The sequence below is a fragment of the Phyllobates terribilis genome, unplaced genomic scaffold (genome assembly GCF_046119375.1).
Source record: "Phyllobates terribilis strain yellow unplaced genomic scaffold, ASM4611937v1 Scaffold_2__4_contigs__length_985480577, whole genome shotgun sequence".
Lineage (NCBI taxonomy): Eukaryota > Metazoa > Chordata > Amphibia > Anura > Dendrobatidae > Phyllobates > Phyllobates terribilis.
Genome location: NW_027362762.1, coordinates 410334339 through 410478517, shown reverse-complemented (window position 1 = coordinate 410478517; position 144179 = coordinate 410334339).

Sequence of the window (144179 nt, the reverse complement as noted above, 5' to 3'; positions counted from 1 at the left end):
ATCCTGACCGTGTGGCATCAGCTGAGACTGAGTTGAGACGTTTAAAACAAGGATCAGGTAATATGGAAAAATATTGTACACATTTTCGTCGTTGGTCCACTCAAACAGGGTGGAACGATTCTGCTCTGAAAAGTCTATTTCTTGCTGGGCTCAGTGAAAAGGTTAAAGACCTGCTAATTGCTTATCCTACACCTGAGGATTTGCAACAGGCTATGCAATTAGCTATACGGGTGGATAGAAGACTGCGTGCTAGGGTTAATGAGAGCAAATCCTCTGCTATGTCAGTTTCTGGTTATGATAATGTGTGTACTAACAGTGGTGAACCGATGGAGATTGGATCGGTGGCACCTCGCTCTCAAGAAAAACACCGTCGTTTTTCAGAAGGCTTGTGTTTCTATTGCGGGAAATCTGGTCATTTGATTAAAGGCTGTGAGCTTCGTATGAAGAAAGAAAAAAAAATGGTCAGTCACGCCCGTATTGCCTGTTTAAATTCCAAGGGTATATTTTTAGCTGCTTCCACGATTGCTCAGGAAAAATTAATGGAATTTCGGGTGTTTGTTGATTGCGGGTCTACACTGAATGTTATTGATGGGGGATTCGTGGAAAAACTCAATTTAAAACCTGAACCTTTATCATCCCCCATTGCTGTGGTTTCTGTGGATGGCTCCCCTTTGAAGAATATTACTCTCAAGGTCAGTGAATTTCCTCTCACTATTAATGGTGTTCACCATGAGAAATTGGATTTGGTAGTGTTGAATAACTTGCCTTCTCCAGTAATATTGGGTTTGCCCTGGTTAAAATGTCACAATCCTGTACTGGATTGGTCTACCAGTGAAATTAAATCCTGGAGCCATAAATGTTATGACAAGTGTTGTAACGGGCGTATTGCAGCTTTGGATAGGGGAGAATTGCCTGTTCCTATTCAGGATTTTTGGAGAGTTTTTTCTGAGAAAGAATCGCAGGTTTTGCCTCCCCATAGAGACTATGATTGTTCTATTGAATTTGTCCCTGGAGCGACTCTTCCTAAAAGTCGTTTATTTAACCTTACTATTCCTGAGAGGAAGGCTTTGGAGGAATACATACAGACAAGTTTGGCCGCCGGTCACATTAGGCCCTCTAAGTCTCCTGTGGCGGTTGGATTTTTTTTTGTAAAAAAAAAGGACGGCGGTTTACGTCCTTGTCTAGATTTTCGTGAGATTAACAAAATTACGGTACGCAATCCTTACCCACTGCCATTGATTCCTGATCTGTTTAACCAGTTATTGGGGGCCAAGTGGTTCTCTAAAATTGACCTTAAGGGGGCATACAATCTGTTGCGCATGAAGGAGGGTGATGAATGGAAGACTGCTTTTAACACTCCTGTGGGTCATTTTGAGAATCTGGTTATGCCTTTTGGTCTTACTAATGCTCCTGCATTTTTTCAGAATCTGATTAATGACATCCTTAGACCTTTGATCGGTAAAAATGTGGTTGTGTATTTGGATGACATTTTGATTTATTCGCCAGATCTGGAGTCTCATTGGCGGAGCGTGCGTGAGGTATTACAGTTATTAATGGACAATTCGCTTTTTGCTAAGCTGGAGAAATGTGAGTTCGCTGTACAGAGAATTAGTTTTTTGGGCTACATTATCTCCAGCAAAGGTTTTGAGATGGATCCGGTTAAGGTTCAGGCTGTGCAGGAATGGCCTAGGCCTATTGGTTTGAAATCGATACAGAGGTTTTTGGGTTTCGCCAATTACTATAGAAAATTCATAAAAAATTTTTCTAGTATTGTCAAACCTCTGACTGATCTCACCAGGAAAGGTGCTGATGCGGTTCAGTGGTCTTCTGAGGCCATTGAAGCTTTTGTGTATCTCAAGGAGAGGTTCACCTCTGCTCCCATCCTTATGCAGCCTGATGTTACTAGGCCGTTTTTGGTTGAGGTTGATGCTTCCTCTGTGGGGGTTGGCGCAGTATTGTCTCAGGATAACGGGGATGGATTACATCCCTGTGCATTTTTTTCAAAAAAATTTTCGGAGACTGAATTGAATTACGATATTGGTAATCGGGAATTATTGGCTATTAAACTCGCATTTGAACACTGGCGCCACTTCTTGGAAGGTGCGGAATTTCCCGTTCAGGTTCTTACGGATCATAAAAATCTGATATATCTTGACGCTGCCAAGCGCCTGAATGCCCGTCAGGCTAGGTGGGCACTGTTTTTCTCGCGGTTTAATTTCTCCGTTACTTACATCCCTGGTACTAAGAATGTTAAGGCGGATGCCTTGTCTCGCAGTTTTTCTCCCATAGTCGGTGCTGAGAAAGAGGAAAACATTTTACAAGAAGGTGTTGTGATAGCTGCTTTAGACTCCGTTTTGGAAGATGAGATTCTTAAAGCTCAGGAGAATGCCCCATCTAACACTCCTCATGGGAGGTTGTTTGTGCCTGGGACCTTTAGGAGAGATTTGTTTGTTGAGTGTCACGAATCTCGGTTGGCAGGTCATCCCGGAATCTCTGAGACCAAGAGACTGGTGGGTCGCAGTTTTTGGTGGCCTGGATGGCAGAAGGAAGTCATTAAGTGGGTGCGCCAATGTACTATATGTGCTAGATCTAAGTCCTCACATACTCCTGCTGCGGGGTTGCTTTGTCCTTTGGAGGTCCCCAGTGCTCCTTGGACACATTTGGCTATGGACTTTATAACTGACCTTCCCCCCTCTGAGGGTTTTACTGTCATCTGGGTGGTCGTGGACCGTTTTAGCAAGATGTGTCACTTGGTTCCCTTCGTCAAACTGCCCTGCGCTAAAACTCTCGCTAAGGCCTTTGTCAAGGAAATTGTCAGACTTCATGGCGTTCCTACTGACATTGTTTCTGATAGGGGTCCTCAGTTCGTGGCTCGTTTTTGGCGTGCCTTTTGTGACAGGTTGGGAATTCATTTGTCGTTTTCGTCCGGATATCATCCTGAATCTAATGGCCAGACAGAAAGGAAAAACCAGGATGTTGAGCAGTTCTTGCGTTGTTTTGTGGCAGACAATCAAGAGGGGTGGTCTGAGTTTCTGCCACTTGCCGAATTTGCTCTGAACAATCATACATCTTCTTCTGCTGGTTGTTCGCCTTTTTTTTGTTGTTCTGGGAGACATCCGTCGTTTGGGTCGTTCTCCAAGTTGGGATCTGCCGTGCCTGAGGAGGAGAATTTTTCCGGTGATTTGGAAAGAGTTTGGACGGATGTGCGTGGTAATCTTCAGGAGGCCAACAGAAAATCTAAAGACTACTTTGATAGGAAACGACAGGAGGTTTTGTTCGCTGTTGGTGACATGGTTTGGTTGTCCTCTAGGAATCTGCGGTTGAGGATTCCTTCTAAGAAATTGGGTCCCAAGTTTGTAGGGCCCTTTAAGGTGCTTCAGGTTGTCAACCAATCTGCTGTTAGGTTGGAGGTTCCTACCTCCTGGAGAATTAATCCGGTCTTTCATGTCTCCCTGTTAAAAAAAGCTGTTGTGTCGGATGGTGACGCCTCTGCCTCTGTTCCTCCGGTGGTGGAGGACGGGGAATATGAAATTTCTCGCATCCTTGACTCTAGACGGTATAGAGGTAGTTTGCAGTATCTTGTGGCCTGGAAAGGTTTCGGACCCGAGGATAACTCTTGGGTGAGGTCAGATGATGTTTCCGCGTCCAGACTTATCAGAGCGTTTCACAGGAGATTTCCTGATAAGCCTGGTCCTAGGGGATCCGGAGGATCCTCTTAGAAGGGGGGGTACTGTTAGAACCTTGCTGTTAGGTTTTTTTTCCTTTGCTGGTCACATGACCTTGTTGGCCTATTTAATCCTGCTCCGCCCTTCTGGCTTTGCTGGACTTCATTGTATATCTACTTTCTAGCTAGCCTGTGCTCTGTATCTAACTCTGTTAGTTTGCTTGGTCTACGGACCTCTATGTTCTATCTATTTTGTTTGTTCGTCTTTCTGCTACTATTTCTGTTAGGAGGTGTCCCATATTCCTCCCAGTCCTTAGTACTTGTAGGGATTCCCTCCCCAAATCTATAGGTCTCCGTACAGACTAGATTAGGACTTTAGCAGGTCTGATCGCAGGATCAGGTTCCCTGTTACATCGTAGGGATTCAGCTGAGTCTTATAGTAGGGACAGATCTCCTCTCTTTCCTTAGCTTTGGTAGCAGAACATAACAGTTCTTTTCTTTGCAGGTCTCATTCTATTTTTAGCAAACAGTAGAATGATGTGCTTTACCTTAAAGCTCTATCTTGGTCTTATCTGTCCAAAAGACACTTTCCCTGAAGGATTTTGGCTTACTCATGTACATTTTGGCAAACAGCAGTCTAACTTTTTCATGCCTCTTTGTCCGCAGTGGGGTCCTCCTGGGTCTCCTGCCATAGCATTTCATTTCATTTCATTCAAATATCGACAGATAGTTTGCATTGACACTGATACACCTAAACCTGCAGGACAGCTTGAATTTCTTTGGAACAACTTGATTGGGGCTGCTTATCTACCACCTGGACTATCCTGGTTTGCAACCGTTCATTATCTTTTCTCTGCCGTCCACATCCAGGGAGATTAGCCACAGTGCCATGGGTTGTAAACTTCTTGATTGTGTTGCGCACCATGCAGGAGTCTAGGAGATGTGGTCAGACACTGACTGCAGCCTTTCCAATGTCCAGGGGCTGCTGTGTTTGCGGTGTGTAAATGTCGTGCTCAGACACTTACATAATTGCAAATAAATGGCAGCCCTCAGCAACTGGAGAAAAAGTGAATAAGAAAAAAATGTTACAACGCAACGTTTCATTTTGTATTAAAAATAATTAATTGTATAATCACTAATTATTACTATAAAAATAAAAATCAGGACATGTTCCCTTTAAGTACTGTATACCTACCACCGAAGTCAAAAACAAACATCAGTGTCATAATAGTTGTACTGTGCATGGCCAGAGATAAAGCAATCATGTGTTCTGATTGTTATATAACAATCATAAGATGACCGCTGTCACTCATTGCAGAATATATTCAAAACTTATGAACGGGGAAGCACCTAGTAAGAATTACAAACATTATGGTGGAGACAGGTCTCCTACAGAAATATACGGAAAAAGATGAGTATAAATATAATATTAATTAAACATTCCATACAAAAACACACTGTCTCTTATTTACATGTATATTTAGCATTAGAGTTCAATCAAAAGATTTGCAGGACGATGGCTTAGTGGTCAAATCAGTAGTCCATGGCGGCTGCATCAGAGGACTGTAAAGCTCCTTCTACTTACAGCCTCCTTGGCCCCTCTTCTGCTTAGTAGGCCTCCTCGATGTCATGCATGTCACATAGTGATGTCCTGGGGTCTACTAATCAGAAGAGGTGCCAGAGATGCTGTAAGAAGTAGGAGATTCACAGTATTCTGGTTCGGCTGCCATGGAGTAATGACACAGCCGCTGAACCAGGATCCTGCTAATCTTTTTCCGCAACTTTAAATTCCATTCTTACTTCATTCTCTTCTACCAATACAGATGTCTCGCACTTGCGCAGTGGGATCACTGGCTGTTCAACAGGGTACAATGAGGCGCGCCTGCTCAGCTTTCCGATTCCACTGCACAGCCGCAAGACTACGGGAACTACTCGATGACAGAGAGACGTCATCTACGTACATGCACTTATAAGAGGCGGCGTTTGAAGAGACGGGGGGTGGCATTTGAAGGGACCAGAGCGACATTGATCACAATGTAGAGACACCCATCGGACCGGACCAGACCGTGAAATTTACATACAGCGCGGGGCAAGTATAAAACACATTTTCTGAGGTATAAAGGGGCACATCTGAGGATATTAAGGGGTTGCAGGAACCTCATTCTTATGATCTTAAAGGTGATGGGCAGGGTTTATAAGGCAAAAAACTTTTGACAGGTTCCCTTTAATAGTCACTCATAGAAAAACACACACATTCCCACATGTACCACTGTATGTAGACACTACACTCATACATACAATAACAACAAATATAGAAACACATACACACACTATATCCTATACACACAATTGTTATTTTGTCACTCTTGTCATATTTTATAGTGGTAACCTCCCTTAGCATGCCTGGAGGAAGGGCAGTACAGCAGCCATGGATTTCTTGCCGGTTTCCTCCACTGTGTTTTTCCTGTCCTGAGTGTTGCTGCACGCACTTCATGAGTGATAGGAGGTAACCAGCACATATAAAATATATAACAAACTTCACATTTTTTTAAATCTCTGTGAAGTGTCTGAGTATTTCATACCTTTATGTATGGAAGCAAAGTTAAGTCTTAGATGTGAGACTTGATTAAAATGGTGCATCTACTTTTTTCCCTGAATAATAATCCAGAGAAGTTTGGTACTTAAATCGAGCAGGTCAGATCCACATATGGGATCGACTTGAGTACCGAGTATAATGGAAGTCAATGGGAAACTCGAGCATTTCCCTGAAAGACCCTTACAGGAGGGCTGGGGTAGCAGGAAAATCTCTGAAATGGATGGAAACAGCGCTCAAATGGAATGAGAACAGCATAGGGAAGACACCTGGGCAATTCCCTGACTCCCAGGTCGCTGTTGGGAACAATGTTGTCTGAGTATTACTCCACTTTTATGGACTGACAATAAAACATATAAAACCAAAGCTAAAGTGTATTTTACAGGAAAAAATGATAGGAAACATTCTTTCCTGTATAATTGTATATGAGGCAAAATTAAAAAGAGAAAGAAAATGTATTTTCCATCCCTTAATAGCCGGGCCATCTCTCACTATATTTCCCTGTCACTTATGACTACAGTAGATGACATAGTAGAGAGGTTGTTCCTCTGGTTGTTGCTTAATAATTAGGACCTTTTTCATATTTTTTGTCTGGGTGTTTTACACCCATCGGTAGTCACTGGTAAATGTAATTTTACTACCTTATCTGGGCATGTGCTGTGTGTGACATGGTCAGACACATCTTGTTTAATTTATGAAGGAGGGACTCTGAAACTCACAAAGCCAATGTGGACAATGCAAGAACTGCCAAAAATTAGAAGGAAGAGAGATTCCGATACACTCTGCATTAGACATAAAGGAGGGCCTCGTACACATTCTGTTAAAATTGTTAGGTAGTGGGACTCCTAGACTCATAAAGCCTATGCGCTAAGTGGAAGACCTCTAGAAGACAGATAGAGGAGAGCATCAGAAAAGATTTTTTTCCCATTTTTGAGGAGTGGGACTCCTAGATTAGTAAAGCCTACGCATTATGTGCAAGGGCTGAAAAGCATTTACCCCTGGTGGGTATACATATATATATGTAAGAGAATTGCACAGGTAGGGCTTATACACATCCTGTAAAAATTATGAAGGAGGGCATCATGCACACCCGGGAGAAATTAAGAGCGAGGGTTGCATGATGACCATCTAAAAATTATGAGTGAGGGCCGCCTGATGATCCTTTAAAAATTTTGAGTGAGTGCCACCTGATGACCCTCTAAAAATTTTGAATGAGCAACACCTGATGACCCTCTAAAAATATTGAGTGAGGGCCGCATGATGACCCTCTAAAAATTTGGAGCGAGGGCTGCAGGATGAGCCTCTAAAAATTTGGAGCGAGAGATGCATGATCACCCTCTAAAAATTATGAACGAGGTCCACATGATGACCCTCTAAAAATTTGGAGAGAGGGTCTCATGCCTTGCGCATTTTAAATTAGGTATATAATATACACTACCGTTCAAAAGTTTGGGGTCACCCAGACAATTTTTTTTTCCATGAAAACTCATACTTTTATTTATCAAATGAGTTGCAAAATGATTAGAAAATATAGTCCAGAGATTGACAAGGTTAGAAATAATGATTTTTATTAGAAAGAATTATTTTCTCCTTCAAACTTTGCTTTCGTCAAAGAATGCTCCCTTTGCAGCAATTACAGCATTGCAGACCTTTGGCATTCTAGCTGTTAATTTGCTGAGGTAATCTTGAGAAATTTCATCCCATGCTTCCTGAAGCCCCTCCCACAAGTTGGATTGACTTGATGGGCACTTTTTGCGTACCGTACGGTCAAGCTGCTCTCACAACAGCTCAATGGGGTTGAGATCTGGTGATTGCGCTGGCCGGAGTGGATAGATAGAATACCAGATGCCTGCTTCTTCCCTAAATAGTTGTGTGCTTTGGGTCATTGTCGTGTTATAGGATGAAATTGGTTCCAATCAAGCGCTGTCCACAGGGTAGCTAACCACTGCGCCACTGTGCCGCCCTATATGGCATGGCGTTGCAAAAGGGAGTGATAGCCTACCTTATTCAAAATCCCATTTACCTTGTACAAATCTCCCACTTTACCAGCACCAAAGCAACCCCAGACCATCACATTACCTCCACCATGCTTGACAGATGGTGTCAGGCACTCTTCCAGCATCTTTTCAGTTCTGCGTCTCACAAATGTTCTTCTGTGTGATCCAAACACCTCAAACTTTGATTCCTCTGTCCATAAAACTTTTTCCAAACTTCCTCTGTCCAATGTCTGTGTTCTTTTTCCCATATTAATCCTTTCCTTTTATTAGCCAGTCTCAGATATGGCTTTTTCTTTGCCACTTTGCCCTGAAGGCCAGCATCCCGGAGTCGCCTCTTCACTGTAGACGTTGACACTGGCGTTTTGCATGTACTATTTAATGAAGCTGTCAGTTGAGGAGCTGTGAGGCAATGATTTCTCAAACTAGAGACTCTAATGTACTTGTGTTGTTGCTCAATTGTGCAGTGGGGCCTCCCACTTCTCTTTCTACTCTGGTTAGAGCCTTTTTGTGCTCTCCTCTGATGGGAGTAGTACACACCGTTGTAGGAAATCTTCAGTTTCTTGGCAACTTCTCAAATGGAATAGCCTTCATTTCTAAGAACAAGAATAGACTGTCGAATTTCACATGAAAGTTGTCTTTTTCTAGCCATTTTGAGAGTTTCATAGAACAAACAAATGTAATGCTCCAGATTCTCAAATAGATCAAAGGAAGGTCAATTTTATAGCTTCTCAAATCAGCCAAACTGTTTTCAGCTGGGCTAAGATACTTGTGCAAGGGTTTTCTAGGGTTTTCTAAACATCCATTAGCCTTCTTACACAGTTAGCAAACACAATGTACCATTAAAACACTGGAGTGGTGGTTGTTGGAAATGGGCCTTTATACACCTATGTAGATATTGCAATAAAAACAAGACATTCGCAGCTAGAATAGTCATTTACCACATTAACAATGTATAGAGGGTCTTTCTGATTCATTTAATGTTAGCTTCATTGAAAAAAAATGTGCTTTTCTTTCAAAAATAATGAAATTTCTAAATGACCCCAAACTTTTGAATGGTAATGTATTATTATTATTTATTGTTATAGCACCATTTATTCCATGGCGCTTTACATGTGAAAAAGGGGTATACATACAAAAACAATTACAATAATCTTGAACAAAGCATGACGGTGACTGGTACAGGAGGAGCAAGGGCCCTGCCCGCGAGGGCTCACAGTCTACAAGGGATGGGTGAGGATACAGTAGGTGAAGGTAGAGCTGGTCATGCAGCGGTATGGTGGGGCGAGGGTTACTGCAGGTTGTAGTCTTGTCGGAAGAGGTGGGTCTTCAGGTTCCTTTTGAAGGTTTTCACGGTAGGCGAGAGTCTGATATGTTGGGGTAGAGAGTTCCAGAGTAGGTGGGATGCATGGGGAAAATCTTGTATGCGATTGTGGGAAGAGGAGATAAGAGGGGAGTAGAGAAGGAGATCTTGTGAGGATCAGAGGTTGCGTGAAGGTATGTATCGGGAGACTAGGTCACAGATGTATGGAGTTGACAGGTTGTGGATGGCTTTGTATGCCATGGCTAGGGTTTTGAACTGGAGTCTCTAGACAATGGGGAGCCAGTGAAGAGATTGACAGAGAGGAGAGGCGGGGGAATAGCGGGGGGACAGGTGTATTAGTCGGGCAGCAGAGTTTAGGATAGATTGGAGGGGTGCGAGAGTGTTGGAAGGGAGGCCACAGAGGAGGAGGTTGCAGGAATCGAGGCGAGAGATGATGAGGGCATGCACTAGTTTTTTGCAGATTCGTGGTTGAGGAATGTGCGGATCTGGGAGATATTTTTGAGTTGGTGTCGGCAGGAAGTGGAAAGTGCTTGGATATGTGGTTTGAAGGAGAGATCAGAGTCCTGGGTTACCCCAAGGCAGCGAGCTTGCGGGACTGGACTGGCGAGAGTGAACAGCCATTGACATTTATAGATAGGTCAGGTGGGGGGGGGATGAATGAGATGGTAGAAAGATGATGAATTCATTTTTATCCATGTTAAGTTTTAAAAATCTAGCAGAGAAGAAGGATGAAATAGCGGATAGACATTGTGGGATTTTGGTTAGTAGGGGAGAGATATCGGGTCCGGAAAGGTAGATTTGTGTGTCATCAGGATAGAGGTGATACTGAAAGCGGTGAGACTCTATGAGCTGTCCCAGGCCAAAGGTGTAGATGGAGAAGAGTAGGGGTCCTAGAACTGAACCTTGGGAGACACCAACAGATAGGGGGCGAGATGATGTTGATGTTGATGTTGTTGCATGGCACAAGATCGCCCTCCATGAAGAAGTATTGGACAAGATCTTTTCTTTATCATGGTTGTGGAACAAAGAAATACGAACATCGGCCTCTAGGAGATTCCACTGCTGTAGCCTGGAGCAGAGCAGATCTTAGCAGGGATCGTTGCTGCATCGCTGTGTGGTCGCTGGTGAGATGTCAAACAGTCAGATCTTCCCAATGATGCAGCAACGATACGGCGATACGTAGCGACCTATATAACGATGCAACGATGCAACGCAAATGCACACCTATGTGTCTCAGTTCTGAGTCCCCAACGAGGTCGTTGGTAAGGTGTCAAACACACCGATGCATGCTACCCAGCGGGACCTCAACGATCAGAAAATGGTCCAGGCCATTTCGACACGACCAGCGATTTCACAGCAGGGGCCTGGTCGCTGCTACGTGTCAAACGTAGCGAGATCGCTGCTGAGGTCGCTGTTGCGTCACAAAACTTGTGACTCAGCAGCGATCTCGCTAGCGATCTCGCTTAGTGTGACAGGGGCTTTAGGCAGATTCAAATCTCTGACAATATTGTTCAGTTCACCTTGTGTTATGAGGTGTGGTGCAGTTGAGGTTGCTGACAGATAGTCTGGGTCATGAGAGGAAGATGCTTCATGACACAAGCACCCTCTTCTTCCTCACTTGACTGGACAGAAAATGTTTCTGGTGCTTTTGGAACCAGCAGTTCTTCTGTATGTGGTGCTGGGTGTATTGCAGATGGAATGTTTGGATACTGTAAAGTCCACTTCTTCTTTGAAACTTATTTCCTAATGGGGGGCACCATGCAGAAATAACAATCGATAGTGTAATCGGTTGACTCTCTCCAGAGCATTGGGACTGCAATAGGCAAGATTTCCTCTTCTCAAGCAACCACTGGGTAAGATGTGATGCACATGTATTGCAGCATATGTGTGGAGCCCAACTCTTGTCCTGATTTCCTATTCTGCAGCCAAAATGCAGGTTGTAGGCTTCACTTATCACGGTAGTCAAGTTTTGCCTTTGTGGCGCAAAAGTGACTTTTCCGCATATGTAGCAAAAACTATCCACTTTGTTAATGTAAGAAGGAGGCATATCGGAGAAAACATATAGAAACATGTCAGTATGCTAAGAAAGTAAGCTAAGAAATCCTAAAAGTAGGTGATGCCACTGTAATTAGGATTACAACATCAGAGATGAGTTGGCATTTTTTGATTGGTCACCCTAAGATGATAGAATTCTGAAGGCTCAATAGACTAAATACATGATGAAATAGACTAGCTACTAACAATGCTATAATGATGATGAAATAATAAAGACACAATTTTTCTATAAGCCTGCATGAAAGGTGTCATAAGTAATTACAATTTCCTCTGGATCTTGAAAATTATATCCAATCAGCAAATTTTATTAGTTTTCAGCACCACAAAAATAGTTGAGTTCAACTGTTTTTGTCTGTGAACCAATTTGGCTGTAGAGAAGTGCAATAATAAAAAAATACACATATTTGGTATCTCTGCTTTCGTAAAAGTCAAATCTATAAAAATATAAAGTAACTTAACCCGATTGGTAAACTGTGTAATGCTAAAAAAATCGAAACGCCAGGATTACATTTTTTTTGGCTGCTGCAAGACTGCAATAAAATGCAATAAGAGGGGATCAAAACACTGTAGCTACTTCAAAATAATATCACTAAAAACATCAGCTCAGATCACAAAAAATAAGCCGTCATATAGCTCCACCGCCCGAAAATTGAAAACGTTACTGACAACACAAGTGAATTTTTTTTCAATTTGCGTTTTTTTTTTTACTACTTAAATAAAAATGAAAACAATACATGTTTGGTATCTGCATAATCGTAGTGACCTGGACAATCATATTGCCAGGTCACTTTTATAGTATAGTGAACATGGTAAATAAAAAACTTGAAAAACAATTGCAGAATTGCGCTTTTTTGCTATTTTGCCACACTTGGAATTAGTTTTTCTCTTTCCAGTACATCACATGATAATATGAATGGTGTCATTCAAAATTACAATTTGTCCCCCAAAAACAAGCCCTTATATTGCAATGTGGACAGAACAATAAAAAACTTATAGCTCTTGGAAGAAGAGGAGGAAAAAACAAAAGTGCAAAAATGGAAAAATCGCCTTTCAGGAAGGGGTTAACACAAACACAGTCGTAGTCATTTCAAAGTGACCTCCACCTACAGTATATAGCTATGAGTAAACATATGGCATCCATTCTTCACGGCTGTTGTTCTCATACAAACACCCACACTACTTATTCATTAAGACTGACGCTTCGTTCAATTGTCTTCATGAGGGGTGTCCGAGAATAAGATGTGCTAAAATTCTGTAAGAGGCGCATCTTATCAGTGGCCTGTACCTCTGTACGCCTCGCCAGAAATATTACACCAGTCAAAGACTAGAGAAACATTTCTGGCATAAAAAGCACAGACAATTTTCATGAATTTGATGGACTGGCGTAGCCTCAACTCTTCCCATCTCGACTCTACAGTTACTTGCTGGCTGAAATTGGCGTGGAAGCACCCAAAGTAAAAAAAAATTGCACATTTCAGGTTGTCTTACCACAGTTTTGAATCAGAGCCTATCTTTTCATTTCAGTTGGAGTGTTTCTTTACTTTTTCTCCCTATTTCTATTGCTAAGCTGTGAGGTGTGACATACTTTGACAATACAGATGTTGTGCTGCATTCCCTGCTTTGGCTTTTATATAGGCTATCGTAGGCTGTACTCTAGTACGTGATAATAGCAGGTAGAGATCGCTTCGTTTAACCCCAGTCCATGGTCTATGACAGTGCTCTCTGGCTGTGGACAGGAGCTATGCGAATTTCCTAAGCTTCCAGGTTCCCTGGTGTGGTGTTTAATTGGGCAGCCTAGTGTAGCATCATGAGAGCTGTGAAAATCATAAGGTAAGCTTGAGATCCTAGAGGATAAGGAATACTAGAGATTAGCAAAATGACTCTCAGGGCCCTGGTCTAAAGGCCATGCTGGTAGTTTGTGACAGCTCAACCAGAGCACTGCATATTTCCTACTACCTTCTAGTATCCTAGACACTTCTTATGATTAGTAAGTCAGTGACGTAATAACGTAATCATGGCGTTGCAAGAACCAGCTAATTAGAAGAGGTGTCCAGGATACTGGCAGGTAGTAGGAAGTTCACAGAGTCACGGACTACTAATGTGGGTACTAGACTAAGGTTCTGCAAATCATTTTGCTCATTTTGCTCAACTCTGGAAAATATCTTAACTTGTCCATAAATTTTATCAGTAATTCTGCTACACTTATTCTAGTTTTTGGGCAGCAGCCTCCCTTTGTGCTATATGAAATATAGTCCTTGAGTTGTCCTGTTCAATCAGTTTGGTGTAATATTCTTCTTTCTAGTTGTATCTGTATCTAGAAGAGCTAGCTGACAATCAATATGACTGCCATCATTGTCGACTCAAGAGACGATACTCTACTTTTTGAAACTCCTGAATAACACATTTGCTTACTAGCGCAGTATTAGATGACTTTTGGCAAATAACTGCATAATAAGACAGATCTGTCATTGTGGAGTTTGGGAGAACTTGTTGACAGCACTTGAAACAGATATCACTGCAGCAGCGCTTGGCTGTCGATCAGCTAATTTTTAAACATACCTGTCACCAGGACTGGCCCCTCTACATTACTGTGTCTTACCGATGTCCTAATAATGCTTAAGTAATGTGTACAATTTTCACCACTAAACAGAGTGCGAAGCTGTCAATTATTGGTGTGGAAGGTATTTTACACCTTGCAGTTATGGACCTGTTTTATATTTATTATTTGCCAAAGGCAATAAAATCCCTATGCATAATGACTGTGATTTAAAAATTACCTTTTATTCTATATAAAGTACTTAAGGAAATTTCTAAACTCTATATTAAAAACACAGATAGCGATTTTTGGCTTGCTGAGGGTATGTACTCTCTCTCTCTGTTAGCAGTTAGCAAACTTCTGAATGCTTCCCAGCAAAGTTATTAGAGTCACATATCTAATTGCTACACACATTACGTCTGCAGTCCATCATCATAATAGATAGCATCATAACTCTGACCCACAATCACATTTGCTGATTAAAAAGTGAATAAGCTCATAGCCTCCGAGTCCCCAACATGTTTCACCAATCTGGCATCATCAGGGGAATGAGGCTATTATGTCATATACACTGCTCAAAAAAATAAAGGGAACACTCAAATGACACATCCTAGATCTGAATGAATGAAATATTCTCATTGAATACTTTGTTCTGTACAAAGTTGAATGTGCTGACAACAAAATCACACAAAAATCATCAATGGAAATCAAATTTATTAACCAATGGAGGTCTGGATTTGGAGTCACCCCCAAAATTAAAGTGGAAAAACACACTACAGGCTGATCCAACTTTGATGTAATGTCCTTAAAACAAGTCAAATTGAGGCTCAGTATTATGTGTGGCCTCCACGTGCCTGTATGACCTCCCTACAACGCCTGTTCATGCTCCTGATGAGGTTGCGGATGGTCTCCTGTGGGATCTCCTCGCAGACCTGGACTAAAGCATCCGCCAACTCCTGGACAGTCTGTGGTGCAACGTCATGTTGGTGGATGGAGTAAGACATGATGTCCCAGATGTGCTCAATCAGATTCAGGTCTGCAGCACAGGCGGGCCAGTCCATAGCTTCAATGCCTTCATCTTGCAGGAACTGCTGACACACTCCAGCCACATGAGGTCTGGCATTGTCCTGCATTAGGAAGAACCCAGGGCCAACCGCACCAGCATATGGTCTCACAAGGGGTCTGAGGATCTCATCTCGGTACCTAATGGCAGTCAGGCTACCTCTGGCGAGCACATGGAGGGCTGTGCAGCCCTCCAAAGATATGCCACCCCACACCATTACTGACCCACTGCCCAACCGGTCATGCTGAAGGATGTTTCAGGCAGCAGATCGCTCTCCACGGCGTCTCCAGACTCTGTATCATGTGCTCAGTGTGAATCTGCTATCATCTGTGAAGAGCACAGGGCGCCAGTGGCAACTTTGCCAATCCTGGTGTTCTGTGGCAAATGTTAAGCGTCCTGCACGGTGTTGGGCTGTGAGCACAACCCCCATCTGTGGACGTCGGGCCCTCATACCACCCTCATGGAGTCGGTTTCTAACCATTTGTGCAGACACATGCGCATTTGTTGCCTGCTGGAGGTCATTTTGCAGGGCTCTGGCAGAGCTCCTCCTGTTCCTCCTTGCACAAAGGCGGAGGTAGCGGTCCTGCTGTTGGGTTGTTGCCCTCTTACGACCCTCTCCACGTCTCCTGGTGTACTGACCTGTCTCCTGGTAGCGCCTCCAGCCTCTGGACACTACACTGACAGACACAGCAAACCTTCTTGCCACAGCTCGCATTGATGTGCCATCCTGGATGAGCTGCACTACCTGAGCAACTTCTGTGGGTTGTAGAGTCCATCTCATGCTACCATGAGTGTGAAAGCACAACCAACATTCAAAAGTGACCAAAACATCAGTCAGAAAGCATTGGTACTGAGATGTGGTCTGAGGTCCCCACCTGCAGAACCACTCCTTTATTTAGGGTGTCTTGATAATTGCCAATAATTTCCATCTATTGTCTATTCCATTTGCACAACAGCATGTGAAATTGATTGTCAATCAGTGTTGCTTCCTAAGTGGACAGTTTGATTTCACAGAAGTTTGATTTACTTGGAGTTATATTCTGTTGTTCAAGTGTTCCCTTTATTTTTTTGAGCAGTGTATATCCAGGCCATCAATAGAAAATGTTAGAAAGTTTAAGATTGTGTTCGCACTCCTGTTAAACCCTTCCATTGTCCTGTCTCATTACAGGAAAGGAACAATGGAAATCAGCTGAGGACGGGTTCATCGTAAAACACACCCGAGCAAAGCCCGACTGACTATAATAAGCTCCATCAACTTTCTGTCAAGATTGCTATCATATTTCAAATCTAAGTTATGTTTCTTATAAATTCCCGATCAGACCAGTTTATCTCTGTTCCTCTCTACCCTCGGGCCAAGGCATGTCACATCTTTGAACTTCACAATGTGCCGTTGACCGAGGGCACAGAGGAACATCTTAAAATGGGCTTCCTTCATAGTTCACTCTGTAAAGGACTTTCCCGTTCAATCTCCTATATATCATTTTATTAATATAATCTCAGTTGCTGCTCTGGTCTGTGTTTACCGGCTGCAGCGGTTACTTCATTTTTGTAGCTCATGTGACTGCGACAACCAATTAGTTCAACGGCTCATGCTGACATAACCGGAATCAGTGCTCAATAAATCCGTCAGCTCACCATGCAGAATAAAAAGCACTTACATTGCTCTATTGGGGGAAAAATAAAAACGTAACGGTCTTGAAAAATGGCAACACAAATCAAAAATATTTTCTTTTACAAAATTCAGGTTTTTTTAAGCTCTTAAATAAAAATAAATCTATGCAACTTTAGTATCAACATAGTTGTACTGATCTGTAGAATTATGTTTCCAGGTCATTTTTACCATACAGAGAATACTGTCAAAACACCTCCAACCTCAAAAATAATAGCAGAATTGTGTTACCAAGCATGCAAGAAGGTGTTTTTGAATTATTGGCCCCGCAATGAAATACGGAGCACCTGTATTTGGTTTGAACAGTCAGTCATTCTGTGCTAACTTACAAATAAAGCTGCACTTTGTAGTGCTATAGCACGTCCTGGACCCTGTGTTGTTCAACATCTTTATCAATAATTTAGATGAAGGATTTGAGGGTAAACTGGTTAAATTTGCTGATGACACAAAGCTTGGAGGGATAGCTAATACTAGAGAAGAGAGAGAGAGAGGATTCAAAAAGATCTAAACAATCTGAGCAGCAACTAACAGAATGGTTTTTAACAAGGGGAAATACATAGACCTACATCTGGGCAAGAAAAATTAAAAAAGCATATACAGAATGGGAGGAATAGGGCTAAGCAACAGCACATGTGAAAAAGACTTGGGTATACTAATAGATCACAGACTGAACATGAGTCAACAGTGTGATGCAGCAGCAAAAAAGGCAAACACAATTCTAGGTTGCATTAACAGAAGCATACAGTCTAGATCATGTGGAATAATTGTCCCCCTCTACTTCTCTTTGTTCAGACGTCATCTAGAATACTGTGTCCAGTTCTGGGCACCACATCTTAAAAAAGACATGAAGAAACTGAAGCAAGTTCAGAGATTAACGACCAAAATGGTGAGCGGTCTGCAAACAATGTCCTATGAGCAATGGTTAGAGGATTTGGGAATGCTTAGCTTGCAAAAGAGAAGAGTGAGAGGAGACTTAAAAGCTGTCTACAAATATCTCAAGGGCTGTCACATTGTAGAGGGGTCAGCTTTATTCTCATTTGCACAAAGACAGACTAGAAGCAATGGGATGAAACTGAATGGGAGAAGATACAGATTAGATATTAGAAAAAACTTTTTGACAGTGAGGGTGATTAATGAGTGGAACAGGCTGCAACGAGAGATGGTGAGTTCTCCTTCAATGGAAGTCTTCAAACAGAGGCTGGACAGGCATCTGTCCGAGATGGTTTAGTGAATCTTGCATTGAGCAGGGGGTTGGACTAGATGACCCTGGAGGTCCCCTCCAACTCTAACATTCTATGATTCTATGTCATTCTGTGATGACAGAGTCATTTTAAGAAAAACGTAATTTCTTCTAGGTACAGTACAGACCAAAAGTTTGGACACACCTTCTCATTTAAAGATTTTTCTGTATTTTCATGACTATGAAAATTGTACATTCACACTGAAGGCATCAAAACTATGAATTAACACGTGGAATTATATACTTAACAAAAAAGTGTGAAACAACTGAAAATATGTCTTATATTCTAGGTTCTTCAAAGTAGCCACCTTTTGCTTTGATGACTGCTTTGCACATTCTTGACATTCTCTTGATGAGCTTCAAGAGGTAGTCACCAGAAATGGTCTTCCAACAATCTTGAAGGAGTTCCCAGAGATGCTTAGCACTTGTTGGCCCTTTTGCCTTCACTCTGCGTTCCAGCTCACCCCAAACCATCTCGATTGGGTTCAGGTCTGGTGACTGTGGAGGCCAGGTCATCTGGCGTAGCACCCCATCACTCTCCTGCTTGGTCAAATAGCCCTTACACAGCCTGGAGGTGTGTTTGGGGTCATTGTCCTGTTGAAAAATAAATGATGGTCCAACTAAACGCAAACCGGATGGAATAGCATGCCGCTGCAAGATGCTGTGGTAGCCATGCTGGTTCAGTATGCCTTCAATTTTGAATAAATCCCTAACAGTGTCACCAACAAAGCACCCCCACACCATCACACCTCCTCCTCCATGCTTCACGGTGGGAACCAGGCATGTAGAGTCCATCCGTTCACCTTTTCTGCGTCGCACAAAGACACGGTGGTTGGAACCAAAGATCTCAAATTTGGACTCATCAGACCAAAGCTCAGATTTCCACTGGTCTAATGTCCATTCCTTGTGTTCTTTAGCCCAAACAAGTCTCTTCTGCTTGTTGCCTGTCCTTAGCAGTGGTTTCCTAGCAGCTATTTTACCATGAAGGCCTGTTGCACAAAGTCTCCTCTTAACAGTTGTTGAAGAGATGTGTCTGCTGCTAGATCTCTGTGTGGCATTGACCTGGTCTCTAATCTGAGCTGCTGTTAACCTGCGATTTCTGAGGCTGGTGACTCGGATAAACTTATCCTCAGAAGCAGAGGTGACTCTTGGTCTTCCTTTCCTGGGGCGGTCCTCATGTGAGCCAGTTTCTTTGTAGCGCTTGATGGTTTTTGCAACTGCACTTGGGGACACTTTCAAAGTTTTCCCAATTTTTCGCACTGACTGACCTTCATTTCTTAAAGTAATGATAGCCACTCGTTTTTCTTTACTTAGCTGCTTTTTTCTTGCCATAATACAAATTCTAACAGTCTATTCAGTAGGACTATCATCTGTGTTTCCACCTGACTTCTGCACAACACAACTGATGGTCCCAACTAGAGATGAGCGGTGTTCGACTCGAACTGTTCACCAATCTCAAATTCGAGCTGTTTTGGGCGGTGTTCGAGCCGTTCGGCGAACACGAACGATTTGAAAAAAATTCGGCTGTTCGAGGTTATGTTCGATAACAGTTCATGCACCAAAATCATAACTGGATTTTTTCTCAGTAATGCTGAAAATTAATGTTAATACACAGTTTGAGTGTACCGCGGGGCGGGGGTAGGGGCAGGGGATGGATCTCTGCAGAAATAATGAAGATCTCCATTTTTTTTTCTCTTTCTCGCATTTACAGTGGGGAGGTGCAATCTGTCAGCCTATCAGCAGCGCACACACGGAGCGAACTGCTTTTTTTCACACAAGCAAGGGCATGTGTCATTATCAGTGTATGTCACATGTCCTTGCCCTATAAGACCCAGCCATTTTCCCCGTCGCCACCATTTTTTCACTGCTGCAGCTGCGTGTTAAACGGCACCGCTGTTGCTGTGTGCGCTATACTTTGTTAATTTCAAGCCAATTTTCGCACAAATCTACAGAGAGCTTGGGAGTAGGGAATAGTTGTGATTGCAGTCCTTTTAAGGACTAGGCTACATCATTTCCTACGACTTTTATCAGGCAAGTCTGTGCTCTTAAATAGATAGGTTGGGAGTAAAGACTAATTGTAATTGCAGTCCTTTTCAGGGCTAGGTTACATCAGTTCCTATCACTTTTATCAGGCAGGTCTGTGCTCTTAAATAGATAGGTTGGGAGTAAAGACTAATTGTAATTGCAGTCCTTTAGAGGGCTAGGTTACATCAGTTCCTATCACTTTTTGCAAGGCAGGTCTGTGCCAGTGCTGTGCAAGTTTTTTTCACAGCATTTGGATAAATCTAGCAAAGCTAATCCTTTTTGTCCTCTTGCAGTGTGTGTTAGTCAGTGGAGAAGCCTATCTGTGTTGCAAGCTACACCACCTGTGTATAGAATACAAATTTTTTTACTGCACTTAGTGAAGTAAAACCTTTTGGGCATAGCATCATTCTATTAGTCCATCTATACTAACCTCCATTAGGTTGCAAATTCAATATAATTTTTTTCTGCATCTAGCTCTGAAAAACTATTTTGGCTTCTAGCAGTGTGTGGGACTTGTTCTATTAGTCCATCTATACTAACCTCCATCAGGTTGCAAATTCAATATAATTTTTTCTGCATCTAGCTCTGAAAAAATATTTCGGCTTCTAGCAGTGTGTGGGACTTGTTCTATTATTCCATCTATATTAACCTCCATCAGGTTGCAAATTCAATATAATTTTTTTCTGCATCTAGCTCTGAAAAAATATTTCGGCTTCTAGCAGTGTGTGGGACTTGTTCTATTAGTCCATCTATACTAACCTCCAGCAGGTTGCAAATTCAAAATAATTTTTATCTGCATCTAGCTCTGAAAAAATATTTGGGCTTTGGCTTGTAGCAGTGTGTGGGACTTGTTCTATTAGTCCATCTATACTAACCTCCACCAGGATGCAAATTCAATCTAATTTTTTTCTGCATCTAGGTCTGAAAAAATATTTTGGCTTGTAGCAGTGTGTGGGACTTGTTCTATTAGTCCATCTATACTAACCTCCATCAGGTTGCAAATTCAATATAATTTTTTTCTGCATCTAGCTCTGAAATAATATTTCGTCTTCTAGCAGTGTGTGGGACTAGTTCTATTAGTCCATCTATACTAACCTGCAGCAGGTTGCAAATTCAATATAATTTTTTTCTGCCTCTAGCTCTGAAAAAATATTTCGGCTTCTAGCAGTGTGTGGGACTTGTTCTATTAGTCCATCTATACTAACCTCCATCAGGTTGCAAATTCAATATAATTTTTTTCTGCATCTAGCTCTGAAAAAATATTTCGGCTTCTAGCAGTGTGTGGGACTTGTTCTATTAGTTCATCTATACTAACCTCCATCAGGTTGCAAATTCAATATAATTTTTTTCTGCATCTAGCTCTGAAAAAATATTTCGGCATCTAGCAGTGTGTGGGACTTGTTCTATTAGTCCATCTATACTAACCTCCAGCAGGTTGCAAATTCAATATAATTTTTTTCTGCATCTAGGTCTGAAAAAGTATTTCGGCTTGTAGCAGTGTGTGAGACTTGTTCTATTAGTCCATCTATACTAACCTCCAGCAGGTTGCAAATTCAATATAATTGTTTTCTGCATCTAGCTCTGAAAAAATATTTTGGCTTCTAGCAGTGTGTGGGACTTGTTCTATTAGTCCATCTATGCTAACCTCCAGCAGATTGCAAATTCAATATAATTTTTTTCTGCATCTGGCTCTGAAAAAATATTTCGGCTTGGGCTTGTAGCAGTGTGTGGGACTTGTTCTATTAGTCCATCTATACTAACCTCCACCAGGTTGCAAATTCAAAATATTTTTTATCTGCATCTAGCTCTGAAAAAATATTTGGGCTTCGGCTTGTAGCAGTGTGTGGGACTTGTGCTATTAGTCAATCTATACTAACCTCCACCAGGTTGCAAATTCAAAATAATTTTTATCAGCATCTAGCTCTGAAAAAATATTTGGGCTTCGGCTTGTAGCAGTGTGTGGGACCTGTTCTATTAGTCCATCTATACTAATCTCCACCAGGTTGCAAATTCAAAATAATTTTTAGCTGCATCTTGCCTGTAAACTAATTTTGGGCATATTAGCTGTGTGTGGTACTCATTCTATTAGGCCATCTATACTAAGCTCCACCAGCTTTCAAATTACTAATAATTTTTAGCTGCATCTTGCCTGGAAAATAATTTTGGGCATAGTAGCAGTGTGTGGAACTCATTGTATTAGGCCATCTATACCAAGCTCCACCAGCTTTGAAATTAATAATAATTTTTAGCTGCATCTAGCCCGGAAAATTTTTTTTCTTCCCAATAGTGGTAGCAATAGAAATATGGGGCGCTCTCCTGGCTAACAAAAATATACGCTTCCTAACAAAAAACACCAGCCTAGCGCACTGCATTAATAAGATGGCATCATCGTCTCTCCCGTCTACGCCGGCTAGCATTCCTGTGCCTAAAACACAATGCATGGGTCCGCGCTAGCCACGATGCTGAGGGGTCTAAAGCTGCTGCTAACGCTTTATCACAATTCAATTGGCAGATTTTCACAGAGCTCCTGCCCAACGCCCACCCATCGGGCAACAGTTGCCCACCCTCCCTATGGGATCTAGTGGCGCATAGTTGATGCCATTAATCAGAGCGTCAGTTGCCCCGTTGACGTGGCAAGCATACGGTAAGGCATGGGAAGAGTGGACACGACTAGTAGCAGGCAGACGGGTTGACCAATGTGAACAAGCCAGATTACAAGTCACCATAGAATTTCTCCACCAGCTAATGATGAGGGGTATATCAGGGGCGTCAGCGCAGCGGTGTCTGACCGGAGTAGCATTTCACTTCCAACTACTGAATTGGGGACATGTGACAAAGAGTTTCATCATCAGACAATCCATAAAAGGGTGGAAAAGGGGTCAGCCAAGTCAGGAGTGTAGACGTCCCGTCCCGTGTCACTAAAACTGATTTCTCACATCATATCCCTAACACCATTAACATGACACTCACAATTTGAAGCAACACTACTGTCTACTGCATTTGCGATCGCCTTCTTCGGGGCGCTATGCATAAGCGAATTAGTCCCTCAATCCAAAATTACCACCAGTGGAGGCTTATTACACCAGGACGTAGTCATAGCCAATAATGCAATACGTCTACGCATACGCCTATCGAAAACGGTTCCAGCGGGCAGGGGCACTTGGGTACTTCTACAATCCACAAACGGTACACTGAGTCGGGTAACAATAGTAAAAACATATATAACCATCAGATCACAAAGTAATTTCTTCCTATCACACATTGATGGAACACCATTATCAAGATACCAGTTCCTAGCTATATTTAATAAATGCATAACATCGGCAGGGAACCACCCCAAAGATTATGGGACACACTCATTCCACATAGACGAGGCCACGGAAGCAGCAAGAGCAGGTCTGTCAGAAACGGAAGTTCAGAGGATAGGGAGATGGCGATCCACATGTTTGGTGAGATACATAAGACCGGACTTGTTATCCTAACGTGGTTTGTTTCTTTTACAGGTGACGCTAAGCCAACAGTGTGGGTATAGGCCACTCGCATATATATTGGGCAGAAAAAAGGGCGAATGTCCGCCCAGGCGGGAGGAAATTAGAGTTTCATAACACATATTTCAACTGGAGAGGTATTAGAGGCCTGCTATGGCCACAGGTACTAATGGAGGTAATCAAGGTAGGGAGAGAGGCAAGAGGTCCGGTCATCTTAGTTATACAGGCCCAGGGAAATTACCAAGGTCATCACAAGAGTGCATAGCTAATGGCAATAATGAAACTAGACACTGAGCGCTTCAGAGAATTTTTCACAAAGCTAACTATAGTACGGTCAGAGATTGTGCCGATAGCGGTATGGCAAGGTGCGCGAGACATCACAGCCATCGAACGGACAAGGCGGGTAATAAATATTCAGATGACAAAATTTAGAAGAGACAGAGGCGGTGTAGTGATACAACACCGACAACTGGAGGGAGATAACTCAGGCCTCATACGGCCCGACGGTGTTCACTTAATGGATATTGGACTGGACATATTCCTGTCAGGACTGCAGGACGGAGTGGAACAAGCGTTAAGAGTGATTGATGGGGGTCAGAGTCCTGCATACGAGTACGCAGGATCCTCCGTGGCCTGGAAATAGAAAGGACATGTTGGAGAGTTACACTTGTTGGCCAACTTGCCGGTGTGGAGACCCAGGGCATGCTGCAACAAGCTGAATTATTTTAGAAATAAAATGCCTTTCTAATGGAATGAGTATAAAGAGTTAATAAAGCTGTGACCGATCCTCACCCATCCAGTTGTAAGAGTTACATTATTGTATTGTCAAGGAAAGGGGGGCGGTAGGGGGGCTGAGCGTCTGGGTTTGGTTGGGGGTCCCCACAGTCTGCCTAGGCTAGATGCATTTAAAAATTCTTATTAGATACACAGGCGGTGCAGCTTGCTACGCAGCTGGGCTACTACGCCCAAAGTATTGCCTAGGCTAGATGCAGTTAAAAATTCTACGCTGACTAGCAGACACTGAAGCTTTGGAGCAGACCACTGAGTAAACAGCTCTTCAGACTCAACCATCTGTGTTACCCCAAGCCATAGTGTATGTAGTTTCTTACAGTTAAAAGGGGGGGGAGCGACCCAACCCAGCTGGAATTGACGATGCCAACGTCACGTAAAACACAGCAAGGGGACTCCAAAAAGAGTCTCCAGTTTTTCCAAAAATTGTGGCACAGACACCACTTAAGTGGCATCAATTGCCCAAGAGTTGCTTAAAACGGTTGGTGAGGTGATTTTACCAAATCCTCAAGCTTTTAGTCTCCCCAGGATGACACAGGGGTAGAAAAGTCCTTGCGGATCCATGATTTGTTCATGTTTATGAACGTGAGTCTGTCTACATTCTCAGTGGAAAGCCGCGTGCGCTTATCTGTCAGCACACCACCAGCAGCGCTGAACACACATTCAGAGAGAACGCTGGCTGCAGGGCATGACAAGATCTCCAAGGCGTGAGTGGCGAGCTCCGGCCATTTTTCCTGATTGGAAGCCCAAAATGAGCAAGGGTCCAGTGACACAGTCATAGCTTCGATGTTCACTTGGAGATACTCCTGTACCATCCTCTCTAGGCGTTGACTATGTGTCAGATTTCTTGTCTCCTGTGGCCTTCAAAGGATGGTCTAAAAAAAGTGGTGAAACGATTCCACAAAATTGCTGTTACCAGCAGATACTGTGTTACTGTTACGGTTTGAGTGATGAAGACTCGACAGTCCCACGGTTTGCAAGTTAGAACTGTGAGATTCACTACGTGCACCACTGGTGTTTTGTGGAAAAGCACATGTAAGATTCTGCAACAGCCTCTGCAGATACTCCTGCATGCGTGAATCCCTTTCTATGGCAGGAATTATTTCGGCAAATTTACTTTTGTACTGGGGATCTAAGAGTGTGGCAACCCAGTAGTCGGGATTACTTCGAATTCTGACAATCCGAGGGTCATGTTGCAGGTAGTGCAGCAAGAAGGCACTCATGTGTCTTGCGCATCTAGGAGGATGTTGTGTGCATCAAGTCCTTGTTGTGTTGGTAGTGAGGTAAGAATCATGCTTCCTTCCTCTGCCCTCTCCCCCCAACCTCGCACAACAGAAATGTGATCAAGGTCTCCCTCATCTGATGAGTCTTACATGCCCATCGCCAGTTCGTCCTCCACTTCTTCCTCGGCTCCTGCACCTTCCTCAACAGTTTAGCTGCTACCATGCGCCCTGGGTAATCCCTCTCCCCCACCCTCCCATGCCTGCCGCCTTGGTGCTGCCGACCGTCTGGACTTTGGAGATGTTATCCCTTCCGCATATGACTCCTCCTCTACTTCCTCCACCTCCTCTTGTCCCACCACCTGACTCTGAATTCTGTTTAACGTGTGCTCCAGCATGTACATCACAAAAATAGTCATGCTGATAATGGCATAGTCGTCAGCACTAAACATCTTCGTCGCCATTTCAAAACTGTGCAGAAGGGTGTGTGGTGCCCCTGAGGGTTCAGTCGCCACAGAGGTACTGCATCTCACTCTCAGGTAAGGAAGGAGTATGTCTCGGGACCCTAACACCTGCATCCAACACATACCCGCAGTGGGGGTAGGGCGAGATTGCTCCTAAGGGAGAGCACAGTCCCAGGTCCCTAGCTGGTGGGAGGGTCCTATGTAGTGGGTGTGGGTGGAGAAAGCAGTTAGGGGAGCACATGACAGGGAGAGTATAAATAGGAAGCCATCTTAGAAAGAGCAAGCCAGTCAGAGGAGGAGAAGTGACAGGAGCAGAGGCTCTGCATGAGCTCTGCTCCAGAGGCGGGCCTAGCCTGGGAGGCCCCGTACTGAATGAGAGAAGAGAGGAGTGGGAACAGGAAGGCTCCAGGAACCGAAGGGACCCTAGGGGTACGGGCCGTGCAGAAGGCCACCCGTATGCCCGCTGCTACCAGGAGGTAGAGGGGTCAGGCCAGATAAGGGGAACCGGTACCTCAACTAGCGGAGAAACAGCAAGGCTCAACTAGAAACCGGAGGCTGCAGCATTTCATGTACTGCAGGCCAAAGTCCACACCAGTCTCACTAAGAAGGTAGCCACATAGGACCCAGGAGATGGAACACACGTCGCCCGCCAAGGCCCGAGGGTACCGGTTAGAAGTGTCACTGGGTGTGAGGTGCAGGGAGAAGGCCAGAGAAAGGACACACAGAAGGGGGTCCTGCTAAGTACTCTGGAGCTATCTGGGGGTGGACTGAGCCCCTCACTGAGTACACACAGCACGACGGGGAGATTGCTCTGGTACCTGTAATCTGGACTGCAACAACTGTGAGTAAAGATCTTGGGACTGCATCACACGGACTCTGTGTTCATTACTGACTCCCTACACTACAACCACCATCATCCACCCAGACTGCCCTGAAGCTACACTTTTCCTGTGGGGAGTAATAATACCATTGCTGAAAAACCACCAACTTCAGAGGACTGTTCCGCAGCGGCGGGCCCCTTTGGCCGCACTCCACAGGTGGCGTAGTCGGACATTATAAAACCCATATATACAAATTACCCTTGGATTGACCGCCCTGGGTCACGGACCGGGTCACCGCCACAGTGACTACAACCCCCAGCGTCTACCGGCCCGGCTCCGGGGCCCCACGGCCCAGGGGGCACGTCAACTTTATAGGTCCCTGATCTGAGACCACTCCTGCAGCGTGATTTGCCCCACCTCTGGATCTCGTTGGCCCAGGCTATACGCCAGAACATATTGCACCAGGGCTTATTGGTGCTGCCACAGTCGCTGCAACATGTGCAGAGTTGAATTCCACCGTGTCGGCACATCGCATTTCAGCCGGTGAACTGGCAGGCCCAACGACTTCTGTAGAGATGTAAGTCATTGAGTTGCGGGATGCGAACGGCGGAAGTGAGCACACAGCGACCGTGCCCTCTGCAGAAGGCCATCTATTCCGGGATAGTGGGCTTAAAATTGCTGGACAACCAGGTTCAACACGTGAGCCATACAAGGCACGTGTGTGACATTGCCCCGGCGAAGGGCCGCACCCAGGTTTGCAGCATTGTCGCACACGGCCTTCCCTGGTTGCAGGTCCAGTGGAGACAACCATTCATGAAACTGGGTCTCCAGAGCTGACCACAACTCCTCAGCTGTGTGACTCACATTTCCCAGACATTTCAAAGTAAACACCGCCTGATGCCGTTGAGCCCTGCTGCCAGCATAGTAAGGAGGTGTGCAGGATTCCTTCTGCACAGTTAGAAAGCGGGTGGCATTACCAGACAGGCTTTGGGTGCAGGTGGAGGACCGAGAGGAGGTTGAGGAGGTAGAAGCAGTGGAGGAACTTCGAGATAAAGAGGATTGACGGACAACTCGTGTGGACAGCAAGACTTGGACAGCAGCCCCTTGTCCTGCTGTCACCATAGTTACCCAGTGCCCAGTCAGTGACATGTAACGCCCCTGTCCATGCCTACTCGTCCAAGTGTCTGTGGTGAAATGCACCCTGTCACACACAGAATTTCTCAAAGAAGCGGTGATGTTGTGTGCGACATGCTGGTGTAGCGCAGGCACAGCTTTCTTTGAGAAGTAGTGCCGACTGGGCATCTGGTACTGGGGCACTGCGACGGACATAAGGTCTCGAAAATCCTCTGTGTCCACCAGGCGGAAAGGCAGCATTTCTGTAGCCAAGAGCTTGCAGATGGTGAAATTCAACCTCTTAGCTTTCTCATGGCTAGGAGGAAATGGTCTTTTACTTGTCCACATCTGAGGGACCGAGGGCTGGCTGTTGTGTTTAGACGGGGTTGAGTAGGGTGTCCCCGGCAAACTGCGGGTCTGTGAGGAAGATGCAAAGGTGGTGCTCTCGATGTCGGAGAGCGCTCAACAACAGCAGATGTTTCCACTTCCAAATGAACTGACGACCTGCCAATCACACTGGCTGTTGTGGGTAAAGAGGTGGCAGGTCTGCATCCAAAAACATGTGTGACTGCTGTCCCCCCAGTCACAGAGGATGAAGAAGCTGCGGATGCACAAGATGGGGCAGACGGTGGTTGGCCCGGCCCGCTAGGCCTCATTGTAGCACAGTGAGCTTCCCACTGTAACTTATGCTTCATATCCATGTGACGGTTCATGCATGAAGTACTCAAACTATGGATTTTTTGGCCTCTACTTAGCTTTTGGTGACAAATGTTACAGATAACATGAGTTGGGTCATCCTTATTGACCTCAAAAAATGCCCAGGCTATGCAAGGCTTAGAGCCCATGCGACCCAAAGAGCCACCACGACTTGTGGTCAGAGGCAGAGTTGTGGTTGAGGATGCAGTTGTTGACGTGCTTCCAGTACTCCGTCTCTGTCCAGGAAGGCGCAACCAAACCTCGTCGTCAATAGCATCCTCCTCCACCTCCTCTGCTGACCTCATCGACTGGCTGACTGTGGGTTCACAGTAAGTGGAATCTCCAACCTCGTCATCATCACCCTGTGTGTTCTCACACCCGTTGTCCTCAGAGCCAACCTCTTCCTGCCCTGACCGAAAAGTCAAGTTGTTGCTCCAATCAGGTATGTGAGTCTCATCATCGTCTTCCTGATTGTCTCCACCAACAGGAGTTACAGTTTGGGAACGAGGGTCTACATTATGCTCAGAACCTTTTTCATCTGGGCCTGGATCCGACTCATAAACATTCTGGGCATCAGTGCAGATCATTTCCTCGTCTGGATTCACAGAAGCTCTGGAGAAGACCTCTGGTTCCCAGGCTATAGTATGAGTAAACAGCTCTGCAGATTCAACCATCTGTGTTACCCCATACTCAGACGGGCAGCTGGAGACTTGGGAGCTGTGAGGAAGCAAGTGCGATTGGGGCAACGCCTCTGAGGACTGGAGTATTTGTGATGTTGAAGTTGAGGTGGAGGAGAGCCAACTTGAAGGAGCACTTGATATCCATTGAAGCACCTGCTGTTTTTGTGCCTCATCTGGAATTTGTAGCGATGGGCGTCTCCGTAAGAAAGGGATCGTATAACATTGTCCACGAAAAGAAGTAGACATCTTAGTTTGGCTGGAAGATGATCTTTCTTCTGCAGATGTTACTCCCCCCCACCGCGGGGGGGGCACGACCTACCAGCGGACAGGCACCAGTATTGGGAGAGGGGGCTCGCCGTCAGGGTCCACCGCGGCTCTGGCACAAACCCGGCGACACGGAGGTCGCATGGGCAGGAACGGACTGGCCGTGTCGGCTTCGCACTCCAGCGTAGTCCCTCTGCCCGCTCGCGCCCGTAACCTCAAAGGCATGCGCAAGCGGCTTTTCTTCCCAGGGCTGTTCCCCGCCCAGCAGGAACGTGGGCGAGCTCAGGTCGGCCATCCACTGTACTCCCTTACCTCCCTCGCCCTCTTTCCTTCTTCCGTTCTCCATCTAACCACTCGGCTCTGTGGTGTCCGCTCTCCCTCCAGCTCTCTCCTTCTCACAGGTGGACTACCGCGTGTATTCACACTGTGGCAAATCTTTTGGGCCCAGGAATAAGAAGTTGTCGAGGTAATGGATAATATGTGCCCCCTTAGAAACGTCCATTACAACCCATTTGAGGAAGCAACTAAACGCCTCAAATAGTGAACAGGATCTGGAGCACCCCATGGGCAAACAGCGATCTATATAGTATGCTCCTTCCCAGAAGCAGCCCAATAGGTGAACACTATTCGGAAACACAGGTAGTAAGTAACCGGAACGCCGCATCAATGTCTGTTTTGGCCATTAGGGTGACCCTTCCCAACTTCTTGATCCGCCTGATTGCCTTGCCAAAGGATGTACAGTATATACTACTGTACTTGGTTCCGCGTCGATGTTGTCGTTTACTGACCTGCCCCTTGGATATGACAAATGGTGGATTAGTCCGAATGTATTGGGTTCCGTTTCTGGCACACCTCACAACGGGGATACCACTACGTCTTGTAAGGAAAGTGTTCTGAATGGAACCGCCATTCTACCTAAAGATATTTCTTTTTTTAATTTTCTTGTCACGACGTCTGGGTTTTGGTAGGCTGATTTTAGATTTTTACTCCAGCCTTTCTTGATTTTAGAAGGGCATGACATGCCTATATCTGTGTCTCCCCCTCCTTTTACTCCTCCACCTCTTTTCTTTTCGCATGACTATATGTACTTGTCACTTTTCCATGTGTTAGTTGTGTCTTCTGAGCAGTTTGTCAGCTTTTGGACACCTTTGAAGGTGTTTTCTATGTGTTTCTATGTGTTTTTGTTTGCCTGCCATTGGTTTTAACGGTGTTCGAAGGTGTTCGACGAACAGTTCGACGAACAGTTCGGCGAACATACGGGTGTTCGACGAACCGAACCGAACTCGAACACTACGGGGGTGGCTCAACACTAGTCCCAACCCCATTTATAAGGCAAGAAATCCCACTTATTAAACCTGACAGGGCACACCTGTGAAGTGAAAACCATTTCCGGTGACTACCTCTTGAAGCTCATCAAGAGAATGCCAAGAGTGTGCAAAGTAGTCATCAAAGCCAAAGGTGGCTACTTTGAAGAACCTAGAATATAAGACATATTTTCAGTTGTTTCACACTTTTTTGTTAAGTATATAATTCCACATGTGTTAATTCCTAGTTTTGATACCTTCAGTGTGAATGTACAATTTTCATATTCATGAAAATACAGAAAAATCTTTAAATGAGAAGGTGTGTCCAAAGTTTTGGTCTGTACTGTATATTTGTACACCGTTTTTGAAGGAACTCAGCAGGTAGATTGTTCCAAACATCTTGGAGAACTAACCACAGATCTGTGGAAGTAAGTTTGTACAAATTCTTCTGTCTTGTCATGTAATCCCAGACAGACTTGATGATGAGATCAGGGTTTTGTAAAGTACATATCACATGCCCACTAAGCTTCTTTTTTACTCAGCACAAACTGCCCTGTGGTGCATGTTTTAAATTCGCCACATGTCAATTTCTCTTGCGAGTTCACTGATTTTTTTGTGCAGATTTTACCCATAGACTTGAACTAGATGAGAAAAATCAGCAGGTAAAAAATGCACATGCATTTTTAGTGCGCTTCCCGCAGTGAAAATGCATCAAAGGCTCATTTAATCCGCACATAGGATCATAGAATCATAGAATGTTAGAGTTGGAAGGGACCTCCAGGGTCATCGTGTCCAACCTCCTGCTCAAAGCAGGATTCGCTAAATCATCTCAGAAAGATGTTGGTCCAGCCTCTGTTTGAACACTTCCATTGAAGGAGAACTCACCACCTCTCATGGCATCCTGTTCCACTCACTTATCACTCTTACTGTCATAAAGTTTTTTCTAATATCTAAACTGTATGTTCTCCCTTTCAGTTTCTTCCATTGCTTCTCTTGTTTCCATGTGCAAATGAGAATAAGGATGATCACTCTATACTGTGACATCCCTTCAGATATTTGTAGACAGCTATTAAGTCTCCTCTTAGGTTTTTTTTTTGTAAGCTAAACATTCCAAGATCCTTTAACTGTTCCTCGTGGCACACAGTTTGCAGTTTGCTCACCATCCTGGTAGCTCTTCTGTGAACTTGCTCAAATTTTTTTATGTCTTTTTTAAAATGTGTTGCTCAGAACTGGACACAGTATTCCAGATGAGGTCTGACCCAAAGAGGAGTAGAGGTGGATAATTACTTTATGTGATCTAGACTATTTGCTTCTCTTAATACAACCCAGATCTGTGTTTGCCTTTTTTTGCTGCTGCATCACACTGCTGACTCATGTGCAATCTGTGATCTATTAGTATACCCAAGTCTTTTTCACATGTGCTGTTGCTTATTTCTATTCCTCCTATTCTATTTTTCTTGCCCAGATGTAGAATCTTGCATTTCTCCTTGTTAAATACCATTCTATTAGCTGCCCATTGTTCAAGCTTATGTGGATCCTTCTGAATTCTTTTCTGTCTTCTCTAGTGTTAGCTATCCCTCCTAGCTTTGCGTCATCTGCAAATTGGATTAGTTTACCTTCAGTTCCCTTATCTAGATCATTTATAATAATGTTGAACAAGACTGGGGCCAGGACACAGCCTTGTGGTACCCCACTTGAAACACTCTTCCAATTGGATGTGCAATCATTTATTACCACTCTTTCAGTACAATCACTGAGACAGATATGAATCCACCTAACAGTAGCCTTTTCAATCCCATACTTGGTAATTTTTTCAATAAGGATAGTATGAGATTCTTTATCAAATGCTTGGCTGAAGTTGAGATATACTATATCTACCACATTTCCCTGATCCACCCAGTCAGTGATTCCATCATAGAAGGAAATTAGCTTAGTCTGGCATGACTTGTTTGCTACAATCTCATGCTGGCTCTGGTTAATTACTATATTCTTATCCAAATACTTACATACATGTTGTTTAATAATTTGTTCAAAGATCTTTCCTGGTACTGAAGTAAGACTCACTGGCCTGTAATTTCCTGGCTCCATCTTCTTTCTTTTTTGAAAATAGGGACAACATTTGTCCTTCTCCAATCTTCTGGGACTTCTTCTGTTCTCCAGGAATTTTCAAAGATTCTGGCTAGTGGTTCTGCAATTTCCTTTGCTATCTCTTTCAGTACCCTAGGATGTAATTCATCTGGACCAGGAGATTTAAATTCATTTAAATTAGCAAAGTGTTCCCTCACCATCTCTCTGTTTATAGATAGTGTGGATTATTTTATTCCTTCTATAGTACAGTGAAGATCAGTTGATGTTACATTTGCTTTCTTAGAGAACACAGATGTAAAATAGTAATTTAAAAGTTTTGACCACGTCATCCTTTTCATCCTGTAAAAATCCTATGACATCTTTGACTTATCTTTTTCTTTTGACATTCCCCCAAAATACTTTTTTATTGCTTTTGGTCTCCCTTGCAAGCCTTACTTCATTACGGGCTTTAGCTCTTCTAATGCTTGCCCTGCATTTCCTGCAGACAGCATTATATTCTTCTTTATCTTTGCTCCCCTTTCCATTTGTTATATATATTTTTTCCTTTTTAGAAAGTGTATAAGTTGTGTGTTCATCCATCCTATTCTCTTTAAATTCTTCCAATTCTTCCTTCTTCTTGGGATTGTTACTGATTGTGCACTGAGAATTCCATTTAGCAAAATCTCCCATCCTTCTTGGACATTTTTGGCCTTTAGACCATCAAGCCATTGGACCTTCCCTGCCCTTTTTCTGAGTTCATTAAAATCTGCGTTTCTGAAGTCCAACCTTAAAGTCTGAGTCCTCACAGGTCTTCCTGCTCTTGTAATCCAAAAAATTTGAGGATAGCATGATCGCTGCCTCCTAAATTCCTAGCCATCTTTACTTCTTCAACCATTTCCTCCCTGTTGATAAGAATTAGGTCCAAGATGGCAGATCCTCTTTTTCTCTATTCTCCCTTTTGAAAGATAAAGTTGTCAGTGAGAGAAGATAAGAATTTTCTGGACCCATTACTGTTGCCTGAGAGATTCCCAATAAATATCTGGATAGTTAAATTCTCCCATGATCACTATGTCGTACTTTTTTGAGAACAAAGACATGTGATGTAAAAGGAGTTCATCCATATCTTCAGTCTGTTCATGTGGTCTATAGTAAACACCTACAATAGTGTCCTTTATGTTCTTCTCTCCTCATATTCTTACCCAAACAGTTTCTACAGAGCTACCATTCTCTGAAACTTGGATCTCTGTGAAGATATACGCTTTTTTAACATACAATGCAACACTTCCTCCCCTCTTCTTAAGCCTGTTTATTATAAATAAGTTGCAGCCTTCAAGGTTTGTATTCCAATCAGATCTCTCTTCCTGTGTTAGCAGCTCCAATTCTCCTTGTTTGTTTTCCATGTTCTGTTCATTTGTATAGACACATTTCAGTTTGTAGTCGGTTTCTCTTGCTCCTCTATTTTCATTCAGAATGTGTTGTCTTTGTTTCTTATTTCCACTTCTAATATCAAATACCTTTTCCTGGCCGTATATTTCTCATCCTGCATTGAATAAGTTTAAAACTCTCCGGATGAGTGTAGCAAAGCGTCTATTAAATATGCATTTCCTTTTTTTCGTAAGATGCAACACATCTCTAGCAAAGAGTCCATCATACAGGTCATTCACTCCATGGACAAAAACCCCAAAATATTGCTGATGACACCAACAATGTAGCCAATGTTTCACCTGTACAATCCTGTTCAATCTCCTTGTTCCATGTCCATTCACTGTGAGGATGGATGAGAAGACGAACTGGGCTCCAAATTCCTTCACTTTCCTGCCTAGGATTTCAAAGTCTCTGCATATAGTTTCCAGGTAATTTTTGCTGTGTCATTTGTTCTTATGTGTATTAGCAGGCATGGGTAGTCGTCTGTAGCACTGAAGAGTCTTCATACCCTATCAGACTCATCTTTGATTAGGGCACCTGGAAGACAGCACACTTCTCGTGATATGATGTCCGGTTGGCAGATAGCGAATTTTGTTCCTCTCAGAAAGGAATCCTCCAAGACCACCACTCTCCTTTTCTTCTTCACCACAGCGTTACTTTTTCTCTCTTCAAGAGGCTTCTGATTGCTTACTGGAATGTTCTTTGTAGGTAAAGCACTTTTTTGATGTACATCTTCGTAGTTGTCCTGCGTGAGAGCCTGGTAGCGGTTCTTCAGCGATATGGGTGCTTACTGCCTCCTCATCATTCTGCTTCTTTGTGTCACATGCTTCTGCAGGTACATTGAAAGGTGCTTCTGACGCACCCCCTGGGCCGTGTGGGCACGTGTGTGGGATACCCGGAGCCGGGTCTCTGGGGGTTGTAGTCTCCGTGGTGGTGACCCGGTCCCGTGGCTCAGGGTGGTCAAACCAGTGGCAGTCTATTTGTAAGGTTTTAAGTTAATTGTCCGACTACGCCACCCGTGGATTGCGGTCAGGGTGTACCGCCGCTGCGAGGCAGACCGCTGAGGCTGGTGTTGTATGCGCAGCAGAGAATGGGATGACTCCCCACGGGAGGAGTATAGCCTCAGGGCAATGAGTGTGGATGATGGGAGTGATGGTGCATGAGCGCAACAGGAACGACTCAGAGTCTTTGCAGTGCAGTTCACTGATGATAATAAGTGAACTGATGATAATAAGGCAGACCCTCCCGGGAGTATTGGCTAGAATAAGAGGCCTGGTCAGTCTGTGAGCAAACAGGAGTTCCCCTGACCAGGTGGAGTTGTAGGCCTCCCCGTCTGTCTGCACTCTTCCTGGCTACCTTGCTATAAGCGGGTGATAGTAGCCCACATCCCTGAGTGTACCGTGTAGTGCTCACCCATATGGCTGGTGACTTGGGGCCTTCTGTTAGCCTCTGCTCCTTGATGGCGGTGCTGGTCCCTTGCTTGTGACTGAGCCTCCAGGCTTCTATGGCCAGAGGACCTGGAATCCCCTGCCGGCTGGGTTCTGCTGTTGTACTTAGAGATCCTTACAGCCTCGGACTCCGGTGTCTGGTACTTAGATTCTTCTGCCAGGGCGAGCTCTGCTTAGCTCCAGCCCCTGGCACTCAGCTCCTGCTCCTACAGAGCTCCTGCTGTTTCTTTCCCTGTGTCTGTTTGTTCTCCCCTAACCCCGCCCCAGACCCAGTTTATAAATGCAGATTCCTCCCCTCCCAGGACTGGGCAGCAGGTGTTGCATGCTTAAGGGCTCCTGACCAGGAAACCTACCACTTGCTCTCAGACGTAATATTTCTATTACTGTGGTAACCAGACCCCTGGGGTGCCACATTCCCCCCTAGTAAATTTTAGTACTCCGTGACTAAACACATTTTTAAAACATAATATAACAGGGTATAAACAACAACAGGAAAAAGTACATTTTGTCTTTAAGGTCACGGCATTTCCGTAACCATGTGTCCATATCACCCAAGGTGAAGTTTTTAGAACAGAGTAGGGGACCTGTCCAAAGCAAACCCTAAACGTTGGCCCTGGGCGTGGCTGCAAGGCTGAGGCTAGCTACTTTGGGCCACAAGGAGGCCACGCCAGACAGGTTTTTCTTCCGTGGCCGTTTTCGCAAGAAGCACCAAGTGTAACTATCTATAATGTAGTTCCGGTTACTCAGCGTCCATAACCTGTCAGTCCAAATAAACCTGAAGGGTAACTAGAGAAACATAATTAATAAACAGGCAACAAACATAAACCATTTTCAACATTTGCAGTTTACAGGTAAATTCACATTACAGTTTAGATTCTCCAGCGAGCGGGCATCTGTCCTCTAGTGCTCCTGGTGGATCTAGGTAACCCACTATCTGGTTCTGCACTACAGGGTGTAGGAGGTGTTGTTGGTAGGCCTGGTAGCTTTCTGCGTACTCTTTGGCTTACTAGGGGCACAGCAGGCTCACTACTAGCAGAGGGTTGATTCTCCTGGGCTGCTGGTATGGATTCTTCTGCCTCTTGGGCCGACAATGGCTGTGATTTCTCCTCCATCCTTACTGATTATGCAGACTTTTGGATTATCATTAGTGTTGAGCGATACCTTCCGATATCAGGAAATATCGTATCGGATTGGATCGGGCCGATACCCAAAACGTATCGGATATCGCCGATTCCGATACCGGAAACCAATGCAAGTCAATGGGACACAAATATCGGAATGAAAATAAACCCTTTCTTTCCTTGTAGGTTAATTCTACATGAAGTAAAACAACTAAGAATAATGTAGAATGTATTACGCGAAAAGCCAGCAATTCATCAGCGGCATACACCGGTACCCGACAATTTACAAAAGAAAGAATAGAGCTTCACACATAGATTAGATAGATAGAAACATGTCAGTCACATATATATGAAGTACAGTGACAGTGTTGCTTACTGTACTTGTCATTTAGTGTAAAGGATTTATTAAAAAAAATAATAGTGTTTTCATGCACCGTCTCTTTAAAAAAGCCGGCCGGCAATTCAGCAGCGGTACCCGACAATTTACAACAGAAAGAATAGAGTATCACACATAGATTAGATAGATAGAAACATGTCAGTCACATATATATGAAGTACAGTGACAGTGTTGATTACGGTACTTGTCATTTAGTGTAAAGGATTTATTAAAAAAAATAATAGTGTTTTCATGCACCGTCTCTTTAAAAAAGCCGGCTGGCAATTCAGCAGCGGTACCCGACAATTTAGAATAGAAGAAATAGAGAATCACACATAGATTAGATAGATAGAAACATGTCAGTCACATATATATGAAGTACAGTGATAGTGTTGATTACTGTACTTGTCATTTAGTGTTAAAATAAAGAATTTATTTAAAAAAAAATTGGCGTGGGGTTCCCCGTAATTTTAGGCTCTAGCAGAGGTTAAGCAGACGGCTGGGGCAGATGTTTGAAGCCTGGGAAGGGGGTAATACCCACGGAGCTTCCCAGGCTACTAATATCAGCCCCCAGCTGAATACCTAGCCTTTACTAGCTATTAAAATGGGGGACCCCCCCAAAAAAATGGCGTGGGGTCCCCCCTAATTTAATAGCTAGCAAAGGCTAGGCAGACAGCTGGGGGCTGATTTTAATAGCACAGGAAGGGTTCCATGAATATTGGCCCCCTCCCAGGCTAGAAACACCAGCCGTCAGCCACCCCAGAAATGGCGCATCCATAGGATGCCCCAATTCTGGCACTTAGCCTCGCTCTTCCCACTGCCCTGTACCGGTGGCAGTGGGGTAATAGGGTTGGGGTTGATGTCAGCTTATAATGCCAGCTGACATCAAGCCCAGGTTAGTAATGGATAGGCGTCTATAAGACACCCCCATTACTAACCCCATAGTCAAAGTTAAAAAAAACCACAAACACTGTCAGTGACGTGCATGAGGTTAGCTGAGTTCATTGGACATGAGTTCACCTCATGCACGTCACTGACAGCGTGGGAGAATTCTCACGCTGAAGCGCTGAGTGCAGGAGAATTTTCCCACGCTGTCAGTGACGTGCATGAGGTGAGCCGAGTTCATTGGACATGACCTCGGCTCATCTTTATGCCGTCACAGCGAGACACTGAGGAGCGCAAGCATGCCTGCGCTTCTCAGTGTCTGTGGGATGACAGGCTGGATGGCAGCGTTCTGCTGCGGTAAAGCCTGTCATCTCGATGTAGCAGAGCTGAAGCTGTCGTGGGAACCATGGAAAGGTAAGGATGAGGTTGCTTTATTATTTTTATTTTATGGCAGGAGATCGTTGGCTTCAGCTGGAATGGGCGTGATGGTAAGTATGGTTTAATTTAGAACAATAAAGAATTGTGTGTTTATTTCAATTAAGGGACTTTTTTCTGGGTGTTGTGTTTTTTTTAAATACTTTACTAGAAATTCATGGTGGTCATGTCTAATATTGGCGTGACCCCATGAATTTCGGGCTTAGGGCCAGCTGATAATGCCAAGCTGGCCCTAACTCCTTTATTACCCAGTGAGCCACCGCACCAGGGCCCTGGATGAGTTGGGTACAGCGCCAGAAGATGGCGCTTCTATGAACGCGCCATTTTCCGGGGTGGCTGCGGACTGCAATTTGCGGCGGGGGTGGCCCAGAAAGCTTGGGCCTCCCAGCACTGCGGATTCCAGCCCCCAGCTGCCTAGTTGTACCTGGCTGGACACAAAAACAGGGCGAAGCCCCACGTCAATTTTTTTTTAATTATTTCATTACATAATTAAAAAAAAGGGCTTCCCTATATTGTTGTGTCCAGCCAGGTACAAATAGGCAGCTGGTGGTTGGGGGCAGCCCGTTCCTGCCTGCTGTACCTGGCTGGACACAAATATAGTGCGAAGCCCCACGTCAATTTTTTTAAATTATTTCATGAAATAATTAAAAAAAAAGGGCTTCCCTATATTGTTGTGTCTGGCCAGGTACAAATAGGCAGCTGGGAGTTGGGGGCAGCCCGTTCCTGGATGCTGTACCTGGCTGGCATACAAAAATATGGCAAAGCCCACGACAAAATTTTTGGGAAAAATTAATTAAAAAATAAATAATAATTTAGGGACTGCATCTTTATTAACCCCTCAAGTGTCATTTAGTGTTAAAATAAAGGATTTATTAAAAATAAAATTGGCGTGGGATCCCCCATAATTTTAGTCTCTAGCGGAGGTTAAGCAGACGGCTGGGGCAGATGTTTGAAGCCTGGGAAGGGGGTAATACCCACGGAGCTTCCCAGGCTACTAATATCAGCCCCCAGCTGAATACCTAGCCTTTACTAGCTATTAAAATGGGAGACCCCCCCAAAAAAATGACGTGGGGTCCCCCCTATTTTAATAGCTAGCAAAGGCTAGGCAGACAGCTAGGGGCTGATATTAATAACCCAGGAAGGGTGCCATGAATATTGGCCCCCTCCCAGGCTAGAAACACCAGCCGTCAGCCGCCCCAGAAATGGCGCATCCATAGGATGCGCCAATTCTGGCACTTAGCCTCGCTCTTCCACGCTGCCCTGGTGCAGTGGCAGGGGGTAATAGGGTTGGGGTTCATGTCAGTGCCAGCTGCCATGAAGCCCAGGTTAGTAATGAGGGGCGTCTATAAGACACCCCCATTACTAACCTACAAAGAGTTAAAAATAAAAAACACACACTACACCCAGAAAGAAAAAAATTATTTGAAATAAAACACAACATTTTATTTAATTCTTAGTTTACTAAAAAAAAAAAAAGTTACCTGTCCACGTTCCTGCGCTGATCTCCCATGCACAGCTGTCACATCTGGAGATGGTGACAGCTGTGCATGGCTGCTGTAAGTTCACACTGCCGGGAACACGTCCGCTCCCGGCAGCGGGAGCCACTGACTGAGGTCACCGGAGTGCATTCAGTCAGCCCAGCTCCGGAGACCTCCTTTACGGCACTGCTGTACCGTGGGAATTTCTCAAGGTACAGCGGGGCCGTAAAGCAGCTAACCGGAGCAGCGCTGCCAGAACTCCGGCGAACCCGCTTATGCAATGACGGGGCTGCTTTACGGCCCCGTCATTCTAGCGGCGGCGGCGGTTCAGAGCGGTCACATTCTATGTGGCTGCTCTAAACTGGAGATCTTCGTGGGAGACTCGTGGACTACTATGGAGGGGTAAGGATAAGGTTGTGGTTTATTATTTTACATTTTATTACAGGAGATCGATGGCTTCGGGGAATTAGGTGTCTAGGTGAGTATAGGTGTAGTTTTTTATTTTTTACTTTATTTTAGGTGGCGATCGGCGGGGACAGGTAATGTATAAACTAATTTATTTTTGGTAACCACTGGCCACCAATGACATGTATTTAAAATTTATTGGGGACCAACAACAAAAAAAAAATATGGGGGCCTAAATAAAACATGTATAGGGGCAAAAATATAAACCTATGGGGGCCAAAATAACATATGGGGCAGTTTAAATAGTAGGATCAGGCTGATGGGAACTACTGCTCCCATCAAGCTGATCCTGCTGGCACGAGTGGACGGGGGACAGACATAGGCCGATGGGAGTAGTAGTGTCACATCGGCCTATGTCTGCCTGCACGCACACACCCGCAGACATCGCACACACACCGCACACACACCGCACACACCCGCACACATCGCACACACCCGCAGACACCGCACACACACCGCTCACACCCGCACAGACACCCACACACACCAATCATGACCGGTCTGGTAGGTGAGGCTGACCTGTGCGGCTGTGGGAAAGTTCATGTGAGTTCATGCAATGCAGTCAAGCATGAACTCACATGAACCCTCTGAGGGCACCACGGCTACTTCAAATGAACAGCTGATCAGCATCACCTGATACCTCAGCTGTTCATTTGAAATAACCGGCGGGAAAGCGCAGCACAGAACGGGAAATCCGGCGGTGAAGTCTTTTCACTGCCGGCTTCCCCGCCCGGGTCCTTCGCTCCCCGCTCCTTGGTGCTGCGCTCCCTGCCCGGTCCTAATTTCCGATCGGGATGGGAGGTGACGGGGGGAGCGGAGGATCGGGGTGGGAGGCTGCGGGGAAGCAGTATGGGGCAGTGTGATTGTTTAAAAGCCGGCAGCTTTTTACCGCCCGCCGGCTTTTAAATAATCAGGAGAATTCTCCCACGCTGGGATGGCATTCTGATGACAGGCTGGATCGCAGCTGAGCGCTGCCATCCAGCTTGCCATCCAGCAGGCATTATGAGAACTTCCGATTCCGGTATTCGATATTCTAAAAGTATCGGAATTAAGTATCGGAATTCCGATACCGCGAATATCGGCCGATACCCGATATTTCAGTATCGGAATGCTCAACACTAATTATCATGGCTTGAGGGCAGTACTGTGTACGGGTCCTTCGCCCACTGGTCGTCCAACTTGTGGAGCCGCCTCTTTCTCTTCAAGACCTGCTCTCCAGGTACTAGGGGAACAGCGGGAGCATGCTGGTTATAAGTCTTCTCTTGCCTTTCTCTTGCTTGAGACAGACTCCGCTCGACGCTCTCCTGTACTTTCCGATACTGCTGCTGCCATTCTGTATCCCAGTCTGCCTCTGGCGAGGTGTCCTCAGGTGTCAGGACTCCCATATCCAGGTCAATAGGCAGCTTACCAGGTCTTGCTCTCATTAGGTAAGCCGGGGTACAGTTGGTGGAACCTACAGGGATGTGATTATATAAGTCCACCAGATCAGGCAGTTTTTCAGGCCAGAGACTGCGTTCTTCCAGGGGCAACGTTTTTAGCAAGTCTATCACCACCTGGTTCATTTTCTCACATAGTCCGTTGGTCTGAGGGTGATAGGGCGTTGTTCTTATCTTCCTGCAGCCATACAGATTGCAGAACTCTTGGAAGACCTCCGCTTCGAAGGCTGGTCCTTGGTCCGTCAGCACTTGCTCCGGATACCCGTGTGGACGGCAGCAGTGCTGCTGGAATGCTCTAGCTGCTGTTTGACAGGGACCACCACCAGGAACCGGCAGTAGTGATCTACGATTGTGAGGGCGTAGACGTACCCAGATTTGCTTGGAGCCAGTTTCACATGGTCCAGAGCTACCAGCTCCAGTGGCTGCCTGGTGATGATGGGCTGCAGAGGAGTCTTCTGGCTGGCAAGGTCCTTCCTTCTTAGGTTGCACGGGCCACAGTCCCTGCACCACCTCTCGATAGCTCCTCTCATGCCTACCCAGTAGAACCGTCCACGCAACAGGAACTCCAGCTTCTTCCATCCGAAGTGTCCTGCTCCGTCGTGGTATACCTCCAGAACCATAGCCGCATCTCGTCTTGGGACCACTACCTGCCAGGTCAGCTCATGTGTTCGAGAGTTGACCATTCTCCGGCACAGCTTCTCCTTGTAAAGAAACAGCTTACTTTTCTCTTTCCACGGTTGCTTGGTCTCCTCCGGAGTGTCTGGGTCAAGACGGGCATCAGCCTGTGTCAGCATTTCCTTCACCAGACGGACTGCGGGATCACTGTCTTGTGTCTCCGCCCAGCTGTAGTGGGGTAAGGGATTGAACGTAGCAGAGCGCCTGTCCCTTACACGGTGGGAATACAGGGTAATCCCATGAGGGTGGAACACAGGGAGTTCGACTTCTTCCAGTTCTTCTGGATCTTCCCCTACGTCCGGTAAGTTTGGCATTCTGGACAGGGCATCCGCGTTGGCATTTGACCGTCCCGCCCGGTATTTGATGGTGAATTCATAGTTGAACAGGCAGGCCATCCATCTCTGCTCCAGGGCACCAAGTCTTGCAGTGTCCAGGTGTGTCAACGGGTTGTTATCCGTGTACACGGTGAACTTGGAAGAGGCAAGGTAATACTTGAAACGTTCGGTCACTGCCCACACCACTGCCAGGAACTCTAGCTTGAATGAGCTATAATTCTCAGGGTTTCTCTCCATGGGCCGTAGTTTTCGGCTGGCGTAAGCGATTACCCATTCTTTCCCCTGCTGGATCTGGGACAGTACGGCTCCTAGCCCGATGTTGCTCGCGTCCGTGTGGAGGATAAAGGGCTGGCCGTAGTCCGGGTACGCCAGGATTTCATCCCCCGTGAGGGCCATCTTCAGCTGGCGGAAGGACTCCTCTTCCAGCTTTTCCCACCTGAAGGGCGGCTTCTAGTTTTTGGCCTTCCTGGATTGACCTATCAGGAGGTCCTGCATAGGAGCTGCCATTTTGGTGAAACCGGGAATGAATCTTCGGTAGTAGCCTACCAACCCGAGGAACTGCCGCACTTCCTTTATGCTGGAGGGTCTTGGCCAGTCTTTAATCACGGTGATCTTATCGGGGTCGGGAGCCACTCCGTCAGCACTCACCACGTGTCCCAGGTACTGTACCTTTGGTTTCAGCAGGTGACACTTGGAGGGTTTCACCTTTAGGCCGTAGCTTGCCAGGGCGTCAAACACTTCTGATAGGTGTTTCAGATGGTCCTCGTAGGTTTTGGAATAAACGATGAGATCGTCCAGGTATAACAGGACCGTCTCGAAATTCCGGTGTCCCAGACAGCATTACATCAACCGCTGGAAGGTTCCTGGTGCGTTGCAGAGCCCGAACGGCATACAGTTGAATTCGCTGACACCCATCGGGGTGGTGAATGCAGTCTTCTCCTTGTCCGCCTCTGCTACCGGAACCTGCCAGTACCCGCTAGTAAGATCCAAAGTGGAGAAGAAGTTAGCAGATTTTAATGCAGCTAAAGATTCTTCTATTCTAGGTAACGGGTACGCATCTTTGTGTGTGATACGGTTGACCTTTCTGTAGTCTACACACATTCTCATTGTGTTGTCCTTCTTTTTCACTAGAACTAGTGGAGCTGCCCAGGGGCTACAGCTGTCCCTGATTACCCCAGCCTCCTTCATGTCCCACAACATCCCCTTTGCATGCTGATAGTGGGCAGGGGGTACAGGTCGGTATCTTTCCTTTATGGGTGGATGGTCTCATGTGGGGATGTGATGTTCTACCCCCTTTACTCGCCCGAAGTCTAGCGGGTGTTTACTAAAGACTCTTTCGTACTCCTGAACCACCCGGTAGACTCCCTGTTTTTGGTGTGAGGGAGTGGAGTCAGTACCCAAATGCAGTTGCTGACACCAGTCCTCCATTTGTTTCTTAGAGCCGTTACCTTCCTCTGGTTGAGATGGAGGCAAGGGTTCTACGGCCTTCACAGAATTTTGGTTTATGGTGAACAATATGGCAAGCGTGGCATACCGGGGCAGGTGTACTTCTCTCTCCCCGATATTTACGATGCGGACAGGTACCCTCCCATGGTGTACATCGACCACTCCCCGTGCTGTCAAAATGGTGGGCCTACTGTCTGAGTAGACGGGCTCTACCATTGCTTGGTAGTCTCTACCTCTTAGACCAATAGCTGCCCGGCACCATATCATCATCTCACTTTTCGGGGGCATGGCAATAGGGAACGGGTCACTCACACATTCTCACGCTACCAATCTCACCAACAGATAATTCCACCTGTTGCCGTTTCATCAGTGCCCGGATCTCTTTTTGGAGGACACGCTGCTGGCTGGAACTGGCGTTCATGGCAACCTGCTGTAAAATGAGAATTATCTCTGCAAGACAATTTTCAATCACGTTAGTACCCAAGGTTATTTTAGGGTGACTCTCACGACGGTCAATGTCCACAATGATCAGTCCTTGTGCCGCTAGTTCGACTTTACCGATCTTAATGGTCACCTCTTTGAATCCCACCTGCGGCACGGGCTGACCATTGCTGGCGATGATACTCAGGTCGTCATCTGGGTAGCGGGTTATGTCCGAGTCATTCCAGTACCGCTTAAAGAGCACGTACGGGATGGTAGTCATCTGTGACCCAGTGTCTAGTAGGGCACTCATAGGAATGCCATCCAGTACCACAGGCAAGACTGGACGTCCCCCTATATATTTATCACGCAACTTTGAAGGGCCTGATGATCTTATGCCTGGGGGTTGGCCCTCTGCCCCAGGTCGTGCCCGTTTAAATGACAGTACCTTGCCATATGTCCGGGTTGATTGCAGCAGCGGCAGATGGGTTGTCCGTCCTCGTTGGATCTGTCGCTGGGTCTTCTTCTGGACGATGGGATCCTGCTCTGTTGGTACCACGGGACGTCCTCCGGACTGGTGGCCAGCTTGATCCTACCTGGAGGAGAGACCTGTAAAGACTGCACAGTTCGGGTTAGCGCGGCCACGCTTTTAGTTAGCTCTTGGACCTGATGGTGCAGGTCTGTGGCCGGGTTGTTGTCCAAAGCCTGCGCACCAGCTCCTATAGGCTCTGCAGACAAGGGCGCCGCCTCCTGGTGATAGGTAATAGCAGGGCGCCGGTGGGTTACAGCACTACCCGTTGCCGGTCCTCTGAGCACCCGGATGGCCCTGTCTTTTAACTTTGCAAAGTCTAAACCAGGGTTCTGCAAGGCCATTGCACGTAACTGGGTTCGGTGGGCGTTGGACAGCAGACCCTCAATGAATTGCTCAGTTAATACTTCATCTGCATTCCGCACACTGTCAGGGTCTGCCTGTTTAATGGCTCCCAGGGCCTCTTGCAAACTCAAAGCATAGTCTCTTATACTGTCTTGGGCCCGCTGCTTGCACCCATAAAATCTAATTTTGATCTCGGCTGAGGTGCGGGTATCAAAAGTGTCCTTCAGCCGGGCTAAGCTCTCCTTTACGGTCTCCTTGTCCCGGACTGACCAGGACTTTACTTCGCGTTGGGCTGCGCCGGTTAGCTGGCCTATTAATATGCTCACTTTCTGGCCCTCCGTCAGGGGGTATACCTTAAATAGGCTGTGTACAGTCTCTCTTTAAAGTCGCTTAGGGTATGCGACTCCCCTGAGTATTGGGGCAGCCAGGCCGCTCCGGGGATGTAAGGCATTGTAAATGGCATTACTGCGGCGGTGGCCGCGCTGGTGGTAGAGGGTCCCTCCGTGTCCGTCATCTTCCTCCCCCCTAGTTAAGTGTGGCCTACCTTCCGACAATCCTCTTCTGTAGGCCGCGGCTCCGCTGGTGCGGCTCCGGACGAGGACCTTGCGTTGCGTCCTGGTGACGTCAGCGTCGCTCTCTCTCCCTTCCAGGACCTTGCGCAGCGTCGGTGCGTAGGGCGGAGCTTCAGGTCTCGCGCGCTTTCGGCGTCCACGCCCCTCTTCTTCCCGCGTGGCGTCCCCAAGATGGCACCCGATGGTGGGAAAACGACTGCGGATGGCGGGAAAACAAACTGTTTTTTTTTTTAGATACAAATGGCCCAAAATGGATAATACAGAGGTTTGAACCGTGGAAGTGCAAAACAACACTTCTGTTTCTCTAGCCTACACCAGACTATTTTCAACAGTTATATTTGTGTCTGAAAAATCAGAGACACGCTTTTTTTGGGGGGGGGGGGGGACACACCAAAAGGTTAATAAGACGGGTATTTGTACAGTTTGAAGGAGGAAAAAAAAAGGAGGATTTAGATGAAAAAAAAAAGATTTTTCCTGGCCCCCGACACCTGGTGCTAAGTCCAGCAATTTGAGCAACAGGAGCACACAGGACTGTAATGCAGCGTTTGCTGGTATAACCACTGTGTCTCCTATACAGCCTGCCTGCCTGGTATCTGGGATGGATATTAGTCCTGAAAAGGACTGTTTGTTTGTTCTGGCAGCCTTTACAGACCCTACACTAACTATTTCGCAGTTTATATCTCTCCCTAAATCAGCAGCGCTGTCCCTACACTGTCTAATCCGGAGCGACTGTGTCCAAGATGGCGGCGCCCGGTTTTAAATACTCGAGGTGACGCTGTGCGGCCAGCCAATCACTGTAATGCCCACAACCAACATGGCTGCAGCATTACAGTGACTGGCTGGCAATCCCTGCATGTTCATTTTTTCTCTGTAAAGAGCGCCAAACATGCAGGTCGGAGACCCGAGCTCCCGCCCGAGTAACCCGGAAATGCTCGGTGCTCGCCGAACATCCCGAGTAGCGTGATGCTCGGGCGAGTACCGAGCAGTGTTGAGCATGCTCGCTCAACACTATTAAATAACAATCATAAGATGACCGCTGTCACTCAATGCAAAATATATTCAAAACTTATGAACGGGGAAGCACCTAGTAAGAATTACAAACATTATGATGGAGACATGTCTCCTACAAAAATATCTGGAAAAAGATGAGTATAAATATAATATTAATTAAACATTCCATACAAAAACACACTGTCTCTTATTTACATGTATATTTAGCATTAGAGTTCAATCAAAAGATTTGCAGGACGATGGCTTAGTGGTCAAATCAGTAGTCCATGGCGGCTGCATCAGAGGACTGTAAAGCTCCTTCTACTGACAGCCTCCTTGGCCCCTCTTCTGCTTAGTAGGCCTCCTCGATGTCATGCATGTCACATAGTAATGTCCTGGGGTCTACTAATCAGAAGAGGTGCCAGAGATGCTGTAAGAAGTAGGAGATTCACAGTATTCTGGTTCGGCTGCCATGGAGTAATGACTCAGCCGCTGAACCAGGATCCTGCTAATCTTTTTCCGCAACTTTAAATTCCATTCTTACTTCATTCTCTTCTACCAATAAAGATGTCTCGCACTTGCGCAGTGGGATCACTGGCTGTTCAACACGGTACAATGAGGCGCGCCTGCTCAGCTTTCCGATTCCACTGCACAGCCGCAAGACTACGGGAACTACGTGATGACAGAGAGATGTCATCTACGTACATGCACTTATAAGAGGCGGCGTTTGAAGAGACGGGGGGTGGCATTTGAAGGGACCAGAGCGACATTGATCACAATGTAGAGACACCCATCGGACCGGACCAGACCGTGAAATTTACATACAGCGCGGGGCAAGTATAAAACACTTTTTCTGAGGTATAAAGGGACACATCTGAGGATATTAAGGGGTTGCAGGAACCTCATTCTTATGATCTTAAAGGTGATGGGCAGGGTTTATAAGGCAAAAAACTTTTGACAGGTTCCCTTTAATAGTCACTCATAGAAAAACACACACATTCCCACATGTACCACTGTATGTAGACACTACACTCATACATACAATAACAACAAATATAGAAACACATACACACACTATATACTATAAACACAATTGTTATTTTGTCACTCGTCATATTTTATAGTGGTAACCTCCCTTAGCATGCCTGGAGGAAGGGCAGTACAGCAGCCATGGATTTCTTGCTGGTTTCCTCCACTGTGTTTTTCCTGTCCTGGGTGTTGCTGCACGCACTTCATGAATGATAGGAGGTAACCAGCACATATAAAATATATAACAAACTTCACATTTTTTTAAATCTCTGTGAAGTGTCTGAGTATTTCATACCTTTATGTATGGAAGCAGAGTTAAGTCTTAGATGTGAGACTTGATTAAAATGGTGCATCTACTTTTTTTCCCTGAATAATAATCCAGAGAAGTTTGGTACTTAAATCGAGCAGGTCAGACCCACAGATGGGATCGACTTGAGTACCGAGTATAATGGAAGTCAATGGGAAACTCGAGCATTTCCCTGAAAGATCCTACAGGACGGCTGGGGTAGCAGGAAAATCTCTGAAATGGATGGAAACAGCGCTCAAATGGAATGGGAACAGCATAGGGAAGACACCTGGGCACATCCCTGACTCCCAGGTCGCTGTTGGGAACAATGTTGTCTGAGTATTACTCCACTTTTATGGACTGACAATAAAACATATAAAACCAAAGCTAAAGTGTATTTTACAGGAAAAAATGATAGGAAACATTCTTTCCTGTATAATTGTGTGACACCCCAGGGGTCTGGTTGCCACAGTAATAGAGATATTATGTCTGAGAGCAAGTGGGAGGTTTCTCTGGTCAGGATCCCTATGCATGCTACACGGTCCGCCCAGACCTGGGAGGGGAGGAATCTGCCCTTATAAACTGGGTCTGGGGCGGGATTAGACAGAGTTAGAGCCTGGAGTTCAGTTCCAGACACAGGGAAAGTGAGAACAGGAGCTCTGTAGGAGCAGTAGCTGAAGTCCAGGGGCTGGAGCTGAGCAGAGCTCGCCCTGGACGAAGACACTAAAACCGGACACAGGAGTCCGAGGCTGTGGGGACTGATATACACCCAGCAGCAGAAACCAGCCGGCAGGGGATTCCAGGTCCTCTGGCCATAGAAGCCCGGAGGCTCAGTCACAAAGAAGGGACCAGCGCCGCCATCCAGGAGCGGAGGCTAACAGAAGGCCCCAAGTCACCAGCCATACGGGTGAGCACCACACGGTATACTCAGGGACGTGGGCTACTTGTAACCGCTGACAGCAAGGTAGCCAGGAAGAGTGCAGATAAACGGGGAGGCCTACAACTCCACCTGGCCAGGGGAACTCCTGCTTGCTCGCAGACTGACCAGGCCCCTTATACTAGCCTGTACTCCCGGGAGGGTCTGCCTTGTACCATCAGTAAAGACCCTAAACTGCACCTCCCGTCTCTGTGATTCCTTGCCGCTCCTGCACCATTAGCACTGGGACCCTCAGACCATCACTCCCATCATCTTCCACATTAGCTGCCCTGAGGCAATACTTCTCCCATGGGGAGTCATCCCATACTCGGCTGCGCAAACAACATCAGCCTCAGCGGTCTGCAGCGCAGCGGCGGTCCCCACTGACCGCAATCCACGGGTGGCGTAGTCGGACACTTATTACAATACAAATAGACTGCTACTGGTTTGATCACCCTGGGCACGGACCGGGTCACCGCCACGGAGAACTACAACCCCCAGCGATCCGGCTCCGGGTATTCCCCCTGCACAGCAGCACAGCATAGGCCCAGGGGGCGAGTCAACTTTGGCGTAGTCGGCAGGATTTCGTGCCCGCAACCACCGGGTACTGCGTGCCTGAAAAAGAGACTTTTATACTTACCTGTGGTGAAGTTTCCCGCCGTCCGGAGTCGTTTCCCGCCATCCGGAGCCGATTCCCGCCATTAGACGCCATCTTGGTCCGTTTCCCGCCGTCTTCTGCCTTCTTCCCGCCATCCGCAGCAGCTTCCCGCCTTCGGACGCCATCTTCGGAACGCCGAGCAGGAAGAAGAGGGGCGTGGATGTTGAAAGCGCGCGAGACCCGAAGCTCCGCCCCACGCTCCGCCCCACACAGTGACGCTGCGCAAGGTCCTGGAAGGGAGGAAGAGCGACGCTGACGTCATCGGAGCGCGACGCCAGGTCCTCAACCCCGACGATCGACTGCGGAGCCGCGGCCTACGGAAAAAGAGCATCGCAAGGTAGGCCACGGTCCACTAGGGGGGAGGAGGATGCAGGATACCGAGGGGAGCTCCACTGCCACAGTCACCGCCAGCGCAACCGCTGCAGCAGTTATGCCATTCACCATGCCCTATATCCCGGGGGCAACCTGGCTACCCTAGTACTCAGGGGAGTCACATACTCTAAATGACTTTAGAGAATGACTGGATAGCCTCTTCCAGGTGTACCCCCTCCCAGAAGAGCAAAAAGTGAGCATCCTGGTGGCCCAATTAATCGGGGCAGCCCAAAGGGAGGTAAAGTCCTGGCCACCTGGGAGGAAGAGGACTGTCAGAGACATACTAACCCGGCTGAAAGACACATTTGACACCCGCACCTCAGCCGAAATAAAACTAAGATTTTATGGGTGCAAACAACGGGCACATGAGAGTATAAGAGACTATGCTCTAAACCTACAAGAGGCCCTGAGAGCCATTAAGCAGGCAGACCCTGACAGCGTGGGAAATGAAGATAAGCTGTTGACTGAACAATTTATTGAGGGTCTACTGTGCAATGCCCACCGAACCCAGTTGCGGGCAATGGCCTTACAGGACCCTGACCTGGACTTTGCACAGTTCAAGGACAGAGCCATCCGGGTGCTCTGAGAACCGGCACCAGGTGGCGCTGTGACCCACAGGCGCCCTGCTATCACTTACCACCAGGAGACGGCGCCCTCGTCTGCAGGGCCTGTGGGAGCTGATGCGCAGGCTTTAAACAGTGACCCGGCTACAGACCTGCAACATCAGGTCCAAGAGCTGACTAAGAGCGTTGCCGCGCTAACCCTAACTGTGCAGTCTTTACAGGTCTCTTCTCCAGGAAAGATCCAGCTGGCATCCGGACCGGAGGACGTCCCGTGGCGCCGACTGAGGAGGACCCCACCGGCCAGAGGAAGACCCAGCGACAGATACAACGAGGACGGACGACCCATCCGCCCCGCTGCAATCAACCCGGACATGTGGCAAGGTACTGTCATTTAAACGGGCACAACCTGGGGTATAGGGCCAACCCCCAGGCATAAGACCATCAGGCCCATCAAACTGGCGTGATAAATACGTAGGGGGACGTCCAATCTTGCCTGTGGTACTTAATGGCATTCCTATGAGTGCCCTACTAGACACTGGGTCACAGGTGACCACCATCCCGTACGTGCTCTTTAAGCAGTACTGGAATGACTCGGACATAACCCGCTACCCAGATGACGACCTGAGTATCATCGCCAGCAATGGTCAGCCCGTGCCGCAGGTGGGATTCAAAGAGGTGACCATTAAGATCGGTAAAGTCGAACTGGCGGCACAAGGACTGATTATAGTGGACATAGACCGTCATGAGAGTCACCCTAGAATAACCTTGGGAACTAATGTGATTGAAAATTTTCTTGCAGAGGTGATTCTCATTTTACAGCAGGTTGCCAAGAACGCCAGTTCCGGCCAGCAGCGTGTGCTCCAAAAAGAGATCCGGGCACTGATGAAGCGGCAACAGGTGGAACTATCTGGTGGTGAGATAGGTAGCGTGAGAATGTGTGACCCGTTCCCTATTGCCAATCCCCCAAAAAGTGAGATGATAATTTGGTGCCGGGCAGCTATTGGTCTAAGAGGTAGAGACTACCAAGCAATGGTAGAACCCGTCTACTCAGACAGTAGGCCCACCATTTTGACAGCACGGGGGGTGGTCGATGTACGCCATGGGAGGGTGCCCGTTCGCATCATAAATATTGGGGAGAGAGAAGTACACCTGCCCCGGTATGCCACGCTTGCCAAATTGTTCACCATAAACCAGAATTCTGTACAGGCCGTGGAACCCTTGCCTCCATCTCAACCAGAGGAAGGTAACGGCTCTAAGAAACCAATGGAGGACTGGTGTCAGCAACTGCATTTGGGTACTGACTCCACTCCCTCACACCAGAAACAGGGAGTCTATCGGGTGGTTCGAGAGTACGAGAGAGTGTTTAGTATACACTCGCTAGACTTCGGGCGAGTAAAGGGGGTAGAACACCACATCCCCACGGGAGACCATCCTCCCATAAAGGAGAGATACCGACCCGTACCCCCGGCACACTACCAGCACGCCAAAGGGATGCTTAGAGACATGAAGGAGGCTGGGGTAATCAGGGACAGCTGTAGCCCCTGGGCAGCTCCACTAGTCTTAGTGAAAAAGAAAGACAACACCATGAGAATGTGTGTAGACTACAGGAAGGTCAAGCGTATCACACACAAAGATGCGTACCCGTTACCAAGGATAGAAGAGTCCTTAGCTGCATTAAAATCTGCTAACTTCTTCTCTACTTTGGATCTCACTAGCGGGTACTGGCAGGTTCCTGTAGCAGAGGCAGACCGGGAGAAGACCGCATTCACCACCCCGATGGGTCTCAGCGAATTTAACTGTATGCCGTTCGGGCTCTGCAACGCACCAGGAACCTTCCAACGGTTGATGGAATGCTGTCTGGGACACCAGAACTTCGAGACGGTCCTGTTATACCTGGACGATGTCATCGTCTATTCCAAGACCTACGAGGACCACCTGAAACACCTGGCAGAAGTGTTTGAAGCTCTGGCAAACTACGGCCTAAAGGTGAAATCCTCCAAGTGTCACCTCCTGAAACCAAAGGTGCAGTACCTGGGACACGTGGTGAGTGCTGACGGAGTGGCTCCCGACCCTGATAAGATCACCGTGATTAAGGACTGGCCAAGACCCTCCAGCATAAAGGAAGTGCGGCAGTTCCTCGGGTTGGTAGGCTATTACCGAAGATTCATTCCCGGTTTCACCAAAATGGCAGCCCCTATGCAGGACCTCCTGATAGGTCAATCTCGGAAAGCCAAAAACCAGAAGCCGCCCTTTAGGTGGGAAAAGCTGGAAGAGGAGTCCTTCTGCCAGCTGAAGATGGCCCTCACGGGGGATGAAATCCTGGCATATCCAGACTACAGCCAGCCCTTTATCCTCCACACGGACGCAAGCAACATCGGGCTAGGAGCCGTACTGTCCCAGATCCAGCAAGGGAAAGAACGGGTAATCACTTACGCCAGCCGAAAGCTACGGCCCACGGAGAGGAACCCTGAGAATTATAGCTCATTCAAGCTGGAGTTCCTGGCAGTAGTGTGGGCAGTGACCGAACGCCTCAAGCATTACCTTGCCTCCTCCAAATTCACCATGTACACGGATAACAACCCGTTGACACACCTGGACACTGCAAGGCTCGGTGCCCTGGAACAGAGATGGATGGCCCGCCTGTCCAACTTTGAATTCACCATCAAATACCGGGCAGGACGCTCAAATGCCAACGCGGATGCCCTGTCTAGAATGCCGAACTTACCGGACGTAGGGGAAGATCCAGAAGATCTGGAAGAAGTTGAGCTCCCTGCGTTCCACCGTCATGGGATTACCCTGTATTTCCACCGTGTGAAGGACAGGCGCTCCGTGACGTTCAATCCCTTGCCCCACTACAACTGGGCGGAGTCGCAAGACAGTGATCCCGCAGTCCGTTCGGTGAAGGAAATGCTGACCCAGGCCGATGCCCGTCTTGACCCAGACGCTCCGGAGGAGACCAAGCAACTGTGGAAGGAGAAAAGTAAGCTGTTCCTCTACAGGGAGAAGCTGTGCCGGAGAATGGTTAACTCTCGAACACATGAGTTGACCTGGCAGGTAGTGGTCCCAAGACGAGACGCGGCTATGGTTCTGGAGGCATACCACAACGGAACAGGGCATTTCGGATGGAAGAAGCTGGAGTTCTTGTTGCGTGAACGGTTCTACTGGGTAGGCATGAGAGGAGCCATCGAGAGGTGGTGCAGAGACTGAAGCCCGTGCCACCTGAGAAGAAAAGACCGAGCCAGCCAGAAGACTCCCCTGCAGCCCAACATCACTAGACAGCCACTGGAACTGGTAGCCCTGGACCATGTGAAACTGGGTATGTCTACGCCCTCACAATCGTAGATCATTACTCCCGGTTCCTGGTGGTGGTCCCGGTCAAGGACTTAACGGCTCAAACCGCAGCTAGAGCCTTCCAGCAGCACTTCTGCCGTCCACACCGGTACCCGGACCAAGTGTTGACAGACCAAGGACCAGCCTTCGAAGCGGAGGTCTTCCAGGAGTTTTGCAACCTGTATGGCTGCAAGAAGATAAGAACAACGCCCTATCACCCTCAAACCAATGGACTCTGCGAGAAGATGAACCAGGTGGTGATAGATCTGCTAAAAACATTGCCCCTGGAAGAACGCAGTCTGTGGCCTGAGAAACTGCCCGATCTGGTGGACCTGTATAACCACATCCCTGTAGGTTCCACCAACTGTACCCCGGCTTACCTAATGAGAGCAAGACCTGGTAAGCTGCCTATTGACCTGGATATGGGAGTCCTGACGCCTGAGGACACCTCGCCAGAGGCAGACTGGGATACAGAACGGCAGCAGCAGTATCGGAAAGTACAGGAGAGCGTCGAGCGAAGTCTGTCTCAAGCTAGAGAAAGGCAAGAGAAGGCTTATAACCAGTATGCTCCCGCTGTTCCCCTGGTACCTGGAGAGCAGGTCTTGAAGAGGAAGAGGCGGCTCCACAAGTTGGACGACCAGTGGGAGAAGGACCCGTACACTGTACTGCCATCAAGCCATGAGAACCCAAAAATCTGCGTAATTAGTAAGGATGGAGGAAAAACCATAGCCATTGTCTCCAGAGACCACCTGAAGAAGTGTCCCGAGCAGCTGCAAAGCCCTGAAGAAGATCAAGAAAACCCTCAACCCGCAGAGGAAAGGGAAGAAATGATCAGTACCGTACTCGGAGACTTTCCCCGGTCTTGGACACAAGTAAACGGCGCTGTCGTGGTACCCGTCCTCACCTTTCTCCAGCCAGCCCCGCAAGTGCCTACAGAGGAACCTGTAGAACTGGAAGAGCAGCCGGCCCAAGAGGCAGAAGAGTCCACACCAGCAGTACAGGAGGATCAACCCTCTGCTAGTAGTGAGCCTGCCGTGCCCCTAGTGAGCCAAAGAGTGCGCAGACAGCTGCCCAGCTTACCCATAACACCTCCTACACCCTGTAGTGCAGGACCAGTTAGTGAGCTCCTTAGGTCCACTAGAGTCACTAGAGGTCAGATGCCCACTCGCTGGAGAATCTAAACCAATGCACTGTAAAGTTGACTGTTTATTGAAAAATGTTTATGGTATATGTTTGTTGCCTGTTACTAATTATGTTTCTCAGTTACCCTGCAGATTTATTTGGACTAACAGGTTATGGACACTGGATAACCGGAACAGTTTTGTAGATAGTTGCACCTTGGTGCCTCTTGCGAAGACGGTCGCAGAAGAGAAAACCTGTCTGGCGTGGCCTACTTGCGGTCCAAAGTAGTTAGCTCTACCCTTGCAGCCACGCCCAAGGGCAACGCAAGGGGTTTGCTTTGGACAGGTCCCCTATTCTGTGCCAAGACTTCGCCTTGTTGGGTGACATGGACACCCCCTTTGTTTCATAAACTTCACCTTGGGTGATATGGACACCCGGTCACGGAAACGCCATGACCTCTACAGACTAAAGCTTCTTGTAAATATGTTGTCTTATTATTGTTACACCCTGTATTTATGTTTCTTTAAAAATGTGTTTAGTCCCGGAGTACTAAAATTTACTAGGGGGGAATGTGACACCCCAGGGGTCTGGTTGCCACAGTAATAGAGATATTATGTCTGAGAGCAAGTGGGAGGTTTCTCTGGTCAGGATCCCTAAGCATGCAACACGGTCCTCCCAGACCTGGGAGGGGAGGAATCTGCCCTTATAAACTGGGTCTGGGGCGGGATTAGACAGAGTCAGAGCCTGGAGTTCAGTTCCAGACACAGGGAAAGTGAGAACAAGAGCTCTGTAGGAGCAGTAGCTGAAGTCCAGGGGCTGGAGCTGAGCAGAGCTCGCCCTGGACGAAGACACTAAAACCGGACACAGGAGTCCGAGGCTGTGGGGACTGATATACACCCAGCAGCAGAAACCAGCCGGCAGGGGATTCCAGGTCCTCTGGCCATAGAAGCCCGGAGGCTCAGTCACAAAGAAGGGACCAGCGCCGCCATCCAGGAGCGGAGGCTAACAGAAGGCCCCAAGTCACCAGCCATACGGGTGAGCACCACACGGTATACTCAGGGACGTGGGCTACTTGTAACCGCTGACAGCAAGGTAGCCAGGAAGAGTGCAGATAAACGGGGAGGCCTACAACTCCACCTGGCCAGGGGAACTCCTGCTTGCTCGCAGACTGACCAGGCCCCTTATACTAGCCAGTACTCCCGGGAGGGTCTGCCTTGTACCATCAGTAAAGACCCTAAACTGCACCTCCCGTCTCTGTGATTCCTTGCCGCTCCTGCACCATTAGCACTGGGACCCTCAGACCATCACTCCCATCATCTTCCACATTAGCTGCCCTGAGGCAATACTTCTCCCGTGGGGAGTCATCCCATACTCGGCTGCGCAAACAACATCAGCCTCAGCGGTCTGCAGCGCAGCGGCGGTCCCCACTGACCGCAATCCACGGGTGGCGTAGTCGGACACTTATTACAATACAAATAGACTGCCACTGGTTTGACCACCCTGGGCACGGACCGGGTCACCGCCACGGAGAACTACAACCCCTAGCGATCCGGCTCCGGGTATTCCCCCTGCACAGCAGCACAGCATAGGCCCAGGGGGCGAGTCAACTTTATATCAGGCAAAATTAAAAAGAGAAAGAAAATGTATTTTCCATCCCTTAATAGCCGGGCCATCTCTCACTATATTTCCCTGTCACTTATGACTACAGTAGATGACATAGTAGAGAGGTTGTTCCTCTGGTTGTTGCTTAATAATTAGGACCTTTTTCATATTTTTTGTCTGGGTGTTTTACACCCATCGGTAGTCACTGGTAAATGTAATTTTAAAATTTTACTACCTTATCTGGGCATGTGCTGTGTGTGACATGGTCAGACACATCTTGTTTAATTTATGAAGGAGGGACTCTGAAACTCACAAAGCCAATGTGGACAATGCAAGAACTGCCAAAAATTATAAGGAAGAGGGATTCCGATACACTCTGCATTAGACATAAAGGAGGGCCTCGTACACATTCTGTTAAAATTGTTAGGTAGTGGGACTCCTAGACTCATAAAGCCTATGCACTAAGTAGAAGACCCCTAGAAGACACTTAGAGGAGAGCATCAGAAAAGATTTTATTCCCATTTTTGAGGAGTGGGACTCCTAGATTAGCAAAGCCTGCGCATTATGTGCAAGGGCTGAAAAGCATTTACCCCTGGTGGGTATACATGTATATATGTAAGAGAATTGTATAGGTAGGGCTTATACACATCCTGTAAAAATTATGAAGGAGGGCATCATGCACACCCAGGAGAAATTAAGAGCGAGGGTTGCATGATGACCATCTAAAAATTATGAGTGAGGGCCACCTGATGATCCTTTAAAAATTTTGAGTGAGTGCCACCTGATGACCCTCTAAAAATTTTGAATGAGGAACACCTGATGACCCTCTAAAAATATTGAGTGAGGGCCGCATGATGACCCTCTAAAAATTTGGAGCGAGGGCTGCAGGATGAGCCTCTAAAAATTTGGAGCGAGAGCTGCCTGATCACCCTCTAAAAATTATGAACGAGGTCCACATGATGACCCTCTAAAAATTTGGAGAGAGGGTCTCATGCCTTGCGCATTTTAAATTAGTTATGTAATATACACTACCGTTCAAAAGTTTGGGGTCACCCAGACAATTTTTTTTTTCCATGAAAACTCATACTTTTATTTATCAAATGAGTTGCAAAATGATTAGAAAATATAGTCCAGAGATTGACAAGGTTAGAAATAATGATTTTTATTAGAAAGAATTATTTTCTCCTTCAAACTTTGCTTTCGTCAAAGAATGCTCCCTTTGCAGCAATTACAGCATTGCAGACCTTTGGCATTCTAGCTGTTAATTTGCTGAGGTAATCTTGAGAAATTTCATCCCATGCTTCCTGAAGCCCCTCCCACAAGTTGGATTGGCTTGATGGGCACTTTTTGCAAACCGTACGGTTAAGCTGCTCTCACAACAGCTCAATGGGGTTGAGATGTGGTGACTGCGCTGGCCACTCCATTACAGATAGAATACCAGCCGCCTGCTTCTTCCCTAAATAGTTCATACATAATTTGGAGGTGTGCTTTGGGTCATTGTCCTGTTATAGGAGGAAATTGATTCCAATCAAGCGCTGTCCACAGGGTATGTCATGGCGTTGCAAAATGGAGTGATAGCCTCCCTTATTTAAAATCCCATTTACCTTGTACAAATCTCCCACTTTACCAGCACCAAAGCAACCCCAGACCATCACATTACCTCCACCATGCTTGACAGATGGTGTCAGGCACTCTTCCAGCATCTTTTCAGTTGTTCTGCGTCTCACAAATGTTCTTCTGTGTGATCCAAACACCTCAAACTTTGATTCCTCTGTCCATAAAACTTTTTCCAATCTTCCTCTGTCCAATATCTGTGTTCTTTTTCCCATATTAATCCTTTCCTTTTATTAGCCAGTCTCAGATATGGCTTTTTCTTTGCCACTTTGCCCTGAAGGCCAGCATCCCGGAGTCGCCTCTTCTCTGTAGACGTTGACACTGGCGTTTTGCGTGTACTATTTAATGAAGCTGTCAGTTGAGGAGCTGTGAGGCAACGATTTCTCAAACTACAGACTCTAATGTACTTGTGTTGTTGCTCAATTGTGCAGTGGGGCCTCCCACTTCTCTTTCTATTCTGGTTAGAGCCTTTTTGTGCTCTCCTCTGAAGGGAGTAGTACACACCGTTGTAGGAAATCTTCAATTTCTTGGCAATTTCTCACATGGAATATCCTCCATTTCTAAGAACAAGAAGAGACTGTCGAATTTCACATGAAAGTTCTCTTTTTCTGGCCATTTTGAGAGTTTCATAGAACAAGCAAATGTAATGCTCCAGATTCTCAACTAGCTCAAAGGAAGGTCAATTTTATAGCTTCTCAAATCAGCCAAACTGTTTTCAGCTGGGCTAAGATACTTGTGCAAGGGTTTTCTAGGGTTTTCTAAACTTCCATTACCCTTCTTACACAGTTAGCAAACACAATGTACCATTAAAACTCTGGAGTGGTGGTTGTTGGAAATGGGCCTTTATACACCTATGTAGATATTGCAATAAAAACAAGACATTTGCAGCTAGAATAGTCACTTACCACACTAACAATGTATAGAGTGTATTTCTGATTCCTTTAATGTTAGCTTCATTGAAAAAAAATTTGCTTTTCTTTCAAAAATAATGAAATTTCTAAATGACCCCAAACTTTTGAATGGTAATGTATTATTATTATTTATTGTTATAGCGCCATTTATTCCATGGCGCTTTACATGCGAAAAAGGGGTATACATACAAAAACAATTACAATAATCTTGAACAAAGCATGATGGCGACTGGAAGAGGAGGAGCAAGGACCCTGCCCGCGAGTGCTCACAGTCTACAAGGGATGGGTGAGGTTAGAGCTGGTCGTGCAGTGGTATGGTTGGGCTAGGGTTACTGTAGGTTGCAGTCTTGTCGGAAGAGGTGGGTCTTCAGGTTCCTTTTGAATGTTTTCACGGTAGGCGAGAGTCTGATATGTTGGGGTAGAGAGTTCCAGAGTAGGTGGGATGCATGGGGAAAATCTTGTATGCGATTGTGGGAAGAGGAGATAAGAGGCGAGTAGAGAAGGAGATCTTGTGAGGATCAGAGGTTGCATGCAGGTATGTATCGGGAGACTAGGTCACAGATGTATGGAGTTGACAGGTTGTGGATGGCTTTGTATGCCATGGTTAGAGTTTTGAACTGGAGTCTCTAGACAATGGGGAGCCAGTGAAGAGATTGACAGAGAGGAGAGGCGGGGTAATAGCAGGGGGACAGGTGTATTAGTCGGGCAGCAGAGTTTAGGATAGATTGGAGGGGTGCGAGAGTGTTGGAAGGGAGGCCACAGAGCAGGAGGTTGCAGTAGTCGAGGCGGGAGATGATGAGGGCATGCACTAGTATTTTTGCAGATTCGTGGTTGAGGAATGTGCGGATCTGGGAGATATTTTTGAGTTGGAGTCGGCAGGAAGTGGAAAGGGCTTGGATATGTGGTTTGAAGGAGAGATCAGAGTCCAGGGTTACCCCAAGGCAGCGAGCTTGCGGGACTGGCGAGAGTGAACAGCCATTGACATTTATAGATAGGTCAGGTGGGGGGGGGGGGGTGAATGAGATGGTAGAAAGATGATGAATTCATTTTTATCCATGTTAAGTTTTAAAAATCTAGCAGAGAAGAAGGATGAAATAGCAGATAGACATTGTGGGATTTTGGTTAGTAGGGGAGAGATATCGGGTCCGGAGAGGTAGATTTGTGTGTCATCAGGATAGAGGTGATAATGAAAGCCGTGAGACTCTATGAGCTGTCCCAGGCCAAAGGTGTAGATGGAGAAGAGTAGGGGTCCTAGAACGGAACCTTGGGAGACACCAACAGATAGGGGGCGAGATGATGGTGATGTTGTTGCATTGCACAAGATCGCCCTTCATGAAGAAGTATTGGACAAGATTTTTTCTTTATCATGGTTGTGGAACAAAGAAATACGAACATCGGCCTCTAGGAGATTCCACTGCTGTAGCCTGAAGCAGAGCAGATCCTAGCAGGGATCGTTGCTGCATCGCTGTGTGGTCGCTGGTGAGATGTCAAACAGTCAGATTTTCCCAATGACGCAGCAACAATACGGCGATCCGTAGCGACCTATATAACGATGCAACGATGCAACGCAAATGCACACCTATGTGTCTCAGTTCTGAGTCCCCAACGAGGTCGTTGGTAAGGTGTCAAACACATCGATGCATGCTACCCAGCGGGACCTCAACGATCAGAAAATGGTCCAGGCCATTTCCACAAGACCAGCCATCTCACAGCAGGGGCCTGGTCGCTGCTACGTGTCAAACGTAGCGAGATCGCTGCTGACGTCGCTGTTGCATCACAAAACTTGTGACTCAGCAGCGATCTCGCTTAGTGTGACAGGGGCTTTAGGCAGATCCAAATCTCTGACAATATTGTTCAGTTCACCTTGTGTTATGAGGTGTGGTTCAGTTGAGGTTGCTGACAGATAGTCTGGGTCATGAGAGGAAGATGCTTCATGACACAAGCACCCTCTTCTTCCTCACTTGACTGGACAGAAAATGTTTCTGGTGCTTTTGGAACCAGCAGTTCTTCTGTATGTGGTACTAGGTGTATTGCAGATGGAATGTTTGAATACTGTAAAGTCCACTTCTTCTTTGAAACTTATTTCCTAATGGGGGTCACCATGCAGAAATAACAATTGATAGTGTAATCGGTTGACTTTCTCCAGAGCATTGGGACTGCAATAGGCAAGATTGCCTCTTCTCACGCAACCACTGGGTAAGATGTGATGCACATATATTGCAGCATATGTGTGGAGCCCAACTCTTGTCCTGATTTCCTATTCTGCAGCCAAAATACAGGTTGTAGGCTTCACTTATCACGGTAGTCAAGTTTTGCCTTTGTAGCGCAAAAGTGACTTTTCCGCATATGTAGCAAAAACTATCCACTTTGTTAATGCAAGAAGGAGGCATATTGGGGAAAACATATAGAAACATATCAGTATGCTAAGAAAGTAAGCTAAGAAATCCTAAAAGTAGGTGATGCCACTGTAATTAGGATTACAACATCAGAGATGAGTTGGCATTTTTTGATTGGTCACCCTAAGATGATAGAATTCTGAAGGCTCAATAGACTAAATACATGATGAAATAGACTAGCTACTAACAATGCTATAAGGATGATGAAATAATAAAGACACAATTTTTCTATAAGCCTGCATGAAAGGTATCATAAGTAATTACAATTTCCTCTGGATCTTGAAAATTATATCCAATCAGCAAATTTTATTAGTTTTCAGCACCACAAAAATAGTTGAGTTCAACTGTTTTTGTCTGTGAACCAATTTGGCTGTAGAAAAGTGCAATAATAAAAAAATACACATATTTGGTATCGCTGCTTTCGTAAAAGTCAAATCTACAAAAATATAAAGTAACTTAACCCGATTGGTAAACTGTGCATTGATAAAAAAAATCGAAACGCCAGGATTAAATTTTTTTTGGCTGCTGCAACACTGCAATAAAATACAATAAGAGGGGATCAAAACACTGTAGCTACTTCAAAATAATATCACTAAAAGCATCAGCTCAGATCACAAAAAATAAGCCGTCATATAGCTCCACCGCCCGAAAATTGAAAACGTTACTGGTCTTGGAAAATGACAACAGAAGTGATTTTTTTTTTAATTTCCGTTTTTTTTTTCACCACTTAAATAAAAATGAAAACAATACATGTTTGGTATCTGCATAATCGTAGTGACCTGGACAATCATATTGCCAGGTCACTTTTATCGTATAGTGAACATGGTAAATAAAAAACTTGAAAAACAATTGCAGAATTGTGCTTTTTTGCTATTTTGCCACACTTGGAATTAGTTTTTCTCTTTCCAGTACATCACATGATAAAATGAATGGTGTCATTCAAAATTACAATTTTTCCCCCAAAAACAAGCCCTTATATTGCCATGTGGACAGAACAATAAAAAACTTATAGCTCTTGGAAGAAGAGGAGGAAAAAACAAAAGTGCAAAAATGGAAAATCGCCTTTCAGGAAGGGGTTAACACAAACACAGTCATAGTCATTTCAAAGTGACCTCCACATACAGTATATAGCTATGAGTAAACATATGGCATCCATTCTTCACGGCTGTTGTTCACTTACAAACACCCACACTACTTATTCATTAAGACTGACGCTTCGTTCAATTGTCTTCATGAGGGGTGTCCGAGAATAAGATGTGCTAAAATTCTGTAAGAGGCGCATCTTATCAGTGGCCTGCACCTCTGTACGCCTCGCCAGAAATATTACGCCAGTCAAAGACTAGAGAAACATTTCTGGCATAAGAAGCACAGACAATTTTCATGAATTTGATGGACTGGCGTAGCCTCAACTCTTCCCATCTCGACTCCACAGTTACTTGCTGGCTGAAATTGGCGTGGAAGCACCCAAAGTAAAAAAAAAATTGCACATTTCAGGTTGTCTTACCACAGTTTTGAATCAGAGCCTATCTTTTCATTTCAGTTGAAGTGTTTCTTTAATTTTTCTCTCTATTTCTATTGCTAAGCTGTGAGGTGTGACATACTTTGACAATACAGATGTTGTGCTGCATTCCCTGCTTTGGCTTTTATATAGGCTATCGTAGGCTGTACTCTAGTACGTGATAATAGCAGGTAGAGATTGCTTCGTGCAACCCCAGTCCATGGTCTATGACAGTGCTCTCTGGCTAGGGACAGGAGCTATGCAAATTTCCTAAGCTTCCAGGTTCCCTGGTGTGGTGTTTAATTGGGCCGCCTAGTGTAGCATCATGAGAGCTGTGAAAATCATAAGGTGAGCATGAGATCCTAGAGGATAAGGAATACTAGAGATTAGCAAAATGACTCTCAGGGCCCTGGTCTAAAGGCCATGCTGGTAGTTTGTGACAGCTCAACCAGAGCACTGCATATTTCCTACTACCTGCTAGTATCCTAGACACTTCTTATGATTAGTAAGTCAGTGACGTAATAACGTAATCATGGCGTTGCAAGAACCAGCTAATTAGAAGAGGTGTCCAGGATACTGGCAGGTAGTAGGAAGTTCACAGAGTCACGGACTACTAATGTGGGTACTAGACTAAGGTTCTGCAAATCATTTTGCTCATTTTGCTCAACTCTGGAAAATATCTTAACTGGTCCATAAATTTTATCAGCAATTCTGCTACACTTATTCTAGTTTTTGGGCAGCAGCCTCCCTTTGTGCTATATGAAATATAGTCCTTGAGTTGTCCTGTTCAATCAGTTTGGTGTAATATTCTTCTTTCTAGTTGTATCTGTATCTAGAAGAGCTAGTTGACAATCAATATGACTGCCATCATTGTCGACTCAAGAGACGATACTCTACTTTTTGAAACTCCTGAATAACACATTTGCTTACTAGCACAGTATTACATGACTTTTGGCAGATAACTGCATAATAAGACAGATCTGTCATTGTGGAGTTTGGGAGAACTTGTTGACAGCACTTGAAACAGATATCACTGCAGCAGCGCTTGGCTGTCGATCAGCTAATTTTTAAACATACCTGTCACCAGGACTGGCCCCTCTACATTACTGTGTCTTACCGATGTCCTAATAATGCTTAAGTAATGTGTACAATTTTCACCACTAAACAGAGTGCGAAGCTGTCAATTATTGGTGTGGAAGGTATTTTACACCTTGCAGTTATGGACCTGTTTTATATTTATTATTTGCCAAAGGCAATAAAATCCCTATGCTAATGACTGTGATTTAAAAATTAGCTTTTATTCTATATAAAGTACTTAAGGAAATTTCTAAACTCTATATTAAAAACACAGATATCGATTTTTGGCTTGCTGAGGGTATGTACTCTCTCTCTCTGTTAGCAGTTAGCAAACTTCTGAATGCTTCCCAGCAAAGTTATTAGAGTCACATGTCTAATTGCTACACACATTACGTCTGCAGTCCATCATCATAATAGATAGCATCATAACTCTGACCCACAATCACATTTGCTGATTAAAAAGTGAATAAGCTCATAGCCTCCGAGACCCCAACTTGTTTCACCAATCTGGCATCATCAGGGGAATGAGGCTATAATGTCATATACACTGCTCAAAAAAATAAAGGGAACACTCAAATGACACATCCTAGATCTGAAGGAATGAAATATTCTCATTGAATACTTTGTTCTGTACAAAGTTGAATGTGCTGACAACAAAATCACACAAAAATCATCAATGGAAATCAAATTTATTAACCAATGGAGGTCTGGATTTGGAGTCACCCCCAAAATTAAAGTGGAAAAACACACTACAGGCTGATCCAACTTTGATGTAATGTCCTTAAAACAAGTCAAAATGAGGCTCAGTATTGTGTGTGGCCTCCACGTGCCTGTATGACCTCCCTACAATGCCTGGGCATGCTCCTGATGAGGTTGCGGATGGTCTCCTGTGGGATCTCCTCGCAGACCTGGACTAAAGCATCCGCCAACTCCTGGACAGTCTGTGGTGCAACGTCACGTTGGTGGATGGAGCGAGACATGATGTCCCAGATGTGCTCAATCAGATTCAGGTCTGCAGCACAGGCGGGCCAGTCCACAGCTTCAATGCCTTCATCTTTCAGGAACTGCTGACACACTCCAGCCACATGAGGTCTGGCATTGTCCTGCATTAGGAAGAAACCAGGGCCAACCGCACCAGCATATGGTCTCACAAGGGGTCTGAGGTTCTCATCTCGGTGCCTAATGGCAGTCAGGCTACCTCTGGCGAGCACATGGAGGGCTGTGCGGCCCTCCAAAGAAATGCCACCCCACACCATTACTAACCCACTGCCAAATCGGTCATGCTGAAGGATGTTGAAGGCAGCAGATCGCTCTCCACGGCATCTCCAGACTCTTGTCATGTCTGTCACATGTGCTCAGTGTAAACTTGCTTTCATCTGTGAAGAGCACAGGGCACCAGTGGCGACTTTGCCAATTCTGGTGTTCTATGGCAAATGCCAAGCGTCCTGCACGGTGTTGGGCTGTGAGCACAACCCCCATCTGTGGACGTCGGGCCCTCATACCACCCTCACGGAGTCGGTTTCTAACCGTTTGTGCAGACACATGCGCATTTGTGGCCTGTTGGAGGTCATTTTGCAGGGCTCTGGCAGAGCTCCTCCTGTTCCTCCTTGCACAAAGGCGGAGGTAGTGGTGCTGCTGTTGGGTTGTTGCCCTCCTACGACCCCCTCCACGTCTCCTGGTGTACTGACCTGTCTCCTGGTAGCGCCTCCAGCCTCTGGACACTACGCTGACAGACCCTGTAAACCTTCTTGCCACAGCTCGCATTGATGTGCCATCCTGGATGAGCTGCACTACCTGAGCAACTTCTGTGGGTTGTAGAGTCCATCTCATGCTACCATGAGTGTGAAAGCACAACCAACATTCAAAAGTGACCAAAACATCAGTCAGAAAGCATTGGTACTGAAATGTGGTCTGTGGTCCCCACCTGCAGAACCACTCCTTTATTTAGGGTGTCTTGATAATTGCCAATAATTTCCATCTATTTTCTATTCCATTTGCACAACAGCATGTGAAATTGATTGTCAATCAGTGTTGCTTCCTAAGTGGACAGTTTGATTTCACAGACGTTTGATTCACATGGAGTTATATTCTGTTGTTCAAGTGTTCCCTTTATTTTTTTGAGCAGTGTATATCCAGGCCATCAATAGAAAATGTTAGAAAGTTTAAGTTTGTGTTCGCACTCTTGTTAAACCCTTCCATTGTCCTGTCTCATTACAGGAAAGGAACAATGGAAATCAGCTGAGGACGGGTTCATCATAAAACACACCCGAGCAAAGCCCAACTGACTATAATAAGCTCCATCAACTTTCTGTCAAGATTGCTATCATATTTCAAATCTAAGTTATGTTTCTTATAAATTCCCGATCAGACCAGTTTATCACCGTTCCTCTCTACCCTCGGGCCAAGGCATGTCACATCTTTGAACTTCACAATGTGCCGTGGACCGAGGGCACAGAGGAACATCTTAAAATGGGCTTCCTTCATAGTTCACTCTGTAAAGGACTTTCCCGTTCAATCTCCTATATATCATTTTATTAATATAATCTCAGTTGCTGCTCTGGTCTGTGTTTACCGGCTGCAGCGGTTACTTCATTTTTGTAGCTCATGTGACTGCGACAACCAATTAGTTCAACGGCTCATGCTGACATAACCGCAATCAGTGCTCAATAAATCCGTCAGCTCACCATGCAGAATAAAAAGCACTTACATTGCTCTATTGGGGGAAAAATAAAAACGTAACGGTCTTGAAAAATGGCGACACAAATCAAAAATATTTTCTTTTACAAAATTCAGGGTTTTTTAAGCTCTTAAATAAAAAATAATCTATGCAACTTTAGTATCAACATAGTTGTACTGATCTGTAGAATTATGTTTCCAGGTAATTTTTACCATACAGAGAATACCGTCAAAACACCCCCAACCCCAAAAATAATAGCAGAATTGTGTTACCAAGCACGCAAGAAGGTGTGTTTGAATTATTGGCCCCGCAATGAAATACGGAGCACCCGTATTTGGTTTGAACAGTCAGTCATTCTGTGCTAACTTACAAATAAAGCTGCACTTTGTAGTGCTATAGCACGTCCTGGACCCTGTGTTGTTCAACATCTTTATCAATAATTTAGATGAAGGATTTGTGGGTAAACTGGTTAAATTTGCTGATGACACAAACTTGGAGGGATAGCTAATACTAGAGAAGAGAGAGAGAGGATTCAAAAAGATCTAAACAATCTGGGCAGCAACTAACTGAATAGTTTTTAACAAGGGGAAATACAAAGTCCTACATCTGGGCAAGAAAAATTAAAAAAGCATATACAGAATGGGAGGAATAGGGCTAAGCAACAGCACATGTGAAAAAGACTTGGGTATACTAATAGATCACAGACTGAACATGAGTCAACAGTGTGATGCTGCAGTAAAAAGGCAAACACAATTCTAGGTTGCATTAACAGAAGCATACAGTCTAGATCATGTGGAATAATTGTCCCCCTCTACTTCTCTTTGTTCAGACGTCATCTAGAATACTGTGTCCAGTACTGGGCACCACATCTTAAAAAAGACATGAAGAAACTGAAGCAAGTTCAGAGATTAACGACCAAAATGGTGACTGGTCTGCAAACAATGTCCTATGAGCAATGGTTAGAGGATTTGGGAATGCTTAGCTTGCAAAAGAGAATAGTGAGATGAGACTTAATAGCTGTCTACAAATATCTCAAGGGCTGTCACATTGTAGAGGGGTCAGCTTTATTCTCATTTGCACAAAGACAGACTAGAAGCAATGGGATGAAACTGAATGGGAGAAGATACAGATTAGATATTAGAAAAAACTTTTTGACAGTGAGGGTGATTAATGAGTGGAACCGGCTGCCACGAGAGATGGTGAGTTTTCCTTCAATGGAAGTCTTCAAACAGAGGCTGGAAAACATCTGTCTGAGATGGTTTAGTTTAGTGAATCTTGCATTGAGCAGGGGGTTGGACTAGATGACCCTGGAGGTCCCCTCCAACTTTAACATTCTATGATTCTATGTCATTCTGTGATGACAGAGTCCCTTTAAGAAAAACATAATTTCTTCTAGGTACAGTAAAGACCAAAAGTTTGGACACACCTTCTCATTTAAAGATTTTTCTGTATTTTCATGACTATGAAAATTGTACATTCACACTGAAGGCATCAAAACTATGAATTAACACATGGAATTATATACTTAACAAAAAAGTGTGAAACAACTGAAAATATGTCTTATATTATAGGTTCTTCAAAGTAGCCACCTTTTGCTTTGATGACTGCTTTGCACATTCTTGGCATTCTCTTGATGAGCTTCAAGAGGTAGTCACCAGAAATGGTCTTCCAACAATCTTGAAGAAGTTCCCAGAGATGCTTAGCACTTGTTGGCCCTTTTGCCTTCACTCTGCGGTCCAGCTCAGCCCAAACCATCTCGATTGGGTTCAGGTCTGGTGACTGTGGAGGCCAGGTCATCTGGCGTAGCACCCCATCACTCTCCTGCTTGGTCAAATAGCCCTTACACAGCCTGGAGGTGTGTTTGGGGTCATTGTCCTGTTGAAAAATAAATGATGGTCCAACTAAACGCAAACCGGATGGAATAGCATGCCGCTGCAAGATGCTGTGGTAGCCATGCTGGTTCAGTATGCCTTCAATTTTGAATAAATCCCTAACAGTGTCACCAACAAAGCACCCCACACCATCACACCTCCTCCTCCATGCTTCACGGTGGGAACAAGGCATGTAGAGTCCATCCGTTCACCTTTTCTGCGTCGCACAAAGACACGGTGGTTGGAACCAAAGAGCTCAAATTTGGACTCATCAGACCAAAGCTCAGATTTCCACTGGTCTAATGTCCATTCCTTGTTTTTCTTTAGCCCAAACAAGTCTCTTCTGCTTGTTGCCTGTCCTTAGCAGTGGTTTCCTAGCAGATATTTTACCATGAAGGCCTGCTGCACAAAGTCTCCTCTTAACAGTTGTTGAAGAGATGTGTCTGCTGCTAGAACTCTGTGTGGCATTGACCTGGTCTCTAATCTGAGCTGCTGTTAACCTGCGATTTCTGAGGCTGGTGACTCGGATAAACTTATCCTCAGAAGCAGAGATGACTCTTGGTCTTCCTTTCCTGGGGCGGTCCTCATGTGAGCCAGTTTCTTTGTAGCGCTTGATGGTTTTTGCAACTGCACTTGGGGACACTTTCAAAGTTTTCCCAATTTTTCGCACTGACTGACCTTCATTTCTTAAAGTAATGATAGCCACTCGTTTTTCTTTACTTAGCTGCTTTTTTCTTGCCATAATACAAATTCTAACAGTCTATTCAGTAGGACTATCATCTGTGTATCCACCTGACTTCTGCACAACACAACTGATGGTCCCAACTAGAGATGAGCGGTGTTCGACTCGAACTGTTCGCCAATCTCAAATTCGAGCTGTTTTGGGCGGTGTTCGAGCCGTTCGGCGAACACGAACGATTTGAAAAAAATTCGGCTGTTCGAGGTTATGTTCGATAACTGTTCGTGCACCAAAATCATAACTGGATTTTTTCTCAGTAATGCTGAAAATGAATGTTAATACGCAGTTTGAGTGTACAGCGGGGCGGTGGTAGGGTCAGGGGATGGATCTCTGCAGAAATAATGAAGATCTCCATTTTTTTTTCTTTCTCGCATTTACAGTGGGGAGGTGCAATCTGTCAGCCTATCAGCAGCGCACACACAGAGCGAACTGCTTTTTTTCACACAAGCAAGGGCATGTGTCATTGACAGTGTATGTCACATGTCCTTGCCCTATAAGACCCAGCCATTTTCCCCGTCAGCACCATTTTCTCACTGCTGCAGCTGCGTGTTAGATGGCACGGCTGTTGCTGTGTGCGCTATACTTTGTTAATTTCAAGCCAATTTTTGCAGAAATCTACAGATAGCTTGGGAGTAGGGAATAGTTGTGATTGCAGTCCTTTTAAGGACTAGGTTACATCATTTCCTACGACTTTTATCAGGCAGGTCTGTGCTCTTAAATAGATAGGTTGGGAGTAAAGACTAATTGTAATTGCAGTCCTTTTCAGGGCTAGGTTACATCAGTTCCTATCACTTTTATCAGGCAGGTCTGTGCTCTTAAATAGATAGGTTGGGAGTAAAGACTAATTTTAATTGCAATCCTTTTCAGGGCTAGGTTACATCAGTTCCTATCACTTTTTGCAAGGCAGGTCTGTGCCAGTGCTGTGCAAGTTTTTTTCACAGCATTTGGCTAAATCTAGCAAAGCTAATCCTTTTTGTCCTCTTGCAGTGTGTGTTAGTCAGTGGAGAAGCCTATCTGTGTTGCAAGCTACACCACCTGTGTATAGAATACAAATTTTTTTTACTGCACCTAGTGAAGTAAAACCTTTTGGGCATAGCATCATTCTATTAGTCCATCTATACTAACCTCCACCAGGTTGCAAATTCAATATAATTTTTTTCTGCATCTAGCTCTGAAAAACTATTTCGGCTTCTAGCAGTGTGTGGGACTTGTTCTATTAGTCCATCTATACTAACCTCCACCAGGTTGCAAATTCAAAATAATTTTTATCTGCATCTAGCTCTGAAAAAATATTTGGGCTTGGGCTTGTAGCAGTGTGTGGAACTTGTTCTATTAGTCCATCTATACTAACCTCCACCAGGTTGCAAATTCAATCTAATTTTTTTCTGCATCTAGCTCTGAAAAAATATTTCGGCTTCTAGCAGTGTGTGGGACTTGTTCTATTAGTCCATCTATACTAACATCCACCAGGTTGCAAATTCAAAATAATTTTTATCTGCATCTAGCTCTGAAAAAATATTTGGGCTTGGGCTTGTAGTAGTGTGTGGGACTTGTTCTATTAGTCCATCTATACTAACCTCCACCAGGTTGCAAATTCAAAATAATTTTTATCTGCATCTAGCTCTGAAAAAATATTTGGGCTTGGGCTTGTAGCAGTGTGTGGGACTAGTTCTATTAGTCCATCTATGCTAACCTCCACCAGGTTGCAAATTCAAAATAATTATTATCTGCATCTAGCTCTGAAAAAATATTTGGGCTTGGGCTTGTAGCAGTGTGTGGGACTTGTTCTATTAGTCCATCTATACTAACCTCCACCAGGTTGCAAATTCAAAATAATTTTTATCTGCATCTAGCTCTGAAAAAATATTTGGGCTTGGGCTTGTAGCAGTGTGTGGGACTTGTTCTATTAGTCCATCTATACTAACCTCCACCAGGTTGCAAATTCAAAATAATTTTTATCTGCATCTAGCTCTGAAAAAATATTTGGGCTTGGGCTTGTAGCAGTGTGTGGAACTTGTTCTATTAGTCCATCTATACTAACCTTCACCAGGTTGCAAATTCAATCTAATTTTTTTCTGCATCTAGCTCTGAAAAAATATTTCGGCTTCTAGCAGTGTGTGGGACTTGTTCTATTAGTCCATCTATACTAACCTCCACCAGGTTGCAAATTCAAAATAATTTTTATCTGCATCTAGCTCTGAAAAAATATTTGGGCTTCGGCTTGTAGCAGTGTGTGGGACTTGTTCTATTAGTCCATCTATACTAACCTCCACCAGGTTGCAAATTCAAAATAATTTTTATCTGCATCTAGCTCTGAAAAAATATTTGGGCTTCGGCTTGTAGCAGTGTGTGGGACTTGTTCTATTAGTCCATCTATACTAACCTCCACCAGGTTGCAAATTCAAAATAATTTTTATCTGCATCTAGCTCTGAAAAAATATTTGGGCTTGGGCTTGAAGCAGTGTGTGGGACTTGTTCTATTAGTCCATCTATACTAACCTCCACCAGGTTTCAAATTCAAAATAATTTTTTATCTGCATCTAGCTCTGAAAAAATATTTGGGCTTGTGCTTGTAGCAGTGTGTGGAACTTGTTCTATTAGTCCATCTATACTAACCTCCACCAGGTTGCAAATTCAATCTAATTTTTTTCTGCATCTAGCTCTGAAAAAATATTTCGGCTTCTAGCAGTGTGTGGGACTTGTTCTATTAGTCCATCTATACTAACCTCCACCAGGTTGCAAATTCAAAATAATTTTTATCTGCATCTAGCTCTGAAAAAATATTTGGGCTTCGGCTTGTAGCAGTGTGTGGGACTTGTTCTATTAGTCCATCTATACTAACCTCCACCAGGTTGCAAATTCAAAATAATTTTTATCTGCATCTAGCTCTGAAAAAATATTTGGGCTTCGGCTTGTAGCAGTGTGTGGGACTTGTTCTATTAGTCCATCTATACTAACCTCCACCAGGTTGCAAATTCAAAATAATTTTTATCTGCATCTAGCTCTGAAAAAATATTTTTGCTTGGGCTTGTAGCAGTGTGTGGGACTAGTTCTATTAGTCCATCTATACTAACCTCCACCAGGTTGCAAATTCAAAATAATTTTTATCTGCATCTAGCTCTGAAAAAATATTTGGGCTTGGGCTTGTAGCAGTGTGTGGGACTTGTTCTATTAGTCCATCTATACTAACCTCCACCAGGTTGCAAATTCAAAATAATTTTTATCTGCATCTAGCTCTGAAAAAATATTTGGGCTTGGGCTTGTAGCAGTGTGTGGGACTTGTTCTATTAGTCCATCTATACTAACCTCCACCAGGTTGCAAATTCAAAATAATTTTTATCTGCATCTAGCTCTGAAAAAATATTTGGGCTTGGGCTTGTAGCAGTGTGTGGGACTTGTTCTATTAGTCCATCTATACTAACCTCCACCAGGTTGCAAATTCAAAATTATTTTTATCTGCATCTAGCTCTGAAAAAATATTTGGGCTTGGGCTTGTAGCAGTGTGTGGGACTTGTTCTATTAGTCCATCTATACTAACCTCCACCAGGTTGCACATTCAAAATAATTTTTAGCTGCATCTTGCCTGTAAACTAATTTTGGGCATATTAGCTGTGTGTGGTACTCATTCTATTAGGCCATCTATACTAAGCTCCACCAGCTTTCAAATTACTAATAATTTTTAGCTGCATCTTGCCTTGAAAATAATTTTGGGCATGGTAGCAGTGTGTGGTACTCATTGTATTAAGTCATCTATACCAAGCTCCACCAGCTTTGAAATTAATAATAATTTTTAGCTGCATCTAGCCCGGAAATTTTTTTTTCTTCCCAATAGTGGTAGCAATAGAAATATGGGGCGCGCTCCTGGCTAACAAAAATATACGCTTAATAACAAAAAACACCAGCCTAGCGCAATGCATTAATAAGATGGCATCATTGTGTCTCCCGTCTACGCCGTCTAGCATTCCTGTGCCTAAAACACAAAGCATGGATCCGCGCTAGCCACGATGCTGAGGGGTCTAAAGCTGCTGCTAACGCTTTATCACAATTCAATTGGCAGATTTTCACAGAGCTCCTCCCCAACGCCCACCCATCGGGCAACAGTTGCCCACCCTCCCTATGGGATCTAGTGGCGAATAGTTGATGCCAGTAATTAGAGCGTCAGTTGCCCCGTCGACTATGCAGCACTGACTGAGCGTCTGGAGAGAAGGATTGATTGCCTCTCCAGTTCCCCTGATGAACCCTGGAGAGTACCAGGGAGAAACGCGTTGGGACGAGATATGAGGAATCATCAATGATAAGTGTTGCTCCCTGTCTATTTATATGATATCAGACTGTCTTTGCATTTGTGACATGATATAAGGGACTATCTATGACAAGTGCTAAATCCCTGTATTTTCTGACATAGGATATTAGGAATCACTAATGATTTGTGTTATTTCTTTGATATCTATGAGATGTGACATAATGCATTACCAATGATAAATGCTATTCCTTACTAAATGATATTGAGATTGTTATAATGCATTTAGATTTGGTCATTTGTTTTGTATGTGTTACAGTCTCTATCACATTCTGGCTCTGACAATTTAGAACGACATAGAGCAGGATGCACATGTGATACCGGTCTGTGGGCATTACTTCTGGGGATTAGTCTCATATATAACAGAATCTGCTTTATTAGCTTTGGTTATTTAGTATATGCTGGCTTGTGTATGAATGTAATAAACCAGCTATCTTGAGACAAATTTTACCTTCTAAAAAATTCCCAGGACTATTATTATTGTCGCAATATATAGACTTGGGTCTCCTTAAATGCATATCTATGATGAATTGTCGGCTTCTTAATCTGTACGTTCACTTTTCTCTATCTTTTTCTCACGATTGTGGTTTTTTAAATATAAAGATAGAGATTTACCAGGGATATTAGGGACACCGACTTTGAGCGGGGGCGCCACGGAGCAAAAATTAGGGTGCCAACCTCCGCTGTCAGGAAGGGAGAGAATTTAGGGACAAAATAGGGACAGATAGAGCCCGTAATCCTTCCTGACTGATGTGTGACTTATCCCTGTTCCCTGGCATTTTGTCTTGTTTTTGTGTTTGTTGTTATGGTGACTACTGAGTCCTTTTTAGCATATTCGAATAAAAGTTATATTTTAGGGGTCTAATCTTCTGTTGGTTGTCTAGTGGCAAGCATACGGTAAGGTATGGGAAGAGTGGACACGACTAGTAGCAGGCAGACGGGTTGACCAATGTGAACAAGCCAGATTACAAGTCACCATAGAATTTCTCCACCAGCTAATGATGAGGGGCATATCAGGGGCGTCAGCGCAGCGGTGTGTGACCGGAGTAGCATTTCACTTCCAACTACTGAATTGGGGAGATGTGACAAAGAGATTCATCATCAGACAATCCATAAAAGGGTGGAAAAGGGGTCAGCCAAGTCAGGAGTGTAGACGTCCCGTCCCGTGTCACTAAAACTGATTTCTCACATCATATCCCTAACACCATTAACATGACACTCACAATTTGAAGCAACACTACTGTCTACTGCATTTGCGATCGCCTTCTTCGTGGCGCTATGCATAAGCAAATTAGTCCCTCAATCCAAAATTACCACCAGTGGAGGCTTATTACACCAGGATGTAGTCATAGCCAATAATGCAATACGTCTACGCATACGCCAATCGAAAACGGTTCCAGCGGGCAGGGGCACTTGGGTACTTCTACAACCCACAAACGGTACACTGAGTCGGGTAACAATAGTAAAAACATATATAACCATCAGATCACAAAGTAATTTCTTCCTTTCACACATTGATGGAACGCCATTATCAAGATACCAGTTCCAAGCTATATTTAATAAATGCTTAACATCGGCAGGGAACCACTCCAAAGATTACGGGACACACTCATTCCGCATAGGCGAGATGGCGATCCACGTGTTTGGCGAGATACATAAGACCGGACTTGTTATCCTAACGTGGTTTGTTTCTTTTACAGGTGACGCTAAGCCAACAGTGTGGGTGATAGGCCACTCGCATATATATTGGGCAGAAAAAAGGGCGAAAGTGCGCCCAGGCGGGAGGAAATTAGAGTTTCATAACACATATTTCAACTGGAGAGGTATTAGAGGCCTGCTATGGCCACAGGTACTAATGGAGGTAATCAAGGTAGGGAGAGAGGCAAGAGGTCCGGTTATCTTAGTTATACAGGCCCGAGGAAACGATCTAGGTCATCACAAGAGCGCATAACTAATGGCAATAATGAAACTAGACACTGAGCGCTTCAGAGAATTTTTCACAAAACTAACTATAGTATGGTCAGAGATTGTGCCGATAGCGGTATGGCAAGGTGCGCGAGACATCACGGCCATCGAACGGACAAGGCGGGTAATAAATATTCGGATGGCAAAATTTAGAAGAGACAGAGGCGGTGTAGTGATACAACACCGACAACTGGAGGGAGATAAAGCAGGCCTCATACGGCCCGACGGTGTTCACTTAATGGATATTGGACTGGACATATTCCTGTCAGGACTCCAGGACGGAGTGGAACAAGCGTTAAGAGTGATGGATGGGGGTCAGAGTCCTGCATACGAGTACGCAGGATCCTCCGTGGCCTGGAAATAGAAAGGACATGTTGGAGAGTTACACTTGTTGGCCAACTTGCCGGTGTGGAGACCCAGGGCATGCTGCAACAAGCTGAATTATTTTAGAAATAAAATGCCTTTCTAATGGAATGAGTATAAAGAGTTAATAAAGCTGTGACTGATCCTCACCCATTCAGTTGTAAGAGTTACATTATTGTATTGTCAAGGAAAGGGGGGCGGTAGGGGGGCTGAGCGTCTGGGTTTGGTTGGGGGTCCCCACAGTCTGCCTAGGCTAGATGCATTTAAAAATTCTTATTAGATACACAGGCGGTGCAGCTTGCTTCGCAGCTGGGCTACTACGCCCAAAGTATTGACTAGGCGAGATGCAGTTAAAAATTCTACGCTGACTAGCAGACACTGAAGCTTTGGAGCAGACCTCTGAGTAAACAGCTCTTCAGACTCAACCATCTGTGTTACCCCAAGCCATAGTGTATGTAGTTTCTTACAGTTAAAAGGGGGGGGAGCGACCCAACCCACCTGGAATTGACGATGCCAACGTCATGCAAAACAGAGCAAGGGGACTCCAAAAAGAGTCTCCAGTTTTTCCAAAAATTGTGGCACAGACACCACTTAAGTGGCATCAATTGCCCCAGAGTTGCTTAAAACGGTTGGTGAGGTGATTTTACCAAATCCTCAAGCTTTTAGTCTCCCCAGGATGACACAGGGGTAGAAAAGTCCTTGCGAATCCATGATTTGTTCATCTTTATGAACGTGAGTCTGTCTACATTCTCAGTGGACAGCCGCGTGCGCTTATCTGTCAGCACACCACCAGCAGCGCTGAACACGCTGGCTGCAGGACATGACAAGATCTCCAAGGCGTGAGTGGCGAGCTCCGGCCATTTTTCCAGATTGGAAGCCCAAAATGAGCAAGGGTCCAGTGACACAGTCATAGCTTCGATGTTCACTTGTAGATACTCCTGTACCATCCTCTCTAGGTGTTGACTATGTGTCAGACTTCTTGTCTCCTGTGGCCTTGCAAAGGATGGTCTAAAAAGTGGTGAAACGATTCCATAAAATTGCTGTTACCAGCAGATACTGTGTTACTGTTACGGTTTGAGTGATGAAGACTCGACAGTCCCACGGTTTGCAAGTTAGAACTGTGAGATTCACTACGTGTACCACTGGTGTTTTGTGGAAAAGCGCATGTAAGATTCTGCAACAGCCTCTGCAGATACTCCTGCATGCGTGAATCCCTTTCTATGGCAGAAATTACTTCGGCAAATTTACTTTTGTACCGGGGATCTAAGAGTGTGGCAACCCAGTAGTCGGGATTACTTCGAATTCTGACAATCCGAGGGTCATGTTGCAGGTAGTGCAGCAAGAAGGCACTCATGTGTCTTGCGCATCCAGGAGGATGTTGTGTGCATCAAGTCCTTGTTGTGTTGGTAGCGAGGTAAGAATCATGCTTCCTTCCTCTGCCCTCTCCCCCCAACCTCGCACAACAGAAATGTGATCAAGGTCTCCCTCATCTGATGAGTCTTACATGCCCATCGCCAGTTCGTCCTCCACTTCTTCCTCGGCTCCTGCACCTTCCTCAACAGTTTAGCTGCTACCATGCGCCCTGGGTAATCCCTCTCCCCCACCCTCCCATGCCTGCCGCCTTGGTGCTGCCGACCGTCTGGACCTTGGAGATGTTATCCCTTCCGCATACGACTCCTCCTGTACTTCCTCCACCTCCTCTTGTCCCACCACCTGACTCTGAATTCTGTTTAACTTGTGCTCCAGCATGTCAATCACAAGAATAGTCATGCTGATAATTGGATCGTCGTCAGCACTAAACATCTTCGTCGCCATTTCAAAACTGTGCAGAAGGGTGTGTGGTGCCCCTGAGGGTTCAGTCGCCACAGAGGTACTGCATCTCACCCAGAGGTGTGGTATCTCACCCTCAGGTAAGGAAGGAGTATGGCTCAGGACCCTAACACCTGCATCCAACACATACCCGCAGTGGGGGTAGGGCGAGATTGCTACTAAGGGAGAGCACAGTCCCAGGTCCCTAGCTGGTGGGAGGGTCCTATGTAGTGGGTGTGGGTGGAGAAAGCAGCTTAGGGGAGCACATGACAGGGAGAGTATAAATAGGAAGCCATGTTAGAAAGAGCAAGCCAGTCAGAGGAGGAGAAGTGACAGGAGCAGAGGCTCTGCATGAGCTCTGCTCCGGAGGCGGGCCTAGCCTTGGAGGCCCAGGACTGAAGGAGAGAAGAGAGGAGTGGGAGCAGGAAGGCTCCAGGAACCGAAGGGACCCTCGGCGTACGGGCCGTGCAGAAGGCCACCCGTACACCCGCTGCTACCAGGAGGTAGAGGGGTCAGGCCAGATAAGGGGAACCAGTCCCTCAACTAGCGAAGAAACAGCAAGGCTCAACTAGAAACCGGAGGCTGCAGCATTTCATGTACTGCAGGCCAAAGTCCACACCAGTCTCACTAAGAAGGTAGCCACATAGGACCCAGGGGACGAAACACACGTCGCCTGCCAAGGTCCGAGGGTACCGGATAGAAGTGTCACTGGGTGTGAGGTGCAGGGAGAAGGCCAGAGAAAGGACACACAGAAGGGGGTCCTGCTAAGTACTCCGGAGCTTTCTGGGGGTGGACTGAGCCCCTCACTGAGTACGCACAGCACGACGGGGAGATTGCTCTGGTACCTGTAATCTGGACTGCAACAACTGTGAGTAAAGATCTTGGAACTGCATCACACGGACTCTGTGTTCAATACTGACTCCCTGCACTACAACCACCATCATCCATCCACACTGCCCTGAAGCTACACTCTTCCTGTGGGGAGTAATAATACCATTGCTGAAAAACCACCAGCTTCAGAGGACTGTTCCGCAGTGGCGGGCCCCTTTGGCCGCACTCCACAGGTGGCGTAGTCGGACATTATAAAACCCATATATACAAATTACCCTTGGATTGACCGCCCTGGGTCACGGACCGAGTCACCGCCACAGTGACTACAACCCCCAGCGTCTACCGGCCCGGCTCCGGGTACCCCACGGTCCAGGGGGCGTGTCAACTTCATAGGTCCCTGATCTGAGACCACTCCTGCAGCGTGATTTGCCCCACCTCTGGATCTCGTTGGCCCAGGCTATACGTCAGAACGTATTGCACCAGGGCTTGTCGGTGCTGGCACAGTCGCTGCAACATGTGCAGAGTTGAATTCCACTGTGTCGGCTCATCGCATTTCAGCTGGTGAACTGGCAGGCCCAACGACTTCTGTAGAGATGTAAGTCATTGAGCTGCGGGATGCGAACGGCGGAAGTGAGCACACAGCGACCGTGCCCTCTGCAGAAGGCCATCTATTCCGGGATAGTGGGCTTAAAATTGCTGGACAACCAGGTTCAACACGTGAGCCATACAAGGCACGTGTGTGACATTGCCCCGGTGAAGGCCCGCACCCAGGTTTGCAGCATTGTCGCACACGGCCTTCCCTGGTTGCAGGTCCAGTGTAGACAACCATTCATGAAACTGGGTCTCCAGAGCTGACCACAACTCCTCAGCTGTGTGACTCACATTTCCCAGACATTACAAAGTAAACACCGCCTGATGCCGTTGAGCCCTGCTGCCAGCATAGTAAGGAGGTGTGCAGGATTCCTTCTGCACAGTTAGAAAGCGGGTGGCATTACCAGACAGGCTTTGGGTGCAGGTGGAGGACCGAGAGGAGGTTGAGGAGGTAGAAGCAGTGGAGGAACTTCGAGATAAAGAGGATTGACGCACAACTCGTGGGGACGGCAAGACTTGGACAGCAGCCCCTTGTCCTGCTGTCACCATAGTTACCCAGTGCCCAGTCAGCGACATGTAACGCCCCTGTCCATGCCTACTCGTCCAAGTGTCTGTGGTGAAATGCACCCTGTCACACACAGAATTTCTCAAAGAAGCGGTGATGTTGTGTGCGACATGCTGGTGTAGCGCAGGCACAGCTTTCTTTGAGAATTAGTGCCGACTGGGCATCTGGCACTGGGGCAATGCGATGGACATAAGGTCTCGAAAATCCTCTGTGTCCACCAGGCGGAAAGGCAGTATTTCTGTAGCCAACAGCTTGCAGATGGCGAAATTCAACCTCTTAGCTTTGTCATGGCTGGGATCTGAATTACAGACAAAGGGAGGACAACAACAGGTTACCTCTTGTGGTCACATACAACCCCCTATTGAACATCCTAAGGAAAATTGGTGCTGATCTACAACCCATATTCCACAGAGACCACAAACTGAAAGAAATATTCCCAGAACTACCACTTCTCTTCTACAAATTGCCCCCTAACTTAAGGAATCTCCTTGTCACAAGTGTCCTCTCATCACCATCAGTGAATGGCACATTCCCATGTAAAAACAAAAAATGCAAAACTTGTACCCACATATTACCATCAAATACAGTCTGCATACCTAACACAAATCAGGACTACAAATTCATGGATGTCTTTTCATGTTCATCTTCCAATGTGGTGTACATGATGCAATGTACAAAGTGCCCAGAAGGAGTTTATATTGGAGAAACTATGCAAAGGCTGCAAACCAGAATGAATTTACACAGACACACAATCAAGAATGAACTGGATACACCTGTGGGAAAACATTTCACTGGCCAGGGACACTGTATGAAAGATCTAAAAGTTTTAATACTAAAAGGTCACTTCAAGGGCAACAGAGAAAGAAAAAATTGGGAATTCAAATTTATAAGGATGTTCAATTCACTGACAACAGGACTAAATATAACACCTGGCTTTATGAGTCACTACATGGACACAATTCACACCTCCAGAAAATTAAACATTACCAAGGCCTCTCATTTTGCAACAAAAAAACCTAATTAGCTCTCCCTAACTTATCAGTAGGAGGCATCACAACTTACACCTCATGAACAAATGTCTTATAACATCTTTCAAATGCTGTGCCTTTTGTCTTATGAATTCATTTGTAATCTTGCCTGAAGAAGGAGCCTCTGTGCGCTGAAAGCTTGTCTATATATATATATTTTTTTTCTGGTTAGCCAATAAAGGTATCACCACAAGAATACTTCTGTCATTTTTGGCATAAAAGTATTTACATCGATTTTTCTGGCTAACACGGTACCACAATTTAACTTTGTATTGTACATCATCATGGCTAGGAGGAAATGGTCTTTTACTTGTCCACATCTGAGGGACCGAGTGCTGGCTGTTGAGTTTAGACGGGGTTGAGTAGGGTGTCCCCGGCAAACTGCGGGTCTGTGAGGAAGATGCAAAGGTGGTGCTCTCGATGTCGGAGAGCACTCAACACCAGCAGGTGTTTCCACTTCCAAATGAACTGACAACCTGCCAATCACTCTGGCTGTTGCGGGTAAAGAGGTGGCAGGTCTGCATCCAAAAACATGTGTGACTGCTGTCCCCCCAGTCACAGAGGATGAAGAGGCTGCGAATGCACAAGATGGGGCAGACGGTGGTTGGCCCGGCCCGCTAGGCCGCATTATAGCACAGTGAGCTTCCCACTGTAACTTATGCTTCATATCCATGTGATGGTTCATGCATGAAGTACTCAAACTATGGATTTTTTGGCCTCTACTTAGCTTTTGGTGACAAATGTTACAGATAACATGAGTTGGGTCATCCTTATCGATCTCAAAAAATGCCCAGGCTATGCAAGGCTTAGAGCCCATGCGACCCGAAGAGCCACCACGACTTGTGGTCAGAGGCAGAGTTGTGGTTGAGGATGCAGTTGTTGACTTGCTTCCAGTACTCCGTCTCTGTCCAGGAAGGCGCAACCAAATCTCGTCTTCAATAGCATCCTCCTCCACCTCCTCTGCTGACCTCATCGACTGGCTGACTGTGGGTTCACAGTAAGTGGAATCTCCAACCTCGTCATCATCACCCTGTGTGTTCTCACACCCGTTGTCCTCAGAGCCAACCTCTTCCTGCCCTGACTGAAAAGTCAAGTTGTCGCTCCAATCAGGTATCTGAGTCTCATCATCGTCTTCCTGATTGTCTCCACCAACACTAGTTACAGTTTGGGAACGAGGGTCTACATTATGCTCAGAATCTTTTTCATCTGGGCCTGGATCCGACTCATAAACATTCTGGGCATCAGTGCAGATCATTTCCTCGTCTGGATTCACAGAAGCTCTGGAGCAGACCTCTGATTCCCAGGCTATAGTATGAGTAAACAGCTCTGCAGACTCAACCATCTGTGTTACCCCATACTCAGACGGGCAGCTGGAGACTTGGGAGCTGTGAGGAAGCAAGTGCGATTGGGGTGACACCTCTGAGGACTGGAGTATTTGTGATGTTGAAGTTGAGGTGGAGGAGAGCCAACTTGAAGGAGCACTTGATATCCATTGAAGCACCTGCTGTTTTTGTGCCTCATCTGGAATTTGTAGCGATGAGCGTGTCCGTAAGAAAGGGATGGTATAAGATTGTCCACGAAAAGAAGTAGACATCTTAGTTTGGCTGGAAGATGATCTTTCTTCTGCAGATGTTACTCCCCCCCACCGCGGGGGGGGGGCTCGACCTACCAGCGGACAGGCACCAGTATTGGGATAGGGGGCTGGCCATCAGGGTCCACCGCGGCTCTGGCACAAACCCGGCGACACGGAGGTCGCATGGGCAGGAACGGACTGGCCGTGTCGGCTTCGCACTCCAGCGCAGTCCCTCTGCCCGCTCGCGCCCGTAACCTCAAAGGGATGCGCAAGCAGCTTTTCTTCCCAGGGCTGTTCCCCACCCAACAGGAACGTGGGGGAGCTCAGGTCGGCCTTCCACTGTACTCCCTTACCTCCCTCGCCCTCTTTCCTTCTTCCGTTCTCCATCTAACCACTCGGCTCTGTGGTGTCCGCTCTCCCTCCAGCTCTCTCCTTCTCACAGGTGGACTACCGCGTGTATTCAAACTGTGGCAAATCTTTTGGGCCCAGGCATAAGAAGTTGTCGAGGTAATGGATAATATGTGCCCCCTTAGAAACGTCCATTACAACCCATTCGAGGAAGCAACCAAACGCCTCAAATAGTGAGCAGGATCTGGAGCACCCCATGGGCAAACACCGATCTATATAGTATGCTCCTTCCCAGATGCAGCCCAATAGGTGGACACTATTCGGAGGCACAGGTAGTAAGTAACCGGAACGCCGCATCAATGTCTGTTTTGGCCATTAGGGTGACCCTTCCCAACTTCTTGATCCGCCTGATTGCCTTGTCAAAGGATGTACAGTATATACTACTGTACTTGGTTCCGCGTCGATGTTGTCGTTTACTGACCTGCCCCTTGGATATGACAAATGGTGGATTAGTCCGAATGTATTGGGTTCCGTTTTTGGCACAACTCACAACGGGGATACCACTACGTCTTGTAAGGAAAGTGTTCTGAATGGAACCGCCATTCTACCTAAAGATATTTCTTTTTTTAATTTTCTTGTCACGACGTCTGGGTGTTGGTAGGCTGATTTTAGATTTTTACTCCAGCCTTTCTTGATATTAGAAGGGCATGACATGCCTATATCTGTGTCTCCCCCTCCATTTACTCCTCCACTTCTTTTCTTTTCGCATGACTATATGTACTTGTCACTTTTCCATGTGTTAGTTGTGTATTCTGAGCAGTTTGTCAGCTTTTGGACACCTTTGAAGGTGTTTTATATGTGTTTATATGTGTTTTTGTTTGCCTGTCATTGGTTTTAACGGTGTTCGAAGGTGTTCAACGAACAGTTCGACGAACAGTTCGGTGAACATACGGGTGTTCGACGAACCGAACCAAACTCGAACACTACGGGGGTGGCTCAACACTAGTCCCAACCCCATTTATAAGGCAAGAAATCCCACTTATTAAACCTGACAGGGCACACCTGTGAAATGAAAACCATTTCCGGTGACTACCTCTTGAAGCTCATCAAGAGAATGCCAAGAGTGTGCAAAGCAGTCATCAAAGCCAAAGGTGGCTACTTTGAAGAACCTAGAATATAAGACATATTTTCAGTTGTTTCACACTTTTTTGTTAAGTATATAATTCCACATGTGTTAGTTCCTAGTTTTGATGCCTTCAGTGTGAATGTACAATTTTCATAGTCATGAAAATACAGAAAAATCTTTAAATGAGAAGGTGTGTCCAAACTTTTGGTCTGTACTGTATATTTGTACACCGTTTTTGAAGGAACTCAGCAGGTAGATTGTTCCAAACATCTTGGAGAACTAACCACAGATCTGTGGAAGTAAGTTTGTACAAATTCTTCTGTCTTGTCATGTAATCCCAGACAGACTTGATGATGAGATCAGGGTTTTGTGAGTACATATCACATGCCCACTAAGCTTCTTTTTTACTCAGCATAAACTGCCCTGTGGTGCATGTTTTAAATTCGCCACATGTCAATTTCTCTTGCGAGTTCACTGATTTTTTTGTGCAGATTTTACCCATAGACTTGCACTAGATGAGAAAAATCAGCAGGTAAAAAATGCACATGCATTTTTAGTGCGCTTCCCGCAGTGGAAGTGCATCAAAGGCTCATTTAATCCGCACATAGGATCATAGAATCATAGAATGTTAGAGTTGGAAGGGACCTCCAGGGTCATCGAGTCCAACCTCCTGCTCAAAGCAGGATTCGCTAAATCATCTCAGAAAGATATTGGTCCAGCCTCTGCTTGAACACTTCCATTGAAGGAGAACTCACCACCTCTCATGGCATCCTGTTCCACTCACTTATCACCCTTACTGTCAAAAAGTTTTTTCTAATATCTAAACTGTATGTTCTCCCTTTCAGTTTCTTCTATTCCTTCTCTTGTTTCCATGTGCAAATGAGAATAAGGATGATCACTCTATACTGTGACATCCCTTCAGATATTTGTAGACAGCTATTAAGTCTCCTCTTAGGTTTTTTTTTTGTAAGCTAAACATTCCCAGATCCTTTAACTGTTCCTCGTGGCACATAGTTTGCAGTTTGCTCACCATCCTGGTAGCTCTTTTGTGAACTTGCTCAAAATTTTTTATGTCTTTTTTAAAATGTGTTGCTCAGAACTGGACACAGTATTCCAGATGAGGTCTGACCCAAAGAGGAGTAGAGGTGGATAATTACTTTATGTGATCTAGACTCTTTGCTTCTCTTAATACATCCCAGATCTGTGTTTGCCTTTTTTGCTGCTGCATCACACTGCTGACTCATGTGCAATCTGTGATCTATTAGTATACCCAAGTCTTTTTCACATGTGCTGTTGCTTATTTCTATTCCTCCCATTCTATTTTTCTTGCCCAGATGTAGAATCTTGCATTTCTCCTTGATAAATACCATTCTATTAGCTGCCCATTGTTCAAGCTTATGTGGATCCTTCTGAATTCTTTTCTGTCTTCTCTAGTGTTAGCTATCCCTCCTAGCTTTGCGTCATCTGCAAATTGGATTAGTTTACCTTCAGTTCCCTTATCTAGATCATTTATAAAAATGTTGAACAAGACTGGGGCCAGGACACAGCCTTGTGGTACCCCACTTGAAACACTCTTCCAATTGGATGTGCAATCATTTATTACCACTCTTTGAGTACAATCACTAAGACAGAGATGAATCCACCTAACAGTAGCCTTTTCAATCCCATACTTGGTAATTTTTTCAATAAGGATAGTATGAGATTCTTTATCAAATGCTTGGCTGAAGTCGAGATATACTATATCTACCACATTTCCCTGATCCACCCAGTCAGTGATTCCATCATAGAAGGAAATTAGCTTAGTCTGGCATGACTTGTTTGCTACAATCTCATGCTGGCTCTGGTTAATTACTATATTCTTATCCAAATGCTTACATACATATTGTTTAATAATTTGTTCAAAGATCTTTCCTGGTACTGAAGTAAGACTCACTGGCCTGTAATTTCCTGGCTCCATCTTCTTTCTTTTTTGAAAATAGGGACAACATTTGTCCTTCTCCAATCTTCTGGGACTTCTTCTGTTCTCCAGGAATTTTCAAAGATTCTGGCTAGTGGTTCTGCAATTTCCTCTGCTATCTCTTTCAGTACCCTAGGATGTAATTCATCTGGACCAGGAGATTTAAATTCATTTAAATTAGCAAAGTGTTCCCTCACCATCTCTCTGTTTATAGATAGTGTGGCTTATTTTATTCTTTCTATAGTACAGTGAAGATCAGTTGATGTTACATTTGCTTTCTTAGAGAACACAGATGTAAAATAGTAATTTAAAAGTTTTGACCACGTCACCCTTTTCATCCTGTAAAAATCCTATGACATCTTTGACTTATCTTTTTCTTTTGACATTCTCCCAAAAAACTTTTTTTATTGCTTGCAAGCCTTACTTCATTACGGGCTTTAGCTCTTCTAATGCTTGCTCTGCATTTCCTGCAGACAGCATTATATTCTTCTTTATCTATGCTCCCCTTTCCATTTGTTATATATTTTTTTACCTTTTTAGCAAGTGTATAAGTTCTGTGTTCATCCATACTGTTCTCTTTAAATGCTTCCAATTCTTCCTTCTTCTTGGGATTGTTACTGATTGTGCACTGAGAATTCCATTTAGCAAAATCTCCCATCCTTCTTGGACATTTTTGTCCTTTAGACCATCAAGCCATTGGACCTTCCCTGCCCTTTTTCTGAGTTCATGAAAATCTGCGTTTCTGAAGTCCAACCTTAAAGTCTGAGTCCTCACAGGTCTTCCTCCTCTTGTAATCCAAAAAATTTGAGGATAGCATGATCGCTGCCTCCTAAATTCCTAGCCATCTTTACTTCTTCAACCATTTCCTCCCTGTTGATAAGAATTAGGTCCAAGATGGCAGATCCTCTTTTTCTCTACTCTCCCTTTTGAAAGATAAAGTTGTCAGTGAGAGAAGATAAGAATTTTCTGGACCCATTACTGTTGCCTGAGAGATTTACAATAAATATCTGGATAGTTAAATTCTCCCATGATCACTATGTTGTACTTTTTTGAGAACAAAGACATGTGATGTAAAAGGAGTTCATCCATATCTTCATCTGTTCATGTGGTCTATAGTAAACACCTACAATAGTGTCCTTTATGTTCTTCTCTCCTCATATTCTTACCCAAACAGTTTCTACAGAGCTACCATTCTCTGAAGCTTGGATCTCTGTGAAGATATACGCTTTCTTAACATACAAAGCAACACCTCCTCCCCTCTTGCTAAGCCTGTTTATTATAAATAAGTTGCAGCCTTCAAGGTTTGTATTCCAATCAGATCTCTGTTCCTGTGTTAGCAGCTCCAATTTTCCTTGTTTGTTTCCCATGTTCTGTGCATTTGTATAGACACATTTCAGTTTGTAGTCGGTTTCTCTTGCTCCTCTATTTTCATTCAGAATGTGTTGTCTTTGTTTCTTATTTCCACTTCTAATATCAAATACCTTTTCCTGGCCGTATATTTCTCATCCTGCATTGAATTAGTTTAAAACTCTCCTGATGAGTGCAGCAAAGCGTCTATTAAATATGCATTTTCCTTTTTTTCGTAAGATGCAACACATCTCTAGCAATGAGTGCATCATATAGGTCATTCACTCCATGGACAAAAACCCCAAAATGTTGCTGATGACACCATCAATGTAGCCAATGTTTCACCTGTAGAATCCTGTTCAATCTCCTTGTTCCATGTCCATTCACTGTGAGGATGGATGAGAAGACAAACTGGGCTCCAAATTCCTTCACTTTCCTGCCTAGGTTTTCAAAGTCTCTGCATATAGTTTCCAGGTCATTTTTGCTGTGTCATTTGTTCTTATGTGTATTAGCAGGCATGGGTAGTCGTCTGTAGCACTGAAGAGTCTTCATACCCTATCAGACTCATCTTTGATTAGGGCACCTGGAAGACAGCACACTTCTCGTGATGTGATATCCGGTTGGCAGATAGCAACTTTTGTTCCTCTCAGGAAGGAATACTCCAAGACCACCACTCTCCTTTTCTTCTTCACCACAACGCTACTTTTTCTCTCTTCAAGAGGCTTCTGATTGCTTACTGGAATGTTCTTTGTAGGTAAAGCACTTTTTTGATGTACATCTTCGTAGTTGTCCTGCGTGAGAGCCTGGTAGCGGTTCTTCATCGATATGGGTGCTGACTGCCTCCTCATCCTTCTGCTTCTTTGTGTCACATGCTTCTGCAGGTACATTGAAAGGTGCTTCTCTACGAACATTCTGAATAGTTATTTCTACTCTGTCATTAGCTTCTGCAGGAACGCTGAAAAGTTCTTCTCTTGCAACATTCGGAAGAGATTCTTCTGCTATGTCAAGGAAATCCTCATCTTCTTTAATGAGCTTCCGTGTAGCTATTCTCTCTTGAAGACTTTGCACCTTTTGCTCTGACAGAGTCACAAGCTTGCATTTCTGGCACGTAAAGTTTGTTTTCACCTCTGGCAAGTCTGTAAACATATAGCACACATTGCAGCACACCACGTGGGTAATCTTCTTCTCCTTGTTGAACAAAATAAATTGTTGTTAAATTGTTGTAAAGACTCACAGCGACTCTTCACTCTTCCAAGAATGCACCGGAAATATGCAAATTACCTTCCTCGAGCTTCAATTCCTGGTTTGTCGATTTCCTTCAAGCAGCTCGATTCAGCTACACCCAAAGATCTTCAGACGCACAGCGACTCTTCATTCTTCCCAGAATGCATCAGAAATATGCAAATTACCTTCCTCGAGCTTCAATTCCTGACTGTATCAAAGTCAAAGCCAAATTCCACAACATATTAAAAACAAAGCAGCTTTGTTTAAAACATGACACATCAATCAAAGACAAACAATGCAGCTTCAAGAACGCTATAAAAAAGGAAGCAACCTAATTTACTTAATAGGTAAAGAAATGCTGCCAAACATCTGCAACATCAAAAACTCACCAAAATCTCATTTTGGGAACATAGCCTTAGCCTTCATTCACACTTCTGTGAAGTTTCTTTTAGTGTTTTTGGTCAGTGTGTCAGTTTTTACCATCAGAGTGTGGTCTGAGTTACATCAGTTTTCCACAGATGGAAATAGAAAAAAAAAGAAATAAAAATCCTTATTGTAAGGCTACGGCCCCACTATCAGTATTTGGTCAGTATTCGGTCTGTATTTTCCACTCTTGAGAAAAAATAGCACTAGCATCATGCTGCAATTGTTCTCCGAATCGGCATGAGAAACTAATGGCAGATCTGAGCTGCCCCATAGAATATCACTGGTCCGAGTGCTATACTATGTTTTATCGCACAACACTCGGCAGTGTTATGCGCTTGTGTGAGTGAGCGCTTAGATGGAGAAATTGTGCAGCTGACTCAGGACTCAGGCAATAAGAGCGATTCCTCGCCCTGTCCTAGTGATCGTGTGATCGCCGGGTGTCAGGATGGAGCAGGGGCTGCCGGGTCTGATCCACATCAGCTATGGAGGTGCCAACAGGAGGCGGAATTTGCCCTATGTGGCTTATATGGCTGCTCCAGTTACTGAGCAAATCAGCAAGAACAAGATGTGTTAATGTTTCCTGACTTATTCTACCACCTTATGGGGGCACAATGTGTGAAATAGGTAAAACGTAAAGAAAAGGCAATAAATAAAACAATATTCAAAAAGAGGCAAGACACTACTAGTGCAAACCATTGTTTTAACCCCCCATATGTCCGATATATACAATTATTTGTAATGTATTGGGGGTAACACAATATAAAATGTTGTTTTTTCAGTCTTTGTGGTCATAAAAAAAATAGAAAAAAATATCTAAAACAAACATGTATTTCCTTTTTCAATTAATATTTTCACTTATATTTTAAAAAATAAAAAAACATAAATATAAAAATGCCATAAATGATAGGCCTAAAGAATTAAGAATTGAAGAGGAAGCAAATATGTTGTTAATAACCGAACAAGAAAATCATTTTGAGAAAGCTCAAATTGAAAAAAGAAATGTGCCTGGTCATGATTGGGGTTTAATTGGTTAAATAATGAGTCTCTTCACATATTGACTTTACAGGAAGCAAGAAAGCAAATGACAATTATTCTTACTCCATATACACTGAAGGCTCCATCATATGTATACAGTCATGGCCAAAAGTTTTGAGAATGACACCAAAATTATATTTTCACATGATCTGCTGGCCTCTGGTTTTTATTAGTGTTTGTCTGATGTTTATATCACATACAGAAATATAATTGCAATCATATTATGAGTACCAATAGGTTATATTGACAGTTAGAATGAGTTAATGCAGCAAGTCAATATTTGCAGTGTTGCCCCTTCTTCTTCAAGACCTCTGTAATTCTCCCTGGCATGCTCTCAATCAACTTTTGGAACAAAATCCTGACTGATAGCAGTCCATTCTTGAATAATCAATGCTTGCATTTTGCCAGAATTTGTTGGTTTTTATTTGTCCACCCGTCTCTTGATGATTGACCACAAGTTCTCAATGGGATTAAGATCTGGGGAGTTTACAGGCCATGGACCCAAAATCTCTATGTTTTGTTCCATGAGCCATTTAGTTATCACCTTTGCTTTATGGCAAGGTGCTCCATCATGCTGGAAAAGGCATTGTTGGGCGCCAAACTGCTCTTGGACGGTTGGGAGAAGTTGCTCTTGGAGGACATTCTGGTACCATTCTTTATTCATGGCTGTGTTTTTAGGCAAGACTGTGAGTGAGCCGATTCCCTTGGCTGAGAAGCAACCCCACACATGAATGGTTTCAGGATGCTTTACAGTTGGCATGAGACAAGACTGGTGTTAGCGCTCACCTCTTCTTCTCCGAATAAGCTGTTTTCCAGATGTCCCAAACAATCGAAAAGGGGATTCATCAGAGAAAATGACTTTGCCCCAGTCCTCAGCAGTCCACTCCCTGTACCTTTTGCAGAATATCAGTCGGTCCCTGATGTTTTTTCTGGAGAGAAGTGGCTTCTTTGCTGCCCTCCTTGAAACCAGCCCTTGCTCAAAGAGTCTCCGCCTCACAGTGTGTGCAGAAGCACTCACACCAGCCTGCTGCCATTCCTGAGCAAGCTCGGCACTGCTGGTAGTCCGATCCCGCAGCTGAAACAGTTTTAAGATACGGTCCTGGCGCTTGCTGGTCTTTCTTGTTCGCCCTGGAGCCTTTTTGACAACAATGGAAGCTCTCTCCTTGAAGTTCTTAATGATGCGATAGATTGTTGACTGAGGTGCAATCTTTGTAGCTGCGATACTCTTCCCTGTTAGGCCATTTTTGTGCAGTGCAATGATGGCTGCACGTGTTTCTTTAGAGATAACCATGGTTAACTGAAGAGAAACAATGATACCAAGAACCAGCCTCCTTTTAAAGTGTCCAGTGATGTCATTCTTACTTAATCATGACTGATTGATCGCCAGCCCTGTCCTCATCAACACCCACACCTGTGTTAATGGATCAATCACTAAAACGATGTTAGCTGCTCCTTTTAAGGCAGGACTGCAATGATGTTGAAATGTGTTTTGGGGGTTAAAGTTCATTTTCTGGGCAAATATTGACTTTGCAAGTACAGTAATTGCTGTTAAGCTGATCACTCTGACATTCAGGAGTATATACAAATTGCCATTACAAAAAATGAAGCAGTAAACTTTGGAAAAATTACTATTTGTCTCATTCTCAATACTTTTGGCCATGACTGTACATCACACATCTCACATCACATGACTTTAGTGTCACCATTATTCACTGCTGCCGTTTTCCAAACATCAAATAATTTGGGAGGACGTCAGAAAAGAGCAAGCTGAGGTTTTATTACAAGTGTAAAATCCCATTCACTGATAAAACCTAAAGCAAAAAGTCTATAAATGTATGACATATTGTATTACAATCATGGAAACAACATGGCTGCTTTTCCAAATAACACTAACAAGACTAAGGATGAAAACTATAAAGATGGATAATAAAGTAATACACTGTATCTCCTTATAATATTATTAGATTGCGCTTTCCCTTTAAATCTATCACCGCATCATCATGGCATGTGCCGCAACCAACAACCAATCGCATCGCAGGATTTGAACTTAAAGCAAGAAAAAACCTGTCAGTTGGTGCCAGTCTGCGATAGCTCTATTAGAGATAGGACCGGCTCCTTATTGATCGATAGAAGCGACTCTTTTTTGGATTTATACCCGGATTATTACCTGCGGATTGATTTACACCCGGATTGTTACCTGCGGATTGATTTACACCCGGATTGTTACCTGCGGATTGATTTACACCCGGATTGTTACCTGCGGATTGATTGACAGCCGCTGCCTGCCGCTCTACAGAGGTGAGTATCACTGTGTGATGAAGAAGCTGCAGATTTATGTCATCCCGGATTCTGACAGTTGGGATCTATATTATCAGAAAACTGAAATTAATTGGATATAAGAAAGCAAATGATTTCCCCATAAAAACCCAAATATAGATAACGGGGTGATTATGGATAAATAGGGTAAGAATTGGTGACTTTAAATAAATATAAAATTGTGGATAATGATGTGTAAATATTAATCTGTAAACCACTGGGCCACATATTTCTCCAAGATATCGCCAGATCTAATATATAGAAGTGCATGGTCATTATTAGCCTGTATATCATAGTTATATCACACTATAGTGGAGATATGAAGAATATTGCACTGGATCATCAGTTACTATACAGGGAGGTACCGGATATATACAGAGGTTTATATGGCGGATCACACTACAGTCAGTACAATGTAGATGATTTTTTCTTATCATAAGACATAAAATCAATCTGTGTAGACATATACAAGCGGTGAAAAGTTTTTTCCTTTATAAGTAGAAAATAGGGTTTGCTTTGTTTTCTAGATACAGCGCCACTTCTGTCATTGGGTCATGTTGGGTATTACAACTAAGCACTAATTGAGTCAGTGAAGCTGCAATAGTGCAGCACATGTAATGGAGTTAATCTATGGGTTACACATTAGGTTGTCAGTAGAACTCTATGGGTATGTAGATATGTTGAATATGACATGTTCAGTCTGCATCAAAAACCTGTCTGTTGGCAAGAAAAATCCTACATAAAAAGCTTGTATTTTTGCATGTTTTTGTGAGCTATCTTGATGCATTTTTTATGTGTTTTTTTCCCCATTCATCAAAGTGGGTGATAACCTCTGAAAGAACTGACATGCTGCAGATCTGAAACTGCTTCAAGTCTGCAAGGAAAAAAATAAGCAGCGTGTGCACGAGATTTCAGACATCTCATAGACTTTACCAGAACAGCAAAATGCTGCGTTTTTCTTAGGAAAAATGTGCCAAAAATTTCACATGTGAACATACCCTAATAGGGGGTCTTTAAAAAAAGTTATGCCTCACATATTCATGTTTTAACCTTTTCTGTATGTTTCCAGGAAGAAGAGGAAGGATGGCCATGAGGAAGCGGAAGAGAGAACTGATCGCCCAGTATGAAGAGGAGTGGTAAGTAGATGAGGTTACATCACTGCAGCCATCACCCTCCATACACCAGCAGATCCATAGTGACCATTACATCTCACCGCTACACAGATTTACACCATTTACAGCACAGAACTAATATCAGATCCTCCATGAGGAGATCACCCATCAGGATGTAAGTGCTGGACTGCTGGTACGGAAACGCTCACACTCGCTTTTCTGATGGATATTTTGGATACAACAGATCACTATGGAATTAGAGAAGTAGTCGCCACTATTTGTGAATCACGGGTTCCCATACAATTTTACATTTGTTGCATTGCACAAATCGCACAGCAGGGGGCGTATATTTGCAGCTGCTACATTTTTGTAAAGACTTGATCCTGACTGATCAGTCAACACAAACTGCTATCAATGTGCATCAGGAATTAAAGACCCCCTGTAATGAAGCACAAGTGTGAATGAGCCCAAAATACATAGAAATCAATGAGAAATTCCCACTAAAATATCTATTTCTTCTATCACAGTTCACAGTCTGCCGCCCAGGAAGCGGCCAAGAGGAAGAAGACAGAAGATGACATCCCGCAGCCAGAAGAGCGGGCAGCTTTCTTCACACTCCTTGGTAAGACTCATTGCACCTTCCACGGATTCCAGATGCAAAGTATTAGATTATATTACATGAATTTTAATATTAATCTAAATGTTACAGAAACATGTAGGGCAGATTGTTCTCCATCAGCCTCTTATAATTACACCTAGTATAAGACAGACATACAGCAGACAGGACCGGACACTATGTTGGGTCATATTAGATCAGATTAGATTACTCCACATCCTACCGATCTACAATACAATCATTTGGCTTTTATTGGGTATGTGCTTTTCTAGAGAATTCTAGCTCAGTAGACTGATATTCTGCTGCCAGCGGAGACATCTGATACCAAAGAAATAAATGACTTTAATGTCATAGCCCCAATAATGAGGTCAATGAGTCCAATACATCATTGCATGTTTACGTTTATGTGGCTTTTTCAGGTGTTTTAGACAGATTCATGAAATGTGACTTTCTGATACAACTCTACTCTACTTGTTTTCTGGAGGGATTTTATGTACGCTAGTTATTTTGATGCATTTTATTTTACTTTTTGCAAAGCATGCAACTTTTCTTGCTAAAAAATTGCAAAACCAGTTAAAGACAAAAAAAGACAAGTTTGGATTTTATGCAAAATTCATGAATAAAATGTGCTATTTTGCTGAAAACCGCGAATAAAAAACATAAAGTAACCTTAAAAAACCCACAAATGATGAATCAGGCTTAGTGTTCTTCAGGAGAGACTCTTCACTCTTCTGAACCGCTCACTTTCCTCCTCTGGGACTTAGTATAATGATATCTCATAGAGGTTTGATAGCATGTCCACTTATTGTATTTTAAAAGGGTTAATCATTACTTAAATATTGATGGCAAATCATTCATCACTATCTGATCAGTGGGTGTCGGGTGTTGAATCTCCACCAATCTGATATTGATGATGAGCTATCCTGAGCATAAGCCATCATTAATTAAATGCTCTATAACCCCTTTTATTTAGGATCGGTGGCATTACAAAGGTTTTGATTAAAGAGTTAATGGTGAAATAATCTTGTTTTTCTTATATTTGTAGAAGAAGAGTACATCAGGTGTTTTCTAGCCAGAGACAGCTGTCTTAAGATTTCGGACAAGGTATTATTAGTATTGAGGGATAGAAAATCATCCAAATTTGAGAAGATTCATCATAAAGAAATAAAGGGCTTATTCTTATGTAATAGTGGACAGATACTAACAAACCTAGGAATACACTGATATATGTTCTGTATTATATAGACCCTCTAACTCTGCTTCTCATCCCTCTAGTATCTCCTCGCCATGGTCATCGCTTACTTTAGGAGAGCAGGACTGCGAACTTCAGAATACAGAACCTTCTTCTTTCCAGCTCTGTGAGTCTCTTTTATTATTACACATTTATGTATATAAATAACTTTTTTTTATGTTATTGTAAAAACAAAATATCTCTTCTACCACTCAGCTAAATACATGATAATTGCACTTGTTGCTTTTTATTTTTCTGCATTTTCTTCTGAAGAGTACTATCATTTATTTGGTCTCATTCCTCTTCCCTCCAGGTTTTTAGCCATCCAGTTTGAAGAGGACGTGCCATATCAACGGGAGATCTACCGCTGGGCCCTCGGATGGACGTGGAGTATGAAGAAGGACCGTCTACTACACTCACGCGACGTGCTGCTCTCCAGGATGGGATTTCGGGCCTGGGTGGATCGGACCACCTGTGATCTGGTTAGCAATATGCAGAAAGAGTAATTTAAAGCTGATATGTAACCAGATATCACAATAAAAACAGTATACTGTATACAAATAAATCACTTACATCTGATGGGGCTGTTGTACTTACTTTTAAACATCACATAAAAATGGTGGTTTAATCCTGATATTTGATTGAGCATTTTATGAGTACAGTAATAGCCTGACTAATGAAATGCTTGTTTAAATATTAAGCAGGAAAACTTTAATAAGTTAAAAAGTCATTCTGATGGATTTTTAAAGTCATAACACCAGCATCATCCGGTCTAAAATATAAGCAAATTGGATTATGATTAATGGTGACATACTGCCTTTACGCTTTGATTATAATCATTTATTTCATTCTAGATCATGGCGCAAGACCCTGACCATTGGGTATGGAAGAGAGAAAGAAACGTCCATCACAGCTGGGCAGTGCGCTGGTTCAGGAGGAATAATGCCCCATCCTGCTCTCTCTGTAACATCATTCCATGCAAGGAGGATGAGAACATCTAATGCCGGACAGACACAAGGGAGGAAACCGAAACAGCAGATCCATGCTCATCTCTGGTAAGAGTAATGTTGGTCTGGCAAAAGGGTTTAAGGATATAAATGTATAGTTCAAATCTAAAAGAAATTTCTCCCAAGTGATAATTTATTCTGGATGAATATTGGTAAGAAGAATATTCCTCTTACAATGTGGAAAATGAACTATCAGTACGTTTTGTAAAATAAAACCCACTGTCTTATTCTTAGTAATGAGAAATTCATAAAGTAGGACTTGAATGATAACATCAATATGCTTATAATGTTTTCCTCTATTAATTTTTTATAACAATTAGATGTACTGCTGCCAGGATGGGGAACATAACTGCCGGACGGGGAACATAGCTTCTGGACCTACAAGGAGAAGAATATTGCCGGACTGGGAACAAAGCTGCTGGATCTCCAAGGAGAACATTGCTGGACGAGGAACATAGCTGCTGGATCTGCAAGGAGAACATTGCCGGACTGGGAACAAAGCTGCTGGATCTCCAAGGAGAACATTGCTGGACGAGGAACATAGCTGCTGGTCTCCAAGGAGAACATTGCCGGATGGGGAACATAGCTGCTGGATCTGCAAGGAGAACATTGCCGGACGGGGAATATAGCTGCTGGATCTACAAGAAGAACACTGCAAAATGGGGAAATAGCTGCTGGACCTCCAAGGAGAAGAACATTGCCAGATGCGGAACATAGCTGCTGGACCTACAAGGAGAAGAACATCTAGATGACGTGATGGATGAAGAACTGGAGAAAGAAGAGAAGTATTCTTAAAGGGAACCTGACACCACTTTTGTCATGTGTCAGCTAAAACTTATCTTAATCAGTGCCTGTGCTCCTTCCATAAATGGTTTTATAACCCCCTGACTCCCCCTGTATAACCCGCAAAAACATTTTGAAGTTCTCCCACACTGTATGTTAATCCTGTTGGCCCAGTCCGATAGGTGTCCTTTTTGGGCTCTTTATTCCTCCTCCGAGCTTCTGCTCACCGTCCTCCTGCTTTGATCACCGTAGATGGCGAGCAGCAGCCTGGAGGAGGAATATAGAACACAAATATGACACCAATCGGACTGGGCCGACAGGATTAACATACAGTGTGAGAGAACTTCAAAAGGTTTTTGCGGGTTATACATGGGGAGTCAGGGGGTTATAAAACCATTTATGGAAGGAGCACAGGCACTGATTAACATAATAGTTTTAGCTGACACATGACAAAACTGGTGACAGGTTCCCTTTAATAATCACATACAGAAAATGCACACCCCACTGTACACAGACAACACGCACACAGACATACAATATTCTGAACACACACTATATATTGTACTCACAATTGTTATTTTGTCACACTTGTTATATTTTATAGTGGTAACCTCTCTTAGTATGCCCGGAGGAAGGGCAGTACAGCAGCCATGGATTCCCTACAGGTTTCCTCCACTGGGGGTTTTTCCTGTCCTGAGTGTTGCGTACACTCTCCGTGAGTGATGGGAGGTAACCAGCACATATAAAATATATAATAAACTTCTCATGATTTTAACTCTCCATGATGTGTCTGAGTCTTTATTTTATACTTTTGTGTGTAGAGTCAAAAGATTTATACACCTAAAAATATAGTTGAGCTGAGAAGTGAGACTTGATTCCAGTTGTTTTGGCACCCTTGAAATTGTCCCAGAAAAGAAAGTATTTCTCCCAGAAAAATATTGCAATTACACATGTTTTGTTATACACATGTTTATTTCATATGTGTGTATTGGAACAACACAAAAAACAGAGAAAAAGGGAAAATTGGACATAATTTCACAGAAAACACCAAAAATGGGTCGGACAAAATTGTTGGCACCCTCAACTTAATATTTGGTTGCACACCCTTTGAAATAAATAACTTCAATCAATCACTTCCTATAAACATCAGCAAGCTTCTTACACCTCTCAACTGGAATATTGGACCACTTTTCTTTTGAAAACTGCTCCAGATGTGTATTTGAAGGGTGCAATATTAAGATCTCTCCACAGGTGTTCAATGGGATTTAGATATATATTCATTGGTGGCCACTTGAGAGCTCTCCAGGGCTTTGTTTCCATCCATTTCTGGGTGTTTCTTGAAGTATGGAGTCATTGTCCTGCTGGAGGACCCATGACCTGGGATGCGAACACAGCTTTGTGACACTGGGCACTACATTGCGACCCAAAATCCTTTGGTAATCTTCAGATTTCATGATGCCTTGCACACAGTCAAGGCAGTCAGTGTCAGAGGCAGGAAAACAACCCTAAAACATCTTTGAACCTCCACTATATTTGACTGTAGGTACTGTGTTCTTTTCTTTGCAGGTCTCATTCTATTTTTAGCAAACAGTAGAATGATGTGCTTTACCTTAAAGCTCTATCTTGGTCTTATCTGTCCAAAAGACACTTTCCCTGAAGGATTTTGGCTTACTCATGTACATTTTGGCAAACAGCAGTCTAACTTTTTCATGCCTCTTTGTCCGCAGTGGGGTCCTCCTGGGTCTCCTGCCATAGCATTTCATTTCATTGCATTCAAATATCGACAGATAGTTTGCATTGACACTGATACACCTAAACCTGCAGGACAGCTTGAATTTCTTTGGAACAACTTGATTGGGGCTGCTTATCTACCACCTGGACTATCCTGGTTTGCAACCCTTCATTATCTTTTCTCTGCTATCCACATCCAGGGAGATTAGCCACAGTGCCATGGGTTGTAAACTTCTTGATTGTATTGCGCACCATGCAGGAGTCTAAGAGATGTGGTCAGACACTGACTGCAGCCTTTCCAATGTCCAGGGGCTGCTGTGTTTGCGGTGTGTAAATGTCGTGCTCAGACACTTACATAATTGCAAATAAATGGCAGCCCTCAGCAACTGGAGAAAAAGTGAATAAGAAAAAAATGTTAAAACTCAACGTTTCATTTTGTATTAAAAATAATTAATTGTATAATCACTAATTATTACTATAAAAATAAAAATCAGGACATGTTCCCTTTAAGTACTGTATACCTACCACTGAAGTCAAAAACATACATCAGTGTCATAATAGTTGTACTGTGCATGGCCAGAGATAAAGCAATCATGTGTTCTGATTGTTATATAACAATCATAAGATGACCGCTGTCACTCAATGCAGAATGTATTCAAAACTTATGAACGGGGAAGCACCTAGTAAGAATTACAAACATTATGGTGGAGACAGGTCTCCTACAGAAATATACGGAAAAAGATGAGTATAAATATAATATTAATTAAACATTCCATACAAAAACACTGTCTCCCATTTACATGTATATTTAGCATTAGAGTTCAATCAAAAGATTTGCAGGACGATGGCTTAGTGGTCAAGTCAGTAGTCCATGGCGGCTGCATCAGAGGACTGTAAAGCTCCTTCTACTGACAGCCTCCTTGGCCCCTCTTCTGCTTAGTAGGCCTCCTTGATGTCATGCATGTCACATAGTGATGTCCTGGGGTCTACTAATCAGAAGAGGTGCCAGAGATGCTGTAAGAAGTAGGAGATTCACAGTATTCTGGTTCGGCTGCCATGGAGTAATGACTCAGCCGCTGAACCAGGATCCTGCTAATCTTTTTCCGCAACTTTAAATTCCATTCTTACTTCATTCTCTTCTACCAATAAAGATGTCTCGCACTTGCGCAGTGGGATCACTGACTGTTCAACAGGGTACAATGAGGCGCGCCTGCTCAGCTTTCCGATTCCACTGCACAGCCACAAGACTACGGGAACTACGCGATGACAGAGAGACGTCATCTACGTACATGCACTTATAAGAGGCGGCGTTTGAAGAGACGGGGGGTGGCATTTGAAGGGACCAGAGCGACATTGATCACAATGTAGAGACACCCATCGGACCGGACTAGACCGTGAAATTTACATACAGCGCGGGGCAAGTATAAAACACTTTTTCTGAGGTATAAAGGGGCACATCTGAGGATATTAAGGGGTTGCAGGAACCTCATTCTTATGATCTTAAAGGTGATGGGCAGGGTTTATAAGGCAAAAAACTTTTGACAGGTTCCCTTTAATAGTCACTCATAGAAAAACACACACATTCCCACATGTACCACTGTATGTAGACACTACACTCATACATACAATAACAACAAATATAGAAACACATACACACACTATATCCTATACACACAATTGTTATTTTGTCACTCTTTTCATATTTTATAGTGGTAACCTCCCTTAGTATGCCTGGAGGAAGGGCAGTACAGCAGCCATGGATTTCTTGCCGGTTTCCTCCACTGTGTTTTTCCTGTCCTGAGTGTTGCTGCACGCACTTCATGAGTGATAGGAGGTAACCAGCACATATAAAATATATAACAAACTTCACATTTTTTTAAATCTCTGTGAAGTGTCTGAGTATTTCATACCTTTATGTATGGAAGCAAAGTTAAGTCTTAGATGTGAGACTTGATTAAAATGGTGCATCTACTTTTTTCCCTGAATAATAATCCAGAGAAGTTTGGTACTTAAATCGAGCAGGTCAGATCCACATATGGGATCGACTTGAGTACCGAGTATAATGGAAGTCAATGGGAAACTCGAGCATTTCCCTGAAAGACCCTAACAGGAGGGCTGGGGTAGCAGGAAAATCTCTGAAATGGATGGAAACAGCGCTCAAATGGAATGAGAACAGCATAGGGAAGACACCTGGGCACATCCCTGACTCCCAGGTCGCTGTTGGGAACAATGTTGTCTGAGTATTCCTCCACTTTTATGGACTGACAATAAAACATATAAAACCAAAGCTAAAGTGTATTTTACAGGAAAAAATGATAGGAAACATTCTTTCCTGTATAACTGTATATCAGGCAAAATTAAAAAGAGAAAGAAAATGTATTTTCCATCCCTTAATAGCCGGGCCATCTCTCACTATATTTCCCTGTCACCTATGACTACAGTAGATGACATAGTAGAGAGGTTGTTCCTCTGGTTGTTGCTTAATAATTAGGACCTTTTTCATATTTTTTGTCTGGGTGTTTTACACCCATCGGTAGTCACTGGTAAATGTAATTTTAAAATTTTACTACCTTATCTGGGCATGTGCTGTGTGTGACATGGTCAGACACATCTTGTTTAATTTATGAAGGAGGGACTCTGAAACTCACAAAGCCAATGTGGACAATGCAAGAACTGCCAAAAATTAGAAGGAAGAGGGATTCCGATACACTCTGCATTAGACATAAAGGAGGGCCTCGTACACATTCTGTTAAAATTGTTAGGTAGTGGGACTCCTAGACTCATAAAGCCTATGCACTAAGTGGAAGACCTCTAGAAGACACTTAGAGGAGAGCATCAGAAAAGATTTTTTTCCCATTTTTGAGGAGTGGGACTCCTAGATTAGTAAAGCCTACGCATTATGTGTAAGGGCTGAAAAGCATTTACCTCTGGTGGGTATACATATATATATGTAAGAGAATTGCATAGGTAGGGCTTATACACATCCTGTAAAAATTATGATGGAGGGCATCATGCACACCCGGGAGAAATTAAGAGCGAGGGTTGCATGATGACCATCTAAAAATTATGAGTGAGGGCCGCCTGATGATCGTTTAAAAATTTTGAGTGAGTGCCACCTGATGACCCTCTAAAAATTTTGAATGAGCAACACCTGATGACCCTCTAAAAATATTGAGTGAGGGCCGCATGATGACCCTCTGAAAATTTGGAGCGAGGGCTGCAGGATGAGCCTCTAAAAATTTGGAGCGAGAGATGCATGATCACCCTCTAAAAATTCTGAACGAGGTCCACATGATGACCCTCTAAAAATCTGGAGAGAGGGTCTCATGCCTTGCGCATTTTAAATTAGGTATATAATATACACTACCGTTCAAAAGTTTGGGGTCACCCAGACAATTTTTTTTTTCCATGAAAACTCATACTTTTATTTATCAAATGAGTTGCAAAATGAATAGAAAATATAGTCCAGAGATTGACAAGGTTAGAAATAAAGATTTTTATTAGAAAGAATTATTTTCTCCTTCAAACTTTGCTTTCGTCAAAGAATGCTCCCTTTGCAGCAATTACAGCATTGCAGACCTTTGGCATTCTAGCTGTTAATTTGCTCAGGTAATCTTGAGAAATTTCATCCCATGCTTCCTGAAGCCCCTCCCACAAGTTGGATTGACTTGATGGGCACTTTTTGCGTACCGTACGGTCAAGCTGCTCTCACAACAGCTCAATGGGGTTGAGATCTGGTGATTGCGCTGGCCGGAGTGGATGGATAGAATACCAGATGCCTGCTTCTTCCCTAAATAGTTGTGTGCTTTGGGTCATTGTCGTGTTATAGGATGAAATTGGTTCCAATCAAGCGCTGTCCACAGGGTAGTAATAATAATCTTTATTTTTATATAGCGCTAACATATTCCGCATCGCTTAACATACATTATCATCGCTGTCCCCATCAGGGCTCACCATCTAGATTCCCTATCAGTATGTCTTTGGAGTGTGGGAGGAAACCCACGCAAACACGGGGAGAACATACAAACTCCTTGCAGATGTTGTCCTTGGTGGGATTTGAACCCAGGAACCCAGCGCTGCAAGGCTGCAGTGCTAACCACTGCGCCACTGTGCCGCCCTATATGGCATGGTGTTGCAAAAGGGAGTGATAGCCTACCTTATTCAAAATCCCATTTACCTTGTACAAATCTCCCACTTTACCAGCACCAAAGCAACCCCAGACCATCACATTACCTCCACCATGCTTGACAGATGGTGTCAGGCACTCTTCCAGCATCTTTTCAGTTCTGCGTCTCACAAATGTTCTTCTATGTGATCCAAACACCTCAAACTTTGATTCCTCTGTCCATAAAACTTTTTCCAATCTTCCTCTGTCCAATGTCTGTGTTCTTTTTCCCATATTAATCCTTTCCTTTTATTAGCCAGTCTCAGATATGGCTTTTTTTTTGCCACTTTGCCCTGAAGGCCAGCATCCCGGAGTCGCCTCTTCACTGTAGACGTTGACACTGGCGTTTTGCGTGTACTATTTAATGAAGCTGTCACTTGAGGAGCTGTGAGGCAACGATTTCTCAAACTAGAGACTCTAATGTACTTGTGTTGTTGCTCAATTGTGCAGTGGGGCCTCCCACTTCTCTTTCTACTCTGGTTAGAGCCTTTTTGTGCTCTCCTCTGAAGGGAGTAGTACACACCGCTGTAGGAAATCTTCAGTTTCTTGGCAACTTCTCACATGGAATAGTCTTCATTTCTAAGAACAAGAATAGACTGTCGAATTTCACATGAAAGTTGTCTTTTTCTAGCCATTTTGAGAGTTTCATAGAACAAACAAATGTAATGCTCCAGATTCTCAACTAGCTCAAAGGAAGGTCAATTTTATAGCTTCTCAAATCAGCCAAACTGTTTTCAGCTGGGCTAAGATACTTGTGCAAGGGTTTTCTAGGGTTTTCTAAACATCCATTAGCCTTCTTACACAGTTAGCAAACACAATGTACCATTAAAACACTGGAGTGGTGGTTGTTGGAAATGGGCCTTTATACACCTATGTAGATATTGCAATAAAAACAAGACATTAGCAGCTAGAATAGTCATTTACCACATTAACAATGTATAGAGGGTCTTTCTGATTCATTTAATGTTAGCTTCATTGAAAAAAAATGTGCTTTTCTTTCAAAAATAATGAAATTTCTAAATGACCCCAAACTTTTGAATGGTAATGTATTATTATTATTTATTGTTATAGCGCCATTTATTCCATGGCGCTTTACATGTGAAAAAGGGGTATACATACAAAAACAATTACAATAATCTTGAACAAAGCATGACGGCGACTGGTACAGAAGGAGCAAGGGCCCTGCCCGCGAGGGCTCACAGTCTACAAGGGATGGGTGAGGATACAGTAGGTGAGGGTAGAGCTGGTCATGCAGCGGTATGGTGGGGCGAGGGTTACTGCAGGTTGTAGTCTTGTCGGAAGAGGTGGGTCTTCAGGTTCCTTTTGAAGGTTTTCACGGTAGGCGAGAGTCTGATATGTTGGGGTATAGAGTTCCAGAGTAGGTGGGATGCATGGGGAAAATCTTGTATGCAATTGTGGGAAGAGGAGATAAGAGGGGAGTAGAGAAGGAGATCTTGTGAGGATCAGAGGTTGCGTGCAGGTATGTATCGGGAGACTAGGTCACAGATGTATGGAGTTGACAGGTTGTGGATGGCTTTGTATGCCATGGCTAGGGTTTTGAACTGGAGTCTCTAGACAATGGGGAGCCAGTGAAGAGATTGACAGAGAGGAGAGGTGGGGGAATAGCGGGGGGACAGGTGTATTAGTCGGGCAGCAGAGTTTAGGATAGATTGGAGGGGTGCGAGAGTGTTGGAAGGGAGGCCACAGAGGAGGAGGTTGCAGTAGTCGAGGCGGGAGATGATGAGGGCATGCACTAGTTTTTTGCAGATTCGTGGTTGAGGAATGTGCGAATCTGGGAGATATTTTTGAGTTGGAGTCGGCAGGAAGTGGAAAGGGCTTGGATATGTGGTTTGAAGGAGAGATCAGAGTCCTGGGTTACCCCAAGGCAGCGAGCTTGTGGGACTGGACTGGCGAGAGTGAACAGCCATTGACATTTATAAATAGGTCAGGTGGGGGGGATGAATGAGATGGTAGAAAGATGATGAATTCATTTTTATCCATGTTAAGTTTTAAAAATCTAGCAGAGAAGAAGGATGAAATAGCAGATAGACATTGTGGGATTTTGGTTAGTAGGGGAGAGATATCGGGTCCAGAAAGGTAGATTTGTGTGTCATCAGGATAGAGGTGATACTGAAAGCCGTGAGACTCAATGAGCTGTCCCAGGCCAAAGGTGTAGATGGAGAAGAGTAGGGGTCTTAGAACTGAAACTTGGGAGACACCAACAGATAGGGGGCGAGATGATGTTGATGTTGATGTTGTTGCATGGCACAAGATCGCCCTCCATGAAGAAGTATTGGACAAGATCTTTTCTTTATCTTGGTTGTGGAACAAAGAAATACGAACATCGGCCTCTAGGAGATTCCACAGCTGTTGCCTGGAGCAGAGCAGATCCTAGCAGGGATCGTTGCTGCATCGCTGTGTGGTCGCTGGTGAGATGTCAAACAGTCAGATCTTCCCAACGATGCAGCAACGATACGGCGATACGTAGCGACCTATATATCGATGCAACGATGCAACGCAAATGCACACCTATGTGTCTCAGTTCTGAGTCCCCAACGAGGTCGTTGGTAAGGTGTCAAACACACCGATGCATGCTACCCAGCGGGACCTCAACGATCAGAAAATGGTCCAGGCCATTTCGACACGACCAGCGATCTCACAGCAGGGGCCTGGTCGCTGCTACGTGTCAAACGTAGCGAGATCGCTGCTGAGGTCGCTGTTGCGTCACAAAACTTGTGACTCAGCAGCGATCTCGCTAGCGATCTCGCTTAGTGTGACAGGGGCTTTAGGCAGATCCAAATCTCTGACAATATTGTTCAGTTCACCTTGTGTTATGAGGTGTGGTTCAGTTGAGGTTGCTGACAGATAGTCTGGGTCATGAGAGGAAGATGCTTCATGACACAAGCACCCTCTTCTTCCTCACTTGACTGGACAGAAAATGTTTCTGGTGCTTTTGGAACCAGCAGTTCTTCTGTACGTGGTGCTGGGTGTATTGCAGATGGAATGTTTGGATACTGTAAAGTCCACTTCTTCTTTGAAACTTATTTCCTAATGGGGGGCACCATGCAGAAATAACAATTGATAGTGTAATCGGTTGACTCTCTCCAGTGCATTGGGACTGCAATAGGCAAGATTGCCTCTTCTCACGCAACCACTGGGTAAGATCTGAAGCACATATATTGCAGCATATGTGTGGAGCCCAACTGTTGTCCTGATTTCCTATTCTGCAGCCAAAATACAGGTTGTAGGCTTCACTTATCATGGTAGTAAAGTTTTGCCTTTGTGGCGCAAAAGTGACTTTTCCGCATATGTAGCAAAAACTATCCACTTTGTTAATGCAAGAAGGAGACATATTGGAGAAAACATATAGAAACATGTCAGTATGCTAAGAAAGTAAGCTAAGAAATCCTAAAAGTAGGTGATGCCACTGTAATTAGGATTACAGCATCAGAGATGAGTTGGCATTTTTTGATTGGTCACCCTAAGATGATAGAATTCTGAAGGCTCAATAGACTAAATACATGATGAAATAGACTAGCTACTAACAATGCTATAATGATGATGAAATAATAAAGACCCAATTTTTCTATAAGCCTGCATGAAAGGTGTCATAACTAGTGTTGAGCATTCCGATACTGAAATATCGGGTATCGGCCGATATTCGCGGTATCGGAATTCCGATACTTAATTCCGATACTTTTACAATATCGGATACCGGAATCGGAAGTTCCCATAATGCCTGCACTCTGCAGTGTCTCTGAAGGATGACAAGCTGGATGGCAGCGCTCAGCTGAGATCCAGCCTGTCATCAGAATGCCATCCCAGCGTGGGAGAATTCTCCTGATTGTTTAAAAGCCGGCGGGCGGTAAAAAGCCGCCGGCTTTTAAACAATCACACAGCCCCATACTGATTCCCCGCAGCCTCCCACCACGACCCTCCGCTCCCCTCGCCACCTCCCATCCTGATCGTAAGTTAGAACCGGGCGGGGAGCGCAGCACCAAGGAGCGGGGAGCGAAGGACCCGGGCGGGGAAGCCGGCAGTGAAAAGACTTCACCGCCGGCTTTCCCGTTCTATGCTGCGCTTTCCCGCCGGTTATTTCAAATGAACAGCTGAGGTATCAGGTGATGCCGATCAGCTGTTCATTTGAAGTCGCCGCGGTGCCCTCAGAGGGTTCATGTGAGTTCATGCTTGACTGCATTGCATGAACTCACATGAACTTTCCCACGGTCGCACAGGTCAGCCTCACCTCCCAGACCCGTCATGATTGGTGTGTGCGGGTGTCTGTGCGATGTCTGCGGGTGTGTGCGCGGTGTCTGTGCGATGTCTGCGGGTGTGTGCGCGGTGTCTGTGCGATGTGTGCGGGTGTGTGCGCGGTGTCTGTGCGATGTCTGCGGGTGTGTGCGGGGTGTCTGTGCGATGTCTGGGGGTGTGTGCGTGCAGGCAGACATAGGCCGATGTGACACTACTACTCCCATCGGCCTATGTCTGTCCCCCGTCCACTCCTGCCAGCAGGATCAGCTCGATGGGAGCAGTAGTTCCCATCAGCCTGATCCTGCTATATAAATTGCCCTACTGTGTCCCCAATAAATGTTAAATACATGTCATTGGTGGCCAGTGGTTGCCTACAATAAATTAGTTCATACATTACCTGTCCCCGCCGATCGCCACCTAAAATAAAGTAAAAAATAAAAAACTACACCTATACTCACCTAGACAACTAATTCCCCGAAGCCATCGATCTCCTGTAATAAAATATAAAATAATAAACCACAACCTTATCCTTACCCCTCTGTAGTAGTCCACGAGTGTCCAACGATGATCTCCAGTTTAGAGCAGCCACATAGAATGTGACCGCTCTGAACCGCTGCCGCCGCTAGAATGACGGAGCCGTAAAGCAGCCCTGTCATTGCATAAGCGGGTTCGCCGGAGTTCAGGCAGCGCTGCTCCAGTCAGCTCCTTTACGGCCCTGCTGTATCGTGAGAAATTCCCACGGTACAGCAGTGCCGTGAAGGAGGTCTCCGGAGCTGCACTGACTGAATGCACTCCGGTGACCTCAGTCAGTGGCTCCCGCTGCCGGGAGCGGACGTGTTCCCGGCAGCGTGAGCTTACAGCAGCCATGCACAGCTGTCACCATCTCCAGATGTGACAGCTGTGCATGGGAGATCAGCGCAGGAACGTGGACAGGTAACTATTTTTTTTTAGTAAACTAAGAATTAAATAAAATGGTGTGTTTTATTTCAAATAAATTATTTTTTTCTGGGTGTAGTGTGTTTTTTCTTTTTAACACTTTGTAGGTTAGTAATGGGGGTGTCTTATAGACGCCTATCATTACTAACCTGGGTTTCATGGCAGCTGGCGCTGACATGAACCCCAGCCCTATTACCCCCTGCCACCACACCAGGGCAGCGTGGAAGAGCGAGGCTAAGTGCCAGAATTGGCGCATCCTATGGATGCGCCATTTCTGGGGCGGCTGACGGCTGGTGTTTCTAGCCTGAGAGGGGGCCAATATTCATGGCACCCTTCCTGGGCTATTAATATCAGCCCCCAGCTGTCTGCCTAGCCTTTGCAAGCTATTAAAATAGGGGGTACCCCACGTCATTTTTTTGGGGGGTCCCCCATTTTAATAGCTAGTAAAGGCTAGGTATTCAGCTGGGGGCTGATATTAGTAGTCTGGGAAGCTCCGTGGGTATTACCCACTTCCCAGGCTTCAAACATCTGCCCCAGCAGTCTGCTTAACCTCCGCTAGAGACTAAAATTATGGGGGATCCCACGCCAATATTTTTTTAAATAAATCCTTTATTTTAACACTAAATGACATTTGAGGAGTTAATAAAGATGCAGTCCCTAAATTATTATTTATTTTTTAATTAATTTTTCCCAAAAATTTTGACGTGGGCTTTGCCATATTTTTGTATGCCAGCCAGGTACAGCATCCAGCTTCTATGAACGCGTCATTTTCCGGGGTGGCTGGGCCTGCCTGCGCTGCAGATTCCATCCCCCAGCTGCCTAGTTGTACCTGGCTGGACACACAAATATAGTGCAAAGCCCCACGTCAATTTTTTTTAAATTATTTCAGGAAATTCATGAAATAATTTAAAAAAAATTGACGTGGGGCTTCGCACTATATTTGGGTCCAGCCAGGTACAGCAGGCAGGAACGGGCTGCCCCCAACAACCAGCTGCCTATTTGTACCTGGCCGGACACAACAATATAGGGAAGCCCTTTTTTTCTTAATTATTTCATGAATTTCATGAAATAATTTAAAAAAAAAATACGTGGAGCTTCGCCCTATTTTTGTGTCCAGCCAGGTACAACTAGGCAGCTGGGGGCTGGAATCCGCAGCGCAGGGAGGCCCAAGCTTTCTGGGCCCCACCCGCTGCAAATTGCAGTCCGCAGCCGCCCCGGAAAATGGCGCGTTCATAGAAGTGCCATCTTCTGGCGCTGTACCCAACTCATCCAGGGCCCTGGTGCGGTGGCTCACTGGGTAATAAAGGGGTTAAGGCCAGCTTGGCATTATCAGCTGGCCCTAAGCCCGAAATTCATGGGGTCACGCCAATATTAGACATGACCACCATGAATTTCTAGTAAAGTATTTAAAAAAACACAACACCCAGAATAAAGTCCTTTAATTAAAATAAAGACACAATTCTTTATTGTTCTAAATTAAACTATACTTACCATCACGCCCATTCCAGCTGAAGCCAACGATCTCCTGCAATAAAAGAAAAATAATAAACCAACCTCATCCTTACCTTTCCATGGTTCCCACGACAGCTTCAGCTCTGCTACATCGAGATGACAGGCTGGACCTGCAGAACGCTGCCATCCAGCCTGTCATCCCGCAGACACTGAGAAGCGCAGGCATGCTTGCGCTCCTCAGTGTCTCTCTGTGACGGCATCTAGATGAGCCGAGTTCATGTCCAATGAACTCAGCTCACCTCATGCACGTCACTGACAGCGTGGGAAAATTCTCCTGCACTCAGCGCTTCAGCGTGAGAATTCTCCCACGCTGTCAGTGACGTGCATGAGGTGAGCTGAGTTCATTGGACATGACCTCACCTCATGCACGTCACTGACAGCGTGGGAAAATTCTCACGCTGAAGCGCTGAGTGCAGGAGAATTCTCCCACGCTGTCAGTGACGTGCATGAGGTGAGCTGAGTTCATTGTCGGCTCATCTGGATGCCGTCACAGAGAGACACTGAGGAGTGCAAGCATGCCTGCGCTTCTCAGTGTCTGCGGGATGACAGGCTGGATGGCAGCGTTCTGCTTTGGTCCAGCCTGTCATCTCGATGTAGCGGAGCTGGAGCTGTCCTGGGAACCATGGAAAGGTAAGGATGAGGTTGCTTTATTATTTTTCTTTTATTGCAGGAGATCGTTGGCTTCAGCTGGAATGGGCGTGATGGTAAGTATGGTTTAATTTAGAACAATAAAGAATTGTGTGTTTATTTCAATTAAAGGACTTTATTCTGGGTGTTTGTGTTTTTTTTTTTAACTTTGACTATGGGGTTAGTAATGGGGGTGTCTTATAGACGCCTCTCCATTACTAACCTGGGCTTGATGTCAGCTGGCATTATAAGCTGACATCAACCCCAGCCCTATTACCCCACTGCCACCGCTACAGGGCAGTGGGAAGAGCGAGGCTAAGTGCCAGAATTGGCGCATCCTATGGATGCGCCATTTCTGGGGCGGCTGACGGCTGGTGTTTCTAGCCTGGGAGGGGGCCAATATTCATCGCTCCCTTCCTGGGCTATTAATATCAGCCCCCAGCTGTCTGCCTAGCCTTTGCTAGCTATTAAATTAGGGGGGACCCCACGTCATTTTTTTGGGGGGGTTCCCCATTTTAATAGCTAGTAAAGGCTAAGTATTCAGCTGGGGGCTGATATTAGCAGCCTGGGAAGCTCTGTGGGTATTACCCCCTTCCCAGGCTTCAAACATCTGCCCCAGCCATCTGCTTAACCTCCGCTAGAGACTAAAATTAAGGGGAACCCCACGCCAATTTTTTTTTAAATAAATCCTTTATTTTAACACTAAATGACAAGTACAGTAATCAACACTGTCACTGTACTTCATATATATGAGACTGACATGTTTCTATCTATCTAATCTATGTGTGAAGCTCTATTCTGTCTATTATAAATTGTCGGGTACCGCTGCTGAATTGCCGGCCGGCTTTTTTAAAGAGACGGTGCATGAAAACACTATTATTTTTTTAAATAAATCCTTTAAACTAAATGACAAGTACAGTAAGCAACACTGTCACTGTACTTCATATATATATGTGACTGACATGTTTCTATCTATCTAATCTATGTGTGAAGCTCTATTCTGTCTATTATAAATTGTCGGGTACCGCTGCTGAATTGCCGGCCGGCTTTTTTAAAGAGACGGTGCATGAAAACACTAATATTTTTTTTAATAAATCCTTTGCACTAAATGACAAGTACATTAAGCAACACTGTCACTGTACTTCATATATATGTGACTGACATGTTTCTATCTATCTAATCTATATGTGAAGCTCTATTCTTTCTGTTGTAAATTGGCGGGTACCGGTGTATGCGCTGATGAATTGCCAGCTTTTCGCGTAATACATTCTACATTATTCTTAGTTGTTTTACTTCATGTAGAATTAACCTACAAGGAAAGAAAGGGTTTATTTTCATTCCGATATTTCTGTCCCATTGACTTGCATTGGTTTCCTTTATCGGAATCGGCGATATCCGATACTTTTTGAGTATCGGTCCGATCCAATCCGATACGATATTTCCTGATATCGGAAGGTATCGCTCAACACTAGTCATAAGTAATTACAATTTCCTCTGGATCTTGAAAATTATATCCAATCAGCAAATTTTATTAGTTTTCAGCACCACAAAAATAGTTGAGTTCAACTGTTTTTGTCTGTGAACCAATTTGGCTGTAGAGAAGTGCAATAATAAAAAAATACACATATTTGGTATCGCTGCTTTCGTAAAAGTCAAATCTATAAAAATATAAAGTAACTTAACCCGATTGGTAAACTGTGTAATGATAAAAAAATCGAAACGCCAGGATTACATTTTTTTTGGCTGCTGCAAGACTGCAATAAAATGCAATAAGAGGGGATCAAAACACTGTAGCTACTTCAAAATAATATCACTAAAAACATCAGCTCAGATCACAAAAAATAAGCCGTCATATAGCTCCACCGCCCGAAAATTGAAAACGTTACTGGTCTTGGAAAATGACAACACAAGTGAATTTTTTTTCAATTTCCGTTTTTTTTTTTCACCACTTAAATAAAAATGAAAACAATACATGTTTGGTATCTGCATAATCGTAGTGACCTGGACAATCATATTGCCAGGTCACTTTTATCGTATAGTGAACATGGTAAATAAAAAACTTGAAAAACAATTGCAGAATTGCGCTTTTTTGCTATTTTGCCACACTTGGAATTAGTTTTTCTCTTTCCAGTACATCACATGATAATATGAATGGTGTCATTCAAAATTACAATTTGTCCCCCAAAAACAAGCCCTTATATTGCAATGTGGACAGAACAATAAAAAACTTATAGCTCTTGGAAGAAGAGGAGGAAAAAACAAAAGTGCAAAAATGGAAAAATCGCCTTTCAGGAAGGGGTTAACACAAACACAGTCGTAGTCATTTCAAAGTGACCTCCACATACAGTATATAGCTATGAGTAAACATATGGCATCCATTCTTCACGGCTGTTGTTCACATACAAACACCCACACTACTTATTCATTAAGACTGACGCTTCGTTCAATTGTCTTCATGAGGGGTGTTCGAGAATAAGATGTGCTAAAATTCTGTAAGAGGCGCATCTTATCAGTGGCCTGTACCTCTGTACGCCTCGCCAGAAATATTATGCCAGTCAAAGACTAGAGAAACATTTCTGGCATAAAAAGCACAGACAATTTTCATGAATTTGATGGACTGGCGTAGCCTCAACTCTTCCCATCTCGACTCCACAGTTACTTGCTGGCTGAAATTGGCGTGGAAGCACCCAAAGTAAAAAAAAATTGCACATTTCAGGTTGTCTTACCACAGTTTTGAATCAGAGCCTATCTTTTCATTTCGGTTGGAGTGTTTCTTTACTTTTTCTCCCTATTTCTATTGCTAAGCTGTGAGGTGTGACATACTTTGACAACACAGATGTTGTGCTGCATTCCCTGCTTTGGCTTTTATATAGGCTATCGTAGGCTGTACTATACTACGTGATAATAGCAGGTAGAGATTGCTTCGTGCAACCCCAGTCCATGGTCTATGACAGTGCTCTCTGGCTGTGGACAGGAGCTATGCGAATTTCCTAAGCTTCCAGGTTCCCTGGTGTGGTGTTTAATTGGGCAGCCTAGTGTAGCATCATGAGAGCTGTGAAAATCATAAGGTAAGCTTGAGATCCTGGAGGATAAGGAATACTAGAGATTAGCAAAATGACTCTCAGGGCCCTGGTCTAAAGGCCATGCTGGTAGTTTGTGACAGCTCAACCAGAGCACTGCATATTTCCTACTACCTGCTAGTATCCTAGACACTTCTTATGATTAGTAAGTCAGTGACGTAATAACGTAATCATGACGTTGCAAGAACCAGCTAATTAGAAGAGGTGTCCAGGATACTTGCAGGTAGTAGAAAGTTCACAGAGTCACGGACTACTAATGTGGGTACTAGACTAAGGTTCTGCAAATCATTTTGCTCATTTTGCTCAACTCTGGAAAATATCTTAACTGGTCCATAAATTTTATCAGTAATTCTGCTACACTTATTCTAGTTTTTGGGCAGCAGCCTCCCTTTGTGCTATATGAAATATAGTCCTTGAGTTGTCCTGTTCAATCAGTTTGGTGTAATATTCTTCTTTCTAGTTGTATCTGTATCTAGAAGAGCTAGCTGACAATCAATATGACTGCCATCATTGTCGACTCAAGAGACGATACTCTACTTTTTGAAACTCCTGAATAACACATTTGCTTACTAGCGCAGTATTAGATGACTTTTGACAGATAACTGCATAATAAGACTGATCTGTCATTGTGGAGTTTGGGAGAACTTGTTGACAGCACTTGAAACAGATATCACTGCAGCAGCGCTTGGCTGTCGATCAGCTAATTTTTAAACATACCTGTCACCAGGACTGGCCCCTCTACATTACTGTGTCTTACCGATGTCCTAATAATGCTTAAGTAATGTGTACAATTTTCACCACTAAACAGAGTGCGAAGCTGTCAATTATTGGTGTGGAAGGTATTTTACACCTTGCAGTTATGGACCTGTTTTATATTTATTATTTGCCAAAGGCAATAAAATCCCTATGCTAATGACTGTGATTTAAAAATTAGCTTTTATTCTATATAAAGTACTTAAGGAAATTTCTAAACTCTATATTAAAAACACAGATAGCGATTTTTGGCTTGCTGAGGGTATGTACTCTCTCTCTCTGTTAGCAGTTAGCAAACTTCTGAATGCTTCCCAGCAAAGTTATTAGAGTCACATATCTAATTGCTACACACATTACGTCTGCAGTCCATCATCATAATAGATAGCATCATAACTCTGACCCACAATCACATTTGCTGATTAAAAAGTGAATAAGCTCATAGCCTCCGAGACCCCAACTTGTTTCACCAATCTGGCTTCATCAGGGGAATGAGGCTGTAATGTCATATACACTGCTCAAAAAAATAAAGGGAACACTCAAATGACACATCCTAGATCTGAATGAATGAAATATTCTCATTGAATACTTTGTTCTGTACAAATTTGAATGTGCTGACAACAAAATCACACAAAAATCATCAATGGAAATCAAATTTATTAACCAATGGAGGCCTGGATTTGGAGTCACCCACAAAATTAAAGTGGAAAAACACACTACTGGCTGATCCAACTTTGATGTAATGTCCTTAAAACAAGTCAAAATGAGGCTCAGTATTGTGTGTGGCCTCCACGTGCCTGTATGACCTCCCTACAATGCCTAGGCATGCTCCTGATGAGGTTGCGGATGGTGTCCTGTGGGATCTCCTCGCAGACCTGGACTAAAGCATCCGCCAACTCCTGCACAGTCTGTGGTGCAACGTCATGTTGGTGGATGGAGCGAGACATGATGTCCCAGACGTGCTCAATCAGATTCAGGTCTGCAGCACAGGCGGGCCAGTCCATAGCTTCAATGCCTTCATCTTGCAGGAACTACTGACACACTCCAGCCACATGAGGTCTGGCATTGTCCTGCATTAGGAGGAACCCAGGGCCAACCGCACCAGCATATGGTCTCACAAGGGGTCTGAGGATCTCATCTCGGTACCTAATGGCAGTCAGGCTACCTCTGGCGAGCACATGGAGGGCTGTGCAGCCCTCCAAAGATATGCCACCCCACACCATTACTGACCCACTGCCCAACCGGTCATGCTGAAGGATGTTTCAGGCAGCAGATCGCTCTCCACGGCGTCACCAGACTCTGTCTCATGTGCTCAGTGTGAATCTGCTATCATCTGTGAAGAGCACAGGGCGCCAGTGGCAACTTTGCCAATCCTGGTGTTCTGTGGCAAATGTTAAGCGTCCTGCACGGTGTTGGGCTGTGAGCACAACCCCCATCTGTGAACGTCGGGCCCTCATACCACCCTCATAGAGTCGGTTTCTAACCGTTTGTGCAGACATATGCGCATTTGTGGCCTGCTGGAGGTCATTTTGCAGGGCTCTGGCAGTGATCCTCCTGTTCCTCCTTGCACAAAGGCGGAGGTAGCGGTCCTGCTGTTGGGTTGTTGCCCTCCTACGACCCACTCCTCGTCTCCTGGTGTACTGACCTGTCTCCTGGTAGCGCCTCCAGCCTCTGGACACTACGCTGACAGACACAGCAAACCGTCTTGCCACAGCTCGCATTGATGTGCCATCCTGGATGAGCTGCACTACCTGAGCAACTTCTGTGGGTTGTAGAGTCCATCTCATGCTACCATGAGTGTGAAAGCACAACCAACATTCAAAAGTGACCAAAACATCAGTCAGAAAGCATTGGTACTGAGATGTGGTCTGAGGTCCCCAACTGCAGAACCACTCCTTTATTTAGGTTGTCTTGATAATTGCCAATAATTTCGATCTATTGTCTATTCCATTTGCACAACAGCATGTGAAATTGATTGTCAGTCAGTGTTGCTTCCTAAGTGGACAGTTTGATTTCACAGACGTTTGATTCACTTGGAGTTATATTCTGTTGTTCAAGTGTTCCCTTTATTTTTTTGAGCAGTGTATATCCAGGCCATCAATAGAAAATGTTAGAAAGTTTAAGATTGTGTTCGCACTCTTGTTAAACCCTTCCATTGTCCTGTCTCATTACAGGAAAGGAACAATGGAAATCAGCTGAGGACGGGTTCATCATAAAACACACCCGAGCAAAGCCCGACAGACTCGGGCCAAGGCATGTCACATCTTTGAACTTCAGAATGTGCCGTGGACCGAGGGCACAGAGGAACATCTTAAAATGGGCTTCCTTCATAGTTCACTCTGTAAAGGACTTTCCCATTCAATCTCCAATATATCATTTTATTAATATAATCTCAGTTGCTGCTCTGGTCTGTGTTTACCGGCTGCAGCGGTTACTTCATTTTTGTAGCTCATGTGACTGCGACAACCAATTAGTTCAACAGCTCATGCTGACATAACCGGAATCAGTGCTCAATATATCCGTCAGCTCACCATGCAGAATAAAAAGCACTTACATTGCTCTATTGGGGGAAAAATAAAAACGTAACGGTCTTGAAAAATGGCGACACAAATCAAAAATATTTTATTTTACAAAATTCAGTTTTTTTTTAAGCTCTTAAATAAAAATAAATCTATGCAACTTTAGTATCAACATAATTGTACTGATCTGTAGAATTATGTTTCCAGGTCATTTTTACCATACAGAGAATACCGTCAAATCACCCCCAACCCCAAAAATAATAGCAAAATTGTGTTACCAAGCATGCAAGAAGGTGTTTTTGAATTATTGGCCCCGCAATGAAATACGGAGCACCTGTATTTGGTTTGAACAGTCAGTCATTCTGTGCTAACTTACAAATAAAGCTGCACTTTGTAGTGCTATAGCACGTCCTGGACCCTGTGTTGTTCAACATCTTTATCAATAATTTAGATGAAGGATTTGAGGGTAAACTGGTTAAATTTGCTGATGAAACAAAGCTTGGAGGGATAGCTAACAATAGAGAAAGAGACAGCATTCAAAAAGATCTAAACAATCTGGGCAGCAACTAACAGAATGGTTTTTAACAAGGGGAAATACAAAGTCCTACATCTGGGCAAGAAAAATTAAAAAAGCATATACAGAATGGGAGGAATAGGGCTAAGCAACAGCACATGTGAAAAAGACTTGGGTATACTAATAGATCACAGACTGAACATGAGTCAACAGTGTGATGCAGCAGCAAAAAAGGCAAACACAATTCTAGGTTGCATTAACAGAAGCATACAGTCTAGATCATGTGGAATAATTGTCCCCCTCTACTTCTCTTTGTTCAGACGTCATCTAGAATACTGTGTCCAGTTCTGGGCACCACATCTTAAAAAAGACATGAAGAAACTGAAGCAAGTTCAGAGATTAACGACCAAAATGGTGAGCGGTCTGCAAACAATGTCCTATGAGCAATGGTTAGAGGATTTGGGAATGCTTAGCTTGCAAAAGAGAAGAGTGAGAGGAGACTTAATAGCTGTCTACAAATATCTCAAGGGCTGTCACATTGTAGAGGGGTCAGCTTTATTCTCATTTGCACAAAGACAGACTAGAAGCAATGGGATGAAACTGAATGGGAGAAGATACAGATTAGATATTAGAAAAAAGTTTTTGACAGTGAGGGTGATTAATGAGTGGAACAGGCTGCCACGAGAGATGGTGAGTTCTCCTTCAATGGAAGTCTTCAAACAGAGGCTGGACAGGCATCTGTCTGAGATGGTTTAGTGAATCTTGCATTGAGCAGGGGGTTGGACTAGATGACCCTGGAGGTCCCCTCCAACTCTAACATTCTATGATTCTATGTCATTCTGTGATGACAGAGTCCCTTTAAGAAAAACATAATTTCTTCTAGGTACAGTACAGACCAAAAGTTTGGACACACCTTCTCATTTAAAGATTTTTCTGTATTTTCATTGTCTTCCAACAATCTTGAAGGATTTCCCAGAGATGCTTAGCACTTGTTGGCCCTTTTGCCTTCACTCTGTGTTCCAGCTCACCCCAAACCATCTCGATTGGGTTCAGGTCTGGTGACTGTGGAGGCCAGGTCATCTGGCGTAGCACCCCATCACTCTGCTGCTTGGTCAAATAGCCCTTACACAGCCTGGAGGTATGTTTGGGGTCAGTGTACTGTTGGAAAATAAATGATGGTCCAACTAAACGCAAACCGGATGGAATAGCATGCCGATGCAAGATGATGTGGTAGCCATGCTGGTTCAGTATGCCTTCAATTTTGAATAAATCCCTAACAGTGTCACCAACAAAGCACTCCCACACCATCACACCTCCTCCTCCATGCTGCACGGTGGGAACCAGGCATGTAGAGTCCATCCGTTCACCTTTTCTGCGTCGCACAAAGACACGGTGGTTGGAACCAAAGATCTCAAATTTGGACTCATCAGACCAAAGCTCACATTTCTACTGGTCTAATGTCCATTCCTTGTGTTCTTTAGCCCAAACAAGTCTCTTCTGCTTGTTGCCTGTCCTTAGCAGTGGTTTCCTAGCAGCTATTTTACCATGAAGGCCTGCTGCACAAAGTCTCCTCTTAACAGTTGTTGAAGAGATGTGTCTGCTGCTAGAACGCTGTGTGGCATTGACCTGGTCTCTAATCTGAGCTGCTGTTAACCTGCGATTTCTGAGGCTGGTGACTCGGATAAACTTATCCTCAGAAGCAGAGGTGACTCTTGGTCTTCCTTTCCTGGGGCGGTCCTCATGTGAGCCAGTTTCTTTGTAGCTCTTGATGGTTTTTGCAACTGCACTTGGGGACACTTTCAAAGTTTTCCCAATTTTTCGCACTGACTGACCTTCATTTCTTAAAGTAATGATAGCCACTCGTTTTTCTTTACTTAGCTGCTTTTTTCTTGCCATAATACAAATTTTAACAGTCTATTCAGTAGGACTATCATCTGTGTTTCCACCTGACTTCTGCACAACACAACTGATGGTCCCAACTAGAGATGAGCGGTGTTCGACTCGAACTGTTCGCCAATCTCAAATTCGAGCTGTTTTGGGCGGTGTTCGAACCGTTCGGCGAACACGAACGATTTGAAAAAAATTCGGCTGTTCGAGGTTATGTTCGATAACAGTTCATGCACCAAAATCATAACTGGATTTTTTCTCAGTAATGCTGAAAATTAATGTTAATACGCAGTTTCAGTGTACCGCGGAGCGGGGGTAGGGGCAGGGGATGGATCGCTGCAGAAATAATGAAGATCTCCATTTTTTTTTCTCTTTCCCGCATTTACAGTGGGGAGGTGCAATCTGTCAGCCTATCAGCAGCGCACACACGGAGCGAACTGCTTTTTTTCACACAAGCAAGGGCATGTGTCATTGGCAGTGTATGTCACATGTCCTTGCCCTATAAGACCCAGCCATTTTCCCCGTCGCCACCATTTTCTCACTGCTGCAGCTGCGTGTTAGACGGCACCGCTGTTGCTGTGTGCGCTATACTTTGTTAATTTCAAGCCAATTTTCGCACAAATCTACAGAGAGCTTGGGAGTAGGGAATAGTTGTGATTGCAGTCCTTTTAAGGACTAGGTTACATCATTTCCTACGACTTTTATCAGGCAAGCCTGTGCTCTTAAATAGATAGGTTGGGAGTAAAGACTAATTATAATTGCAGTCCTTTTCAGGGCTAGGTTACATCAGTTCCTATCACTTTTATCAGGCAGGTCTGTGCTCTTAAATAGATAGGTTGGGAGTAAAGACTAATTGTAATTGCAGTCCTTTAGAGGGCTAGGTTACATCAATTCCTATCACTTTTTGCAAGGCAGGTCTGTGCCAGTGCTGTGCAAGTTTTTTTCACAGCATTTGGCTAAATCTAGCAAAGCTAATCCTTTTTGTCCTCTTGCAGTGTGTGTTAGTCAGTGGAGAAGCCTATCTGTGTTGCAAGCTACACCACCTGTGAATAGAATACAAATTTTTTTACCGCACTTAGTGAAGTAAAACCTTTTGGGCATAGCATCATTCTATTAGTCCATCTATACTAACCTCCATTAGGTTGCAAATTCAATATAATTTTTTTCTGCATCTAGCTCTGAAAAACTATTTCGGCTTCTAGCAGTGTGTGGGACTTGTTGTATTAGTCCATCTATACTAACCTCCATCAAGTTGCAAATTCAATATTTTTTTTTCTGCATCTAGCTCTGAAAAAATATTTCGGCTTCTAGCAGTGTGTGGGACTTGTTCTATTATTCCATCTATACGAACCTCCATCAGGTTGCAAATTCAATATAATTTTTTCCGCATCTAGCTCTGAAAAAATATTTCGGCATCTAGCAGTGTGTGGGACTTGTTCTATTATTCCATCTATACTAACCTCCATCAGGTTGCAAATTCAATATAATTTTTTTCTGCATCTAGCTCTGAAAAAATATTTCGGCTTCTAGCAGTGTGTGGGACTTGTTCTATTAGTCCATCTATACTAACCTCCAGCAGGTTGCAAATTCAAAATAATTTTTATCTGCATCTAGCTCGGAAAAAATATTTGGGCTTCGGCTTGTAGCAGTGTGTGGGACTTGTTCTATTAGTCCATCTATACTAACCTCCACCAGGTTGCAAATTCAATCTAATTTTTTTCTGCATCTAGCTCTGAAAAAATATTTCGGCTTGTAGCAGTGTGTGGGACTTGTTCTATTAGTCCATCTATACTAACCTCCATCAGGTTGCAAATTCAATATAATTTTTTTCTGCATCTAGCTCTGAAATAATATTTCGGCTTCTAGCTGTGTGTGGGACTTGTTCTATTAGTCCATCTATACTAACCTCCATCAGGTTGCAAATTCAATATAATTTTTTTCTGCATCTAGCTCTGAAAAAATATTTCGGCTTCTAGCAGTGTGTGGGACTTGTTCTATTAGTCCATTTATACTAACCTCCAGCAGGTTGCAAATTCAATATAATTTTTTTCTGCATCTAGCTCTGAAAAAATATTTCGGCTTCTAGCAGTGTGTGGGACTTGTTCTATTAGTCCATCTATACTAACCTCCAGCAGGTTGCAAATTCAAAATAATTTTCTTCTGCATCTAGCTCTGAAAAAATATTTCGGCTTCTAGCAGTGTGTGGGACTTGTTCTATTAGTCCATCTATACTAACCTCCAGTAGGTTACAAATTAAATATAATTTTTTTCTGCATCTAGCTCTGAAAAAATATTTCGGCTTGTAGCAGTGTGTGGGACTTGTTCTATTTGTCCATCTATACTAACCTCCATCAGGTTGCAAATTCAATATAATTTTTTTCTGCATCTAGCTCTGAAAAACTATTTTGGCTTCTAGCAGTGTGTGGGACTTGTTCTATTAGTCCATCTATACTAACCTCCATCAGGTTGCAAATTCAATATAATTTTTTTCTGCATCTAGCTCTGAAATAATATTTCGGCTTCTAGCAGTGTGTGGGACTAGTTCTATTAGTCCATCTATACTAACGTCCAGCAGGTTGCAAATTCAATATAATTTTTTTCTGCATCTAGCTCTGAAAAAATATTTCGGCTTGTAGCAGTGTGTGGGACTTGTTCTATTAGTCCATCTATACTAACCTCCATCAGGTTGAAAATTCAATATAATTTTTTTCTGCATCTAGCTCTGAAAAAATATTTCGGCTTCTAGCAGTGTGTGGGACTTGTTCTATTAGTCCATTTATACTAACCTCCAGCAGGTTGCAAATTCAATATAATTTTTTTCTGCATCTAGCTCTGAAAAAATATTTCGGCTTCTAGCAGTGTGTGGGACTTGTTCTATTAGTCCATCTATACTAACCTCCAGCAGGTTGCAAATTCAAAATAATTTTCTTCTGCATCTAGCTCTGAAAAAATATTTCGGCTTCTAGCAGTGTGTGGGACTTGTTCTATTAGTCCATCTATACTAACCTCCAGCAGGTTACAAATTAAATATAATTTTTTTCTGCATCTAGCTCTGAAAAAATATTTCGGCTTGTAGCAGTGTGTGGGACTTGTTCTATTTGTCCATCTATACTAACCTCCATCAGGTTGCAAATTCAATATAATTTTTTTCTGCATCTAGCTCTGAAAAACTATTTTGGCTTCTAGCAGTGTGTGGGACTTGTTCTATTAGTCCATCTATACTAACCTCCACCAGGTTGCAAATTCAATCTAAATTTTTTCTGCATCTAGCTCTGAAAAAATATTTCAGCTTGTAGCAGTGTGTGGGACTTGTTCTTTTAGTCCATCTATACTAACCTCCAGCAGGTTGCAAATTCAATATAATTTTTTTCTGCATTTAGCTCTGAAATAATATTTCGGCTTCTAGCAGTGTGTGGGACTTGTTCTATTAGTCCATCTATACTAACCTCCATCAGTTTGCAAATTCAATATAATTTTTTTCTGCATCTAGCTCTGAAAAAATATTTCGGCTTCTAGCAGTGTGTGGGACTTGTTCTATTAGTCCATCTATACTAACCTCCATCAGTTTGCAAATTCAATATAATTTTTTTCTGCATCTAGCTCTGAAAAAATATTTCGGCATCTAGCAGTGTGTGGGACTTGTTCTATTAGTCCATCTATACTAACCTCCAGCAGGTTGCAAATTCAATCTAATTTTTTTCTGCATCTAGCTCTGAAAAAATATTTCGGCTTCTAGCAGTGTGTGGGACTTGTTCTATTAGTCCATCCATACTAACCTCCAGCAGGTTCCAAATTCAAAATAATTTTTTTCTGCATCTAGCTCTGAAAAAATATTTCGGCTTCTAGCAGTGTGTGGGACTTGTTCTGTTAGTCCATCTATACTAACCTCCAACAGGTTGCAAATTAAATATAATTTTTTTCTGCATCTAGCTCTGAAAAAATATTTCGGCTTGTAGCAGTGTGTGGGACTTGTTCTATTAGTCCATCTATACTAACCTCTATCAGGTTGCAAATTCAATATAATTTTTTTCTGCATCTAGCTCTGAAAAACTATTTTGGCTTCTAGCAGTGTGTGGGACTTGTTCTATTAGTCCATCTATACTAACCTCCAGCAGGTTGCAAATTCAAAATAATTTTTATCTGCATCTGGCTCTGAAAAAATATTTGGGCTTCGGCTTGTAGCAGTGTGTAGAACTTGTTCTATTAGTCCATCTATACTAACCTCCACCAGGTTGCAAATTCAATCTAATTTTTTTCTGCATCTAGCTCTGAAAAAATATTTCGGCTTGTAGCAGTGTGTGGGACTTGTTCTATTAGTCCATCTAAACTAACCTCCAGCAGGTTGCAAATTCAATATAATTTTTTTCTGCATCTAGCTCTGAAAAAATATTTCGGCTTGTAGCAGTGTGTCGGACTTGTTCTATTTGTCCATCTATACTAACCTCCAGCAGGTTGCAAATTCAATATAATTTTTTTCTGCATCTAGCTCTGAAAAAATATTTCGGCTTCTAGCAGTGTGTGGGACTTGTTCTATTAGTCCATCTATACTAACCTCAAGCAGGTTGCAAATTCAATATAATTTTTTTCTGCATCTAGCTCTGAGAAAATATTTCGGCTTCTAGCAGTGTGTGGGACTTGTTCTATTAGTCCATCTATACTAACCTCCAGCAGGTTGCAAATTCAAAATAATTTTTTTCTGCATCTAGCTCTGAAAAAATATTTCGGCTTGTAGCAGTGTGTGGGACTTGTTCTATTAGTCCATCTATACTAACCTCCAGCAGGTTGCAAATTCAATATAATTTTTTTCTGCATCTAGCTCTGAAAAATATTTCGGCTTATAGCAGTGTGTGGGACTTGTTCTATTAGTCCATCTATACTAACCTCCAGCAGGTTGCAAATTCAATATAATTTTTTTCTGCATCTAGCTCTGAAAAAATATTTCGGCTTCTAGCAGTGTGTGGGACTTGTTCTATTAGTCCATCTATGCTAACCTCCAGCAGGTTGCAAATTCAATATAATTTTTTTCTGCATCTGGCTCTGAAAAAATATTTCGGCTTGGGCTTGTAGCAGTGTGTGGGACTTGTTCTATTAGTCCATCTATACTAACCTCCACCTGGTTGCAAATTCAAAATAATTTTTATCTGCATCTAGCTCTGAAAAAATATTTGGGCTTCGGCTTGTAGCAGTGTGTGGGACTTGTGCTATTAGTCCATCTATACTAACCTCCACCAGGTTGCAAATTCAAAATAATTTTTATCTGCATCTAGCTCTGAAAAAATATTTGGGCTTCGGCTTGTAGCAGTGTGTGGGACTTGTTCTATTAGTCCATCTATACTAATCTCCACCAGGTTGCAAATTCAAAATAATTTTTAGCTGCATCTTGCCTGTAATCTAATTTTGGGCATATTAGCTGTGTGTGGTACTCATTCTGTTAGGCCATCTATACTAAGCTCCACCAGCTTTCAAATTACTAATAATTTTTAGCTGCATCTTGCCTGGAAAATAATTTTGGGCATAGTAGCAGTGTGTGGTACTCATTGTATTAGGCCATCTATACCAAGCTCCACCAGCTTTGAAATTAATAATAATTTTTAGCTGCATCTAGCCCGAAAATTTTTTTTCTTCCCAATAGTGGTAGCAATAGAAATATGGGGCGTTCTCCTGGCTAACAAAAATATACGCTTCATAACAAAAAACACCAGCCTAGCGCACTGCATTAATAAGATGGCATCATCGTCTCTCCCGTCTACGCCGGCTAGCATTACTGTGCCTAAAACACAATGCATGGGTCCGCGCTAGCCGCGATGCTGAGGGGTCTAAAGCTGCTGCTAACGCTTTATCACAATTCAATTGGCAGATTTTCACAGAGCTCCTGCCCAACGCCCACCCATCGGCCAACAGTTGCCCACCCTCCCTATGGGATCTAGTGGCGAATAGTTGATGCCATTAATCAGAGCGTCAGTTGCCCCGTTGACGTGGCAAGCATACGGTAAGGCATGGGAAGAGTGGACACGACGAGTAGCAGGCAGACGGGTTGATCAATGTGAACAAGGCCTCATACGGCCCGACGGTGTTCACTTAATGGATATTGGACTGGACATATTCCTGTCAGGACTGCAGGACGGAGTGGAACAAGCGTTAAGAGTGATGGATGGGGGTCAGAGTCCTGCATACAAGTACGCAGGATCCTCCGTGGCCTGGAAATAGAAAGTACATGTTGGAGAGTTACACTTGTTGGCCAACTTGCCGGTGTGGAGACCCAGGGCATGCTGCAACAAGCTGAATTATTTTTAGAAATAAAATGCCTTTCTAATGGAATGAGTATAAAGAGTTAATAAAGCTGTGACCGATCCTCACCCATCCAGTTGTAAGAGTTACATTATTGTATTGTCAAAGAAAGGGGGGCTGAGCGTCTGGGTTTGGTTGGGGGTCCCCACAGTCTGCCTAGGCTAGATGCATTTAAAAATTCTTATTAGATACACAGGCGGTGCAGCTTGATTCGCAGCTGGGCTACTACGCCCAAAGTATTGCCTAGGCTAGATGCAGTTAAAAATTCTACGCTGACTAGCAGACACTGAAGCTTTGGAGCAGACCTCTGAGTAAACAGCTCTTCAGACTCAACCATCTGTGTTACCCCAAGCCATAGTGTATGTAGTTTCTTACAGTTAAAAGGGGGGGGGAGTGACCCAACCCACCTGGAATTGACGATGCCAACGTCACATAAAACACAGCAAGGGGACTCCAAAAAAAGTCTCCAGTTTTTCCAAAAATTGTGGCACAGACACCACTTAAGTGGCATCAATTGCCCAAGAGTTGCTTAAAACGGTTGGTGAGGTGATTTTACCAAATCCTCAAGCTTTTAGTCTCCCCAGTATGACACAGGGGTAGAAAAGTCCTTGCGGATCCATGATTTGTTCATCTTTATGAACATGAGTCTGTCTACATTCTCAGTGGACAGCCGCGTGTGCTTATCTGTCAGCACACCACCAGCAGCGCTGAACACACATTCAGAGAGAACGCTGGCTGCAGGGCATGACAAGATCTCCAAGGCGTGAGTGGCGAGCTCCGGCCATTTTTCCTGATTGGAAGCCCAAAATGAGCAAGGGTCCAGTGACACAGTCATAGCTTTGATGTTCACTTGGAGATACTCCTGTACCATCCTCTCTAGGCGTTGACTATGTGTCAGACTTCTTGTCTCCTGTGGACTTGCAAAGGTTGGTCTAAAAAAAGTGGTGAAACGATTCCACAAAATTGCTGTTACCAGCAGATACTGTGTTACTGTTACGGTTTGAGTGATGAAGACTAGACAGTCCCACGGTTTGCAAGTTAGAACTGTGAGATTCACTACGTGCACCACTGGTGTTTTGTGGAAAAGCACATGTAAGATTCTGCAACAGCCTCTGCAGATACTCCTGCATGCATGAATCCCTTTCTATGGCAGGAATTATTTCGGCAAATTTACTTTTGTACCGGGGATCTAAGAGTGTGGCAACCCAGTAGTCGGGATTACTTCGAATTCTGACAATCCGAGGGTCATGTTGCAGGTAGTGCAGCAAGAAGGCACTCATGTGTCTTGCACATCTAGGAGGATGTTGTGTGCATAAAGTCCTTGTTGTGTTGGTAGTGAGGTAAGAATCATGCTTCCTTCCTCTGCCCTCTCTCCCCAACCTCGCACAACGGAAATGTGATCAAGGTCTCCCTCATCTGATGAGTCTTACATGCCCATCGCCAGTTCGTCCTCCACTTCTTCCTCGGCTCCTGCACCTTCCTCAACAGTTTAGCTGCTACCATGCGCCCTGGGTAATCCCTCTCCCCCACCCTCCCATGCCTGCCGCCTTGGTGCTGCCGACCGTCTGGACTTTGGAGATGTTATCCCTTCCGCATATGACTCCTCCTCTACTTCCTCTTGTCCCACCACCTGACTCTGAATTCTGTTTAACGTGTGCTCCAGCATGTAAATCACAAAAATAGTTATGCTGATAATGGCATAGTCGTCAGTACTAAACATCTTCGTTGCCATTTCAAAACTGTGCAGAAGGGTGTGTGGTGCCCCTGAGGGTTCAGTCGCCACAGAGGTACTGCATCTCACTCTCAGGTAAGGAAGGAGTATGTCTCGGGACCCTAACTCCTGCATCCAACACATACCCGCAGTGGGGGTAGGGTGAGATTGCTCCTAAGGGAGAGCACAGTCCCAGGTCCCTAGCTGGTGGGAGGGTCCTATGTAGTGGGTGTGGGTGGAGAAAGCAGCTTAGGGGAGTGTGGAACCCCAGGGGTCTGGTTACCACAGTAATAGCAATATTACGTCTGTGAGCAGGTGGGAGGTCTCCTGGTCAGGAATCCTAAGCATGCCACACCTCCTTCCCAGTCCTGGGAGGGGAAGAACTTCCCCTATATAAACTGGGGCTGAGGTGGGGTTAGGAAAAAACACAGACAGAGACAGAGACACAGTCTGGTCTGGTGTGGATCAGTTACAGGGAAAATAAGAACAGGAGCGCTGTGGGAGCAGTGATAAAAGGAGTCCGGGACTGGAAGCTGTAGAGCTCGTCCGGACTGAAGAGATCTCACCGGACACGGAGTCCGAGGCTGTGGGGACTGTTCCATACCCAGCAGCAGAAACCGACCGGCAGGGGATTTCAGGTCCTCTGGCCAAGAAACCCGAAGGCACGGTCGCACGCAAGGGACCAGCACCGCCGTCGTGGAGCGGAGGCTACCAGAAGGCCCCGAGTCACCGGCCATACGGGTGAGCACCACACGGTACACTCAGAGACGTGGGCTACTTTTACCCGCTTCTAGCAAGGTAGCCAAGAAGAGTACAGTTAGTTGGGGAGGCCTACAACTCCGCCTGGCCAGGGGAGATCCTGTCTGCTCACGGACTGACCAGACCCCGACCGCTAGCCAGTACTCCCGGGAGGGTCTATCTTTGTCACCAGTAAAGACCCTGAACTACACCGCACCGTCTCTGAGTGGTTCCTGGTGCCTGCGTGCAATTCTACCATCCCCATCATCCACGTCCGCTGCCCTGAGGCCATACCCCTCCCGTTGGGGGTTATACTACCCACGCTGCAGAACTGTACCACCGGCCTCAGCGGTCTGCCCTGCAGCGGCGGTTTCGTAACCTCATTCAATGGGTGGCGTAGTCGAACAATATCACATCTGCCACTAAAAACATCGCCACTTAGTTTGACACCCTGGGCACGGACCGGGTCACCGCCACGAGGACTACTATCCCCAACAGATCCGGCTCCGGGTATTCCCCCTGCACAGCAGCAGCAGCACAGGCCCAGGGGGCGCGTCAACTTTTGGAGTAGTCGGCAGGATCTCGTGCCCGCAACCACCGGGTACTGCGTGCCTGAAAAAGACTGTTAAACTTACCTGTGGTGAAGATTCCCGCCATCCGACGCCATCATCTGCCTTCTTCCCGCCATGCGTGGAGTTTTCCCGCCATTGGACGCCATCTTGAGGATGCCGCGCGGGAAGAAGAGGGGCGTGGACTCCGAAAGCGCGCGAGAATTGAAGCCCCGCCTCACGTCCGGACGTTGCGTAAGGTCCTGGAAGGAGGCCAGCAGACGCCGACGTCACAGGAGCGCGACGGAAGGTCCTCAACCCTGACGATCCACTGCGGAGCCGCGGCCTACGGAAGAGGATCATCGCAAGGTAGGCCACGGTCCACTAGGGGGGAGGAGGATGTTGGATACGGAGGAGAGCTTCACTGCCACAGCCACCGCCAGCACCACCGCTGCTGCGGTCATGCCTTTCACCATGCCCTACATCCCGGGGGCAGCCTGGCTACCCCAGTACTCAGGGGAGTCACATACCCTAAATGACTTCAGAGAAAGGCTGGATAGCCTCTTCCAGGTGTACCCCCTCACAGAAGAGCAAAAAGTGAGCATCCTGGTGGCTCAATTAACAGGGGCAGCCCAAAGGGAGGTAAAGTCCTGGCCACTTGGGAGGAGGAGGACTGTCGCAGAGATACTAGCCCGGCTGAAGGACACCTTTGATACCCGTACCTCAGCCGAGATCAAGCTTAGATTCTACGGGTGCACGCAGCGAGCACATGAGAATATAAGGGACTATGCACTAAACCTACAAGAGGCCCTGAGAGCCATTAAGCAGGTCGACCCTGACGGCGTGGGAAACGAAGACAAGCTGTTGACTGAACAATTTATAGAGGGTCTACATTGCAATTCCCACCGAACCCAGTTGCGGGCAATGGCCTTACAGGACCCTCATCTGGACTTTGCACAGTTCAAGGACAGAGCCATCTGGGTGCTCCGAGAACCGGCACCAGGTGGCGCTGTGACCCACAAATGCCCTGCTACCACTTACCACCAGGAGGCGGCGCCCTTGTCGGCAGGGCCTGTGGGAGCTGATGCGCAGGCTTTAAACAATGACCCGGCTACAGACCTGCACCATCAGGTCCAAGAGCTAACTAAAAGCGTTGCCGCGTTAACCCGAACTGTGCAGTCTTTACAGGTTTCTACTCCAGGGAAGATCCAGCTGGCATCCGGACCGGAGGATATCCCGTGGCGCCGACCAAGGAGGACCCCACCGGCCAGAGGAAGACCCAGCGACCGATACAACGAGGACGGACAACCCATCTGCCGCCGTTGCAATCAACCCGGACATATGGCAAGGTACTGTCCTTTAAAACCGGCACAACCTGGGGTAGAGGGCCAACCCCTAGGAATAAGATCACCAGGCCCATCGAACTGGCGTGACAAATACGTGGGAGGACGTCCAGTCTTGCCTGTAGTACTGGATGGCATTCCTATGAGTGCCCTACTTGACACCGGGTCACAGGTCACCACCATCCCGTACGTGCTCTTCAAGCAGTACTGGAATGACTCGGATATAACCCGCTACCCAGACGACGACTTGAGTATCATCGCCAGCAATGGTCAGCCCGTGCCACAGATCGGATTTAAAGAGATGACCATTAAAATCGGTAAAGTCGAACTGGCAGCACAGGGACTGATCATTGTAGACATTGACAAGCGCGAGAGTCACCCAAAGATAACTCTAGGAACTAATGTGATTGAAAATTGTCTTGCAGAGGTGATTCTCATTTTACAGCAGGTTGCCAAGAACGCCAGCTCCGGTCAGCAGCGAGTGCTCCAAAAAGAGATCCGGGCACTGATGCGACGGCAACAAGTGGAACTCTCCGGTGGTGAGATAGGTAGCGTGAGAATGTGTGACCCGTTCCCTATTGCCATGCCCCCAAAAAGTGAGATGATGATTTGGTGCCGGGCAGCTATTGGTCTGAGAGGTAGAGATTACCAGGCAATGGTAGAACCAGTCTACTCAGATAGTAGGCCCACCATTTTGACGGCACGGGGGGTGGTTGATGTACGCCATGGGAGGGTGCCCGTTCGCATAATAAATATCGGGAAGAGGGAAGTGTACCTGCCCCGGTATGCTACGCTAGCCAAATTGTATACCATCAACCAAAATTCTGTACAGTCTGTGGAACCCTTGCCTCCATCTCATCCAGAGGAAGGTAACGGCTCTAAGCAACAAATGGAGGACTGGTGTCAGCAACTGCATTTGGGTACTGACTCCACACCCGCTCACCAAAAGCAGGGAGTCTACCGGGTGATCCAGGAATACGAGAGAGTGTTCAGTAAACACCGGCTAGACTTCGGGCGAGTGAAGGGAGTGGAACATCACATCCCCACGGGAGACCACCCTCCCATAAAGGAGAGGTATCGTCCCGTACCCCCTGCACACTACCAACACGCCAAGGGGATGCTTAGAGACATGAAGGAGGCTGGGGTAATCAGGGATAGCTGTAGCCCCTGGGCAGCTCCACTAGTCTTGGTTAAAAAGAAAGACAACACCATGAGAATGTGTGTAGATTACCGGAAAATCAACCGTATCACACACAAAGATGGGTACCCCTTACCAAGGATAGAGGAGTCTTTGGCTGCTTTAAAATCTGCTAACTGCTTCTCCACTTTGGATCTCACTAGCGGGTACTGGCAGGTTCCTGTAGCAGAGGCGGACCGGGAGAAGACCGCATTCACCACCCCGATGGGACTTAGCGAGTTTACCTGCATGCCGTTCGGACTCTGCAACGCACCAGGAACCTTCCAACGATTGATGGAATGCTGTCTGGGACACCGGAACTTTGAGACGGTCCTGCTGTACCTGGACGATGTTATAGTTTATTCCAAAACCTACGAGGACCACCTGAAACACCTGGCGGAAGTGTTTGAAGCCCTGGCAAACTACGGTCTGAAGGTGAAACCGTCGAAGTGTCACCTGCTAAAACCAAAAGTGCAGTACCTGGGACACGTGGTGAGTGCTGACGGAGTGGCTCCCGACCCTGATAAGATCACCGCGATTAAGGAATGGCCAAGACCCTCCAGCGTAAAGGAAGTGCGGCAGTTCCTCGGGTTGGTAGGCTACTACCGAAGGTTCATTCCCGGTTTCACCAAAAAGGCAGCTCCTATGCAGGACCTCCTGATAGGCCAGTCCAGGAAGGCCAAGAACCAGAAGCCGCCCTTCAGATGGGAGAAGCTGGAAGAAGAGTCCTTCCGCCAGCTGAAGATGGCCCTCATGGGGGATGAAATCCTGGCGTACCCTGATTACAGCCAGCCCTTTATCCTCTACACCGACGCAAGTAACATCGGGCTGGGAGCCGTAATGTCCCAGATCCAGCAGGGGAGAGAATGGGTAATTGCTTACGCCAGCCGAAAACTGCGACCCACCGAAAGAAACCCTGAGAATTACAGCTCATTCAAGCTAGAGTTCCTGGCAGTGGTGTGGGCAGTCACCGAACGCTTTAAGCACTACCTCGCCTCTTCCCGGTTCACCGTGTACACGGATAACAACCCGTTGACACACCTGGACACTGCAAGACTCGGTGCCCTGGAGCAGAGATGGATGGCCCGCCTGTCCAACTATGAGTTCACGATCAAATACCGGGCAGGACGCTCCAATACCAATGCCGATGCCTTGTCCAGAATGCCAAACCTACCGGACGTAGGGGAAGATCCAGAGGAACTGGAAGAAGTTGAACTCCCCGCGTTTCACCGTCATGGGACTACCCAGTATTCCCACCGTGTAAGGGGTAAGCAATCCGCTACGTTCAACCCCTTACCTCATTACAACTGGGCAGAAACGCAAGACAGTGACCCCGCCGTCCGACTAGTGAAGGAGATGCTGACTCAGCCAGATGCCCGCCTTGACCCAGACGCTCCGGAGGAGACCAAGCAACTGTGGGCTGAGAAGAGTCGACTGTTCCTTTACAAGGGGAAGTTGTGCCTCAGAATGGTTAACTCTCGGACGCATGAACTGATCTGGCAAGTAGTGGTGCCAAGAAGAGACGCGGCTATGGTACTGGAGGCATACCACGACGGAGCTGGGCACTTCGGATGGAAGAAGCTGGAGTGCCTGCTGCGCGGGCGGTTCCACTGGGTAGGCATGAGAGGGACCATCGAGAGGTGGTGCAGAGACTGTGGCCCATGCAACCTAAGAAGGAAGGACCGTGCCAGCCAGAAGACTCCCCTGCAGTCCATCGTCACCAGGCAGCCGTTGGAACTGGTAGCCTTGGACCATGTAAAACTGACCCCCAGCAGAAGTGGCTACGTCTATGCGTTGACCATCGTGGATCACTATTCCCGGTTCTTGGTTGTAGTCCCCGTCAAGGACTTAACGGCTCAAACAGCAGCTAGAGCCTTCCAGCAGCACTTCTGCCGTCCACACGGATACCCAGAGCAGGTGCTGACGGACCAAGGACCTGCCTTTGAAGCGGAAGTCTTCCAGGAGTTCTGCACTCTGTATGGCTGCCAGAAGATACGAACAACACCCTATCATCCGCAAACCAATGGACTCTGCGAGAAGATGAACCAGGTGGTGATAGACCTTCTGAAAACATTGCCCCTGGAAGAACGCAGTCTGTGGCCTGAGAAACTGCCTAATCTGGTGGACCTATACAACCACATCCCTGTAGGTTCTACCAACTGTACCCCGGCTTACCTAATGAGAGCAAGACCTGGTAAGCTGCCTGTTGATCTGGATATGGGAGTCCTGACACCCGAGGACACTTCACCAGAAGCAGACTGGGACACAGAGAGGCAGCAGCAGTACCGGAAAGTACAGGAGAGCGTTGAGCAAAGTCTCCGTCAAGCAAGAGAAAGACAGGAGAAGACTTACAACCAGTATGCTCCCGCTGTTCCCCTGGTACCTGGAGAGCAGGTCTTGAAGAGGAAAAGACGGCTCCACAAGTTGGACGACCAGTGGGAGAAGGACCCGTACACCGTACTGCCATCAAGCCATGAAAACCCGAAAGTCTGCACAATCAGTAAGGATGGAGGAGAAACCACAGCCATTGTCTCCCGAGATCACCTGAAGAAGTGTCCCGAGCAGCTACGAAACCCTGAAGAAGATCAAGAAAACCCTCGACCCGCAGAGGAAAGGGAAGAGATGGTCAGTACTGTACTCGGAGACTTCCCTCGATCTTGGACACAGGTAAATGGCGCTGTTGTGGTACCCGTCCTCACCTTCCTCCAGCCAGCATCCCAAGTGCCTACGGAAAAACAGGTAGAGCTGGAAGAGCAGCCGGTCCAGGAGGCAGAAGACCCCACACAAGCAGACCAGGAGAATCGACCCTCTGCTTATAGTGAGCCTGCCGTGCCCCTAGTGAGCCAAAGAGTCCGTAGACAGCTGCCCAGCTTACCTTTAACAGCTCCTACACCCTGTAGCTCAGGACCGGTCAGTAAGCTCCGTAGGTCTACTAGGGCCAATAGAGGCCAGTTGCCCGTACGTTGGAGGATCTAAAGTGTTCAGACTTTCTTATTGGTATTTACCTGTTTACTGTTGCTTGTAAATAATTATGTTTTTCCAGTTATTTTATAGGTGTCTTTTGTGGATTAACCGGAACTCTGTTGTATATATGTTTGGAGCGTAACCCAGGAACGGACTATACACTGTTAAAGACTCGGGGCAGGACAGACCCCTACCTGGTTACGGCTCCCCGTTCTTTGGTGAAATGGACACCCTTTTTGTTTCAAAAATTGCACCCGGTTGCGGACACGCCGTGACCACCTTAACGTGTTTTTCTTTATTGTATTGTTCCTGTTTATACCCTGTTATGTTTTCAAAAATATGTTTAGTCCCGGAGTACTAAATTTTACTAGGGGGGAATGTGGAACCCCAGGGGTCTGGTTACCACAGTAATAGCAATATTACGTCTGTGAGCAGGTGGGAGGTCTCCTGGTCAGGAATCCTAAGCATGCCACACCTCCTGCCCAGTCCTGGGAGGGGAAGAACTTCCCCTATATAAACTGGGGCTGAGGTGGGGTTAGGAAAGAACACAGACAGAGACAGAGACACAGTCTTGTCTGGTGTGGATCAGTTACAGGGAAAATAAGAACAGGAGCTCTGTGGGAGCAGTGATAAAAGAAGTCTGGGACTGGAAGCTGTAGAGCTCGTCCGGACTGAAGAGATCTCACCGGACACGGAGTCCGAGGCTGTGGGGACTGTTCCATACCCAGCAGCAGAAACCGACCAGCAGGGGATTTCAGGTCCTCTGGCCAAGAAACCCAAAGGCACGGTCACACGCAAGGGACCAGCACCGCCGTCGTGGAGCGGAGGCTACCAGAAGGCCCCGAGTCACCGGCCATACGGGTGAGCACCACACGGTACACTCAGGGACGTGGGCTACTTTTACCCGCTTCTAGCAAGGTAGCCAAGAAGAGTACAGTTAGTTGGGGAGGCCTACAACTCCGCCTGGCCAGGGGAGATCCTGTCTGCTCACGGACTGACCAGACCCCGACCGCTAGCCAGTACTCCCGGGAGGGTCTATCTTTGTCACCAGTAAAGACCCTGAACTACACCGCACCGTCTCTGAGTGGTTCCTGGTGCCTGCGTGCAATTCTACCATCCCCATCATCCACGTCCGCTGCCCTGAGGCCATACCCCTCCCATTGGGGGTTATACTACCCACGCTGCACAACTGTACCACCGGCCTCGGTGGTCTGCCCTGCAGCGGCGGTTTCGTAACCGCATTCAACGGGTGGCGTAGTCGAACAATATCACATCTGCCACTAAAAACATCGCCACTTAGTTTGACACCCTGGGCACGGACCGGGTCACCGCCACGAGGACTACTATCCCCAACAGATCCGGCTCCGGGTATTCCGCCTGCACAGCAGCAGCAGCACAGGCCCAGGGGGCGCATCAGGAGCACATGACAGGGAGAGTATAAATAGGAAGCCATCTTAGAAAGAGCAAGCCAGTCAGAGGAGGAGAAGTGACAGGAGCAGAGACTCTGCATGAGCTCTGCTCCAGAGGCGGGCCTAGCCTGGGAGGCCCAGGACTGAAGGAGAGAAGAGAGGAGTGGAAGCAGGAAGGCTCCAGGAACCGAAGGGAACCTAGGGGTACGGGCCGTGCAGAAGGCCACCCGCTGCTACCAGGAGGTAGAGGGGTCAGGCCAGATAAGGGGAACCGGTCCCTCAACTAGCGGAGAAACAGCAAGGCTCAACTAGAAACCGGAGGCTGCAGCATTTCATGTACTGCAGGCCAAAGTCCACACCAGTCTCACTAAGAAGGTAGCCACATAGGACCCAGGAGATGGAACACACGTCGCCCGCCAAGGCCCGAGGGTACCGGATAGAAGTGTCACTGGGTGTGAGGTGCAGGGAGAAGGCCAGAGAAAGGACACACAGAAGGGGGTCCTGCTACGTACTCTGGAGCTATCTGGGGGTGGACTGAGCCCCTCACTGAGTACACACAGCACGACGGGGAGATTGCTCTGGTACCTGTAATCTGGACTGCAACAACTGTGAGTAAAGAACTTGGGACTGCATCACACGGACTCTGTGTTCATTACTGACTCCCTGCACTACAACCACCATCATCCATCCACACTGCCCTGAAGCTACACTCTTCCTGTGGGGAGTAATAATACCATTGCTGAAAAACCACCAGCTTCAGAGGACTGTTCCGCAGCGGCGGGCCCCTTTGGCCGCACTCCACAGGTGGCGCAGTCGGACATTATAAAACCCATATATACAAATTACCCTTGGATTGACCGCCCTGGGTCACGGACCGGGTCACCGCCACAGTGACTACAACCCCGAGCGTCAACCGGCCCGGCTCCGGGGCCCCACGGCCCAGGGGGCGCGTCAACTTTATAGGTCCCTGATCTGAGACCACTCCTGCAGGGTGATTTGCCCTACCTCTGGATCTCGTTGGCCCAGGCTATACGTCAGAACGTATTGCACCAGGGCTTATCGGTGCTGCCACAGTCGCTGCAACATGTGCAGAGTTGAATTCCACCGTGTCGGCACATCGCATTTCAGCCGGTGAACTGGCAGGCCCAACGACTTCTGTAGAGATGTAAGTCATTGAGCTGCGGGATGCGAACGGCGGAAGTGAGCACACAGCGACCGTGCCCTCTGCAGAAGGCCATCTATTCCGGGATAGTGGGCTTAAAATTGCTGGACAACCAGGTTCAACACGTGAGCAATACAAGGCACGTGTGTGACATTGCCCCGGCGAAGGGCCGCACCCAGGTTTGCAGCATTGTCGCACACGGCCTTCCCTGGTTGCAGGTCCAGTGGAGACAACCATTCATGAAACTGGGTCTCCAGAGCTGACCACAACTCCTCAGCTGTGTGACTCACATTTCCCAGACATTTCAAAGTAAACACCGCCTGATGCCATTGAGCCCTGCTGCCAGCATAGTAATGAGGTGTGCAGGATTCCTTCTGCACAGTTAGAAAGCGGGTGGCATTACCAGACAGGCTTTGGGTGCAGGTGGAGGACCGAGAGGAGGTTGAGGAGGTAGAAGCAGTGGAGGAACTTCGAGATAAAGAGGATTGACGCACAACTCGTGGGGACGGCAAAACGTGGACAGCAGCCCCTTGTCCTGCTGTCACCATAGTTACCCAGTGCCCAGTCAGCGACATGTAACGCCCCTGTCCTTGCCTACTCGTCCAAGTGTCTGTGGTGAAATGCACCCTGTCACACACAGAATTTCTCAAAGAAGCGGTGATGTTGTGTGCGACATGCTGGTGTAGCGCAGGCACAGCTTTCTTTGAGAAGTAGTGCCGACTGGGCATCTGGTACTGGGGCACTGCGACGGACATAAGGTCTCGAAAATCCTCTGTGTCCACCAGGCGGAAAGGCAGCATTTCTGTAGCCAAGAGCTTGCAGATGGTGAAATTCAACCTCTTAGCTTTCTCATGGCTAGAAGGAAATGGTCTTTTACTTGTCCACATCTGAGGGACCGAGGGCTGGCTGTTGTGTTTAGACGGGGTTGAGTAGGGTGTCCCCGGCAAACTGCGGGTCTGTGAGTAAGATGCAAATGTGGTGCTCTCGATGTCGGAGAGCGCTCAACACCAGCAGGTGTTTCCACTTCCAAATGAACTGACGACCTGCCAATCACACTGGCTGTTGCGGGTAAAGAGGTGGCAGGTCTGCATCCAAAAACATGTGTGACTTCTGTCCCCCCAGTCACAGAGGATGAAGAGGCTGCGGATGCACAAGATGGGGCAGACGGTGGTTGGCCCGACCCGCAAGGCCTCATTGTAGCACAGTGAGCTTCCCACTGTAACTTATGCTTCATATCAATGTGACGGTTCATGCATGAAGTACTCAAACTATGGATTTTTTGGCCTCTACTTAGCTTTTGGTGACAAATGTTACAGATAACATGAGTTGGGTCATCCTTATCGACCTCAAAAAATGCCCAGGCTATGCAAGGCTTAGAGCCCATGCGACCCAAAGAGCCACCACGACTTGTGGTCAGAGGCAGAGTTGTGGTTGAGGATGCAGTTGTTGACGTGCTTCCAGTACTCCGTCTCTGTCCAGGAAGGCGCAACCAAACCTCGTCGTCAATAGCATCTTCCTCCACCTCCTCTGCTGACCTCATCGACTGGCTGACTGTGGGTTCAGAGTAAGTGGAATCTCCAACCTCGTCATCATCACCCTGTGTGTTCTCACACCCGTTGTCCTCAGAGCCAACCTCTTCCTGCCCTGACCGAAAAGTCAAGTTGTCGCTCCAATCAGGTATGTGAGTCTCATCATCGTCTTCCTGATTGTCTCCACCAACAGGAGTTACAGTTTGGGAACGAGGGTCTACATTATGCTCAGAACCTTTTTCATCTGGGCCTGGATCCGATTCATAAACATTCTGGGCATCAGTGCAGATCATTTCCTCGTCTGGATTCACAGAAGCTCTGGAGAAGACCTCTGATTCCCAGGCTATAGTATGAATAAACAGCTCTGCATACTCAACCATCTGTGTTACCCCATACTCAGACGGACAGCTGGAGACTTGGGAGCTGTGAGGAAGCAAGTGCGATTGGGGCAACACCTCTGAGGACTGTAGTATTTGTGATGTTGAAGTTGAGGTGGAGGAGAGCCAACTTGAAGGAGCACTTGATATCCATTGAAGCACCTGCTGTTTTTGTGCCTCATCTGGAATTTGTAGCGATGGGCGTGTCCGTAAGAAAGGGATCGTATAACATTGTCCACGAAAAGAAGCAGACATCTTAGTTTGGATGGAAGATGATCTTTCTTCTGCAGATGTTACTCCCCCCCACCGCGGGGGGGGCTCGACCTACCAGCGGACAGGCACCAGTATTGGGAGAGGGGGCTCGCCGTCAGGGTCCACCGCGGCTCTGGCACAAACCCGGCGACACGGAGGTCGCATGGGCAGGAACGGACTGGCCGTGTCGGCTTCGCACTCCAGCGTAGTCCCTCTGCCCGCTCGCGCCCGTAACCTCAAAGGGATGCGCAAGCGGCTTTTCTTCCCAGGGCTGTTCCCCGCCCAGCAGGAACGTGGGCGAGCTCAGGTCGGCCTTCCACTGTACTCCCTTACCTCCCTCGCCCTCTTTCCTTCTTCCGTTCTCCATCTAACCACTCGGCTCTGTGGTGTCCGCTCTCCCTCCAGCTCTCTACTTCTCACAGGTGGACTACCGCGTGTATTCACACTGTGGCAAATCTTTTGGGCCCAGGAATAAGAAGTTGTCGAGGTAATGGATAATATGTGCCCCCTTAGAAACGTCCATTACAACCCATTTGAGGAAGCAACTAAACGCCTCAAATAGTGAACAGGATCTGGAGCACCCCATGGGCAAACAGTGATCTATATAGTATGCTCCTTCCCAGAAGCAGCCCAATAGGTGGACACTATTCGGAGGTACAGGTAGTAAGTAACCGGAACGCCGCATCAATGTCTGTTTTGGCCATTAGGGTGACCCTTCCCAACTTCTTGATCCGCCTGATTGCCTTGTCAAAGGATGTACAGTATATACTACTGTACTTGGTTCCGCGTCGATATTGTCGTTTACTGACCTGCCCCTTGGATATGACAAATGATGGATTAGTCCGAATGTATTGGGTTCCGTTTTTGGCACACCTCACAACGGGGATACCACTACGTCTTGTAAGGAAAGTGTTCTGAATGGAACCGCCATTCTACCTAAAGATATTTCTTTTTTTAATTTTCTTGTCACGACGTCTGGGTGTTGGTAGGCTGATTTTAGATTTTTACTCCAGCCTTTCTTGATTTTAGAAGGGCATGACATGCCTATATCTGTATCTCCCCCTCTTTTTACTCCTCCACCTCTTTTCTTTTCGAATGACTATATGTACTTGTCACTTTTCCATGTGTTAGTTGTGTTTTCTGAGCAGTTTGTCAGCTTTTGGACACCTTTGAAGGTGTTTTCTATGTGTTTCTATGTGTTTTTGTTTGCCTGCCATTGGTTTTAACGGTGTTCGAAGGTGTTCGACCAACAGTTCGACGAACAGTTCGGCGAACATACGGTTGTTCGACGAACCGAACCGAACTCGAACACTACGCGGGTGGCTCAACACTAGTCCCAACCCCATTTATAAGGCAAGAAATCCCACTTATTAAACCTGACAGGGCACACCTGTGAAGTGAAAACCATTTCCGGTGACTACCTCTTGAAGCTCATCAAGAGAATGCCAAGAGTGTGCAAAGTTGTCATCAAAGCCAAAGGTGGCTACTTTGAAGAACCTAGAATATAAGACATATTTTCAGTTGTTTCACACTTTTTTGTTAAGTATATAATTCCACATGTGTTAATTCCTAGTTTTGATGCCTTCAGTGTAAATGTACAATTTTCATAGTCATGAAAATACAGAAAAATCTTTAAATGAGAAGGTGTGTCCAAAGTTTTGGTCTGTACTGTATATTTGTACACCGTTTTTGAAGGAACTCAGCAGGTAGATTGTTCCAAACATCTTGGAGAACTAACCACAGATCTGTGGAAGTAAGTTTGTACAAATTATTCTGTCTTGTCATGTAATCCCAGACAGACTTGATGATGAGATCAGGGTTTTGTGAGTACATATCACATGCCCACTAAGCTTCTTTTTTACTCAGCATAAACTGCCCTGTGGTGCATGTTTTAAATTCGCCACATGTCAATTTCTCTTGCGAGTTCACTGATTTTTTTGTGCAGATTTTACCCATAGACTTGCACTAGATGAGAAAAATCAGCAGGTAAAAAATGCACATGCATTTTTAGTGCACTTCACGCAGTGGAAATGCATCAAAGGCTCATTTAATCCGCACATAGGATCATAGAATCATAGAATGTTAGAGTTGGAAGGGACCTCCAGGGTCATCGTGTCCAACCTCCTGCTCAAAGCAGGATTCGCTAAATCATCTCAGAAAGATGTTGGTCCTTCCATTGAAAGAGAACTCACCACCTCTCATGGCATCCTGTTCCACTCACTTATCACTCTTACTGTCAAAAAGTTTTTTCTAATATCTAAACTGTATGTTCTCCCTTTCAGTTTCTTCCATTGCTTCTCTTGTTTCCATGTGCAAATGAGAATAAGGATGATCACTCTATACTGTGACATCCCTTCAGATATTTGTAGACAGTTATTAAGTCTCCTCTTAGGTTTTTTTTTTGTAAGCTAAACATTCCAAGATTCTTTAACTGTTCCTCGTGGCACATAGTTTGCAGTTTGCTCACCATCCTGGTAGCTCTTCTGTGAACTTTCACAAATTTTTTTATGTCTTTTTTAAAATCTGTTGCTCAGAACTGGACACAGTATTCCAGATGAGGTCTGACCCAAAGAGGAGTAGAGGTGGATAATTACTCTATGTGATCTAGACTCTTTGCTTCTCTTAATACAACCCAGATCTGTGTTTGCCTTTTTTGCTGCTGCATCACACTGCTGACTCATGTGTAATCTGTGATCTATTAGTATACCCAAGTCTTTTTCACATGTGCTGTTGCTTATTTCTATTCCTCCCATTCTATTTTTCTTGCCCAGATGTAGAATCTTGCATTTCTCCTTGTTAAATACCATTCTATTAGCTGCCCATTGTTCAAGCTTATGTGGATCCTTCTGAATTATTTTCTGTCTTCTCTAGTGTTAGCTATCCCTCCTAGCTTTGCGTCATCTGCAAATTGGATTAGTTTACCTTCAGTTCCCTTATCTAGATCATTTATAAAAATGTTGAACAAGACTGGGGCCAGGACACAGCCTTGTGGTACCCCACTTGAAACACTCTTCCAATTGGATGTGCAATCATTTATTACCACTCTTTGAGTACAATCACTGAGACAGATATGAATCCACCTAACAGTAGCCTTTTCAATCCCATACTTGGTAATTTTTTCAATAAGGATAGTATGAGATTCTTTATCAAATGCTTGGCTGAAGCTGAGATATACTATATCTACCACATTTCCCTGATCCACCCAGTCAGTGATTCCATCATAGAAGGAAATTAGCTTAGTCTGGCATGACTTGTTTGCTACAATCTCATGCTGGCTCTGGTTAATTACTATATTCTTATCCAAATACTTACATATATGTTGTTTAATAATTTGTTCAAAGATCTTTCCTGGTACTGAAGTAAGACTCACTGGCCTGTAATTTCCTGGCTCGATCTTCTTTCTTTTTTGAAAATAGGGACAACATTTGTCCTTCTCCAATCTTCTGGGACTTCTTCTGTTCTCCAGGAATTTTCAAAGATTCTGGCTAGTGGTTCTGCAATTTTCTTTGCTATCTCTTTCAGTACCCTAGGATGTAATTCATCTGGACCAGGAGATTTAAATTCATTTAAATTAGCAAAGTGTTCCCTCACCATCTCTCTGTTTATAGATAGTGTGGATTATTTTATTCCTTCTATAGTATAGTGAAGATCAGTTGATGTTACATTTGCTTTCTTAGAGAACACAGATGTAAAATAGTAATTTAAAAGTTTTGACCACGTCATCCTTTTCATCCTCTAAAAATCCTATGACATCTTTGACTTATCTTTTTCTTTTGACATTCTCCCAAAATACTTTTTTATTGCTTTTGGTCTCCCTTGCAAGCCTTACTTCATTACGGGCTTTAGCTCTTCTAATGCTTGCCCTGCATTTCCTGCAGACAGCATTATATTCTTCTTTATCTTTGCTCCCCTTTCCATTTGTTATATAGATTTTTTCCTTTTTAGCAAGTGTATCAGTTCTGTGTTCATCCATCCTGTTCTCTTTAAATGCTTCCAATTCTTCCTTCTTCTTGGGATTGTTACTGATTGTGCACTGAGAATTCCATTTAGCAAAATCTCCCATCCTTCTTGGACATTTTTGTCCTTTAGACCATCAAGCCATTGGACCTTCCCTGCCCTTTTTCTGAGTTCATTAAAATCTGTGTTTCTGAAGTCCAACCTTAAAGTCTGAGTCCTCACAGGTCTTCCTCCTCTTGTAATCCAAAAAATTTGAGGATAGCATGATCGCTGCCTCCTAAATTCCTAGCCATCTTTACTTCTTCAACCAATTCCTCCCTGTTGATAAGAATTAGGTCCAAGATGGCAGATCCTCTTTTTCTCTATTCTCCCTTTTGAAAGATAAAGTTGTCAGTGAGAGAAGATAAGAATTTTCTGGACCCATTACTGTTGCCTGAGAGATTCCCAATAAATATCTGGATAGTTAAATTCTCCCATGATCACTATGTCGTACTTTTTTGAGAACAAAGACATGTGATGTAAAAGGAGTTCATCCATATCTTCAGTCTGTTCATGTGGTCTATAGTAAACACCTACAATAGCGTCCTTTATGTTCTTCTCTCCTCATATTCTTACCGAAACAGTTTCTACAGAGCTACCATTCTCTGAAGCTTGGATCTCTGTGAAGATATACGCTTTTTTAACATACAATGCAACACTTCCTCCCCTCTTGTTAAGCCTGTTTATTATAAATAAGTTGCAGCCTTCAAGGTTTGTATTCCAATCAGATCTCTGTTCCTGTGTTAGCAGCTCCAATTCTTCTTGTTTGTTTCCCATGTTATGTGCATTTGTATAGACACATTTCAGTTTGTAGTCGGTTTCTCTTGCTCCTCTATTTTCATTCAGAATGTGTTGTCTTTGTTTCTTATTTCCACTTCTAATATCAAATACCTTTTCCTGACCGTATATTTCTCATCCTGCATTGAATTAGTTTAAAACTCTCCTGATGAGTGTAGCAAAGCGTCTATTAAATATGCATTTCCTTTTTTCGTAAGATGCAACACATCTCTAGCAAAGAGTCCATCATACAGGTCATTCACTCCATGGAC